This window comes from Oncorhynchus masou, chromosome 3, assembly GCF_036934945.1.
Source record: "Oncorhynchus masou masou isolate Uvic2021 chromosome 3, UVic_Omas_1.1, whole genome shotgun sequence".
Taxonomy (NCBI): domain Eukaryota; kingdom Metazoa; phylum Chordata; class Actinopteri; order Salmoniformes; family Salmonidae; genus Oncorhynchus; species Oncorhynchus masou.
In genome coordinates this window covers 17711570-17855748 of record NC_088214.1, presented here as the reverse complement: position 1 = coordinate 17855748, position 144179 = coordinate 17711570, and the positions used below count along the sequence as shown (strand labels likewise).

The 144179-nt window shown below is 43.3% G+C and overlaps 6 protein-coding genes and 1 pseudogene across 9 annotated transcripts in view; all 7 read right to left on the bottom strand.

The window, feature by feature from the left end:
• tep1 (telomerase-associated protein 1) overlaps positions 1-19728 on the bottom strand; it is a 29930-nt gene extending 10202 nt beyond the window's left edge. The window contains 29 exon segments of the mRNA XM_064933255.1: positions 1542-1674; positions 1758-1850; positions 2115-2294; positions 4538-4679; positions 4816-5000; positions 5135-5323; positions 5418-5535; positions 5623-5736; positions 5904-6025; positions 6216-6507; positions 6755-6901; positions 6996-7061; positions 7291-7412; positions 7503-7568; positions 7739-7891; positions 8196-8427; positions 8669-8861; positions 8948-9026; positions 15141-15250; positions 15347-15504; positions 15636-15757; positions 16618-16689; positions 16771-16908; positions 17259-17423; positions 17536-17685; positions 17832-18008; positions 18138-18412; positions 18415-18660; positions 19612-19728. Of these exon segments, the coding sequence (XP_064789327.1) occupies positions 1542-1674; positions 1758-1850; positions 2115-2294; positions 4538-4679; positions 4816-5000; positions 5135-5323; positions 5418-5535; positions 5623-5736; positions 5904-6025; positions 6216-6507; positions 6755-6901; positions 6996-7061; positions 7291-7412; positions 7503-7568; positions 7739-7891; positions 8196-8427; positions 8669-8861; positions 8948-9026; positions 15141-15250; positions 15347-15504; positions 15636-15757; positions 16618-16689; positions 16771-16908; positions 17259-17423; positions 17536-17685; positions 17832-18008; positions 18138-18412; positions 18415-18655 (4234 nt within the window). The 5' untranslated portion in view covers positions 18656-18660; positions 19612-19728.
• A 22785-nt stretch (positions 19729-42513) lies between these two features.
• On the bottom strand, positions 42514-52594 carry LOC135511772 (nectin-4-like). 2 transcript variants are annotated; one of them, XM_064933249.1, is made up of 11 exons: positions 51299-52594; positions 49470-49664; positions 49146-49313; positions 48623-48901; positions 48418-48535; positions 44379-44530; positions 44000-44165; positions 43686-43761; positions 43496-43558; positions 43171-43383; positions 42514-43048 (listed from the first exon to the last, which is right to left on the bottom strand). In XM_064933249.1, exons 1-11 carry the CDS (start codon positions 51360-51362, stop codon positions 42749-42751), a joined length of 1794 nt encoding a protein of 597 aa, XP_064789321.1. In that variant the 5' UTR covers positions 51363-52594; the 3' UTR covers positions 42514-42748. The 2 variants fall into 2 exon arrangements, with proteins under 2 accessions (XP_064789321.1, XP_064789316.1); XM_064933244.1 differs by having other exon boundaries at positions 49470-49667; positions 51299-52589.
• An 11198-nt stretch (positions 52595-63792) lies between these two features.
• On the bottom strand, positions 63793-66112 carry fcer1gl (Fc receptor, IgE, high affinity I, gamma polypeptide like). 2 transcript variants are annotated; one of them, XM_064927514.1, is made up of 5 exons: positions 65939-66112; positions 65325-65419; positions 64984-65043; positions 64256-64318; positions 63793-64137 (listed from the first exon to the last, which is right to left on the bottom strand). In XM_064927514.1, the coding sequence occupies exons 1-5, from the start codon at positions 65991-65993 to the stop codon at positions 64069-64071; spliced, it is 342 nt and encodes a 113-aa protein (XP_064783586.1). In that variant the 5' UTR covers positions 65994-66112; the 3' UTR covers positions 63793-64068. The 2 variants fall into 2 exon arrangements, with proteins under 2 accessions (XP_064783586.1, XP_064783596.1); XM_064927524.1 differs by having other exon boundaries at positions 64256-64276; positions 65939-66111.
• A 2213-nt stretch (positions 66113-68325) lies between these two features.
• Positions 68326-74501, bottom strand: LOC135511764 (vang-like protein 2). Its single transcript, XM_064933239.1, has 7 exons — positions 74187-74501; positions 73833-73956; positions 72965-73572; positions 72631-72764; positions 71392-71527; positions 70661-70907; positions 68326-70423 (listed from the first exon to the last, which is right to left on the bottom strand). The coding sequence occupies exons 1-7, from the start codon at positions 74255-74257 to the stop codon at positions 70163-70165; spliced, it is 1581 nt and encodes a 526-aa protein (XP_064789311.1). The 5' UTR covers positions 74258-74501; the 3' UTR covers positions 68326-70162.
• A 13130-nt stretch (positions 74502-87631) lies between these two features.
• On the bottom strand, positions 87632-95380 carry LOC135506867 (nicastrin-like; annotated as a pseudogene).
• Positions 95381-104184: 8804 nt separating this feature from the next.
• On the bottom strand, positions 104185-121600 carry LOC135511740 (coatomer subunit alpha). Its single transcript, XM_064933220.1, has 28 exons — positions 121415-121600; positions 120897-121010; positions 120740-120813; positions 120535-120615; positions 120298-120374; positions 120099-120208; positions 116052-116161; positions 115770-115869; positions 111522-111740; positions 111140-111290; positions 110910-110976; positions 109126-109201; positions 108907-108989; positions 108552-108777; positions 108155-108293; positions 107803-107965; positions 107553-107699; positions 107273-107462; positions 107090-107185; positions 106734-106946; positions 106441-106530; positions 106241-106347; positions 105973-106119; positions 105568-105891; positions 105331-105441; positions 105059-105220; positions 104782-104976; positions 104185-104615 (listed from the first exon to the last, which is right to left on the bottom strand). Exons 1-28 carry the CDS (start codon positions 121452-121454, stop codon positions 104556-104558), a joined length of 3672 nt encoding a protein of 1223 aa, XP_064789292.1. The 5' UTR covers positions 121455-121600; the 3' UTR covers positions 104185-104555.
• Positions 121601-121739: 139 nt separating this feature from the next.
• Positions 121740-135351, bottom strand: LOC135511748 (peroxisomal biogenesis factor 19-like). Of its 2 annotated transcripts, none has more exons than XM_064933230.1 (8): positions 135250-135351; positions 134165-134262; positions 133792-133954; positions 133035-133120; positions 132703-132876; positions 132373-132546; positions 132220-132264; positions 121740-122830 (listed from the first exon to the last, which is right to left on the bottom strand). In XM_064933230.1, exons 1-8 carry the CDS (start codon positions 135311-135313, stop codon positions 122816-122818), a joined length of 819 nt encoding a protein of 272 aa, XP_064789302.1. In that variant the 5' UTR covers positions 135314-135351; the 3' UTR covers positions 121740-122815. The 2 variants fall into 2 exon arrangements, with proteins under 2 accessions (XP_064789302.1, XP_064789298.1); XM_064933226.1 differs by lacking the exon at positions 121740-122830 and adding an exon at positions 131272-132040.
• Positions 135352-144179: the final 8828 nt, after the last annotated feature.

Here is a 144179-nt window from a genome sequence, read left to right as displayed (position 1 = left end):
AATAGTATGCAAGTATAAACACCATGGGACCACGCAGCCGTCATACCTCTCAGGAAGGAGACGCGTTCTGTCTCCTAGAAATTAATGTACTTTGGTGCGAAAAGTGCAAATCAATCCCAGAACAACAGCAAAGGACCTTGTGAAGATGCTGGAGGAAACAGGTACAAAAGTATCTGTATCCACAGTAAAAATTAGTCCTATATCGACATTACCTGAAAGGCTGCTCAGCAAGGAAGAAGCCACTGCTCCAAAACCACCATAAAAAAAGCCAGACTACGGTTTGCAACTGCACATGGGGACAAAGATCGTACCTTTGGGAGAAATGTCATCTGGTCTGATGAAACAAAAATAGAACTGTTTGGCCATAATGACCATTGTTATGTTTGGAGGAACAAGAGGGAGGCTTGCAAGCCAAAGAACACCATCCAAACCGTGAAGCACAGGGGTGGCAGCATCATGTTGTGGGGGTGCTTTGTTGCAGGAGGGACTGGTGCACTTCACAAAGTAGATGGCAACATGAGGCAGAAAAATGATGTGGATATATTGAAGCAACATCTCAAGACATCAGTCAGGAAGTTAAAGCTTGGTTGCAAATGGGTCTTCCAAATGAACAATGACCCAAAGCATACTTCCAAAGTTGTGGCAAAATGGCTTAAAGACAACAAATTTAAGGTATTGGAGTGGCCATCACAAAGTCCTGACCTCAATCCTATAGGACATTTGTGGGCAGAACTGAAAAAGCATGTGCGAGCAAGGAGGCCTACAAACCTGACTCAGTAACATCAGCTCTGTCAGGAGGAATGGGCCAAAATTCACCAATCACTTACTGTGGGAAGCTTGTGGAAGGCTATCTGAAACATTTGACCCAGTTTAACAATTTAAAGGCAATGCTACCAAATACTAATTGAGTGTATGTAAACTTCTGACCCACTGGGAATGTGATGAAAGAAATAAAAGCTGAAATAAGTCATTCTCTCTACTATTATTTTTACTAGGATTAATTGTCAGGAATTGTGAAAACCTGAGTTTAAATGTATTTGGCTAAGGTAAACTTCCGACTTCAACTTTGTGTGTTGAAAAGACAGTGGATGGTGCCTCCCGGGTGGCGCTGTGCCACCAGAGACTCTGGGTTCGCGCCCAGGCTCGCGCAATTGGCACAGCGTTGTCCGGGTTAGGGAGGGATTGGCCGGTAGGGATATCGTTGTCTCATCACGCACCAGCGACTCCTGTGGCGGGCTGGGCACAGTGCACACCAACCAAGGATGCCAGGTGCACGGTGTTTCCTCCGACACATTGGTGCGGCTGGATGCGTGCTGTGTTAAGAAGCAGTGCGGCTTGGTTGGGTTGTGTATCGGAGGACGCAACATTCGCCTCTCCCGAGCCCGTACGGGAGTTGATGCGACAAGATAGTAGCTACTAACAATTGGATACCACGAAATTGGGGAGAAAAAAGGGGTAATTCTTTTTTTTTAAACACAAAAAAGAAAAGACAGTGGATGCAGTTTCTGAATAAGGTGGTTTTGAAGTGCCCTGGCTCTCACCGGTGCTGCTGACAGTTAAGGCGGCCAACGCCCAGCCAAGTCCCACTTCTCTGTACTGGGACTGCAGTCTGCTCAGGCTGTGCTGCACCAGCTCACTCAGAGACCGAGGAAGAGCCTGCAGGCTCTCCTTCATCTGGAACACAGACACTTATTCATCCTCTGACACAGATCATCATGACTATGGGTCGGGTCAATGTGACATGCATGATGTCTGACCTTTTCAAAGGAGGCAAAGTTCCTCAGGTCCTCACAGGCCAGGTGCAGATAAAGTGGACTCACTGCTCCCTTCTTCATCAGAAGGGTCTGAAGCTATACAGGTACACAGAGACAAGAGTTAATTAATGGTGACAAAATTATACAGAGCAGGTCATACTATACACAATACTGTTAGTAGGCTTTTCAGAGTGATGATATGGGGTCCCATGTGGCTCAGTTGGTAGAGCACGGTGCTTGCAACACCAGGGTTGTGGGTTAGATTCTCACGGGGGAACAGTAAAAAAAGTATCCACTCACTACTGTAAGTTGCTCTGGATAAGAGCAGCTGCTAAATTACTAAAATGTAAAGATAATAACCTGATTATTGAAAGCTGAGTCACTAAGCTTCTTCCCGTAAACGCCAAGTTCCTTCTGAACTATCTCCTTTCTGTCCGGCAAAGAAAGCTGTCCTAAAGGAAACAAGAAGGACAGTTTCCTCTTGGCGAGGACTCGCAGCAGGGCCGAAGTGGAGGTGACACTCAGCACCAAAGACACACCCTGTCAGAAGAACACAACAAAAGAAAGAGCAGAAGTTTTTTAATTTATTCTTTATTTTACCAGGTAAGTTGACTGAGAACACATTCTCATTTGCAGCAACGAGCTGGGGAATAGTTACAGGGGAGAGGAGGGGGATTAATGAGACAATTGTAAACTGGGGATTATTAGGTGACCGTGATGGTTTTGAGGGCCAGATTGGGATTTTAGCCAGGACACCAGGGTTAACACTCTTACGATAAGTGCCATGGGATCTTTAATGACCTCAGAGAGTCAGGACACCCGTTTAACGTCCCATCCGAAAGACGGCATCCTACACAGGGCAGTGTCCCCAATCACCACCCTGGGGCATTGGGATATTTTTTTTTAGACCAGAGGAAAGAGTGCCTCCTATTGGCCCTCCAACACCACTTCCAGCAGCACCTGGTCTCCCATCCAGGAACTGACCAGCACCAACCCTGCTTAGCTTCAGAAGCAAGCCAGCAGTGGTATGCAGGGTGGTATGCTGCTAGTGTTAAATCCTATACTACAGTGGGGCAAAAAAGTATTGTCAGCCACCAATTGTGCAAGTTCCCCCACTTAAAAAGATGAGGCCTGTAATTTTAGGTACACTTCAGCTATGACAGACAAAATGAGAAAAAAAATCCAGAAAATCACATTGTAGGATTTTTAATGAATTTATTTGTAAATTATGGTGGAAAATAAGTATTTGGTCACCTACAAAAGTTTATCAATACTTTGTTATATAACCTTTGTTGGCAATGACAGAGGTAAAATGTTTTCTGTAATTCTTCGAGGTTTTCACACACTGTTGCTGGTATTTTGGCCCATTCCTCCATGCAGATCTCCTAGAGCAGTGATGTTTTGGGGCTGTTGTTGGGCAACACGGACTTTCAACTCCCTCCAAAGATTTTATATGGGGTTGAGATCTGGAGACTGGCTAGGCCACTCCAGGACCTTGAAATGCTTCTTACGAAGCCACTCCTTCGTTTCCCGGGCAGTGTGTTTGGGATCATTGTCATGCTGAAAGACCCAGCCACGTTTCATCTTCAATGGCCTTGCTGATGGAAGGAGGTTTTCACTCAAAATCTCACGATACATGGCCCCATTCATTCTTTCCTTTACATGGATCAGTCGTCCTGGTCCCTTTGCAGAAAAACAGCCCCAAAGCATGATGTTTCCACCCCCATGCTTCACAGTAGGTATGGTGTTCTTTGGATGCAACTCGGCATTCTTTGTCCTCCAAACACGACGAGTTGAGTTTTTACCAAAAAGTCCTATTTTGGTTTCATCTGACCATATGACATTCTCCCAATCTTCTTCTGGATCATCCAAATGCTCTCTAGCAAACATCAGACGGGCCTGGACATGTACTGGCTTAAGCAGGGGGACATGTCTGGCACTGCAGGATTTGAGTCCCTGGCGGCCTAGTGTGTTACTGATGGTAGGCTTTGTTACTTTGGTCCCAGCTCTCTGCAGGTCATTCACTAGGTCCCCCGGTGTGGTTCTGGGATTTTTGCTCACCATTCTTGTGATCATTTTGACCCCACGGGGTGTGATCTTGTGTGGAGCCCCAGATCGAGGGAGATTATCAGTGGTCTTGTATGTGTGTCCTTTGACAGCTCTTTGGTCTTGGCCATAGTGGAGTTTGGAGTGTGACTGTTTGAGGTTGTGGACAGGTGTCTTTTATACTGATAACTAGTTCAAACAGGTGCCATTAATATTGGTAATGAGTGGAGGACAGAGGAGCCTCTTAAAAGAAGAAGTTACAGGTCTGTGAGAGCCAGAAATCTTGCTTGTTTGTAGGTGACCAAATACTTATTTTCCACCATAATTTGCAAATAAATTCATAAAAATCCTACAATGTGATTTTCTGGATTTTTTCTCTCATTTTGTCTGCCATAGTTGAAGTGTATCTATGATGAAAATTACAGGCCTCTCATCTTTTTAAGTGGGAGAACTTGCACAATTGGTGGCTGACTAAATACTTTTTTGCCCCACTGTATATGATACTACATCACCATCCGTGGAGGCTGCTGAGGGGAGGATGGCTCATTTCTGCTCTTTCCGTTCCAGACTGGCATCAAACACATGGAAACCATGTGTTTGATAACATTCCACCAATTCCACTCCAGCCATTACCACGAGCCCGTCCTCCCCAATTAAAGTTGCCATCAACTTCCTTTGGTCACCATGTACACAGATAAACTGAAAAGGTCTGTGTACATTTAGGCTGCGTTTCTGACCTGAGGAAGGTGCTGTGGTATCCAATCAGAGGTCAGCTGTCCTGTACCATCCTGCACATGCTCTGCCCCATCAACTAGCAGGGCCAGAGGTTGGTCCTTCCTGGTGTCACTCAACTGGGAGTGGAATTCTGTCAGCAGATCTCTATGATAAAACAGATATGGTTGGATTAGTCTTGAGCAGCATTGGCCCTTCCTATTGACTCAAGCACATTTATTGGCAGGGTCATAGAAAGGCCATTTGACAAAATCTGGATAAAATGTTTGCTGTCTGCACTCACTTATAAGAGGAAGGGAGAGGCAAGTCTTCTTTTTCATTGCCTCTCCGTAACCACTGTACAAGGCAGCGTAGAAGGTTTTCCACAGTGCATGCTGATTGGGTAGCAGCAGTGGAGTAGGAGATGACATCACCTCTAGGGGTTTTCTGGGACTTGGTAGGAGTTCTTAGGGCGTTCGCCAGAGCAGCCTGTGTGAAGGAGGAGACAATTTATGAGTAAAACCTTGCAGAAACTGGGGAGGGCTAAAAGATGGATAACATCTTTATACTGAGCGAAAAAATTGTGTTTGTGCATCTCTGCTAAAGCTGCTGCTATGGTTTACCATGAAGACAGTCTTGCCCTCTCCTGGAGCTCCCTCCAGCAGCACCATTCCTCCTTTGAGCTGAGCCTCCTGCACCTTCTCCACCGCCCCAGAGAGCAGCTTGGCACGGCCAAAGAACTTCCGCTGCAAGGCGCCCTGGTGCACTTCCTGCTCTGACAGATCTGACCTGGAATCACTTTCATCCGTTTTCTGTCAGAGAAACAACATCAATAGAATGATTGGTGAAAGTGGAACCCAAAATGGCTTCAATGTTAAGTTGCCTGTCATTTTTAAAGTCTCTGACCTCCACAAACTGCTTCAACAGTGCCCCCCAAAGGTCCTCCAGCACCACCTTCCCAAACTCCTCCAGGCCTTTCACATAGGGCTTCCCATCCACAACACCACCCCACTCACAGGGGTAACTGAGACAGAGAGACAGAGCCCATGAGACCAATAATCTTAATAAAGCTACTTCAAGACAATGTGTAAGGAACAAAAACTGAGCTCACTTCTCTGTGACTTTCGCTTCACTATCCACTATTCTTCTTTTCAGGTCAGCCATCTTACATTCAGCCTCCTTGGACTCAGGAGCAAAGTCTGACCTCCACGCCACAGGAACAGACCTGAGAAACAAACATTGTACAATGATTATTAACATTATATTATTTCATATTCAAATGCAGTCAATTTTATTGTTCATATGAATCATTGGCAGATGAACAATTGGACAAATTAGTATTTTTCAAGGTGTGAACCTGGATAAGTGAAGTGGACTGATTTGATAGTGTACCTAGACAGATGGGGTGTCCTGAAGTAGCAAAATATGCGATTCTGAGCTGTGTCTGGATGAAGGGCCTGGAACTGTCGAATCTCCATCTCGGTGATGGACAACCCCGAAGGAGCAGAATCCAGCTGTAGAGAAGGGTAACCAAATCATTAAATATCTTTATCTTATGAAGCAGATTTTCTGACTAGATGTGGCTGCAAATAAAAACTTCTTTCCTGATAGAAAACATGACATTTTGTGCAACCAGACAGCTTAGTAGGACTAAGAAAGAGAGAGATGGAAAGAAAGATAGCATCTTGAGAAGGCAGGCCTTACCCAGCTGTATTGTGGGAGGTCTGGTAGGGATGGACAGGGAGGAAGCAGTCCATATCGCTCTCCCAGAATGCCTAGCAGCAGTTGGCTACGGCACACCTCTGAGAGGCAGAGCTCCACGACACGCCCAGTCTCCTCCTCAGTCACCCCCCAGCGCAGTTCCACCTCCTGTAGGTAGAGACAGTGTGGCGCCGCACGACGCCGGAGCTCAGGGAAAACACTGCGCACCAGCACATCTCTCTCAGCGTGCATGTCTCTGAACGTGGAGGAGACAAACACACGCACGCCTCGCCATCTAAAAAGACAGGTAGGACAGAGAGCAAACGACAGGCAGAGAAAAGGAGGGGGATAAGAGAGTCAGTGATGCAAGAGGAGAGAAAAGAGAGTAATGCTCAGCTTGTTTTGTGTTCGCTCAGCTCTATGGTTCTCTTGGTAACCCTATGGCTACCCTATGTTGTCAGAGACAGCCCAATCATCAAGTATGGATAATCATGGACAACCCGTTTTGAAGGAAACATATTCAACCTGCCCTGCCACAGTACCTCAGTTTTGGAGTGGCAGGAAGTGGGGTGATGACAGCTTCTTGCTCAGCTTCTTTAGCACCCCCCTGTGGCGGGATAATGCGATGCAGCTTGTCTATGTGCTCCACGTGATCCAGCAGTCTAGACGAGCCTCTTTCAGCCACAAACCTGTAGAGTTAAACAAACACTTCAGAGACACCATGCCACAATGTGTGTGCGTGTGTGTGTCAGAGACAAGAGGGTAAATGAGAAGAAAGCTTGCCTGAGGATCTGCTCGCTGAAGCCTTGGAGTACCACACAGTTCCTGTCTGTGGATTGGTCTATCTTCCTGCAACAGACAGAGGCAGGACATACACAGCGAAGGTTGTAGCTTTTAACACACTGGGGATATAGAACATGGACTGACAATGCTCCTTCAAGGAAAGAAAGCAAGCAGGGTGACTATAGAAAAGGTAGTTTCTCATAGAATAGCAAATGTATGGAGACAGCCCACTGCTTGCTCTCTCCTACGTGGCAGAGATATGCTGCAGCTCAGCACACAGAAAAGCACCCCCTACCCTTTCCTAAAGAAGATTTTCACTACGAGGACGTTGTTCTTCACATCCTTCCTGTATCGGTCAAGCGCTATGTCCACGCTATTATCCAAGTAACGATCCCCCAGCACGATGATATTGTCCACCTGAGAATGAAAACGGGAAGGTCACGATTCAAAGTACAATTAAGTCAAATGGAGCCCTGAAAACAATTCAAAATGTGCAAATAAACACACCTTGTTTTTCTGCGTCATCTCTCTGGTCATGAAAGAATAGAATGTTTCATGCTTGTCATAGGCATTCTGTAAGAGAAATTATTCAATCTACTATCAATCTCCAATACATCAGACTTTAAATATTCCCTTCAGTTTATTTAAAATGACTTCACAGCAATGGCATTATGTTGGAAGTGTATTGAAACCATTACAACAGTGTGTAGATAGACATGAGGGAAAGGAAGCGACAGCCTCACCTCTATCTGCTTCATCACATGCCTGACATTATCCAACAGCACGTCCGACTTGAGCTCTACTTCTGCACAACCCCACCAGTAAAAGTGGACCAGCTGGGGATGCTCAGCACTGTGGGCTATCATCAGTGACAGCAACACTGCCACCTCCTGCATCTGTGAGGAAATACACAAATCAGCAGGGTCAGTAATAAGCACAGATTACAGCTGCTAGGCGTTGTAGAGTGTGGCCCCATCTAGAATAAGATCCCTAGCCCCTACTCACTAGGCACTTGTCTGGGAGGACTGGACAAGTCTAAGCAATATGGAGAAAATGTGACCTCGCATGTCTGAGGGAAGGGTGAAGCTGCTACCATACTGACTATACTTCCCCATTTTTTTTTAGATCTACACAAGTGTGTAGAGGGTAGAGGCTATGGGTTGTTTCTGGTCAGGGACATAGTGTGTTGAGGGTTCTTACAGAGGGTGTGAGTTTCTCTTCCTTAGTTTCATCTACTTTCTCTGCCTCTACGTCAGGCGGGCAGCAGAAGTCCTGAGTGGCGCTCCAGGTGTTGTCCTCGCCCATGTCACCAGCAAACAAGATCACGGTGCGACCAGGGAGGGGTGGCACGTTGTAACGGCACGAGATCTGCACCGCTGTTTCCAGAGCCTTGCGGTACTGCTCCAGAAGGGCCTGCGAATACAGTCTCTGGCTGTGGACACACACACACACACACACACACACACTTCAGGGTGCATCGTCCTTACTCAGTATAAACATATATCTAATTATTATCACGCAAACACAGTAATGCAGATTTTAATATTACAGTTTTCCTCTGGACTTCCTCTATCTGATAAATATTCATGATCAAATCTCCCATGTCCCTTGTTTTCCCTGTCTGGATCACCTCATTCCTCTCCCAGGTGAATACACGGTGTTGATGTCTATACCTGGCTTTCTTCAACTGACTCTTCTTCATGTTGTAGATGCGGTAGACAAAGGGCACACCTAACGCCACCCTCAGCCTCTTCTGCCCAGCCGTCTCCCAATCCAAACGACTGAGGCTCTTGCTCTTAGGCATCTTCTTCAGAATGCCCCTGAGGATCTCCTTAGAGCTGGAGACCGCTTTCTCTGATGCACGGGCTAAAAGAGGGAGTTAAAGCTTTTCCGACAACATCAAATGTAGACTTCTCCAAACTAGAATGTATGTTTATGTGAAAGGTACTAACCCATGTTGTTGAGCTCCATTATGACCTTATAGGCGGAGAGGAAACGGAAGGGAAACTGTCTGCTCTGAATCACTGCTTTCTGTAACAACACCAGTGTTTTATTGGGATATAGGTGTTAATGTAAATATGCTGTATTCCCTACTGTAATTTCTAGCAACTTCAAATCAAATCAAATTTTATTTGTCACATACACATGGTTAGCAGATGTTAATGCGAGTGTAGCGAAATGCTTGTGCTTCTAGTTCCGACAATGCAGTAATAACCAACAAGTAATCTAACTAACAATTCCTAATCTACTGTCTTATACACAGTGTAAGGGGATAAAGAATATGTACATAAGGATATATGAATGAGTGATGGTACAGAGCAGCATAGGCAAGATACAGTAGATGGTATCGAGTACAGTATATACATGTGAGATGAGTATGTAAACAAAGTGGCATAGTTAAAGTGGCTAGTGATACATGTATTACATAAGGATGCAGTCGATGAAATAGAGTACAGTATATACGTATGCATATGAGATGAATAATGTAGGGTAAGTAACATTATATAAGGTAGCATTGTTTAAATTGGCTAGTGATATATTTACATCATTTCCCATCAATTCCCATTATTAAAGTGGCTGGAGTTGAGTCAGTGTCAGTGTGTAGGCAGCAGCCACTCAATGTTAGTGGTGGCTGTTTAACAGTCTGATGGCCTTGAGATAGAAGCTGTTTTTCAGTCTCTCGGTCCCAGCTTTGATGCACCTGTACTGACCTCGCCTTCTGGATGATAGCGGGGTGAACAGGCAGTGGCTCGGGTGGTAGATGTCATTGATGATCTTTATGGCCTTCCTGTAACACCGGGTGGTGTAGGTGTCCTGGAGGGCAGGTAGTTTGCCCCCGATTATGCGTTGTGCATACCTCACTACCCTCTGGAGAGCCTTACGGTTGAGGGCGGAGCAGTTGCCGTACCAGGCGGTGATACAGCCCGCCAGGATGCTCTCGATTGTGCATCTGTAGAAGTTTGTGAGTGCTTTTGGTGACAAGCCGAATTTCTTCAGCCTCCTGAGGTTGAAGAGGCGCTGCTGCGCCTTCTTCACGATGCTGTCTGTGTGAGTGGACCAATTCAGTTTGTCTGTGATGTGTATGCCGAGGAACTTAAAACTTGCTACTCTCTCCACTACTGTTCCATCGATGTGGATAGGGGGTGTTCCCTCTGCTGTTTCCTGAAGTCCACAATCATCTCCTTAGTTTTGTTGACGTTGAGTGTGAGGTTATTTTCCTGACACCACACTCCGAGGGCCCTCACCTCCTCCCTGTAGGCCGTCTCGTCGTTGTTGGTAATCAAGCCTACCACTGTTGTGTCGTCCGCAAACTTGATGATTGAGTTGGAGGAGTGCGTGGCCACGCAGTCGTGGGTGAACAGGGAGTACAGGAGAGGGCTCAGAACGCACCCTTGTGGGGCCCTAGTGTTGAGGATCAGCGGGGAGGAGATGTTGTTACCTACCCTCACCACCTGGGGGCGGCCCATCAGGAAGTCCAGTACCCAGTTGCACAGGGCGGGGTCGAGACCCAGGGTCTCGAGCTTGATGACGAGCTTGGAGGGTACTATGGTGTTGAATGCCGAGCTGTAGTCGATGAACAGCATTCTCACATAGGTATTCCTCTTGTCCAGATGGGTTAGGGCAGTGTGCAGTGTGGTTGAGATTGCATCGTCTGTGGACCTATTTGAGCGGTAAGCAAATTGGAGTGGGTCTAGGGCACATATGTCAGAGTCAAGGCCCGCGGGCCACATCCGGCCCGCGAGAAGGTTTTTTACGGCCCCTGGGATGATCTTGATTTATTATTAGAACCGGCCCGCAGACCGCAGCAAGCCGGCAGCCCGCAGATCTTTTACACGCACCAATACTACATTTCCCACAATGCAACGGTGACGCACCGAGCAGTAGGCTGCTTCATTTCAATATTTATTGGCACAGCAGTCGTCAGCATCACAGTAAAATTAACGCGGTCAAAAACAAGAATATGGACATGGAACAAAGGCTACAAAAGGCAGAGGAATTAAAACGAGGCCTCAAATCTCGACAGGCTCTGTTCAAAAAAGCCAAATCACAAGGCCAGGCTGCTGTCAAGGCCAGTTTTATTTTGGCAGAAGAGATCGCTAAATCAGCCCGGCCATTTACGGAGGGGGATTTCATCAAAAACTGCATGATTAAAGTTTGTGACGAAGTTTGCCCAGAAAAAAGGCAACTCTTTTTAAATGTGAGTCTGAGCAGAAACACCATTGCCGAGAGAGTAGACCAGTTGTCCATCAATCTAAAAGAGCAGCTTGTGAAAAAGGGAAAAGATTTCATTGCATATTCCTTGGCTGTGGATGAGAGCACCGACATTTCTGACATTGCCCAGTTGTCAATTTTCATCCGCCGAGTGGACTCCAGCCTAAGCGTGACAGAGGAGTTTTTGGCTTTACGTCCTATGCATGGCACAACTACGGGGCATGATTTGTATGAAGAGGTGTCAAGATGTGTAAATGAGATGGAGCTGCCTTGGGAAAAACTCGTGGGTTTGACAACCGACGGAGCACCTGCGATGTGTGGACACAGGAGCGGACTGGTGGCGAAGATACGGGAAAAGATGCAAGAGGAAAACGCGACAGGTGAGCTGACAGCTTATCATTGTATCATACACCAGGAAGCGTTGTGCGGTAAAGCCTTGAAAATGGAGCATGTAATGAGCATCATCACGCGCACAGTTAACTTTATCAGAGCCAAAGGTTTGAATCACCGCCAGTTCAAGGCATTTCTGACGGAGTTAGAAACGGAGCATGGTGATTTGCCTTATCACACAGAGGTGCGATGGCTAAGCCAGGGAAAGGTGCTTCAAAGATGTTTCGAGCTTCGTGAGGAGATTTGTCTGTTCTTGGACAGCAAAGGGAAAGACACAACACAACTCCGAGACGAAATGTTTCTGTGTGAAATGGCTTTTCTGTGTGACATTACGAGTCATCTGAATGCAATGAACTTGCAGCTGCAGGGTTCGGGATCATGTCATCTCTGATATGTACAGTACAGTGAAGGCATTTAAAACCAAACTGACTCTGTGGGAGACGCAGATGCGGAAAGAAAATTTGAGCCACTTTCCCAGCTGCCAGACCATGAAAGAGAAGCTCTCTACCAGTGCGTTCCCGAGCGCACAGTTGGCTGATAAAATAGGTATGCTTGCCGCTGACTTTCGACGCCGATTTGCTGACTTTGAAGCACAAAAAAGCAGGTTGGAACTGCTCGGTAACCCATTTGCTGTTGACGTGGAAAGCTCACCACCAAACCTCCAAATGGAGTTGATTGACCTCCAATGCAATGATGCACTGAGGGCAAAATATGCGGCAGTGGGTGCTGCGGAGTTCGCCCGTTTCCTCCCCGACACAATGCCCCAGCTGCGCATCCAGGCTGCTCAAACGTTGTCTATGTTTGGCAGCACATACCTGTGTGAACAACTTTTTTCTTTGATGAACCTGAACAAAACATCACACAGAAGTCGACTTACTGCTGAACACCTCCACTCAATTCTGAGGATTTCCTCAGCTCAGAGCCTTACCCCGAACATTGATGAACTTGTGGAAAAGATGGGACACCACCAAGTATCACCCTCAACCTCAAACAAGTGAACATTACTGTGCAATCACATATTTAGAGTTTTTACTCAGTTCAAGTTTAAAAGTTAAAGTTTAATATTTGTTTTCACTGCATGTTACTTCTCCTTAAACAAAGTGTTGTTTTTGATTAATAGATTTTTGCACTTTATTTTATTGTATTTCAATCCAATTATATTTTAAAAATATTTCAGTTGAGTGGATGATAGAAAATTGCTATTATTGTTTTTTTCTTTGAAGTAAATTTAGCCCACTTTTGCTAAAATAGAAAATATAGGCTACTGATGGTGCCTTGAATACCGGTTTCTTTCATTTAATGTTCATGTTATGGGGATTTTTATATAAAGGAAATTTGTCTTTTGTGTCTGTTGAAAATTAAAGATTACTGACAGAGCCATAAGAAAATATTGCTTTATTTATCTGATCATATTGGAATATATTTGTTAGGTTTTCAGTAGGTTCAATTAGGTTCACTAGACTATATGCGTCATTTAAAAAATTTTCAATGAACATTCGAACAGTCCGGCCCTCGGCTTGTAGCTAAATTTTTTATTTGGCCCTCCGTCCATTTGACTTTGACACCCCTGGTCTAGGGTGTCAGGTAGGGTGGAGGTGATATGGTCCTTGACTAGTCTCTCAAAGCACTTCATGATGACGGAAGGGAGTGCTACGGGCGGTAGTCGTTTAGCTCAGTTACCTTAGCTTTCTTGGGAACAGGAACGATGGTGGCCCTCTTGAAGCATGTGGGAACAGCAGACTGGTATAGGGATTGATTGAATATGTCCGTAAACACACCAGCCAGCTGGTCTGCGCATGCTCTGAGGGCGCGGCTGGGGATGCCGTCTGGGCCTGCAGCCTTGCGAGGGTTAACACGTTTAAATGTTTTACTCACCTCGGCTGCAGTGAAGGAGAGACCGCATTTTTCCGTTGCAGGCAGTGTCAGTGGCACTGTATTGTCCTCAAAGCGGGCAAAAAAGTTATTTAGTCTGCCTGGGAGCAAGACATCCTGGTCCGTGACTGGGCTGGATTTCTTCCTGTAGTCCGTGATTGACTGTAGACCCTGCCACATGCCTCTTGTGTCTGAGCCGTTGAATTGGGATTCTACTTTGTCTCTGTACTGACGCTTAGCTTGTTTGATAGCCTTACGGAGGGAATAGCTGCATTGTTTGTATTCAGTCATGTTACCAGACACCTTGCCCTGATTGAAAGCAGTGGTTCGCGCTTTCAGTTTCACACGAATGCTGCCATCAATCCAAGGTTTCTGGTTAGGGAATGTTTTAATCGTTGCTATGGGAACGACATCTTCAATGCACGTTCTAATGAACTCGCACACCGAATCAGCGTATTCGTCAATGTTGTTATTTGACGCAATACGAAACATGTCCCAGTCCACGTGATGGAAGCAGTCTTGGAGTGTGGAGTCAGCTTGGTCGGACCAGCGTTGGACAGACCTCAGCGTGGGAGCTTCTTTTTTAGCTTTTGTCTGTAGGCAGGTATCAGCAAAATGGAGTCGTGGTCAGCTTTTCCGAAAGGGGGCGGGGCAGGGCCTTATATGCGTCGCGGAAGTTAGAGTAACAGTGATCCAAGGTTTTTCCGCCCCTGGTTGCACAATCGATATGCTGATAAAATTTAGGGAGTCTTGTTTTCAGATTAGCCTTGTTAAAATCCCCAACAACGATGAATGCAGCCTCCGGATAAATGGTTTCCAGTTTGCAAAGAGCTAAATAAAGTTTGTTCAGAGCCATCGATGTGTCTGCTTGGGGGGATATATACGGCTGTGATTATAATCGAAGAGAATTCTCTTGGTAGGTAATGCGGTCTACATTTGATTGTGAGGAATTCTAAAATCAGGTGAACAGAAGGATTTGAGTTCCTGTATGTTTCTTTCATCGCACCATGCCTCGTTAGCCATTGCGTCTCTCCAGTGAGCCATGTTTCCGTGAAGCACAGAACGTTACAGTCTCTGATGTCCCTCTGGAATGCTACCCTTGCTCGGATTTCATCAACCTTGTTGTCAAGAGACTGGACATTGGCAAGAAGAATGCTAGGAAGTGGGGCACGATGTGCCCGTCTCCGTAGTCTGACCAGAAGACCGCTACGTTTCCCTCTTTTTCGGAGTTGTTTTTTGGGGTCGCTGCATGCGATCCATTCCGTTGTCCTGTTAGTAAGGCAGAACACAGGATCCGCGTCGCGAAAAACATATTCTTGGTCGTACTGATGGTGAGTTGACGCAGATCTTATATACAGTAGTTCTTCTCGGCTGTATGTAATGAAACCTAAGATGACCTGGGGTACTAATGTAAGAAATAACACGTAAAAAAACAAAAAACTGCATAGTTTCCTAGGAACGCGAAGCAAGGCGGCAATCTCTGTCGGCGCAGGCAACTTTTATTTGATCCTCCGCTAGACTTGCATCCTAGTGGTCAAAATCTACATGGATGTTGGACATGTGCTGACAATATATTTTTTATTTGTCCAATGATGTATTCTGCCGATTGCTTGAAAATATTATAAAACAAGTGGGAATTTTTGTTTTTTTAAATTTATCATGGTTACTCACCCTGAAGGTCAGTCTTCCAAGAATCTTCTGATGATGCCGCTCACTGATGCCCTGGGTTATCATATTTCTCAAGTTCCTCAGCATTGCCATGAAGGGCAGAGAGTTACTGTCTGTAAAATAAACAAGGACAGTATTAAAACAATATTACAGCCACAATCTGCAGCATTGATTCACTGTGAGTGTGTGTGTGTGTTTTTAAACTAGACCTATCAGTTTCTCCCAGGTGGAGGCTTTGTTTCCTTCTTGGCTGAGTTTGCGTTCCCATGTGTCTGGCTGTTTGAGCTTCATGCGCTGCCCTGCCCGCTCCCTGTCCCACACCCCACTGAGCCCACTGCGGGAGAACGCCTTGGGGTCACCAGGGTACCTGAAACACACATACAAAGCACAGTATCGAGACTGCATACAGCTCAGAAAAGTAAAAAAAATGTTAGCTAATAGATCGTTGGATCTGTAAAATAGAAAAACATCTCAACTTCGGTGTTTGGTATACAGTACCGCTTTCCCAGTATGGCCAGGACATGCTGAGCAGGCTCTTTGATGTGAAGCCTCTTGATCATCTTTTTCAGACTGAACTCACTCTGCTTCTTATCCACCACAGGTCTCTCCTCCATTTTCAACTTCAAACATTTACATTATAGTAATTTAGCAGACACTCTTATCCGGAGCAACTTACAGTTCATGCAAAATCTTTAAATAGCTGTGGGTTTATATATTTTCAGAAGATGGGTAAGGCTATAGACTGCTGACCTAGCTTCATAAACTCCTAGCTTCAAATAGAGATATCACACACAGTATCACACACAGTATAGGCTACAATATAATTTTTTCGCCATCTTCTGTCAGTAAAATGTATTTAGCAAGAAAATGGCAGTGGAAACACCTTTATGCGCATATAGTGATATAATAACCATCATATCGATGTAAACTTGGAATCACGCGATGATATGGTGTGTGGTTCATTTATTTAATCTGTAGCCTAATAAACCTCCCACTACGACTCAGTTTATTGCAGTTTATTAGGCTACAGATTAAATAAATGAACTTCAAAGGGTAGTAAAAGTGCACAGCGATGAGCATGATGCTCCTTTCCAATAAATATTGAAGGTCTTATTCTGGTGACATGATGATCAATGCTTAAAAATATTAATCTTATCCATAATAATCTCCTATAGACTAGCCTACCCGCTCTGTATCTGCCAGCAGTTGTTGGCTAGAGTGCACATGCCAAGAATTTGCTATTTTACAACAGACTGTGACAAAACTAACCGCTAGAGTTGAAAATGCATTAAAACACATTTTTATTCAGTACATAAAAACTGTGTGCACCAAGTCATCATGCACAGATTGTTATCCGCCAACAAGTCTGTTTGGTGGAAACACCACTAGTGGGAAGTGTAGTATTTTTCTTCATGCGGATTTTATAACATTCACATGAAAATCTGTCGCCAATAGGATGGAAACCTAGCTCCACACTCACATATTTCTGCAGATTGGTGGCATCACTTCCAAGCATTTTTGCCCATTTTTCCAACTGCTGTGTGGATGGTTTCTGTGATGGAGAGAAAGAGAGAAGATGGAGAAGAGAAAAAAACAAGGTGTGTGTGTGTATGTGTACACACGCTTGCCGTACCTTGCCTTTGGGTCTAGAGCAACTGTGTTTGCAGCGATGTTTGCGTGTGTTGTATTTGGCCAGCTGATACTCGTTGAACTGCTTGAACTTGTCTCCCAGGGCTTTCTTCAGACAGGTGGGTAAAGAGTGGCCAAAACACTGAAGATGACATCACAGTGGAATGGTTAGGAGAGATATTCAGTGGATCGGCCTGAGCAAAGCACTGCACAGAATCCCTGATCTACAAATCAGTTTGCCTCCCAAACAACTACTCATTAAGTGATCAAGACGAGCAAACATGTGCAGTACCTTACCGAGTCTGTCCCATGTGGGGAGAGAGAGAGAGCGAGAAACATGTGCAGTACCTTACAGAGTCTGTCCCATGTGGGGAGAGAGAGAGCGCGAGAAACATGTGCAGTACCTTACTGAGTCTGTCACATGTAGAGAGAGACACAAACAAAGAGCAGTTGAGATTAGTAAGAGATTCACTGAGATGGACCAAGACTCACCATGCTGTAGAGTCTCACCACTTCCAGCCAATCAGAGGGTAGCTGCACAGCTGCACAGAAGTACCTACGCACGTGTGGCTTAGTGGTGGGCAGATGGGCAGCAAGAGCCAAAAGGAAGTTAGCTGTGATACGGATGTTCAACTCATGTCTGGTGTAAACTGCAACCTAAAGGGGAACAGGAAAATATGGTAAAATAGGATAACTGTTTAATGCACCTGAAAATCCATAGAGGACCCAAGTTGGACATTACCAAGAGAGGTTCTCCAGTAACACACACCTTGAGGAGAAACTGGGGATCGTCGGAAGAGATGGCTTTGGACAAGTTCTGGATCCTTTTCCAGACACTTTCCTCTACATCCCAGTCCTTCTGACCGGGGGCAGTGTTCTTATTCACCAGAGAACAGCACACTTCGTTCAGCAGCAGGTACTGATTGAAGGGAAAGTGTGAGGAAAATAAATTATGGGGTAGAAAGAGAGAGCAGGAAAGGGGAGGGAGAATGGTTTTGAGGTTCAGGTTGATGTTGAGATACATGGTTTTCTGTGCAAGACTAAATGCAGAATCTACTCCCTCACCTTTTTGTCTTTCAGTTCTTCCTCCAGTTCATCTTTCCCCCTCTCCATCTCACCAAACTCCTGTTCCCCAAATGGCATGGTTTGGTCCAACTTCTCTTCATCCAATGCAATGTCCAGGACAGGCATTTCTGTTGATGCCTCAGTCTCCTCAGCCATGAGGCTGTCCCGGTCAGAATCCTACCATTTCATAAGGAGGAAAGAAAACACATTTAGTACAATGACAACAAAATGTGCATGGACTGGAAGGGACCTTGTGCAAACCACATCAACAAAGCCAGACTGAAAAGGATGCATTGTGCGCTATACCACAGTCATCTCTTCATTGTAAGACAGCGCGTCCTCAGAGGCAGGCTGCCTAATTCTTCCTTCTCCCCCCATCCGCTCGTCTACATTCAGAACCGGAGGGGGGAGTGAACAGGTAGGAGGCAGGAGACATGTAGAGGGTGCCAGGGTTGAAGAGAACAGAGGGGGGAGGGGAGAGGGGGGAGAGAGGGAATGAGAGAAGAGTAGTGAATCCTTCTTTAGGAATTTGTTCTCTGTGCTGAGGAGTGGAGAGGTGAGGAGGGGGAGGTAAGACAGGGAGAAGTGAGGGAGGAGGTGGTAGTGGAGAGGAGGGAGGAGGTGGTGGAGGTGAGCCTGGAGGGCTGGAGAGAGGGGCAGGAGGAGGGCTGGGATACTGGTCCAGAGAAGGACTGAGGCAGCACAGATGCATGGATCAGGAGTCTGTTCTCCATGTTCTGGCCAAGGTAGTTAGAGTAGAGCCCCGCTGATGCAGCCTGCTGGTCCTGGGCCCCATGAGGCTGGAGCAAAGTCAGCACCTTCATCTCTGCTGGAAGACAGGTCAATAGACTGTCAGGCAAATATTCACTCAGCACAGGGAGGGTCCTTTTTATAGTACATCTAGGACAGCGTTTCCCAAACTCAGTCCTCGGGACCCCAAGGGGTGCACGGTTTGGTTTTTGCCCCAACACTACACAGCTGTTTCAAATAATAAAACATTTATGATTAGTTGAATCACCTGTGTTGTGCTAGGGCAAAAAAAACTAAAATGTACACCCCTTGGGGTCCCGAGGAGAGTTTGAGAAACACAGCTCTAGGACAAACAGATTACACAGTACCTCAAGGTAAGAATGTATTTGTACTGTTTTACACCGATTGTAACCTGTGCACGTGGAAAGTGAACTTTGAAACTCGGGTGACTACGTTTGTTAGAGTTAAGCAGAACATCCGCATTCTAGCCAGGTCTTATTTAAACAGTCAACGGTAAAACATACAAAAGGGCATTCATGTGTTTGGGTGGGTCGCTTGAATGACAAAGAGAGTGGTAAAAAAAGAACAAAGTTCACTCGACACATAAAGATTGTCTTGTGCTTTAGATATGACTGGCTCATTAAATTAATGACAAATCCAGAACCATGCACCAATGCTGTTCTGTCCATGTCCAGACAGAAGTGGTGCTTGTACACAATGATAGATTGGTACAGTACTGCCTAGCTCTGGTCCAGGGCGTTAGGGACGCGCACTAACGCCCTGGACCAGAAGTATAGCTTATCAATGTTCTTCCTACAAATATAATAACACAGCAACACGAATGTCTAGACTAGAATACATTGTGCCCATAGAACAATATTGTGGGAAATGCACAGGGATGAAAGTCTAAAACCAGGTAGTAATCAAAAGGCACATTGAAGTAGCTAGGCTACCCAGACTTACAGGTACTTTGAATGGGCGTGACTGTAGCTAAGTCTTCTGAAAGTCACAAACAGGGACGCAAACTTACCTAATAAGTAGCGGGACAACTACTGGCTAACACTTCAAAAATAATTCTATATGTGTTCAGTTTCCAAATCACTGGTTCAGAGCAGCCAGATGAAATATTATTTCCGCGTACGTCTCCGCCATGTAGCTGTCAGTCAGACGAGCGCAGTCTATACATCTATCCTCTACGGACACCGTAGGAGATCATATGATCCGGCGCTCCTCCCCTCCGTTTGTTTTCACGGAAGTAAAAACTATCAATGTGGTAGCTAGCTAACTAACATTTGTCTTTCCGACTGAAAATTATCTTTAGAAACATAACACTAGTCAGATAAAATGTTGTTCCAGGAGAATATGACTAATTGTGTTACTTTTCAAACCAAATTAAGCTCAGTTATGGATGTGTTGGCCAAAACTGCGGTGGCAGAAATAAGTAAAATGTTCGATGATGGGTTTGCTGTTTTACGCTTGGAAATGTGCAGAAGAGAAAATGAAATTGAAACCTTGAAAAGACAATTATTGTTTATGAAGAACGAACGGCAAACGACGAGGTCCAAAACGCAAGAAGCAGGCTGTTCTTCTACATGCTCGTCCTCTTCCAGCAGAACGGAGGAGGGACGGGGTGAGCCACATCCGGCTTACTGTACTCATAGAAATATAATTCTGAAATATGTTGCTGCAAATCTCAACTCAAGGGTCAATTCTTCAAAAATATATAAAATGCAGTAGGATTGAATCCTTTAGCACAATGCCTAACTACTGTAGCTAGGTTTCAGTTGTATTGTTTACTTTGTTAAATTGTGCAGTGCTCTCTCTATTGATTTTGACATACCAGTAACGTTATGCTTCTGACAATTCATTAAAACCTCCTCTTCAGGGTCCAAGGGGTCTGATGAGGATGCTGGTGAAAGGACTTCTGTTGAGCAGAATGCCAGAGAGAAAAATGACCAACTGGATCGAAATAGACCACAGCCACATGCAGAAGAAGTAGAGGGGCTTGATGAACGGTACAGGTCTGGCCACAGAGAGAAGAGTAGTGGACTAGAGTTAGTGAAGAGAGAGCAAGTGGAGGAGTATGATGTTATTTCACTACATTCATCAGGAAGTGAACATGGCACAGAGAGTTCAGATCATGAGGAAACTGAGTTTGCTGTGGATGAGAGAGAGAGTCAGCTCTGGGCGTCTTTAACAGAGCGCAACTGTGACTCGGAGGGTCCAGATTACCATAAGTGCACAGAACAATATCCACTGGATCAAGATACAGACATACAGCTCATTCAAAGTGCAGCGGAGGGTCTCGATAGCATTCCATCGTCCGAGATGGGTGACATTAACAGAGTTATGAAAGAAGAGATGCGAGCACAGTCTGTTTGGAATGACAGAAGGACCCCTACAGATTTGGTTCAGGCACAGCCAGGACAGCACAGAGAAACCATGCACCCAGAGAGAACCCAGGATGGGACAACTACCAGAGTGCCGTCAGACAAACAAACGCTAGCCAATGAGGGTGCTGGATATTCCAATGTTTGGCTAAACAGTGTATTTTCGCTTGCCCCAAATAGTTTTCACTCAGCAAAGGTATCCCCAAGGAGAACCCCAGCAAGAGAGAAGTGGTTTGTTTGCTCCTTCTGTGGAAAGAGCTTTGACCGGTTTGGTCACCTGGAGATGCATCAGCGGATTCATACGGGAGAGAAACCGTACAGCTGTGTCACGTGTGGGAGGTGTTTCGCTCAGCAGAGTAATCTCCGCACACACCAGCGAGTACACAGGGCCCTCAGAACAAACCAAACTGTCTACTGATCCATCACCATGACGAGACAATTTAGAGCATCCTGGAGAAACCAGAAGCCCATCCCACACATTATGAAACACAACCTCATTGACAAACATTTTCTAATGAGAAGACCATCAAGACACTTGCAGAAAGCAGCAGTGTGTTACCTTTGTCTTCCCATTCTATAAAGTGAGAGCAGTGAGACCCTACCACAACTGTTGCACTAGTGGTGCTTATATACTGTAGTGAGGGATCAGAGTTGCAGGTTTACAGCTTCCTGCTTATAACCTTTTAAGGAACGCTTAAGAGAAGGATCTCCATCATCTTTAGGTTTTTGTAGAGCTATGCCAGACTAACACTACAATGGACATGCTTTTGTCAATGCATACATTTTTATGAATAAATGTGAATTCTCTCAAACTTTGAGCCCTTTCATGTGTGTGGATTCTATAGGTGCCAGGATAAATGTTCAGGAGGGCTAACATCTGAAATGTTGCAGATAGAACTGACATGGGTCCTTGATGTACATGAGAACCATATCTATTATACACAATGTATCTCTACATTTTTATACAGAACATTCTGTAACGTTGTACCCTACTGAATTCAACCCTTATTAACGTCTTACGCCAACATATTTGTGTGTGTGTGGGGGGGGGGGGGGGGGTGTATTTACACTGAACAAAAATATAAATGCAACATGCATTTACAGTTCATATAAATCAGTCAATTGATAAATTCATTAGGCCCTAATCTATGGATTTCACTTGACTGGGAATCCAGATATGCACCTTAAAGAAAAGTAGGGATGAGGATCAGAAAATGAGTCAGTATCTGGTGTGACCACCATTTGTCTCATGCAGCGTGACACATTTCCTTCGCATAAAGTTGATCAGTCTTGATTGTGGCCTGTGGAATGTTGCCCCACTCAATGGCTGTGCGAAGTTGCTGGATATTGGTGGGAACTGGAACACGCTGTCTTACACGTCGATCCAGAGCATCCCAAACATGGTCAATGGGTGACATGTCTGGTGAGTATGCAGGCCATGGAAGAACTGGGACATTTTCAGCTTCCATAAATGATGTACAGACTCTTATGACATGGAGCCGTGTATTATCATACTGAAACATGAGGTGATGGCTGAGGATGAATGGCACGACTATGGGCCTCTGGAACTCGTCATCGTAGCTCTGCATTAAAATTGACATCACTAAAATCTCATATGTATACGTATATACTGTACTCTATATCATCTACTGCATCTTTATGTAATACATGTATCACTAGCCACTTTAAACTATGCCACTTTGTTTACATACTCATCTCATATGTATATACTGTACTCGATACCATCTACTGCATCTTGCCTACGCCGCTCTGTACCATCACTCATTCATATATCTTTATGTACATATTCTTTATCCCTTTACACGTATGTGTATAAGGTAGTAGTTTTGGAATTGTTAGCTAGATTACTCGTTGGTTATTACTGCATTGTCGGAACGAGAAGCACAAGCATTTCGCTACACTCGCATTAACATCTGCTAACCATGTGTATGTGACAAATAAAATTTGATTTGATTTGAAATGCAATTGTGTTCGTTGTCCATAGCTTATGCCTGTCCATACTGTAACCCCACCGCCACCATGGGACACTCTGTTCACAACGTTGACATCAGCAAAACGCTTGCCCACACAATGTCATACACGCTGTCTGCCATCTACCCGGTACAGTTGAAACCGGCATTCATCCATGAAGAACACACTTCTCCCAACATGCCAGTGGCCATGGATGGTGAGCATTTGCCCACTGATGTCGGTTGACGCTGAACTGCATTCAGGTCAAGACCCTGGTTAGGACGAAGAGCACGCAGATGAGCTTCCCTGAGACGGTTTCTAACAGTTTGTGCAGAAATTCTTCGGGTTGTGTAAACCCACAGTTTCATCAGCTGTTTGGGTGGCTTTTCTCAGACAATCCAGCAGGTGAAGAAGCTGGATGTGGAGGTCCTGGGCTGGCATGGTTACACATGGTTCGCAGTTGTGAGCCTGGTTGAATTCCATAAAATTCCATTGGATGCGGCTTACAGAAGAGAAATTAACGTTAAATGATCTAATAACAGCTCTGTTGGACATTCAGTCAGCATGCCAATTGCAAGCTCCCTCAACTTGAGACAACTGTGGCATTGTGTTGTGTGACTCAACTGCACATTTTAGTGGCCTTCTATTGTCCCAAGCACAAGGTGCACCTGTGTAATGATCATGCTGTTTAATCAGCTTCTTGATATGCCACACCTGTGAGGTGGATGGAATAACTTGGCAAAGGAGAAATGCTCACTAACAGGGATGTAAACAAATTTGTTGCCAAAATTTGAGAGAAATAAGATTTTTGTGTGTATGGAGCATTTCTGGGATCTTTTATTTCAGCTCATGAAACATGGGATTAACACATTACAATATATAGTTATATTTTTGGTTCAGTGTATATGGTTAGCTAAAATGACAGCACAAGCACCACTGATGTGGTTAGACAAGACTGGGTTTATAGTTAACACAGTGATGCTGCAATCTTGTCTAATCTCTACTTCGCTGGTAAATATTGTTTACATAGTGGAACACAAGAAGGCAATGCTGATGTAAAAAAGGACAAAAATCAACCATGAAAGTGAGCATGAGATTGCCAAACGCTTACTCTTCAGTCAAACTGTATCCCTGTTCAGTTCACTGGAATAAGTAACAAGCCTTCATGACCATTGGGTTAGGGTGGAGCTGAGGGCAGTTCCATTTTCAACTGACTTCTTCCACCCTTTCGATATGCTCTGTCCTCTGGGGTGTAGGAGGATGGCGTTGGAGTGTGGTTTGGGCTAGAGGAACCCGTTGCTGTAGTGGAAGTAGTTGGAGAGTGCTTCTGAGATCTGGTAAGAGCTGATGTGTACAGTCGGTCTTGTCAACCTGTCTGTGTCCCCAGTCTTCCCCTTTGGTCACCCCCTCCTGACAACCCAGGTCACTGAGCTCCACACTGCCATATTATACGTTTTGCTCTGGGACCAGGTTGGCTTCATGGGGACAAGGGAGGAAGGCCAGTCCTGAGAAATTGAGCCCCACAGTGTAGGTGTCATAAATTATTTTTAATTTTTTTAATTTTACCAAGGCAAGTCAGTTAAGAACACATTCTTATTTTCAATGACGGCCTGGGAACAGTGGGTTAACTGCCTGTTCAGGGGCAGAACGACAGATTTGTACCTTGTCAGCTCGGGGGTTTGAACTTGCATAAAACCTTGCGGTCAAACAGGGAAATGTTTCCAATCGTTTTCCCACCATTCATCTTTCTCATAGGGGATTTTAGAAACACTTAAGGGTTGTTTTATTGTAGGCTTACCCCGATGTGATGTTTTGATAACAATGTAAATCTCTCAGACAAGGACTTTTATTAATATATTCAGCTCTATTTACTCTCAGATCTGAAAATGCTAATTAGCATCTCTCGCTGACACCTTTGCTAACAGTTATGTCAATTTAAAACTTGCACAAGACGGTTCACAGAATTATCAATTTAAAGACATTTTGCAAATGTATTCATTACTAGCCAACATTAGATGGTTAATCCAGAGATTCTTACCTTTGCCTCGACTCGGCAGTCTCGTCCAGATCATCATGGCATTTGTAGTTCTTTATGATAGCCACAATAGCAGCTAGTTAGTGTTTCATTTTTTGGGGGTTAAATACAGGTAAATATATTAATAAGTCACCTTGTCCTAGAGAGATTTACACGGTTATCAAAATGTCACACCAAGGTAAGCCTACATGAAACACAGCCATTATATGAAGTGTTTCTATAATTGGAAAAATGAATGGTGGAAAAATGATTGGAACCATTTCCTTGTTTGACCGCTAGGTTTTATGGTTATTATGACTCATACTGTGGTACTCTATTGAGAGCTACATATTGCCAGGCATTGAGAGAAATAGATAGACCTGTGAGTTATTACATAGTAAACTTAATGTGCATTTTTAAACTTTCACAAATCTGTTCCTCTATATTGCCATCTCTTCAATCTAAGCCTACAGGATAGTGTGTGCCCTATAAGGCCTGGAGGGAACAAACAATATTACAAAAAATACATTCCACTGCATGAGCCACAGACATTGCCTGACAACTCACCCTGAATTTAATTCCGCTGCTCTATGATCGCTTCATACATTCAGTCCGAATCTGCCATTCTAGAAGTCGTTTGTGTAACTTCAAAATGGGGGGGGGGGCATTGTACAAAACAAATGAATCAACGACTGGACCGCCTCCAACAAATCTATCCACATCCGAGTATAAATGTTGATAACATCATTGTGTAGGCCGGCTCTGGCTCAACCCATCGTTTCTGTGACCAATCAGAACGGTCAGAAAGTGTTCACATTCTAGAAATTGTCGCAGGGGAGGGAGGCAAATTCAGACTCTTTGTGGTGTAGAAATGTCAGTTGAACTAGAGCAATGTGAATGGGTAGCCAGGCAACATCAGATTTGATATACTAAAGAGGATTCTTGGAGGGGTTGATGTACGTTGAATGAATTGTGTGGTTAATGGCAAAAACAAAGAGAGCTTGTTTGCCCTAGTGGTTTTTGATGTGGAGTCCCTCCCGACCTGAGCACAGCTGGGATATGATGAAAATATGGAGTCATTTTGAAAGTTCTTAAGACATGCATCTCACCAATATCGGCAGTAAAGTATTGCAATGCAATCTAAGAAACGGAATGTTCTCATTTCAGGAAGAGCTCATGATGTCTGGCTGCAGTTTTGCAGCTGTGAACTGGAATATGCCACCCCAATCAGACTCAAACAGCGATTTCAGTGGACCTCCTGCGACAATTTGCAGCCCTGCAGCCCGATTGTGGGGTGTCTTTTGAGGGGGATTACCTTGGCTTTTCCTAAATCCAATGCATGCTGAAAGTTAATTATTGTATTTTAAATAGGAAATCAAACCATACATGCAAATATTTTTTACTATGAGTTGTAGTAAAAAATATTTAAAAAATCTCCAGACAATTAAGCTCCACCGGAAGCTCACAAATTAGTCATTTGAGGAGTTAAAACACTGGCAGTTTGAACGAGAGACTGTCAGGAAGTTGGCACCACTGACCTCGGATGGATCAAATTGTCCTCTCTGTCCACAGGTATGTCAATGATAACAATTTAAGGAATAACTATAAAGTCTCAGTAAGCTAAGATTCTTATATGTCCTCATATACAGTTGAAGTTGGAAGTTTACATTCACCTTAGCCAAATACATTTCCTGATATTTTACGTAGTAAAGATGCCCTGTCTTAGGTCAGTTAGGATCATCACTTTATTTTAAGAATATGAAATGTCATAATAGTAGAGAAATGATTTATTTGAGCTTTTATTTATTTCATCACATCCCAGTGGGTCAGAAGTTTACATACACCCAATTAGTATTTGGTAGCATTGCCTTTAAATTGTTTAACTTGGGTCAAACGTTACGGGTAGCCTCCAACACAAGCTTTCCACAATAGGTTGGGTGAATTTTGGACCATTCCTCCTGGCAGAGCTGGTGTAACTGAGTCAGGTTTGTAGGCCTCCTTGCTCACACACGCTTTTTTAGTTCTGCCCACAAATTTTCTATAGGATTGAGGTCAGGGCTTTGTGATGGCCACTCCAATACCTTGACTTTGTCACAAGTATTTGTGCCACAAGTATGCCACATGTATGCTTGGGGTCTTTGTCCATTTGGAAGAACCATTTGCTACCAAGCTTTAACTTCCTGACAAATGTCTTGAGATGTTGCTTCAATATATCCACATAGTTTTCCTGCCTCGTGATGCCATCTATTTTGTGAATAGCACCCGTCCCTCCTGCAGCAAAGCACCCTGACAACATGATGCTGCCACCCCCGTGCTTCATGGTTGGGATGGTGTTCTTCAGCTTGCAAGCCTCCCCCTTTTCCTCCAAACATAACGATGGTCATTATGGCAAAACAGTTCTGTTTTTGTTTCATCAGACCAGAGGACATTGATCCAAAAAGTACGATCTTTGTCCCCATGTGCAGTTGCAACCCATAGTCTGGCTTTTTTATGGTGGTTTTGGAGTAATGGCTTCTTCCTTGCTGAGCTGCCTTTCAGGTAATGTCGATATAGGACTCGTTTTACTGTGGATATAGATACTTTTGTACCAGTTTCCCCCAGAATCTTCACAAGGTCCTTTACTGTTGTTCTGGGGTTGATATGCACTTTTCGCACCAAAGTACGTTCATCTCTAGGAGAGAGAACGCGTCTTCTTCCTGAGCTTTATGACGGCCGCGTGGTCCCATGGTGTTTATACTTGCGTACTATTGTTTGTATAGATGAATATGGTACCTTTTTAAGCATTTGGAAATTGCTCCCAAGGATGAACCAGACTTGGGGAGGTCTCCAATTTTATTTCTGAGGTCTTGGCTGATTTCTTTAGATTTTCCCATGATGTCAAGCAAAGAGGCACTGAGTTTGAAGATAGGCCTTGAAATACATCCACATGTACACCTCCAATTGACTCAAATTATGTCAATTAGCCAGAAGCTAAGTCAGAAGCTTCTAAAGCCATGACATAATTTTCTGGAATGGTCCAAGCTGTTTAAAGGCACAGTCAACTTAGTGTACGTAAACTTCTGACACACTGGAATTGTGATACAGTGTATTAGAAGGGAAATAATCTGTCTGTAAACAATTGTTGGAAAAATTACTTGTGTCATGCACAAAGTAGATGTCCTAAACGACTTGCCAAAACTATAGTTTAACAAGACATTTGTGGAGTGGTTGAAAAACGAGTTGTAATGACTCCAAAATAAGTGTATGTAAACTTCCGACTTCAACTGTATATTATGAATTCAATGCTCTTCATAAATGTTAAGGGGAAATACTTTTGTATATATAGTGTATGTGGACACCACTTAACATTTGTGGATTTGGCTATTTCAGCCATGCCATACATTATGTATAAAATTGAGCGCACAGCCATGCAATCTCCATAAACTTTCAACATGGCACTGTCATAGGATGCCACCTTTCCAACAAGTCAGTTCGTCAAGTTTCTGCACTGCTAGAGGTGCCCCGGTCAACTGTAAGTGCTGTTATTGTGAATTGGAAACGTATAGGAGCAACAACGACTCAGTGACAAAGTGGTAGGCGGCACAAGCTTAAGCAAAGGGACCGCAAAGTACTGAAGCACTTAAAAATTGTCTGTCCTCGGTTGCAACACTCACTACGGAGTTCCAAACTGCCTCTGGAAGCAACGTCAGCACAATACCTGTTCGGTGGGAGGTTCATGAAATGGGTTTCCATGGCCGAGCAGCCGCACACAAGACTAAAATCACTATGGTTCGGGCTAGGCCCCTTAGTTCCAGAGAAGGGAAATCTTAACGCTACAGCATACAACGACATTCTGTGCTTCCAACTTTGTGGCAACGGTTTGGGGCAAGCCCTTTCCGGTTTCAGCATGACAATGCCCCTAACACAAAGCGAGGTCCATAACGAAATGGTTTGTTGAGATCGGTGTGGAAGAAACTGACTGGGGTGCACAGAGTCCTGACCTCAACCAGAACCCTGTTCAACCATAACCCAAAAGAGCTTCGGGACATCAGAACAGAGATTACTGACCTTGAATTGGACAAACTATTTTTCTTGAATGAGTCGGACAAGAGGGATTTACATCAGACACCCGAACAGGCCCTCATCCCTTTCATTCGCAGGAGATTTCACAGAAGGAGATCTGGGTGCCTTGTGAGGATCAGGCAACGAGTGGCTAATCTGCCTTTGCCATTCATAATTATTAGCCAATGTACAATCGCTGGAAAAAAATTGGGACAAATTAAAATCACACATCCTACCAACGGGACATTTAAAAACTGTAATATCTTATGTTTCACTGAGTCGTGGCTGAACGACGATAGTGTATAACCCGCCAGCTGTATGTTATCCATATCGTCAGGATCGAACAGCAGCCTCTGGTAAGACAAGGAGTGGTGGTCTATGTATATTTGTAAACAACAGCTGGTACACTAAGGAAGTCTCGAGGTTTTGCTCGGCTGAGGTAGAGTATCTCATGATAAGCGTTAAACTCTCTTGGTAGATAGACCACACTATCTGTATTTTCCGTAGCTGTGTACATACTAAGACCACACTCAAGGAGCTGTATACCGCCATAAGCAAATAGGAACATGTTCAGAGGCGGCGCTCCATGCCAAATGTGCAACAAGAGGGGGAAAAAATTCTAGACCACCTTTACTCCACACAAAAAGACACGTACAAAGCTCACCCTCCATTTGGCAAATATGAACATAATTCTATCCTCCTGATTCCTGCTTATAAGCAAAAATTAAAGCAGGAAGCACCAATGACTCTGTCAATAAAAAAGTGGTCAGATGAAGCAGATGCTAAACTACAGGACTGTTTTGTTAGCACAGACTGGAATATGTTCCGGGATTCTTCCGATGGCATTGAGGAGTATACCACATCAGTCACTGGCTTCATCGATGACATCATCCCCACAGTGACTGTACGTACATACCCCAACCAGAAGCCATGGATTACAGGCAACATCCTCACTGAACTAAAAGGTAGAGCTGCCGCATTCAAGGTGCGGGACTCTAACCTGGAAGATTATAAGAAACCGTGATTTGCCCTCCAACAAACCATCAAACGGGCAAAGCGTCAATACAGGACTAAGATAGAATCGTACTACACCGGCTCCAATGCTCATCGGCTGTGGCAGGGCTTGCAAACTATAACAGAACTCCAAGGAAACCACAGCTAATAGCTGCCCAGTGACACGAGCCTACCAGGTGACCTAAATAACTTATATGCTCGCTTCGAGGCAAGAAACACTGAAACATGCATGAGAGCATCAGCTGTTCAGGATGACTGTGTGATCACGCTCTTCTCAGCCGATGTGAGTAAGACCTTTTTAAAGAGGTCAACACTCACAAGGCAACAGGGCCAGTCGGAATACCAGGACGTGTACTCCGAGCATGCGCTGACCAACTGGCAAGTTTCTTCAATTACATTTTCAACCTCTCCCTGTCTGAGTCTGTAATGTCAACATGTTTCAAGCAGACCACCATAGTCCCTGTGCCCAAGAACACTAAAGTAACCTGCCTAAATGACTACCGACCTGTAGCACTCAGATTATTTCACTTATAATTCAATGTTTCACAATTCCAGTGGGTCAGAAGTTTACATACACTAAGTTGACTGTGCCTTTCAACAGTTTGGAAAATTCCAGAAAATTATGTCATGGCTTTAGAAGCTTCTGATAGGCTAATTGACTTCCTTTGAGTCAATTGGAGGTTTAACTGTGGATGTATTTTAAGGCCTACTTTCAAACTCAGTGCTTCTTTGCTTGACATCATGGGAAAATCTAAAAAAATCAGCCAAAACCTCAGAAATATAATTGGAGACCTCCACAAGTCTGGTTTATCCTTAGGAGCAATTTCCAAATGCCTTACGGCACCACATTCATCTGTACAAACAATATTATGCAAGTATAAACACCATGGGACCACGCAGCCGTCATACCGCTCAGGAAGTAGACGTGTTCTGTCTCCTAGAGATGAACATACTTTGGTGCGAAAAGTGCAAATCAATCCCAGAACAACATTAAAAGACCTTGTGAAGATGCTGGATGAAATGGGTACAAAAGTATCTATATCCACAGTAAAACGAGTCCTATATCGACATAACCTGAAAGGCCGCTCAGCAAGGAAGAAGCCACTGCTTCAAAACCACCATTAAAAAAGCCAGACTACGTTTTTCAACTGCACATGGGGACAAAGATCGTATTTTTTGGAGGAATGGCCTCTGGTCTGATGAAACAAAAATAGAACTGTTTGGCCATAGTTACCATCGTTTACTTTTGGAGGAAGAAGGGGGATGCTTGCAAGCCGAAGAACACCTTCCCAACCGTGAAGCACGGGGGTGGCAGCATGTTGCGGGGGTGCTTTGCTGCAGGAGGGACTGGTGCACTTCACAAAATAGATGGCATCATGAGGTAGGAAAATTATGTGGATATATTGAAGCAACATCTCAAGCCCTCAGTCAGGAAGTTAAAGCTTGGTCGCAAATGGGTCTTCTAAATGGACAATGACCCCAAGTATACTTCCAAAGATGTGGGAAAATGGCATAAGGACAACAAAGTCTAGGTATTGGAGTGGCCACCACAAATCACTGACCTCAATCCCATAGAATATTTGTGGGCAGAACTAAAAAAGCATGTGCGAGCAAGGAGGCCTACAAACCTGACTCAGTTACACCAGCTCTGTCAGGAGGAATGGGCCAATATTCACCCAATTTATTGTGGGAAGCTTTTGGAAGGCTACCCGAAACATTTGATCCAAGTTTAACAATTTAAAGGCAATGCTACCAAATACTAATTGAGAGTATGTAAACATCTGACCCACTGGGAATGTGATGAAATAAATAAAAGCTGAAATAAATCACTCTACTATTATTCTGACATTTCACATTCTTAAAATAAAGTGGTGATCCTAACTGATCTAAGACAGGGAATTTTTACTCTGATTAAATGTCAGGAATTGTGAAAAACTGATTTTAAATGTATTTGGCTAAAGTGTATGCAAACTTGACTTCAACTGTATGTTAGAATGCTATTCATTGACTATAGCTTAGCGTTCAACACCATAGTGCCCTCAAAGCTCATCACTACGCTAAGGACCCTGGGACTATACACCTCCCTCTGCAACTGGGTCCTGGACTTCCTGACGGGCCGCCCCCCAGGTGATAAGGGTAGGTAACAACACATCCTCCACGCTGATCCTCAACACGGGGGCCCCTCGGGGGTGCGTGCTCAGTCCCCTCCTGTACTCCCTGTTCACTCATGACTGCACGACTCCAACACCATCATTAAGTTTGCCAAAGACACAACAGTGGTAGGCCTGATCTCCGATAACAATGAGAAAACCTATTCCCCCTCAGGAGACTGAAAATATTTGGTGTGGGTCCTCAGATCCTCAAAAGGTTTAACAGCTGCACCATCGAGAGCATCCTGAAAGGTTGCATCAATGCCTGGTATGGCAACTGCTCGGCCTCCACCCGCAAGGCACTACAGAGGGTAGTGTGTACGGCCCAGTACATCACCGGGACCAAGCTTCCTGCCATCCAGGACTACCAGAAGGCCCTAAAAATTGTCAAAGAATCCAGCCACCCTTGTCATAAATTGTTTTCTCTACTACCGCACTTCAAGCGGTACCGGAGTGCCAAGTCTAGGTTCAAGAGGCTTCTAAACAGCTTCTACCCCCAAGCCATAAGTCTCCTGAACGTCTAATCAAATGGCTACACAGACCATTTGCATTGCCCCCCCACCCCCTCTTTTACGCTGCTGTTGTAAGAGCATAAGGGGGGGGGGCATATATTTTATAATTTAAAAGAAAAATTGGTGGGGAGGCCCTCAGAACAGCCTCTCGATGAAATTCATCGGGGCATGAACTCTACAAAGTGTTCCACAGGGATGCTGGTCCATGTTGACTCTAATGCTTCCCACAATTGTCAAGTTGGCTGGATGTCATTTTGGGTGGTGGACCATTCTTGATACACACGGGAAACTGTTGAGTGTGGAAAAACCCAGTAGCATTGCAGTTCTTGACACAAACCGGTGTGCCTGGCACCTACTTCCATACCACATTCAAAGTCAATATTTTTTCTTGCCTATTTACCCTCTGAATGGCACACATACACAATCCATGTCTCAATTGTATGAATGCTTAAAAATCATTTAATTCTTCAGTCTAAGACATTGGGGGGATTTTGAATTTTAGGACTTGTTTAGTAGACCATAGAAACACATTGAATAACACATTCATAAATGTCGAAATGGACAATAAAAATGGTAGAATAAGAAACAAGGTTTTGAAGTGTCTGTCCTAAATCTAAGAGAGAACCTTTTTTTTACACAATTAATCCCTTTTTGTGGTAGGAACAAAACGACTTTACTTCCATTCGTTTTTTAAAAACCGGTACCAGTTACCTTTAGAAAAGTCCCGTGACGCTTGTGGGGGTCGTAGAGCAAAATAACACCATCGTGTTCGCGAGAGTCTCCCCATTCTATAGGACGGTCATAACAGTTTGTAGGCCAAACCGTTTGGATGCTACAGACGTTTACGTGAGAAGACCGATTTTCGGGATGTGTCATGGTCTGCCAAACACCGCTCTAGCTCTGCCTCCTTTCAACGCAGATAAAGAAGTGCGACACTGGCGGATGTGGTGGATTGAGACGCATCCAATGCAAGAAAAAAACAGGTCTCGAGTTTAAACTGACAGGTTTTGATGGTGATTTTTTAGTTATGTAATTTAGATTAACGCACCAATGAGTCAATCGACTCTAGGGATTAACCCGTCTCCTCCCCCTTACCTACACTGATTTGACGTGGATTTAACAAGTGATCGATCATAGAGATCAATTCGATTCACCTGGCCAGTCTATGTAATGAAAAGAGCAGGTGTCCTTAATGTTTTGTACACTCTGTGTAATTGTATATATTATTACCAACTTCAGGGGAATTATACACAGGTCCTCGTGCAGCCCAACCTCCAGCCTAGGTTGGCCTAGATGTCACAAAATGGGCACAGTACTGTATGAGTGTGTTAAAGGCATTATAGATGTACAGATGTAGGATCTTAATTTGAGTCAGTTTGCAACAGCAGGAAAATTATCCTGCAGCAACAGGAAATGTGAGTGAAGTGAATTATAATAAATTTACATTTTGTCAGGGTTGATACGTTTTTCGTAAGGGAAAATAAAGTCTACATTTCAAAGTGGAAATTACAAACTTCAGAAGCCTTTCAAAACCTCAAATACACTATAAGTAAAAAATGTCCTGCTTTGCATGAGTTGTCCTGCGACAGGGTGATCAAATTAAGATCCAACATCTGTATACTTAAGGTTAACTGTTACCAAGGTTATTTTTGAAAATATGTTTTGGAGAAAAGTGTGCAGAGAACTTGCCAATCAGATCCTGGCCCTCAACAAATTCCCCTCCCAGGTGAGGCTGTGCTGACTGGTATGGGGTCCTCGAGGTTGTGGACATGGAATTATGTAGAAATAGACCAAAAATAAATGAAATTATATGTTTAAAAAAAAGCCAACAACACCTAAAAATAAGAAAAGAGTTGGTGTAAAGACTATTTTTCTGTAAGAAAAAGCCTGTTCTGTCTCTCAAATCTATCAAATCCAAAAACAAATTACTTTTTGAACTCAAGGTTAATGAATTTCGTTATTTACTATTGTGATCCTATATATTCCCACCAATGATTTCAGCCGTCTTCAAATAATCTTTGACTTTTAATGCCTTCAGGATCCCCTTCAATTCCTGTCCTCCTCACAGTAATGGGCTTTTGTGGTAATGCCTGCCATTTGCCCTGTGTACTGTTAGAGTTGCGTCTTTCGAATCCGTATCAGGAAGAATAAAAGTCAGAATCTGTCGTTAATTATCTTTAATTAAATTCAAGCAATAAATGGTAAATGCAATTTTCGTATATACGGGCTCTCTGTCCCACCTCGCAGGGCAAACAGAGAACTGACTTGTTCCTGACAAAGATATTATAAATATACTCTGACAGAGGTAGTTCCTGCTTCCGAGCCGGCCTGTCACAGAGTAGAGACTGGGTGTGGTTTAGACTCACCCAGCCTATCGTTGATTGTTGGCGCAGAGGCTGGTCCCAGCCCCCTAAGCACTTCAGCGGTCAGTCGTTGTAGCTGTGTAGAATATACAGTTATCAGGCACCTGGCTCCTGTTATCTAACAAAAGACCGTTTGATCTCTCAACACTACGTTCTGAATGTGTCCCCCCCAACTCATTGCACAGTTCCTGTCTTCATGTCATTCTGTATTTTTCCATCATGAGAAAGGCCCATGGCCCTGAAACTGTTAACAATGTTTCAAGTCAGCCATGTTGCATAACACATACATCCACACAAGCCAACAGCAGATAATATTCAATCACATATGATATGGTAACGGGCTATAGTGTATAACACAGAACCTCACAGTACATGCCATAACTCCTGACATACAGAAAATGTGACAATGTCAGTGACACTGTTTAATCTATGTTTTCTATCAAAGCATTACAAAAACAAAACATTTACTTGTTGAAATAAAGTAGAAATGCTGTTAGCGGAGGTCCAATTCACAAACGTTGCTCTCTAGGGAGCAATTGAAGAATTTTGATTAAATATGTTATAACTAAACCAAGAGACCACAGCCCATCATTTCAAACGGGAACAAATTAGTAATAGTGGGCAGAACAAGCAAGGAAGTGGGCAGAGCCAAGTACGAGCTAGCGAGATCCATCGGCGCGTTCTAGCTGCATTTGCATATTTCCGTTAGAGAATGCATACTCTGAAGTGCGCGTGTGCCATAACGCTAATTCGCCTTTGCACTTCTAAACAAATCAAAAAAATATTTTTACTTTGGGAAAAGGTCTAGTCTAAAAACGTAATCCACTCTGATTCTAGTTTAAGGAATACAAAACTGTATTCAGATCAAATGTTTAATCAATGACAAAACAAGCAGAAAGTCGGTCAAAATCCATCTTCTCCCACTGCCAACCACTGGGCTTCCTCTCACTACCAGATTTGGATACGTCACATTTATACATATGGTGAAATATGTATCATTGTTCTATCTTTGCTTTGATCACTTGAGGGTTGATATGACCCACAATTCAATGCAAACTGTAGACACGCGTCAAATTTAATCAACACTGCTGCATTATCGACATGTCAGACAAAATTATGACGTTAGCTTGCATAAAAATACATATACAGTCAGTACCAGTCAAAGGTTTGGACACATCTACTCATTCAAGGGCTTTTCTTATTTTTTTTTTTTTACTATTTTCTACATTGTAGAATAATAGTGTAGAAAAACTATGAAATAACACATATGGAATCATGTGGTAACCACAAAAGTGTTAAACAAATCAAAGTAGATTTTAGATTCTTCAAAGTAGCCAGCCGTTGCTTTATTTGCACATGCTTGGCATTCTCTCAACCAGCTTCATGAGGAATGCTTTTCCAACAGTCTTGAACGAGTTCCCAATACAATTCTCATTTATTTAACCTTTTAACTAGGCAAGTCTGTTAAGAACAAATTCTTATTTACAATGACGGCCTACCCGGCCAAACCCGGATGACACTGGGCCAATTGTTTGCTGCCCTATAGGACTCCCAATCACGGCCGGATGCGATACAGGCTGGATCATGTGCTGAGCACTTGTTGGCTGCTTTTCCTTCACTCTGCGGTCCAACTCATCCCAAACCATCTTAATTGGGTTGAGGTCGGCTGATTGTGGAGGCCAGGTCATATGACGTAGCACTCCATCACTCTCCTTCAAATGATAGTCCCACTAAGCACAAACCAGATGGGATGGCGTATTGCTGCAGAATGCTGCATGGTGGTTAAGTGTGCCTTGAATTTTAAATAAATCACAGACCGTGTCACCTGCAAAGCACCCCCACACCTACTCCATGCTTCACGGTGGGAACTACCCATGCGGAGATCATCCGTTCACCTACTCTGCGACTCACAAAGACACAGCAGTTGGAACCAAAAAAAACAACATTTGGACTCATCAAATTTCAGACCAAAGGACAGATTTCCATTGGTCTCATGTCCATTGCTCGTGTTTCTTGGCCCAAGCAAGTCTCTTCTTATTGGTGTCTTTAGTAGTGGTTTGTTTGCAGCAATTCAACCATGAAGGCCTGACTCACAGTCTTCTCTGAACAGTTGATGTTGATCTGTCTGTTACTTGAACTCTGTGAAGCATTTATTTGGGCTGCAATTTCTGAGGTGCAGTTAACTCTAATGAACTTATCCTCTGCAGCAGAGGTAACTCTGGGTCTTCCTTTCCTGTGGTGGTCCTCATGAGAGCCAGTTATATCATAGCGCTTGATGGTTTTTGCGAGTGCACTTTAAGAAATGTTCAAAGTTCTTAATATTCCGGATTGACTGACCTTCATGTCTTAAAGTAATGATGGAATGTTGTTTCTCTTTGCTTATTTGAATTGTTCTTGCCATAATATGGACTCGGTCTTTTACCAAATAGGGCTATCTTCTGTATACCTTGTCACAACACAACTGATTATCTCAAATGCATTAAGGAAAGAAATTCACCAAATTAACTTTTTACAAGGCACACCTGTTAATTGAAATGCATTACAGGTGACTACCTCATGAAGCAGGTTGTCACGCGTACAAGTGTATCTTAAATGTCCCTTGCCTAAGCGAGGGACAGTAATGATCGGAAAGGCAATGTCCTTGGTGAAAATCTTGAAGTTGAGCTTAAAAAACAACCAACCTAAAGCTATTAATGTACATAGCAAGCTAACATAGCTAGGTAGCACTGCTGTCAGGTAGCTAGCTACCCATAGTTAGTTTTATAGTTTGGTCATTTATTCCAATATATTTCAGAATTGCCAAAAATGTTTATGAAGCTAGCTACATTTTGTAAGCTCCTCACTACGAGACTAAGCCCATTTGCCAAAGCTAAAATCAATGTAATTTCTATATATTTTTTTAGCATGCAAGCATCATTTTGTCTGACATGCTGAAAATGCAGCCTTGTTGATTAAATTTGACACTTCAGTGACTATAGTTTGCAATGAATTGTGGGTCATATCAACACCGCAAGTGACAATGGCTGCGTTTCAAATTCAAAGTAGACAGCCCTCAGCCCTATGCCCTTGGGGGAATCTCCAATGCCATATTTGTCATTGGTCCAAATGATTAGCCAAGCAAGAAAAGCAATATAAGCCCCTCAGCCCTTGTTTTTAATGGAGTTTGCGAGTGTACAATTATGTTCACTTCGGGGCCTGAAACGTCCCATAATTCCATTCATGATGATTACATCCGATAAGAAAATACTGCCAAAACCTCAACTTTAATATGGAGTCAACATACAAGTGTAAGTAAAAATGAATTTAACTAAGTTAGAAATTGTGGCACTAATGCACAAACACGTCTCATGTTTTTGTTTGGTTAGCTTTTGGAAATTATAGAATTAAAACATTTTCCTTCTTCAGAAGTAACTAGGCAGACTAACTTTAGTTAGCTAGCTATCACACAGTAGGTGTATATTAATAATTATATAGTTAATATAAGCTGCCTGCCATCCAGGACCTCTACACCAGGCAGTGCCAGAGGAAAGCCCTAAAAATTGTCAAAGACCCCAGCCACCCCAGTCATAGACTGTTCTCTCTACTACCGCATGGCAAGCGGTACCGGAGTGCCAAGTTGAGGAAAAAAGGCTTCTCAACAGTTTTTACCCCCAAGCCATAAGACTCCTGAACAGGTAATCAAATGGCTACCCGGATGATTTGCATTGTGTACCTCCCCCCTCTTTACGCTACTGCTACTCTCTGTTCATCATATATGCAGTCACTTTAACCATGTACATACTACCTCAATCAGCCTGGCTAACCGGTGTCTGTATGTGGCCTCGCTACTGTATATAGCTTGTCTTTTTTACTGTTGTTTTATTTCGTTACCTACCTATTGTTAATTAATATAATACCTGTTTTGCACTATTGGATAGAGCCTGTAAGTAAGCATTTCACTGTAAGGTCTACATCTGTTGTATTCAGAGCACATGACAAATAAACTTTGATTTGACATGCAATCATAATTGACTGCAGAGCATATAAAGCACCCACAAGCCACCGGTGGCTGAAAACACAATCATGGCGGGATGAATTTCTGAGCAAGGGAAAGCATTCCTTCCTCCCTTGCCCTGCATACTCTTCAGACGTCATGATATGTCATCAGAAGTGTCCACTTAATTTGAGGGGATAGGGTGTGTTTTAAGTTTTTAGAATGCAACCTAACGTTGTTCACTCGCTCCCTCGAGCTAAATCGAAGGGACAACCTCCACACAAGATGGCAAGGGCTAAGGGGTAAAAAATAACGTGTTTGGACTGCAGCCAAGTTCTTCACTTGCTCCGTTGTTGACTAAATCGAGGGCCGAGGGGGCAACGTTTGTGAATTGATTCTCGACCTAAAATGGCAATTAAACTGCATCCGGTTTCGACGGGGATTTCGCCGAGGGAAGTGGCTATCGCGAGGGCTGAGAGGGTAAACATGTGTTTGGACTGCATCCCCTACTCTACAGACACCGTATGACTCTTTAATGATCATATGACCACTCGTTCCTCCCCTCCGTTTACTTTCGCGGAAGTAAAATCTGTCAATGAGGTAGCTAACAAAGCAGAGCATCTATTACTATTTCTTGTTTTGTTTTTTTCAGATTTAAAATCTGTAGAAACATAACACTAGTCAGATAAAATGTTATTCCAGGAGAATATGACAAATGTTACTTTTCAGACCAAATTAACCTCCGTTATGGATGTGTTGTCCAAAACTGCGGTGGCAGAAATAAGTAAATTATTCGATGATGGGTTTGCTGTTTTACGCTTGGAAATGTGCAGAAGAGAAAATGAAATAGAAGCCTTAAAAATCAAATTATTGTTAATGGAGAACGAACGGCAAACGACGAGGTCCAAAGCGCGAGAAGCAGGCTGTTCTTCCACATGCTCTTCGTCTTCCAGCAGAACAGAGCAGGGTGAGCCAGCTCCGGCTTACTGTACTAGCTAGCTAGACCTATCTGAATTGTGTTGCTGTCCATCTCAACTCAAGGGTCAATTCTTAAAAAATATGCAGTATTAACAATTGCAATTATTTCTCAATGCCTAACTAGTGTAGATAATGGGTTGCTATTGCAGTGCTCTCAATTTGGTATTTAAAAATCTGTAACATTAATCTCTATGCAGATAGTTATTTACTCCTGTGCACACTCACTACAGCAGGTCATCCATGACCTTCCTCATGGTTTTGACTCAACTAAATAAATTGCCTACTTATCTTAAACTAGTGCTAAATGCTAATATAACCAAGTTTGTTATGTAGATCTCGTAATGTTGACTCGTGAGGACCTGCATATTTGCACATTGACGGGAGCCCAAATTGAGCAAGTTCCCCATTCTAAGTACTTAGGTATTTGGATTGATGATACTCTTAACGCACTGAAAACTGACAAAAGATGATAATTAAGACTGGTTTCTTTTATAGAAATAAATCCTGTCTCACTTTGGAAAGTAGAAGGAAGGTTGTTCATGCAATGCTTCTCCCAGTACTTGATTATGGTGATATAATCTACATGCATGCAGCAGCCTGTTTTAAAACCTTTTAGATGGTCTCACTCAGCACTGTGATAATTTTTATACAAAACACTGCATTTTATATAGTTCTGTTGGCTGGGAGTCTGATTACCAGAAGAGCCCAGCATTGGCTACTTTTTGTATATAAAGTGGTTCTTCAGACTCCCCCACTACCTCAGCTCATGTGTTAATTGGAGATACAGCAATTTTCAGACCCGCTCTATGGACTGGCTAGTTCTGGAGGTCCCGCAGGTCTACATTGACCTGGGGGAAAATGTGTTTAGTTTTTATGCCCCCAGCTCATGGAATAGCCTTCAGGCCACATTGAAATTGGACTCACTGGTCTTCATTGGACAGTTAGAGTTTAAGGGAGGTGATATGTGAGAGTTGTTTGTTTTGATTATTCTTAAATTTTGTATGTTCTTGTTCACAAGGCACCCTTAATTAGACCCTGGTCTCAATGGTGACCCACCCTGTATAGATAAAGTAAAACATTACATACTGACAGTTCCTTTAAACCTTCCCTTTCAGAGTCCAAAGGCTGTGATGAGGATCCTGGTGAAAGGACTTCATTTGAGCAACGCCAGAGAGAAAGACGACCAACTGCATCAAAATAGACCACAGCCACCTGCAGAAGAAGTAGAGGGACTTGAACAGAACAGGTCAGGCCACAGAGAGAAGGATAGTGGACTAGAGTTTGTGAAGACTGAGCAGGAAGAGTATGATGTCATTTCACTACATACATCAGTAAGTGAACATGGCACAGAGAGATCAGATCATGAGGAAACTGAGTTTGCTGTGGATGAGAGAGAGAGTCAGCTCTGGGAGTCTTTAACAGAGCGCAACTGTGACTCGGAGGGTCCAGGTTACCATAAGTGCACAGAACAATATCCACTGGATCAAGATACAGACATACAGCTCATTCAAAGTGCAGTGGAGGGTCTCAGTAGCGGTCCATCATCCGAGATGGGTGACATTAACAGAGTTATGAAAGAAGAGATGCGAGCACAGTCTGTTTGGAATGACAGAAGGGCCCCTACAGATTTGGCTCAGGCACAGCCAGCACAGCACAGAGAAACCATGCACACAGAGATAACCCAGGATGGGACAACTACCAGAGTGCCATCAGACAAACAAACACTAGCCAATGAGGGTGCAGGATATTCCAATGTTTGGCTAAACAACGTATTCTCACTTGCCCCAAATTTTTCAAATGGTTTCAACTCAGCAAAGGTATCCCCAAGGAGAACCCCAGCAAGAGAGAAGTGGTTTGTTTGTTCCTTTTGTGGAAAGAGCTTTGACCGGGTCGGTCACCTGGAGATGCATCAGCGGATTCATACAGGAGAGAAACCGTACAGCTGTGTGATGTGCGGGAGGTGTTTCGCTCAGCAGAGTAATCTCCGCAGACACCAGCGAGTACACAGGGCCCTCAGAACAAACCAAACTGTCTAATGATCGTTATCACCATGACTAGACAACGAAGAACATTGTAGAACAACATTTTCTAATGACTGAGAACAGAGTTGATAAGACCATCAAGACACTTGCAGAAAGCAGCAGTGTGTTACTTTTGTCTTCCCATTCTATAAAGTGATAGCAGTGAGACCCTACCACAACTGTTGCACTAGTGGTGCTTATATACTGTAGTGAGGGATCAGAGTTGCAGGTTTACAGCTTCCTGCTTATAACCTTTTAAGGAACGCTTAAGAGGAGGATCTCCATCATCTTTAGGTTTTTGTAGAGCTATGCCAGACTAACACTACAATGGACATGCTTTTGTCAATGCATACATTTGTATGAATAAAAATCTGAATTATCCAACTTTGAGCCCTTTTGATTTGTTGTTGAAATGAACATGAAAACAACTAACTCACAAGGTCAGGATATATTTGGATATCCGAACTATAAGGTTAGCTAAAATGATAGCACAATCACAACTGAGTGCTTACACAAGACTGGGTTTATAGTTGATACAAAGTGATGGTGCAATCTTGTCCAATCTCTACTTAGGCTAGTAAATATTGTTTACATAGGACATACAAGAAGACAATGCTGATAAAAAAAGAAAAGACAAATGGCAATGAACGTGAGCATGTTGCCAAACCCTCACTTCTGTATAATGACCACTAGGTTAGGGTGGAGCTGAGTGCAGTTCCCTATTCAGCCAAGCCTCATGTCTAGATGACCTGTCCTCTGGGGTGTAGCAGGATGGCGTTGGAGTGTGGTTTGGGCCGCAGGAACCCGTTGCTGTAGTGGAAGTGGTTGGAGAGCGCCTCTGAGATCTGGTAAGAACTGGTGTCACAGTCTGCCTCATCAACCTCCAGCACTGCCTGTTTGTGGCCCCAGTCTTCCCCTTTGGTCACCCCCTCCCTCTGGCCACACAGGTCACTGTGCATTGGGGCGATGTCTGTGGGCCCCACACTGCCATCCTGGTCCTGGGGCTTGATGGGGACAAGGGAGGAAGGAAGGCCAGAGTCCTGCAAAATTGAGACCACATATTGCAAGGCATTAAGAAAAACAGTTTATTTTGTAATAACTCACAGCCCTATGTGCATTTAAACTTTTATGTATACTCTTCCTTGATCAAACAAATACACACCAGGGACATATTGCTTCTCTTCAGGTACGACTCCACCCTTCGTCTGCGCTCTTCCCTCTCTCCCTCCATCTCCGCGCCCCTCATACTCTCTCTGCCCTCATGCCAGCTAGACTGGTACAGGACAGGGCGGCCTAGGTAGTCCACATCCCCCTCTCCAACAGTCCCCCGCCTCCCACCCAGGGATGATTCACTGCCTATGTAGATGGGACGGTCCTAACAGGAAGGATCCAAATAATGCTATAGATTAAACATCAATGAAAAAAATATTTGATAGTGGACATGTTGTAAATGTAGAATATTGCTAAAAAATATTTTATGGACTCACCTCAAGGGACATTAGGCTGTTTTTCATTCTACTGTCTAGTCTGAGTAGTGTACAGTCTTCATTCTGGGGTGAAAAGTAGAGAGAATTATTTGGGGTATCACAGTCATTCACAAGTAGATACTAATTGATCATGATAGTTTATCATCTATTTTGCGCCAATTTTCAGTTGAGTATGTAAAGTACTGAGTACCTGTCCTCTGGGGTCTGTGCTGACAGAGTTGAGTCTCCGGGAGGAGTCCTGTCTGGAGAGTGTGTTGATTTTTAACCTGTGAAAGACAGAGAATGTCAAACTGAAGGGGATTTGAGGATAGGGATTAAGAGCATTGGGCAAGTAACCAAAAGGTTGCTGGTCTGAATCCCAGAGCCAACTAGGTGAACAATTGCAGATGTGCCCTTGAGCAAGGCACTTAATCCTAATTGCTCCTGTAAATCACTCTGGATAACATAATCTGCTAAATGACTAAAATGGAAAGGGGGAGCAAAGTATTGTGGAAATCAACTCACGTTCTTTCGCTAAGCTCCATCTCTAATTTTCTGTTTTTGCGCCTGTGGTATCGGTTGACTAAGATGATGATGATGATCATGACGATGACCAAAACCCCAGCAGCCACAACTATAATGATCATCACTAGAGTGTCAACAGTGGTTTCCTGCACACTGCGAATTTTCTCTATGTGAGGGATGGGAACATACACAATTGTAAACAAACAACCAACTGCAGTGATAGAGATACGTTGCAGATTTTCTATTTGAGCAAAGTTGGTATTTCAGATCGTCACAAGGGGGCAGCAATGTTGCACAAATGGTACCAAACACGGCAGGAGATAAATTCTATTATGCTGTCCAGGTTCTCCTAAAATACAGGAGTAACTTTGCCCATTACCTGTCACTGTGATGTTCGATTCTACTTTCCTTGTCCCAATGCCGTTGTTCACCACACATTCATAAACTCCAGTGTCATTCTGTCTCAGGGCTCGGCCAAACAGAAGCCTTGCTCCATTCACAGTGAGACCGTCTGGCAGGGCCTTACCACCCCTGCAGATGGAGACAAACACATACATTAAAAAATATTGCCCATATTAATACTGAGCTACTCAACAATGTAATCATAACCTAATTAACATGCACTACATGACCAAAAGTATGTGGAAACCTGCTCATCGAATATCTCATTCCAAAATCATAGGCATGAATATGGAGTTGGTCCTCCCTTTGCTGCTACAACATCCTCCACTCTCCTGAGAAGGCTTCCCACTAGATGTTGGAACATTGCTGCGGGGACATACTTCAATTGAGCCATGAGCATTAATGATGTTGGGCGATTGGGCCTGGCTCGCAGTAGGTGTTCCAATTCATCCCAAAGGTGTTTGATGGGGCTGAGGTCAGGGCTCTGTGCAGGCCAGCCATGGACAGACAATTTTTTAAGTGCTATGCGCTTCGGCACTCTGCGGACCCGTTCTGTGAGCGTGTGTGACCTACCACTTCCCGGCAAGCCGTTGTTGCTCCTAGACCTTTCCACTTCACAATAACAGTATTTACAGCAGCTCTAGCAGGGCATACATTTTGCAAATTGACTTGTTGGGAAGGTGGCATCCTATGATGGTGCCATGTTGAAAGTCACTGAGCTCTTCACTAAGGCCATTCTACTGCCAGTGTTTGTCTATGGAGATTGCATGGCGGTGTGCTCGATTTTATACACCTTTCAGCAATGGGTGTGGCTGAATCCACTCATTTGAAGGGGTGTCCACATACTTGTGTGTGATAGATATATTGCTAGATATATATATATATCTATCAATATACACACACACACACAGTTGAAGTCAGAAGTTAACATACACTTAGGTTGGAGGGTCTGAAGTTTACATACACGAAGTGGACTGTGCCTTTAAAAAAGTCATGAAGTCATGGCTTTAGAAGCTTCTGATAGGCTAAATGACATCATTTGAGTCAAGCTTCTGATAGACATATTTGAGTCAATTGGGGGTGTACCTGTGAATGTATTTCAAGGCCTACCTTCAAACTCAGTGTCTCTTTGCTTGACATCATGGGAAAATCTAAAGAAATCAGGCAAGACCTCAAAAAAAATTGCAGATCTCCACAAGTCTGGTTCATCCTTGGGAACAATTTCCAAACGCCTGGAGGTACCACATTCATCTGTACAAACAATAGTACGCAAGTATAAACACCTTGGGACCACGCAGCCGTCATACCTCTCAGGAAGGGGACGCGTTCTGTCTCCTAGAGATGAACATACTTTGGTGCGAAAAGTATCTGTATCCACAGTAAAACGAGTCCTATATCGACATAACCTGAAGGGCCGCTCAGCAAGGAAGAAGCCACTGATCCAAAACCACCAACAACAAAAAAGCCAGACTTTGGTTTGCAACTGCACATGGAGAAATGTCTTCTGGTCTGAAACAAAAATAAAACTGTTTGGTCATAATGACCATCGTTATGTTTGGAGGAAAAAGAGGGAGGCTTGCTGAAGAACACCATCACAACAATGATGCACGGGGGTGGCAGCATCATGTTGCGGGGGTACTTTGCTGCAGGAGAGACTGGTGCACTTCACAAAATAGATGGCATCATGAGGCAGGAAAATTATGTGGATATATTGAAGCAACATCTCAAGACTCAAGAATGGTGTTCTTTGGATGCAACTCTGCATTCTTTGTCCTCCAAACACGACGAGTTGAGTTTTTACCAAAAAGTTATATTTTGGTTTCATCTGACCATATGACATTCTCCCAATCTTCTTCTGGATCATCCAAATGCTCTCTAGCAAACTTCAGACGGGCCTGGACATGTACTGGCTTAAGCAGGGGGACACATCTGGCACTACAGGATTTGAGTCCCTGGCGGCGTAGTGTGTCACTGATGGTAGGCTTTGTTACTTTGGTCCCAGCTCTCTGCAGGTCATTCACTAGGTCCCCCCGTGTGGTTCTGGTATTTTTGCTCACCGTTCTTGTGATCATTTTGACCCCACAGGGTGAGATCTTGCGTGGAGCCCCAGATCGAGGGAGATTATCAGTGGTCTTGTATGTCTTCCATTTCCTAATAATTGCTCCCACAGTTGATTTCTTCAAACCAAGCTGCTTACCTATTGCAGATTCAGTCTTCCCAGTCTGGTGCACAGGTGTCTTTTACACTGATAACTAGTTCAAACAGGTGCCATTAATACAGGTAACAAGTGGAGGACAGAGGAGCCTCTTAAAGAAGAAGTTACAGGTCTGTGAGAGCCAGATATCTTGCTTGTTTGTAGGTGACCAAATACTTATTTTCCACCATAATTTGCAAATAAATTCATTAAAAATCCTACAATGTGATTTTCAGGATTTTTTTTTCTTCTCATTTTGTCTGTCATAGTTGAAGTGTACCTATGATGAAAATTACAGGCCACTCATCTTTTTAAGTGGGAGAACTTGCACAATTGGTGGCTGACTAAATACTTTTTTGCCCCACTGTATACATACATACATACATACATACATACATACATACATACATACATACATACACACATTTGCTAACATTTCTTTTAAACTAACTTTTTCATTATGGGGCATTGTGTGTAGATTAAGGGGGAAAAAAATATTTAATAAATTTTAGAATAAGGCTGTAACAACAGAATGTGGAAAATTGAAGGGGTCTGAATACTTTTGGAATGCACTGTATGACTAATGGAATAGCAGACTCACTGCATGAAACAACGGCTATGTTCATGAAGGCAGATGTATTGGACAGGGTTGATCAATACACAATTAAAAAGTTCTAAGTCTATTTACGAAAACATTTTTAAGGCCTTTCGTTCAGCAAGACATTACCAGAATATAAACCTCTGAAGGGAATGTCAACTAAGCTACACAGAAGTAGCCTATAATTACATCCAAACAATAGGTCAGTGTGCATTGGTGAGGTGTTTTAGCTAAATACATTTGTTACATCAGGGTTACCACAAAAGGGAAACCAGCAATTTGCCTTCATCTGTAAAACCAGTTTAATTACTGCTCCTATTGATCTGAATAGACAAATGCCGCTTGGCTTGGTATGAGCCAACTACTATATGAAGGAAGACTAAGAGGCCCCTGAATAAGCTCAGACGTCCCAGGAACTATAATAGAGAGGCAGTTTCTGATCCCACCAGGAACTAGGTCCACTGAGAGGGCTCAAGTTGCCCAAGTTTCACTGTGCCAGCCAGGCTGCCATTTTACTGCTCAGCCCAACAAGGGGCTTCTCACATTTCTCTTCTTACTCACTCAGCCCCACCTTATAACCAATCCTTTATAATGGAATCAAAGCCAGAGATTACATCTGACACTGAATACATGTTTGACAATAATTATACTGATAGGGTTTATTTTCATTCAAATGCATTAAGGTTTTAGAAACATGCCATAAATGTGATACTCCATATACAGTACATTTAGAGCAATTTCAGAAAAGTATCTCTTCAATTATTTTTAACTTCTGTGGAAACTGACGCACGATTTGTTAGCATGCTGCAATAGTGAGTATTTAATTGTGTGTGCTGTCATTATTGTAATACTTGGAGAAGAATCTTTAATTACGTGCAGACCCTGTGTTTTACAGTGTATTAGAGTGATATTTAAAGCGAGGCACTATGATTAAGTGCTTAAGAGGCGTCTCCAGAGCTTCCTCCCTCCATGGCTCCCTCCCCCCCCTGGCTCGCTCACTCGTGTGAAAATGTATCCCTTTCAAATCGGTTTTCTAATTCTGTAACTCGACAATGTATTTATTCCATATTGAATGGAACAAAGAGGAAGACACCTTCCTCTAGTTGACACTTTATCATGCATTCGTGTGTGTTTCTCTTGCAAATATTTGAATAGTACATTTTATAGTGCAAAGTGTTATATTACGCAAATAATGACAGACAGAAACAGTCAGACAGGTAATACCTGGTCCAGGTGAAGCTCTGTGGTTTGGGGTTTCCTCCAGTCTCACACTTGAGTTCAGCTCCCTTCAGTCCCATGTACCAGTTTCCATTATAGCCAGTGACAGCTGCATCTGGGGGAACTGTCAACATAAACTTTGTCACTTTAATCCAAGCATGGCCATTTAATTATACTATCCCACCACAGTGACAGCTGAGGGTAAACTCACATTGCACCACCAGGCGGTTACTGATCCTCCGGGGTTGCTCCAGAGCAGGGTGCCAGACGAGGCAGTCCAGCCGCATGCCGTTCATACTCCTCAGGGGGTGCAGGGAGAAGTGGGTGGACACGGCCCCGCCCTCGGAGCTGCGGGTCTGGTTCTGACCAGGGAGATCCGTATCCCAGGTCAGTCGAGGTGGAGGACGGGCCACGGAGCGGCAGGAGGCAGCTATGCGGAAGGACTGGCCCTCCTCCAGAACCACTGGGTCCAGAGAGGAGATTGGTAGGGCTGTGGGGGAAGGGAGGTAGAGGGGCAGGGCCAGGCTATATGAGATTCCATGTTGTGCAGGTAAATTGAGTGCGTAAGTAAGGCTTTGGTCAGCCAGAACAGATATTTCCTTCAGTGGTTGACTCCAACTAATCAAGTCAAATGTGGGGTTATTAACAGGAAATGACTATGAGAGTATAACAATGAAAATAGTCACATGGTTGACAACTATGATGAAGAGGGTGGTGAAAGTAATTAGCCTTACTCCACACAGTGAGTGACAGCTGCCTCTCAAAGTTCCCATAGGGGAATGTGCTGATGTGACAGGTGTATTTCCCCTCATAAGACTCCTCCGTGTTCATGATGAGCAGGGCAGAGTCCACTGTGGGGCGACTGCTCTCAAACTTCACTCTCCCAGAGTATCGCCCAAACTCTGACAGACATAAGACAGAGAGACAAAGACAGATTTATTCCTGGTAAACATTACAATCATTGCAGACAAATGCAAGAAAACAACATTATGATTATAGTGATTGAGTGACTAAGTGGTTAAGATGGGGGTCTACTCTGTGTGAGTTGGTGCACCAACCTGTGTGTCCCTCTGTGAGGTGGGCAGTGATGATTTGTTCCTTGGTGCTATCAGGTAGCTCCTTGAACCAGCTGACCTGAACTACCTGCTCCTCCTCCTGAACTTGAAACTGACAGGGCAGCCGCGTCTCAACCTCCGTCAAGGAACGCAGGGAGAAGGATGGAGGAGGCTCCACAAACCCACCCCTCACACACACTGCTGTATGAGAGAGAGGTGTGTGTGTGTTAGAGAAAGCAAAACAGGGTGAGTGACGGTGTGGAGAAAGAGTAATGCATCATCACTATAACAAACAAGGAATCGCAAACATTGCCCTTTGAAGTGTTGAGGTGGGTATAGACTGTCTGTAGTTAATGATTCCTTCACTCATTAATGATTACACCCGCCGTTAAAAGACCATGGCACATACATGCAACTGCCAAAATAAAGAAAACACCAACATACTGTAAAGTGTTAATAGGGCGTTGGCCCAACACAAACTGCCAGAACAGCTTCAATGCACCCTGGCATAGATTCTACAAGTGTCTGGAACTCGACACCCTTCTTCCACGAGAAAATCTATATTATGTTTTGTTGATGGTGGTGGAGTCGCAGTCTCAAGGGTCACTCCAGAATCTTCCACAAGTGTTCAATTGGGTTGAGATAAGGTGACCGAGACACACACACACACACACCCCTTCTAATCCCCTATTTGTATTTATTATGGATCCCCTGAAAGAGTACTCTTCCTGGGGTCCAGAAAAATTAAGGCAGATAATACAATTTTAAAAACATTACAATACATTCACAGACTGTGTGCCCTCAGGCCCCAATTCCACGACCCTATGCTCCTTTGAGCCCATTCTTTGAAAGTCACTGAGATCTTAAGGCTCCAGAATGGCGCAGCGGTCTGCTAGAGGTGTCATTACAGACCCTGGTTTGATCCTGGGCTGTATCACAACCGGCCGTGATCGGGAGTCCCATAGGGCAGTGCATAATTGTCCCAGCATCATCTGGGGTTAGGGGAGGGTTTTGCCGGGGTAGGCCGTCAATGTAAAATAAACATTTGTTCTTAACTGACTTGTCTAGTTAAATAAATATACATTGCTTCTTCTAGCCATGGTAGCCAAAATAATAGGCAACTTGATTAATTAACTCAGGAACCACACATGTGGAAGCACCAGCTTTCAATATATTTTGTATCTCTCATTTATCCAAGTGTTTCCTTTATTTTGGCATGTTACCTGTATACGAGTCATTCCGTTCATTTCAACCACACAAGAACAAGGACACAGACCCACAGAGGAATGCAAACAAACTCTCACACACAGGCACACACTTATTTCTAGTGAACACAAAAAGGGACTTGTTGTGACCTATTTTACAAAACGGGAGAAATAGACAGGCGCACACAGGGCCTCAGACAGAGGTCGTTAGTGCCACAAAGCTGTGTTACTTGCTTTTCCTGTTCATGGCATTCATTGACCTTTATCACACCTCAGTTTGGCAGTTATGCTAAGGCCTATATTAACACACTAACAGAGTGCACCACACAGGAAGCTTACTTTTAAACACAGGTATAGGCCTACACATGCTACAAAAATGTGTTTGTTGAAACACTCACTACTAATCAAAACAAAAAGATAACAGCAGGGAAGTAGCCTGCACTTTGTTTTCCAAAGAATGTTACCCTAGTACATTTCTATGATGCCGATCCGTACTTGTCACCACTCCCTTTCCTTAGTGTCAGGTATGCAACAAACATACATAACCAGATATACACCATACAATTAGGCTTCACATTTGTATTTAAAAAAAAAAAAAAAAATCAAATAAACATTCCCAAATCTTACCAAATGCCCATAGCACCAACCACGCTGTGCCCCACTGGCTCTGGCCCTGCACAGGTAACTCCATCCCTTGATTCAGTGGCACTCCCAATATCAATCTTAGGGAGTTCCAAAATCTATCCAAGTTGAACAACAAGCTTCAAAATGGTATGAAATAATGCATTTTCGTAATCTCATTATTATTAAAAACATGAGAGCAAAGTGTTTCCATTGGAGTAGCCTATTTGGAGAAACATTTGTAGACAAGCTTACGACGGTGGACTGTGCGTCAGGTGTTCGTGTCTCTTCGTAGGTCTTGCCAATCAAACCAAAACTGCTCGATTTATTTACAGTAGCACACAAATTGTGTACACATTTTCTACAGTATAACTACATTCCAAATATTCAGTAACAAGAAAAAAAAGGTCCCAACTTTTCGGTTTACTTTTCAAACATTTCTTTCGCTCACTCTCCAGGTATTCGTAGTCCGTAGCCTACCTGACGCACGAGGTAAAATGTTAATTCCAACTCGAACAGTTGCAAAACACCAGACAATCGGGTAACACTACTTGCTCTACAAAATCGGAAAAATAATTAGATTAAGTCATTAGCCTACACAAGACTAACATTCTTCTGTGAAATGTCTCGAATTTACACTTTGCTCAAGCTTTTGCATTCCATTGTTGAATACATATTTTACTGCCTGCGTCTCTCTCCACCCCCTAATTATCATACAACGTAAAGTAGCCTCCTTTTTTGTCTTTTAAGTCTGACCATACAACAGTGGATTATTTTATTTGACACAATGCAATGCACAATACTGTACACCTAATTTATAAGTGGTCTATTCTCAAATGGCTCTAGTCGTATTTAAATCTAAACGTATTTGGCCAGATTAATGGAAATTAACTACTTTCTAATTTCAATAAGCAACGTTGACGTCTAATTGGTCACTTTCACTCTTACCGAGGTCTACAGTCATATATTGGCCCGGAATTGTAGATGTTTTGTTTGATATTAATTTTGGGTGTTCACAAGGGGGCGGCAGGTAGCCTAGTGGTTAGAGCGTTGGACTAGTAACCGAGAGGTTGCAAGATCGAATCTGTTGTTCTGCCCCTGAACAAGGCAGTTAACCCACTGTTCCTTGAAAATAAGAAAGGAGGATGGTGTTGTTACAAAAATACATGATCTACATTTGTCATTCCTGTTTCAGACCAAGACCATTTTGAAAAAGTGAACATCGGTAGGTTGACTGACGTGTATTTTACTACCAGGACTAGAATGTTATTGTGCTTTTGGTCTTGTGAGTTCATGTTACTGTGGAGATTAAATCTTGCATGTTGCCGTTTCTCTATTATTTTATTTATATATTTTTTGATTTGAACCTTTATTTAACTATTGAAGTGGTTATTGTTTTGAACTTGTTTTGAATACAGTTCCATGACCAGTTATTTGTGTATGTAAATAATGGTGTTGCATGAGATATTGTAGACTTGGAGACACTTGAGCCTCATTTCCAATGAGGATGTACCCCAGTGTTTTACCCAAAAGTCTCAGACTTATCTGTTTCTATCTACCTGGGCTAGCACCCGTATCTCACTGGGCCATGGCTCTCAGACCAGCTCTATCTTGGAGCCAAGGCAAGGCCCTGGGTACTTTTCAGCACCATTTACATAACAATGGCTAACTGTAAACTTCAATACCTTCAACCAGAGGTTGTTGATTCGGCTCGCCACAAGTATTGATGGAAACAATAACATCAAAAGGGAATTTCACCTTGGCTCTGCCACGGCATACAGCCATTACTATATTAACATTATTACGTTTTTATCATAAACACAATTATCCAAACCACAAGCTAATACTAGCACATTTTCATTTCAGTGGTAGAATCGGGAAGTTTCAACTTCCTGTGTATGTAACGGATGTGAAACGGCTACCTAGCTAGCGGTGGTGCGCGCTAAATAGCTTTTCAATCGGTGACATCACTTGCTCTGAGACCTTGAAGTAGTGGTTCCCCTTGCTCTGCAAGGGCCGCTGAGTTTGTGGAGCGATGGGTAACGATGCTTCGGGTGTGACTGTTGTTGATGTGTGCAGAGTGTCCCTGGTTCACGCCCGGGTATGGTCTAAAGATATACTGTTACATGTATTCATCTGCTCATAGTCAACCACAAAGTCCGGCATTCAAATGCAGATAACGCCCGCTAAGGTAGATGGGGCATGCCCACAAACTTGACCGATGCCAATGTGTACTTCAAACACACAGCAATCTCAGAACTTCTGTATGCAAGATTTCTTTGGACAATATTTGTTTTTCACTGTCATCATACCTGTGTGGTGTTCTGTGCCTGGCTGAGCTAATTACAAACAAGCATGAAAACATGTCTTCTTTCAACGTTCTATCTACCAGAGATTTACCACAATTCTGACAGTGGCTTGCATCTATCAAGAATGATGCTGCTTGCGGTGACTAAAGATTATCAGAGGGATTTTCAGGCTGAACTGATGGGGAATCCATTTCTACGACAGCTGAGAAGCTCTCCCTCGCCCTCCATTTGGTAAATCCAACCACAACTCTATCCTCCTGATTCCAGCTTACAAGAAAAAATGTAAGCAGGAAGCACCAGTGACTCGGTCTATAAAAAAATGGTCAGATGAAGCAGATGCTAAACTCGTCTGTGTTTTTCTATCACAGACAGGAACATGTTCCGGGATTCCTCCGATGACATTGAGGAATACACCACATCAGTCACTGGCTTTATCAATAAATGCATTGAGGATGTCGTCCCCACAGTGACTGTACGTACATACCCCAACCAGAAGCCATGGATTACAGGCAACATTCGCACTGAGCTAAAGGGTAGAGCTGCCGCTTTCAAGGTGTGGGACTCTAACCCAGAAGCTTACAAGAAATCCCGCTAAGCCCTGCAATGAACCATCAAACAGGCAAAGGGTCAATACAGGTCTAAGATTGAATCATACTACACCGGCTCCAACGCTCGTCGGATGTGGCAGGGCTTGCAAACTATTACAGACTACAAAGGGAAGCACAGCCACTAGCTGCCCAGTGACACGAGCCAACCAAACAAGTTAAATCACTTCTACGCTCGCTTCGATGCAAACAACACTGAGGCATACATGAGAGCATCAACTGTTCCGGACGACTGTGTGATCATGCTCTCCGTAGCCGACGTGAGTAAGACCTTTAAACAGATCAACATTCACAAGGCTGCGGGGCCAGATGGATTACCAGGACGTGTGCTCCGGGCATGTGCTGACCAACTGGCAGGTGTCTTCACTGACATTTTCAACATGTCCCTGATTGAGTCTGTAATACCAACATGTTTCAAGCAGACCACCATAATCCCTGTGCACGAGAACACAAAGGCAACCTGCCTAAATGACTACAGACCCGTGGCACTCACGTCCGTAGCCATGAAGTGCTTTGAAAGGTTGGTAATGGCTCACATCAACACCATTATCCCAGAAACCCTAGATCCACTCCAATTTGCATACCGCCCAAACAGATCCACAGATGATGCTATCTCTATTGCACTCCACACTGCCCTTTCCCACCTGGACAAAAGGAACACCTATGTGAGAATGCTATTCATTGACTACAGCTCAGCGTTCAACACCATAGTACCCTCAAAGGTCATCACTAAGCTAAGGAACCTGGAACTAAACACCTCCCTCTGCAACTGGATCCTGGACTACCTGACGGGCTGCCCCAGGTGGTGAGGGTAGGTAGCAACACATCTGCCACGCTGGTCCTCAACACTTGAGCTCCCCAGGGGTGCGTGCTCAGTCCCCTCCTGTACTCCCTGTTCACCCACGACTGCATGGCCAGGCACGACTCCAACACCATCATTAAGTTTTCTGATGACACAACAGTGGTAGGCCTGATCACCGACAACGACGAGACAGCCTATAGGGAGGAGGTCAGAGACCTGGCCGGGTGGTGCCAGAATAACAACCTATCCCTCAACGTAACCAAGACTAAGGAGATGATTGTGGACTACAATAAGGTGCGAACACTGGCTCATTCCATCCAGTGAATGCTGCCACTGTATGGAAGGTGAGGGCGTACTCCGCAGCGGTCTGGTCCACTTGTTGGAGTATGCGCTCACACCCCTCTCTGCCCTCCAGTGGATGATCGAGGACTCCTCTGAACAGTGCCATAAACCTTCAATAGGAACCTAGCTCATCCTCTCCTCACTCCCAGGCAGCCGTAGCCCATGCACCCCAACTTTGGACATCTCGGTGGTGGGGGCTCTTGTTTGATGAGAAAAATAGAGGGAGCACTGGAAGAGGAAGACACAGCATTTGGATGGAGTCCCATCATATTTGTCTGGAAGAGGCAAAAGGGCAAGGGCTGACAAGGGCTGACTGCTGAATGGACTGGGGCGCTGGATCGCTGGGTCGACTCTTTGTAGAAGATCCTCCGCTCGTTTGGGGTGACGTCCTTTGAGGAATATCTAGACAGAGAAGAACGCAGAGGACCTCAACTCTAGTCATGTGCTAATGTTTGCTGGTAAACCTAGCTTTAGTTGGCTGGTTGTAATGTTGTAGCTTGCTGTTTAGTAGGTATATCTACAACTAAAAAGAGAAGAGGTTTTACAATCGAGATACAAACGATCTTCTATTGTAAAACCTCTTCTATTTTTGCGTATAGATATGACTACCGGTAGAAGTTTTGCTACCTTAGCTACCTAGATAGTTATCTAGATATTACAGAACAATTATTAGATTTCCCCCCCACTGTAACAAAATAGTATGTTAGCCAGCAAAAAAGCAGAAAGCTTAAATTCTTGTTAACTGCACTGTCTAACTGCACTGTCAAATTTACAGTAGCTATTAGAGTGATGCTATTATTTGAGGAGAGTGCACAGTTATGAACTTGAAAAGTTATTAATAAACCAATTAGGAACATTTGGGCAGTCTTGATACAACATTTTGAACAGAAATGCAATGGTTCATTGGATCAGTTTAACACTATGCACATACACTGCTGCCACCCAGTGGCCAAAATCTAAATTGCGCCTGGGCTGGAATAATGCATTATGGCCTTTCTCTTGCATTTCAAAGATGATAGTACAAAAAAATACAAAAAATGTTGTTTTTTTTCTTTGTATTTTCTTTTACCAGATCTAATGTGTTATATTCTCCCACATTCATTTCACATTTCCACAAACTTAAAAGTGTTTCCTTTCAAATGGTATCAAGAATATGCATATCCTTGCTTCAATGCCTGAGCTACAGGCAGTTGGACTTCAGTTAGATGTCATTTTCGGTGAAAATTAAAAAAACAAACAGTCTGATCCTTCAGAGGCTAGGCACCATATTTGGCATCTGCCTTCTTGGGGCTGGCATCAGCTGCAGCTGAGCTTTTTTTAAATTGTACCTTTGTTTAACTAGGCAAGTCAGTTAAGAACACATTTTTATTTACAATGACAGCCTAGGAACATTGGATTAACTGCCTTGTTCAGAACGACATATTTTTACCTTATCAGCTCAGCTCTAACCTCTAGGCTACCTGCCACTTCTCATGTCATTAGTTAGCTAAATCCAACTCTTTGTTTCGAATCCTCTTCACTATATTCCGGTGGAAATATATATGGTTGAATGTCACCATATTGCTAATAGAACTTAAAAAATTGTTGAGTTCGTGTTGATGAGAGGAATCACTGGTCAGTTCTTTCAGTTTTGCCCAAAGGATTGTGTTTAAAAAGGAGTGTCTGCCTCCTTTAAAAAAAAGTCTGCCATGGGGGAGAGACGGTTGCCAGAGCACGAAGCACTGCCCAACACAAGTTGTAGTCTTCCAGAAACTGGAGAAAATATATCTGCTTGTATATTTAGCAATTAATCAAATCAAATTTTATTTGTCTCATGCGCCGAATACAACAGGTAGACCTTACAGTGAAATGCTTAATTACAAGCCCTTAACCAACAATTCAGTTTTACGAAAAATAAGTGTTAAGAAAAAATGTATAAGTCAGGTACTCTGGTTTCACTATTATTAAAACAAGACCCAGATGGAAATATAAAGATCCAGTCTATCTTAAAAACTGGAGGCCTCTTACACTTCAATGTTGTGATGCAAAAATACTAGAGAAATGCATAGCACTCTGAATTAAAACGTTTTACCAGGTTTTGTTCATCCTGATCAGACAGGTCTTTTACATGGACGATACATTGGAGATAATATACAACAACTACTAGAAATAATAGAACATAATGAACCATCTAAGAAGCCAGGCCTGGTATTTATAGAGGATTTTGAAAAGGCCTTTGATAAAGACTGGTTTTTATTTATAAATTCCTGGAGTTTTACAATTTTGGTGATTCTCTTATAAAATGGGTGAAAGCAGTGTAAAGCAACCCCAGGTGTAAAATAGTAAATTGCAGCTATTTCTCAGAGAGTTTTGAATTGTCAAGAGGAGTTAAACAAGGGTGTCCGCTGTCACCGTATCTATTCGTTATGGCCATCGAAATGCTAGCTATTAAAATCAGATCAAATAACATTAGATGATTAGAAATCCAAGGCTTAAAAACGAAGGTGTCCATGTATGCCAATGACTCAAGTTTTCAAAAATATTTCGCTTTATCTAGGATGCTAAACCAGACAAGATAAAGCGTGCCTATCAATATTATGAATTGGGTGGGTTGAGATTATTCAATATAAAAGCATTAAACCTCTCTCTAAAAGCTTCACTTAAGTTTTACTTGAACCCTAAAGAGTTCAAGTAAGTAGATTATTAAGAAAAGCTCCTCCATTGTTTAAAATGGCCTTTTTGCAGATTGCCATTTCTCATTTTCAATTAAATGAGATGATACTTTTTTCAAAGTGTCTCTTTCAAACAAGCATTGCAGAGATGGCTATAACTTAAATTTCATCCCCCTGAAAAGAAAGAACAAATATCATGGCTGAACTCAAATGTGCTGGTTGATAAAATACCTGTATTTATGGGAAAGATGTTTGAAAATGGTATTTTGGTCTTAAATTATATTGTAAATTGTAATGGTAGAGTTATGTCCTTCATGGAGTTATCAGAATTGTACGAGAAGGTCTGCTCATTCCAAGAGTACAACCAATTGATTACAGCATTGCCCCAAAAATGGAGGAGGCGGGTGGCAGCGGGAGGAGGTAGTGAACTGGTCTGTCTGCCTAATATAAAGGATCAAAACTGGTGGAGGAATAAAAATAGCATAAATAGGAAAGTATACCGGTTTCTTTTGAGGACCAGGATGTTGACAACTGTGCCATACAGATGGCAAAATAGTTGGGAAGAGATTTTTGATGTACCGATTCCATGGTACAGGGTGTATGAGTTGATATATAAAACAACGCAAGATTCAAGACTTTGTGCTTTTCAGCTAAAATTATTATATAGAATTTTTGCCACCAACAAAATGTTGTAGATTTGGGGCATAAAATCATCGAAGCTCTGCACATTTTGTTGTGAGGACACAGAATCAATAGACCATTTATTTTGGTATTGCCCTCAGGTAGCCTGTTTCTGGTCTCAGGTTCAGGAATTGCTGAAAATTTAAAACATTGATCTAAAATTGACCCTAGAAATAGTACTGTTGGGAGATCTGGAGAGACCAGGTCAGTCAATTAAAAATATACTAATACTCTTAGTAAAAGTATTTATCTTCAACTCACAATCTGTGGATTCTATTCGATTAGATAGATTGAAATTGTATGTTAAACATCACAGTATGGTGCGTAGAAATCCAAAGAGGGTGGACAGCAGAGATAGGTGGGAGGGGCTGAGGGAAGCTACGGGTTGGGATGGGGAATTGGAGACAAGTGGGAGTGGAGTTGCAGGGCGGGGGATAGACTGATGGGCAAAGATTAAAGTATAATAAAATAAAGTCAATATAAACCATAACAAAAAGTATGTTTGAATGACCCTGAAGGGCAGTGTTTTTACAGCTAATGCCAGTTTGCCTGAGGCTGATGCAGTGCAGGTGTTTGACACATGTATATACACAGCACTCTCATTCAAATGTACACATGTGCATATACAAGGATACACATTACAGGTAAATAGTGCCATACTTGCACTCAAACATATTCAGTTGGCCTTGCTGTTATGATTTTTGTTGTCCTTGATGTCTTTGTTGTTTTTTTGCATTGTTGTTTTCTGTTTTCCTTTGTCTCTCTTTTTTCTCTTTTGTTCATTTTGTTGGTTGTTGGAGCATGGGGGGGGGAGTCCTTGGGGGTGGGTAATGGAATTATCTTTTAAAATATTATTATTTTTTTTAATTCTCGGGGGGGCTTTGGGGGGTGTCTCGGATGGTTGAGGGGCAGCTCTTGGGGAACTGTGGGGGGGGATCTTGAAGTGCTGGCAGTTGGGAGCTTGGGCCAGTGGCTGATGGATCGCTAGTTTGGGTCCCTGTTTTTTGACCTTGTGGAAGATCTGTAGACGTGCCCTGTAGACGTGGATGGAAGTCTGTTAGATGACTAATGTGATGTAGTTGTTGAGCGTTGAGCTTCACTTTAAGTACTGTATATTGTATGTTTTAGTCAATTACTGCAAGGGGGGGGGGGTCTTGGATGGTTGAGGGGCAGCTCTTGGAGTACTGTGGGGGGGGATCTTGGAAGCCTGGTGGGAGATCTGTCAACATGCCCTTGAGCAGGGCGTTGATCATGGTTGCTTCTGTGTGATGCTCTGGATGGGAGGCTGTTAGATGACAAATGTGATGTAGTTGTTGAGCGGCTTCAATGCAAGTATATACATTTTTTTTAAACAAAACAAAAAAACAGATAAGTCAAAAATGAAATTAAAATAACAAATAATTAATTAGCAGCAGTAAAATAACAGTAGCAAGGCTATATACAGGTGTTACCGGTACAGAGTCAATGTGAGGGGGCACAGGTTAGTTGAGGTAATTGAGGTAATATGTACATGTAGTTAGAGTTAAAGTAATTATGCAGAGATAATAAAGAGAGAGTAGCAGCAGCGTAAAAGGGGGGGTGGAATGCAAATAGTCAGGGTAGCCATTTGAGTAGCTGTTCAGGAGTCTTATAGCTTGGGGGTAGAATCTGATAAGAAGTCTTTCCGTGCTGTAGCAGAGAGAACAGTCTATGACTGGGGTGGCTGGAGTCTTTGACCATTTTTAGGGCCTTCTTCTGATACCGCCTGGTATAGAGGTCCCTGGTATAGAGGTCCCTGATGGTCAGAGGCCGAGCAGTTGCCATACCAGGCAGTGATTCAACTCGTCAGGATGCTCTCGATGGTGCAACTATAGAACCTTTTGAGGATCTGAGGACCCATACCAAATCTTTTCAGTTGCTTGAGGGGGAATAGGCTTTGTCATGCTCTCTTCACGACTGTCTTGGTGTGTTTGGACCATGATAGTTTGTTGGTCATGTGGACACAAAGGAACTTGTAGCTCTCAATCTGCTCCACTACAGCCCCTTCAATGAGAATGGCGGCCTGCTCGGTGCTCCTTTTCCTGTAGTCCACAATCATCTCCTTAGTCTTGATCACATTGAGGAAGAGTTTTTTATCCTGCCACCACACGGCCAGGTCTCCGACCTCCTCCCTAAAGGCTCTCATCGCTGTCAGTGATCAGTTCTACCACTGTTGTGTCGTTGGCAAACTTAACGATTGTGTTGGAGTCATAACTGGCCATGCAGTCATGGGTGAACAGGGAGTACAGAAAGGGACTGAGCACACACCACTGAGAGGCCCCCGTGTGGATCAGCGTGGCAGATGTGTTGTTACCTACCCTCACCACCTGGGGTCAGCCCGTCAGGAAGTCCAGGATCCAGTTGCAGAGTGAGGTGTTTAGTCCCAGGGTCCTTAGCTTAGTGATGAGCTTTGAGGGCACTATGGTGTTGAATGCTGAGCTGTAGTCAATGAATAGCATTCTCACGTAGGTGTTCCTTTTGTCCAGGTGGGAAAGGGTAGTGTGGAGTGCAATAGAAATTGCATCATCTGTGGATCTGTTGGCGCGGTATGCAAATTGGAGTGGGTCTAGGGTTTCTGGGATAATGGTGTTGATGTGAGCCATGACCAGCCTTTCACAGCACTTCACGGCTACAGTCGTGAATGCTACAGGTCGTAGTCATTTAGGCAGGTTACTGTAGTGTTCTTGGTCACAGGGACTATGGTGGTCTGCTTGAAACATGTTGGTATTACAGACTCAGTCTGGGAGAGGTTGAAAATGTCAGTGAAGACACTTGCCAGTTGGTCAGCACATGCTCGGAGTACACGTCCTGGTAATCCGTCTGGCCCTGCAGCCTTGTGAATGTTGACCTGTTTAACGGTCTTACTCACATTGGCTACACAGAGCGTGATCACACAGTCGTCCGGAACAGCTGAAGATCTCATGCATGCTTTAGTGTTGCTTCCCTCGAAGCGAGCGTAGAAGTGATTTAGCTTGTCTGGTAGGCTTGTTTCACTGAGCAGCTCACTGCTGTGCTTCCCTTTGTAGTCTGTAATAGTTTTCAAGCCCTGCAACATCCGATGATCATCGGACCTGATGTAGTACGATTCAATTATAGTCCTGTATCGACCTTTGCCTGTTTGATGGTTTGTCAGAGGACAAAGCGGGATTTCTTGTAAGCGTCTGGGTTAGAGTCCCTCTCCTTGAAAGCGGCAGCTCTACCTTTTAGCTCAGTGCGGATGTTGCCTGTAATCCATGGCTTCTGGTTGGGGTATGTACGTACGGTCACTGTGGGGATGACGTCATCGATGCACTTATTGATGAATCCAGTGACTGATATGGTGTACTCCTCAATGCCATCGGAAGAATCCCAGAACATATTCCTGTCTGTGCTAGCAAAACAGTCCTGAAGCTTAGCATCTGCATCATCTGACCACATCTTTATTGACCGTGTCACAGGTGCTTCCTGCTTTAGTTTTTGCTTGTAAGCGTGAATCAGGAGGATAGAATTATGGTCAGATTAGCAAAATGGAGGGCGAGGGAGAGCTTTATACTCTTCTTTGTGTGTGGAATAAAGGTGGTCTAGAGATTTTTTTCCCTGTGGTTGCACATTTAACGTGCTGATAGAACTCAGGTAAAACAGATTTAAGTTTCCCTGCGTTAAAGTTCCCAGCCACTAGGAGCCCCACCTGTGGATGAGCGTTTTTCTGTTTGCTTATGGCCTTATACAGCTCATTGAGTGTGGTCTTAGTGCCAGCATCGGTTTGTGGTGGTAAGTAGACAGCTCCGAAAAATATAGTTGAAAACTCTCTTGGTAAATAGTGTGGTCTTCAGCTTATCATGAGATACTCTACCTCAGGTGAGCAAAACCTCAAGACTTCCTTAATATTAGATTTCGTGCACCAGTTGTTATTTACAAATAGACACAGACCGCCCTTGTCTTTCCGGAGCCAGCTGTTCTATCATGCAAATGCAGCGTAAACCCCACCAGCTGTATGTTATCCATGTCTTCGCTCAGCCACGACTCAGTGAAACATAAAATATTACCGTTTTTAATGTTCCATTGGTAGAATATTCTTGATTGCAGCTTGTTTATTTTGTTATCCAATGATTGTACGTTGGCTAATAGGACTGATGGCAGATTACACACTGGCTGTCAGATCCTTACAAGGCACCCTTACCCCTGACCTACACCCCTCTGTCTCTTTCTCATGCGAATGACCGGGATTTTGGCCTTGTCGGGTGTCTGAAGTAAATCCTTTGGGTCCGACTCGTTAAATAAACAAATCTTTGTCCAGTACGAGGTGAGTAATCACTGTCCTGATATCCAAAAGCTCTTTTTGGTCATAAGAGACAGTATCTGAAACATTATGTACAAAATAAGTTTCAAATAACGCAAAAAAACACACACTATAGCACAATTGGTTAGGAGTCCGTAAAAAGGCAGCCATTTCCCACGGCTCCATTCTTTGGTGTAGATAGGAACATTGCTGAAAGACGTCCAATGGCACTATCAAACAAGAACAACCATATCTACATGCACAAAAACAAATAGTGTGATCAGTATAACATAAAGCCTTCGAGAAATGCCCCCATCAATACACCGGAAGCAGTCATAGGGTGTATCATTCAGGACGCAAAACCCAGACCTGCCATCCTCCTGGGTAATTATGTGTGAAACACATCTCACTGTCTTAGAAATGCCTCGAACATGATGAAAACAAGCCCTCAGGGTGAAAATCTCCTTTAACATAAAACACTGACATCTCACTGGTGTGGGGGTAAGTCTCAATGTAAAGGCACCAATAATTTGGAACTATGGATCTGCGAATGCCATCTAGTGGTCTTTCTTGATCTCAAGCAAGGATACCTGGCTTTGACAGATAAAATAATCTCACATGCAGTTGGTCAGTCAGTCAGTCAGTCAGTCGGACTCTGTGCAGTCAGTTGTTGAGCCTTTCTTTGGTTCTTCCCAAGGTGACACAGTAGTATGTAGTAGTAACACTCATGTGTAACACAGTAGTAACACATATGGTTTTGCAATATAATTTTAAACATGGACAGAATACATTCATGTCAATGAAGCTGTAATCCAAAAAGAAAACGGACCCTGATTTAAGGTAGTTTCTGAATCATTTAATCTTTAAATGACAAGTTAATTGATAGTCAATTATAGAAAGTGTTAGGGCTGCTTTACAGAATAACCAAAATGCATCTTAAACACTGCCCATCTCGGGCCCCCAGTCAACAGCCACCAACACTACTGGCCCAACCTAACCTAAGGAAAGGAAAGCAAGCAGTCATATAGATCTAAACTCATTTAAATGCCATGTAAGACAGGGTTGTGGTTTGTTGTTTACCACCACTCACACTACTGTCTTTTTCCTCTATCACACCAGCATCGCTTTCTTCTGCACCTTGATGGTCTCATAGGTGTCCTGACCTTTATGGGTCAAACCCTGTGAGAGGAAGAACAATGAGGGACTTGAAAACAACTTGAAATCCTTAAAACTGCAATACTCTTTATCATTTATGATATACTGTAAGTCATAATAAGAATAAGAAAAAATATCTTACGGCGTAAAGTCCCTCTCCTTTCTGTAAAATGGAAATTACGAGAGCTGTTATCTGCGTTGTTATCTGCAGAAGGCACACATGCACATGCACACACACACACACAATTTATTTTATCAGAAGAACATTTAACAGAAGAACATCATTCCTCATTTCTCCTTCCGTCTTTCTCATGTTCTCCTTCTCTACTTCTTTTTATCGGCAAAGACAGGAATTGGTGTAGAAGACTAGACACAGAGGGTGATGATGCAACCATTTAAAGCTTTCACTACTCTTAGCTTCCACTGTAATTTGTTGCTTCCATCTGTTTACCGGGGTATTTCTGTATAACAGGATATAGTGTTGCATTTTAGTCTGACTGTAATGGAAACTGTGTTTATAAGTGGCAGGGTTGGTGGTCAGTTCTTGTTAACAGGAAATTATCACAGTTGCTGAAGGAGGGGGACGAAAAGCAGAACTGTGGACTTCGAGGTGACATGGTAAGACGGCATATGACTTAACATATTCCTCTTGCATAGCTAATTTGTTGAACAACCAGGATGAAACATTTCGCCAGCTGAATTTGATCAACATTCAGATGTATACATATATTTTTTGGTTTGTAAAGAAAGCTAGTTGAATATTGGTTATTGAGAATATTGTGAAAATTATACATGCCCAATACACATTCACTTTCTCTCTCGCTCTTACTTTCTCTCCATCTTACATACACACACACATTTTTATTGTACCTGTGGATACCCGCCAGTGACCTGTGGAGGTCCGCCATTGTTTATGTAGATGGGATGCATCTGAGGAACATGATAAATATCATTAAACAGCTGTGTGAATGTGAAACATATTCTATTTATGTGGGAGCTGGTATTTAATTGGTGTGGCATTTATATTCTTATTGATGTTTTGAATGTGCTATTATTATATAAATAGAATTGAAATATAAATAGAATTTTACAGTATGAATATTGTTAATATGTCATGGAGATGTGTGTGCACTGCATACCCTGATGTATCATATGTTTTGTGGATGGTGGGATGATTTATAATGTGTTATAGAGCGTTTATAATTCCTTACCCTCAGTCTGCAGTACAAGATGGTGAGAATGACGCCGTAGATCACGAGAATCCCATCCAGGATATAACACACTTTCCCGTCTGGCACTTGGGCCTCTGCACACATTATGGGATCACATTGCATCATCATCATCACTATCCCATCATCATGTAAAAAAATGTTTTATCTTCCATTTGCCTACTATTTGTATCTGTTCATGTTGTAATACTGCAAATAATGAATTATACATGTAATACACATTAGTGTTTAGAACATTGTAGTTAAATATAAAGATAAACCATCTTTTACATAGTACTGTATTAGTACTGTATTACTAGGCCATTAAGTTGAGGATCAGGAGTATTTATCACAGTACACTAAGTATACATGCCCCTCTATGTGTGTGTGTGTGTGTGTGTGTATGTGTATATATATATATATATATATATATATATATATATATATATATATATGTGTGTACACACATATACATATACATATATATATATATATAGTATATATATATGTGTGTACACACATATACATATACATATATATATAGTATAAATATCCCTGTCCATGATGGAATAAAAAAGTGCTGAACATCATAATGTATAATAAAACAGGATTCTCACCTGCCATGCTGAAGTTCAAGAGTAGAGCGACCAAGATCAGAGATCCCCGAAACATCTTCGTTACAGGCACAAAATGAAAGACACGGTTAACGAGAGTAGATGGAGAGTTGGAGTACTTGGTGTTATTTCAATGGCTGACTGTGGGTTTCTGACACCTCTGAACAGAAAGTGCAGAGAGCTCTAGCAGGAAGTTATGGGCTCATACTGGTGTCCGTTTTTATATGCTAAAACCACATGCTTGTCCCCTTGCCACCCACAGATATACAGTACTTGTTAACTTCAGTGAGATGAGAAGATGGAAACACAAACATGTACACATTTATGATGCATACATTATTACACTGGGGCGGCAGGGTAGCCTAGTGGTTAGAGCGTTGGACTAGTAACCGGAAGGTTCAAACTCCCGAGCTGACAAGGTCCAAATCTGTCGTTCTGCCCCTGAACAGGCAGTTAACCCACAGTTCCTAGGCCATCATTGAAAATAAGAATTTGTTCTTAACTGACTTGCCTAGTTAAATAAAGGTAAAAAATAAATAAAAATAAAACACTGTGCCTGGATACCTCATTATGTACCATACTGTAATTCAAAAGAATGGATACTGTGTAAGGCTACTTGTTAGTGTGACTAACTTTCTTTAAAGTTGTGATGTAAATATAAAATAATATGGTGGTCCAAAACATAAACTTCAACATAGTATGATATACGTACATACACATGGCTAAATAAGAAGTTACTTTTCAGGGTGTTGACATGGTGTTGCATGTTGTCACTAAAGCATTGTTCACACTTCAGGCCTTAATGCTCAAATCAGTTTTGTTTTTCAAATTTGTTTAGGAATATTGACTGTCCAAACAGCAAGTTACAAGTAACCAAATCGGATTTGTGCATGTTCAGACAGCAGTCATTCGCTGACATGGCTACGCTATTTGTCGTAGTAGTGACAGGCGTGTGCACAGTGGTGTAGGCTGATTGGTGGTGGTGCTCCTGCTTCCTATCACACATAAGTTATGTAGCAAGCTAAGGTGACAACAATGCCTGCCTTGGACGTTTCCCAGTTGATTTGAATGTTCAAAATCATAGTGTAAGAACCCTTTAAAAGCCTCAAAGGATATGATCCAACTTTCTAAATGAGTTTCCCGAGCCACAGCAGTCAACTAGCTAGGTAGCTTTTTTGCTTTCTAGCACATTCACTACTTTGTAAAATTATCTAGTTACCTACCACATGTTCTTGTCAACAAAGTAATTAGCAAGCAACAAGATATGCCAAATAACATTCTAAAAATCACTTGAGGGCAAATAAATCAGATTTGACCATTCAGACACAAGTTGCATGGCCAGGTATCAATCAAATTGATTTATAAACCCTCAGCTGATGTCACAAAGTGCTATACAGAAACCCAGCCTAAAACCCTAAACAGCAAGCAATGCAAATATAGAAGCATGGTGGCTAGGAAAAACTCCCTATAAAGGCAGGAACCTAGGAAGAAACCTATAGAGGAACCAGGCTATGAGGGGTGGCCAGCCCTCTTCTGGCTGTGCTGGGTGGAGATTATAACAGTACATGGCCAAGATGTTCAAATGTTCATAGATGACCAGCAGGGTCAAATAATAATAATTACAGTGGTTGGTCAGCACCTCAGGAGAAAATGTCAGTTGGCTTTTCATAGCCGAGCATTCAGAGTTCAAGAAAGCAGGTGCGGAGGAGAGAGTCGAAAACAGCAGGTCAAGGACAAGGCAGCACATCCGGTGAACAGGTCAAGGTTCCATAGCCGCAGGCAGTTCAGTTGAAACTGTATCAGATTTGTGTCTTGAAATGTCCTATTCCATGTTCTTTTTGACTGTTCAGACCGCAGGAAATTTAACAGATTAGAATCAGAAATGCCAAATAATAGGATGAGTCACTTCAAACTGCCAATGTGCAGTTTGAAGTAGCTTTAGCTTAAGAGCTATATTGAATTGAATAATGGGGTACTATACACACACAAAAAATACAATGGAACTGATCAGGGGAAAACATGTTTTAGGTATGAAAGGGAAGTTTACACTCAATCTGAATGATTTTTTATCCTTCTCTGAATTATGAAGGAGCCCTGAGATCAGGGATTAGATATACTGTAGATTGTTCCTTGTTTAAAGACCTCACATATTCCATTAAGTCTTTAATCATCTTCTAATCAGTAGGCTTACCATTCTCTTTTTGCTAACAGGGCAGGATAATGATAACTTCTTACAACCATCTGGAACTCTCCCAAGATTACATTCTGTTCCACTACACAGATTTCAGCAATAATCAGTCTAGTAATGAGGCTAGGAAAATGACAGACAGGGCTTCACACAATCACAACTCGGTGTGTGTGAGAAAAAGGAGTGAGAGAGAGAACAGGTGCACAGGAAAATGGTTTAATAATGTCAAAAACATCTAGCACACTATACAAGCTACTATTATTAATAAAATAAACAATGCAAGTCAAATGTACACGTGTACAAGCTGTCCTCTTTTCCAAAAGTAAATGTTTAATTTTTATTGAATTTATTATAATTTATTATAATTATCTTATAATTATCTTAAAATTAAAATAAAAAAAGAAACAAACAAGCTCATCATATAAAATGTACCTAAACCCTAAATTCTAGAATCCATAAAAAACTGGAACAACCATTTGCGTTCTGTCATCCAGATGTTCTCGTCAGTTATGTCAACTAGTTCTGAACTTTGTTTCATTGGTTGTTCTCACAGAAATGAAGGGCTTTCTGCTTGAATTAAAATGACTGGCAGTCATAGTGGCTCAGTTGTCCAAAAGAAGGTAGACAACAGTTTGGAGCAGTTCAAGTCTCAACACCAGGCTGCCAGTTACAGTATGTCTTGGCTAGAACCGAGAAGTTTAGTGGTCAGAGAAGTGGTTCTTTGCCAGAGATGACCAGAAAGCGTTTCGTAGTTCACACATGGGTAAGGCTGTTGGATGCCGCAATCATACTGTGCTCGTTTTAATATGTGGCACAATCTGGTGATTTGCTACAACTGCAGAGGACTTGCAGTGAGGATACAATCACATGTTCCTGGTCAGAGGGAGATGGATGGAGGACAGTGGACACAGGGTAAAGACAAGAGTAGACCATTCAAAAAAGCTTAATTGAACTACAGGTTATTCAGGACAGTCTGTCTGAGAAAGCTGTCCCAAGGCAGGGATGTATTCTCAGATTTCCTCATTCAATGTTACCAAAATCATGATAACGTGTGTAAAAAGGCAAGCATAAAATGAAATGAGAGCCACATATACACAGAATATATGACTCCTTACAACATACAGTCTCAGGTACAACAAGCTCAGGAATGTAGTTGCTTCCCAAACAGATGAAGACAGTTGGCCTACAGGCAAGAAGAAAAACCTTAACTCAATACATATACATTCAGTAATAAAAAAAAGTCACACCCTATATAAAACAGGCCTAGTAATCACTTCAAGCACAACACACTGGCAATGAGTAGAAGCAGTATACCAACTTTGCAGTTAGCTGACTTATATTTTAGCCATTTAGCAGACACTCTTATCCAGAGTGACTTACAGGAGCAGTTATGGTAAAGTGCCTTGCTCAAGGGCACAGATTTCCCAGCTGGTCGACTCGGGATTCGAACCAGCAACCTTTTGGTTACTGGCCCAATGATTTTAACCGTCAGCCTGCCTGCCACCTTTGAGAGTTGTACTCTGATTGGTCATTTCGTAAGATATGACAGAGCCCCTCTAACGGGGTCATGGCTAGAAGGGATCCAGCTTTTGTCAAATTAACGTTAGGTTGACTTTTCGTAGCAGATTAGGAGAATTAACGTACCAGGTTAAGAAAATTAGGTTAAGGGTTAGCTAAAATGCAACTTTTGATGTTAATTTGACAAAAGCTGTATCCATTCTAGCCATGACCCTCTGGCAGTCAGATAGTGATCTTTATGTGACGAGTCTACTACACAGTGATGTATTCCAGTGGTTGCAGTCAAAGTAGCAAAAATTGCTGTTATTCATGAGAATAAATGTAGGCCAATGCTCCCTTTGGAAAAACAAGGGAATTTTACAGTGTATCATAAAGACATGGTCAAGGCATCCATCTTCTTTCTATGGAAGATTGTAGCTTCATCACATTCTGTTAACATCCATGACAATGGTTCAATAGGAGATTACATGATCTAGCACCCTGCATATCCCAATAGGATGAGGGGCCTCCACTGACCCCCTCTACACAGAGGTCTCCGACTGTAGCCTCATCACAAACTTGTGGCTCTTGGGGTCGATAAACTCCTCACCAATACGCAGGAAGGGGAGGGGCTGCACCGTGACGACCAGGGAGAAGTCAAGGCGGCGCAGGGAGAAGACCAGACCGTGACGCAGGGCAGAGGTCACCGGCTCCTCGCTCACTAGAGTCCAATGGCGCCCCCTGCCGTTCTCGCGCTGGTACTGCAAGGTAGGGCCCGGGCTGAGGTAACGCTCTAAGAAAGCCTGAAAAGACAAAAATACAGCCTTTCAAAATCAACCTTAGTGAGGAAGACCTGTGAATGTGTACAAAGTAGATGAGTAGTTAAACACGAGTGACTGTTTGAATTGTAGATCTGATCAAATGCATGCTATTTATCCCAAAAGCTGTTGTAACATTATACCCAGGAAGTGACACAATGTATCCCTTCTCTTTGCAGGTTATACATTATAGACAAGTGAACGTGATACATTGTTTCTCACCTTGGGGGTCATGTTGTGAGTGATACAGAACTGCAGGTGTGTGAGGATGCTCTCCATGCTGTGGTAGGGCTGCTGGCGCGTGGTCCTCAGGTACTTCTGCATGGCCCGGGCCATGGGGGCGAAGATGGCCTGAGCCGCCTCCCGGGGGTCCATCACCTCACGGGGGTGTTTGGGGGACGATGCTGCGGGGTCATCATCCTGTAGACGCTTGATGTGGGTGAAGGCCTCTTCCACTGCCACTACCAGCCTGGACAACACAACAATCATCATTATGATCCCCATCATCATGCTCCCGAGTGGTGCAGCGGTCTAAGGCACTATCTCAGTGCAAGAGTCGTCACTGCAGTCCCTGGTTCGAATCCAGGCTGCATCACACCCACCCGTCATTGGGAGTCCCATAGGGCAGCGCACAATTGGCCCAGTGTCATCCGAGTTTGGCCGTCATTGTAAATAATAATTTGTTCTTAACGGACTTGCCTAGTTAAATAAAGGTTCAATATTTTTTTTTATTTATTTTTTTTTTTTTAAATCATGATACAGGAGAACTTAATGGATAGTGTCATCAGTCATCATTACTGTGCCTGAAATACACTATGAAAGGGACTGGTCATTCTCTAGCAACGTTCATAACAAAATTCACTGAACACAAACATTAACAGGGTTTGTCCCTTTGTAATCACTTAAAAGTATATGTAATAAATGTATCGGAAACAGGATGTTGTCCACCTTACCTGGCCTTCCGCTTGCGGCACCTGCGGTCCAGCTCGGCCTCCTCGTAGTAATACTCACTGTGAGAGTTGTCTCTCCTGCGGGCAGCAGCAGCAATCATCGCCCGGGACTGACTGTTGGTGTTATTGGTGCTGTTCTCTGTGGATCAAGACATATACAGTGGGGAAAAAAGTATTTAGTCAGCCACCAATTGTGCAAGTTCTCCCACTTAAAATGATGAGAGGCCTGTAATTTTCATCATAGGTACACTTCAACTATGACAGACAAAATCAGAAAAACAAATCCAAAAAATCACATTGTAGGATTTGCAAATAAATTCATAAAAAATCCTACAATGTGATTTTCTGGATTTTTTTCCTAATTTTGTCTGTCATAGTTGAAGTGTACCTATATGAAAATTACAGGCCTCTCATCTTTTTAAGTGGGAGAACTTGCACAATTGGTGGCTGACTAAGTACTTTTTTGCCCCACTGTACATCAGTCAGTGGATGGATGGATGAATGGAGTGAGGTTGGGGTTGGTTAGTTGGTGGATGAATGGAGTGAGGTCGGGGTTGGTTAGTTGGTGGATGAATGGAGTGAGGTCGGGGTTGGTTAGTTGGTGGATGAATGGAGTGAGGTCGGGGTCGGTTAGTTGGTGGATGAATGGAGTGAGGTTGGGGTCGGTTAGTTGGTGGATGAATGGAGTGAGGTTGGGGTCGGTTAGTTGGTGGATGAATGGAGTGAGGTTGGGGTCGGTTAGTTGGTAGATGAATGGAGTGAGGTTGGGGTCGGTTAGTTGGTGGATGAATGGAGTGAGGTTGGGGTCGGTTAGTTGGTGGATGAATGGAGTGAGGTTGGGGTCGGTTAGTTGGTGGATGAATGGAGTGAGGTAGGGGTCGGTTAGTTGGTGGATGAATGGAGTGAGGTAGGGGTTGGTTAGTTGGTGGATGAATGGAGTGAGGTAGGGGTTGGTTAGTTGGTGGATGAATGGAGTGAGGTTGGGGTTGGTTAGTTGGTGGATGAATGGAGTGAGGTAGAGGTTTGTTAGTTGGTGGATGAATGGAGTGAGGTAGGGGTTGGTTAGTTGGTGAATGAATGGAGTGAGGTAGGGGTTGGTTAGTTGGTGAATGAATGGAGTGAGGTAGGGGTTGGTTAGTTGGTGAATGAATGGAGTGAGGTAGGGTAGTTGGTTAGTTGGTGGATGAATGGATAGATAGAGGGATGAGGTAGAGAAAGTAAGTAGCATACAGTGCTATTTACCATCCAGAGAGTAGACTTTGAATCCAGACATCTTCTTGGAGAGGATAGACTTGGGCAGGTTGAGCAGGGCAGGGTTGTAGACAGGGAAGTCCCTGTAGTACTGATCCAGAACCCACACTGCTGCCCTCTGGACACTGGAAAACACAGACACCATCAGTATCACATTGAGCATGCAGAAACAGCTATAATGTACATACTTGCCCTGTGTAAAACCATGACAGGATGGACCATCATCATTGTGAGATCCATCATCATCATAATCTTTATCATTGTGTTAGTAATGATCATCCTCATCCTGACACACTACAGTCACACACAGACAGCACAGACTGACCTGAGGTGTCCCACGTTGTAGAAGCGGCTAGCCCCGTCTGTGGTGCGCACCACCTTGAGGCAGAAGGCAGGCTGCAGGTGTCTGACCTCCAGTAGCACCAGGGCCAGGTACTGGATGAAGAGCAGCGCATCCACCAGCGATGCCGCATACTCCACGATGCCTCTATAGTCCCTTTCCCGGGGCTCCAGCACGCGCACGCCGTAGAACAGCCAGTAGGACGCCACGAACAGAAACACCAGCACCATGAGCAGGCAGCGGAAGACGAAGAAGCGGGGCAGGGTGGCGCGTGGAGGACGCAGGAACAGCGCCCAGGAGGAGATGAGGAGCACCAGGAGCTTGAAGGCCAGAGAGACGTATAGACCCTCGCAGGGCGTGCCGCAGGGCTCCAGGGCCTCACGCCACAGCAGCTGGGGAAGGACCAGGAAGGCCAGGGGGGTGAACAGGGCGAACAGGCCCAGGCAGCCGCCCAGCACAGGCCCCAGGAAGCGCTTGCATTCCAGAGGAGACGATTCCTCCAGCTCCTTGGAGACGCGTGTCAGGTCCTCGTTGGAGACGCTGTGTTCTGATGTGCCTGTGACCACAGTGGTGGTCTCACCCCAGTTGTCATCCTACAGAGAGGAACAGAGACAGGAGATAATGTAAACGTACAGGAGAGATTGGAAAGGCGGCTTTAAAGAGATATGAGAGGATAGAGATGTTGAGATTTGGATGGGTAGGGAAGATGACCGGGGCCCTGAGGTTTTTCTGACAACATAACCTGATCGGAGTTTTTCCTGCTTAGGTCACATGGTCAGGAAAACCTCTGGCCCTATTATGAGATAAGGATTTTGAGATGTAGAGGGGTTGGAGAGGAGGTTGTGATTCTGACCCGGTCATCTCCGCGGGTGGATTCTGCATCTAGCAGTGGCTCCCCAGGGGCATGGGCGGTCACAGACTTGTCTCCACGGCTGCTGCCGTCTCTGCTCTTGGAGCGATGCCTGTCCCTCCGATCCCTGGAGCACAGAAACAGGACAACCACACAGTTATGTCAGCGTGTTAAGCCCATGTCATTGTGTGACCGAAGCCTGGGGGTACATGTGTGATCCGTGCGTGTGGTTGCTCATCAATGTGCCCATTGACTATTTGATCGATGTGTATTACACACATGCCTTTGATCTCAGTGTTTACAGTGTGCGTGCACGCTTGTGTGTTTTTGGGGCATTTGTGACCACCCTTCTGGTACCTGTGCTTGCGGGAGCTGCGGGAGTGGGACGACTTGTAGGAGTAGCCAGAGTACTGTGACTCGTTGTCCATGTCGCGGGTCGGTGGGCAGGGTTTGTGGGCCCCTCCTCCCCCCGTGGCTTGTTCCCTGGCTCCGCCCAGCTGGCTCTTGCGCTCAGAGATGGACTTGGTGGACAGGGCCAGAGGCAGCTTCAGCAGGTCAACCTTACTCCTGAAGGAATCTATTTTGGAGGCCGGAGGACAGGGAGAGGTAGAAGAGCCCACCAGATAGAAGGAATCAGGGAAACGATGGACTAGAGAACAGAGGGAAGGAGAAGAAAAGCTAGACTAGACATGGGGGGGGTAAAAAGATATGATGGTTGAGAGTATAGGAGGCGGGTGTTGAAGTGGACAGGTCCTGAAATAAAGGAGAAAAGGGGTAGAATTAGTGACAAAAACCAACTCCTATCCCTAAGCTGTGGTGTTTAAAACCAACCAGTTTCTTGGTATTTGACCCCAACTGTCTGTGCAACTCAAGACGACGTTAGCCAATTGAGCTAAAATATGTTAGCTCCAGGGGTAAAGATAAGCCTTCAGATCTCAGGGAAGGTTGGTCCTCACGTGAGTGTAGTTCTACAGGCCATAAGACTGCAGTGAGATGAGGTTCTGGAAAGCCTACAGATCCGATACAATGGCAGCCACATTGGATTACTGTGTTTTCACAAACTTATTTGACCTCTCCCTCTTTCCCCATCTCACATTCCCTCTTGGTTTCCCTTGGTCCCCTGGGTAACAGGGCCTCTCCGCTGCCATGGTGATGAAAGAGGGTGTTCAGCTGGAGGGGATTTGAGGTTGACAGTTTCCATGGGAACCTGACCTTACCCCACCCTCTTGTACCCTGAGGAAAATGCCAAATAAATACAAGTGTTTGTGTGACTGTCTTGTCACATGCTTAATTGATATGTGCACTATGTTAATTGTATGGGCTAACCATGTTAATTGGAGAGCTTGATTTGTCACATGTGGGGCGATAGTAAGTCACAGCCTTGCAAGGCATTCAATTAAACAACTCCACCAAAATACCATTATATTCTCAAGTTCCCTCCTTCCATAAAAAATGTAAAAGTATGTGTGTGTCTGCTTGCACAAGTTGACATAAACCTCATCTTAGTAGAGTGCCCCACTGTTTATGCTAATAAACACAGCCGTTGTACACACCAATAAAAACATATGAGCCCCAGAGCATGTACTGAACTTCAGCTACCATCGCATGCTGAAAAGAAACACAATCTATTAATCAGTCTCTATGGAGGTGCTGTGTAAAGGATGTGGGGAAAAATGTATGCTTAATGTATAGGCATACTCCTGAAATCCGAGACAAGGTAGGCTACGCTACGCTACACAGTGAGGAGCAGGGAGAAGACATGCTCATCCCAGCTTGCTGTTAGTATTCCCGTGATCTGGACTTGATCCCCCAAGGACAGACCAGGCTGTCTGCTTGATACTGGGGATATGATGAACACCTGATCCATCAAGGTGTGGTCTGCTGGAGAGATGTATAGGCCTAGATAGAGTTTCCTTTCCCTATTCAACCCTGTGTGTCTTGTGACCCAGTTAATTAACTGTGCGGGTGGTGGTGACTCCTCACGTGACTTAACGCCAACCTCACTCAACCACATCATCATGTCATAAAGGCTAACCAGAGCCACGTAATTAGAGAGTTGGGCCATTGAGGTTTCTGCATTATGATGCATTAACATGACACTCCAACATTCTGTGGCAGCCATGTTAGCGCCTTGTTAACATAACATGTGGAATATTTAAATAATGGTATAACTCAATGTCTAGAATTACAACAATGTAAAAAAAATATAAAGAAATGGCCCAACTCTCTAAATACTCGGCTCTGAGGCCAACCATACCTTAGCAATCTAAACAAACATAGAAAGCTGTCAGATTCACCTGCCTGTGCTTGTAGAAAATCCATACACAAGCAAGCCCAGTACCAAATCAACCCAATTCACTTTTAGCAGCCTAATCTGGCCCTGTAGTCATATTATATATAGATATATACACACAGTTTTTTATTTTTTATTTTCCTCCCAATTTCAATTACAATCTTGTCTCAACGCTGCAACTCTCCAAGGGGCTCGCTCGGGAGAGGTGAAGGTCTAGTCATGCGACCTCTGAAACCTGACTCGCCAAACCGTGGTACTAACACCCGCCCACTAAACCTGGAAGCCAGCTGCACGCAGGCGCCCGGCCCGCCACAAGGAGTCGCTAGAGCACGATGAGCCAAGTAAAGCCCCCCCAGACAAACCCTCCCCTAACCCGGACGATACTGGGCCAATTGTGCGACACCCTATTGGACTCCCGGTCGAGGCCGGTTGTGACACAGCCCGGGATCTAACCCGGGTTTGTAGTGACGCCTCAAGAACCGCGATGCAGTGCCTTAAGACAGCTGCACCACTCGGGAAGCCCCTATTTATTTATTTTAATAGGTAGTCCCATTGAACCTTAGTCTCTTAAAATATTAATTTTATATTTAACCTTTATTTTAAAAAGATGATGATCCAGTCAGACAAGGGCTTTCCTGACAGTGTATTACTACTATGCACGTCTCGCTGCTTCATCGTGAGTATCATAGATGCCTTGCCTTCTCTGAGTACATCTCTCTCTTCACATGATCCTACACCATTACCTAGACTACCATAACAGCACACATGCCTGACAAATGACACCACCATCTCTTTCGCTCTCACAAAGCTTAATCTTTTAATGGTGCTTGGTGAATATAAGCAGGGGAGGTGATATACACCGAACTACATGCCCACACAGAGACCCTTCAAAAACATTTTTTTTAAATCAAATCCAAACTGTCACCAACTGCTTGAGGGAGTGGCAAAGTCGAAACAGAAACGATGATCATAGTGTCAAAGCGGTATGTTACTTCATGTCAGAGTAATGATCATAGTGTCAACGCGGAATGTTACTTCATGTCAGAGTAATGATCATAGTGTCAAAGCGGTATGTTACTTCATGTTAGAGTAATGATCAGTGTCAAAGCGGTATGTTACTTCATGTCAGAGTAATGATCATAGTGTCAAAGCGGTATGTTACTTCATGTCAGAGTAATGATCATAGTGTCAAAGCGGTATGTTACTTCATGTCAGAGTAATGATCATAGTGTCAAAGCGGTATGTTACTTCATGTCAGAGTAATGATCATAGTGTCAAAGCGGTATGTTACTTCATGTCAGAGTAATGATCATAGTGTCAAAGCGGTATGTTACTTCATGTCAGAGTAATGATCATAGTGTCAAAGCGGTATGTTACTTCATGTCAGAGTAATGATCATAGTGTCAAAGCGGTATGTTATTCATGTCAGAGTAATGATCATAGTGTCAAAGCGGTATGTTACTTCATGTCAGAGTAATGATTATAGTGTCAAAGCGGTATGTTACTTCATGTCAGAGTAATGATCATAGTGTCAAAGCGGTATGTTACTTCATGTCAGAGTAATGATCATAGTGTCAAAGCGGTATGTTACTTCATGTCAGAGTAATGATCATAGTGTCAAAGCGGTATGTTATTCATGTCAGAGTAATGATCATAGTGTCAAAGCGGTATGTTACTTCATGTCAGAGTAATGATTATAGTGTCAAAGCGGTATGTTACTTCATGTCAGAGTAATGATCATAGTGTCAAAGCGGTATGTTATTCATGTCAGAGTAATGATCATAGTGTCAAAGCGGTATGTTACTTCATGTCAGAGTAATGATCATAGTGTCAAAGCGGTATGTTACTTCATGTCAGAGTAATGATCATAGTGTCAAAGCGGTATGTTACTTCATGTCAGAGTAATATGAAGGAAAAAATGGCAACTGTGAAAATAAATGAACAAAGCCCAGCACCAGTGGTATAGAGAGAGTGTATGAGAGAGGGCCACACACACACCATTTCAAACCCCACCCACCTACTGCTAGCTGCAAAAACACCAGAAAACCCACTGAAAAAAGGAAACTGTGCACTCTCAACCTTTGTGCCCAATCTGCCCATGTGATATGAAGTGGAGCTGGTGTGTGTAGAATACAATGTGGAAGATGGGGTGTGGCCAAATCAATAGATTATGGACTGGACAGTGCAGTCTTGTTATGATTGATACAAGAGGGGCAAGACAATTTACCAAACACAAACTGTGCTGTGCCCATAAGACATATTCAAGCCCATGCATGGGTTAGAGGTTACCACTGTCCCAAGTCTTGCCTCTGTCACCATTGACTTCGCCTCATCTATATGCCTATGACTTGTTGGCCTGTTTATTTTGAGAGCCACGGCAGCTGGGACAATAGCCTGGGCATTGGGAACTCTACAGTAGCCCAAGCAAAAGCTAGTGGCCAATTTCTACATGATAAAGGTAAGCATAAAATTAACAAAATAATAATATTGTAGCCAGCTGTTATTTTGTTTATATATTTTGGATGATTGCAGTGGCAAAGTTGTTTATTTGTTGTACTTTCATTAGCTTCTGATAATTTTACAAGACCATTTAGATTTCATTATGTGTAACACAAAAGTTAACTTTAACCTAACATAACTTTCAACTGAAAACATTGTAATTGTGTACATTTTAGTAATTTAGCAGACACTCTGACTTACAGGAGCAAATAGGGTTAAGAGCTTTACTTAGGGCACATATAGACTATTTTCACCGAGTGTGTTCGGGGATTTGAACCAGTGACCTTTCGGTAACCGGTCCAATGCTCTTAACCACTAGGCTACTTGCTGCCCAGTTTTTGTAGTTTACTTTGATCGGAAAGTAAAACAAGCACCAGCATTTGAGCTGCTGCAGTAGTCTACATACATACTGTTTCACTTTAATCTCTAGACTGCAGAATACATTTATTACATGCCTAGCTAAAGTCCTTTTTACAATGTTACAATCTTGTTACAATGGTGGCCATCCTTGCTACAATGTTGTAACAATGTTACAAACATGTACTTTAACCACCAGCTGAATCAGATACACTGTAGCAAGTTATATTCGTAACATACTGGCATGCATCAGCCTCATTTCGTGCCCAGCCTGTTCAGTACAGGGACCAACATGAAGGTCTATTAATAATTAAACATCACAACCACAAAGGACTGAATGAAACAATAACCTGTTACTACATGAGCAATAAACTAGCAAACAAAATGTGTTAATAGAAGATTCACCTACGAAAAACAAGTTCTAAATGCTAATTGTATGCAACATCAGCATCGTCCATTATGAGGGTTAGGGCAAACAATGGGGCGAGACTGACATTTCCAGTCGGCGAATCTTTTCACCCTCTTTTCGAAAGGGAAAACCCTGAATGAATGGATCATGCACATTGAAATAAACACCAACCTTCGGCGAAAATTCTCACGAAGCTGGAACCCATGTATCCTCTCCGAGTCTAGTTTCCATGCCGTCGCGATGAGGGTAGGCTACTTCCTCCCAAATTGTTGGGGACTCAGGACTCAGCCCTACGAACCGTCCGATATCTGGTTAGATACGGTAGATACTTGTCCAGGGTGAAAATAACAATAGGCCCGATCAGGGGTCCTCTCTAAACTTCCCTGCAACTGCGGTCTCGAGCGATAACAGACTTATTGTTTCGGAAACATGAGACTCTAGCGCCTATTTATTTTGTCTTCCCCATGTACTTCAATGGTCAATGATGTCCGAACATTGTTCTCTATACCTATCCACACTGAAAAACTGCTTAGATGTCTCGAAATATTAATTCAGGTATTTTCTCACGTTCCTCATTTCCCCCCCTCAACAGTAGTACCCTGGGGCCCGCCCCCGATTCATTGCCCCTCCTCCACTCCTTTTTTTTTGTGGAACCTCAAGGCTGATGACGTAGCCAACTTCAGACCCCCCATGTAACATCCTACTTAGAACTACTACCAAAACCAGTGATGCCCAACAAAAAAAAAAAACAGTGATGCCAATTTAGCAATTTTGTTGCTAGATTTTGCAACTTTTCAGACTACCTTGGCTTTATCAGACTACTTTTTTTTGTTTTAAACAGCACCTAGCAACAAATTTAGCTACTTTTAAAAATGTATTTGGAACTTTTAGCAACTTTTGAAAAGTGACTCAAATGCTAAAATGCACACATTTCCCCTCTAAATGACACAAAAACTATTCTCTCTGTCACACAAATTGTCAATTTATCAATGAACCTACCAGGTACAACCCCAAATCCTTAAACATGGGCACCCTCATAGATATCATCCTAACTAACTCGCCCTCCAAATACACCTCTGCTGTTTTCAATCAAGATCGCAGCGATCCCTGCCTTATTGCCTGCATCCGTAATGGGTCTGTGATCAAACAACCACCCCTCATCACTGTCAAACGCTCCCTAAAACACTTCTGCGAGCAGGCCGTTCTAATCGACCTGGCCGGGGTATCCTGGAATGACATTGACCTCATCCCATCAGTAGAGGATGCCTGGTTGTTCTTTAAAAGTGCCTATCTCACTATCTTAAACAAGCATGCTCCATTCAAAAAATGTAGAACCAGGAATAGATATAGTCCTTGGTTCACTCCAGACCTGTCTGCCCTTGACCAGCACAAAAACATCCTGTGGTGTTCTGCATTAGCATCGAATAGCCCCGGGATGTGCAACTTCAGGGAAGTTAGGTACAAATATACACATGCAGTTAGGAAAGCTAGGGCTAGCTTTATCAAACAGAAATTTTCTTCCTGTAGTACAAACTCAAAAAAGTTCTGGGACACTGTAAAGTCCATGGAGAATAAGAGCACCTCCTCCCAACTGCCCACTGCTCCGAGGCTAGGAAATCAAATCAAATCAAATTTTTTTATTTGTCACATACACATGGTTAGCAGATGTTAATGCAACTGTAGCGAAATGCTTGTGCTTCTAGTTCCGACAATGCAGTAATAACCAACGAGTAATCTAACCTAACAATTTCACAACAGCTACCTTATAGACACAAGTGTAAATGGATGAAGAATATGTACATAAAGATAAATGAATGAGTGATGGTACAGAATGGCATAGGCAAGATGCAGTAGATGGTATCGAGTACAGTATATACATATGAGATTAGTAATGTAGGGTATGTAAACATTATATTAAGTGGCATTGTTTAAAGTGGCTAGTAATAGATGTATTACATAAAGATGGCAGGATGCAGTAGGTGGGATAGAGTACAGTATATACATATGAGATGAGTAATGTAGGGTATGTAAACATTATATTAAGTGGCATTGTTTAAAGTGGCTAGTGATACATTTTTTACATGTATGGCAGCAGCCACTCAATGTTAGTGGTGGCTGTTTAACAGTCTTTAACAGACTCTCGGTCCCTGCTTTGACGCACCTGTACTTACCTCGCCTTCTGGATGACAGCAGTGTGAACAGGCAGTGGCTCGGGTGGTTGTTGTCCTTGATGATCTTTATGGAATTCCTGTGACATCGGGTGCTGTAGGTGTCCTGGAGGGCAGGTAGTTTGCCCCCGGTGATGCGTTGTGCAGACCTCACTACCCTCTGGAGAGCCTTACGGTTGTGGGCGGAGCAGTTGCGGTACCAGGCGGTGATACAGCCCGACAGGATGCTCTCGATTGTGCATCTGTAAAAGTTTGTGAGTGCTTTTGGTGACAAGCCAAATTTCTTCAGCCTCCTGAGGTTGAAGAGGCGCTGCTGCGCCTTCTTCACCACGCTGTCTGTGTGGGTGGACCAATTCAGTTTGTCCGTGATGTGTACGCCGAGGAACTTAAAACTTTCTATCCTCTCCACTACTGTCCCGTCGATGTGGATAGGGGGGTGCTCCCTCTGCTGTTTCCTGAAGTCCAAGATCATCTCCTTTGTTTTGTTGACGTTGAGTGTGAGGTTATTTTCCTGACACCACACTCCGAGGGCCCTCACCTCCTCCCTGTAGGCCATCTCGTTGTTGTTGGTAATCAAGCTGGTGCTTAAAGCTAGTGAGGGAGATATGAGTTTCCAGCTTCAGTGATTTTTGCAGTTCGTTCCAGTCATTGATAGCAGAGAACTGGAAGGAAAGGCGACCAAAGGAGGAATTGGCTTTGGGGGTGACCAGTGAGATATACCTTCTGGAGTGCGTGCTACAAGTGGGTGCTGCTATGGTGACCAGTGAGCTGAGATAAGGTGGGGCTTTACCTAGCAGAGACTTGTAGATATATTTAATTTTGGATTGGAGTTGTTTAATGTGAGTCTGGAAGGAGAGTTTACAGTCTAACCAGACACCTATGTATTTGTAGTTGTCAGAGCCGTCCAGAGTAGTGATGCTGGATGGGCGGGCAGGTGCAGGCAGTGATCGATTGAATAGCATGCATTTAGTTTAACTTGCATTTAAGAGCAGTTCGAGGCCACAGATGGAGAGTCATTTAGCATTGAAGCTAGCCTGGAGGTTAGTTAACACAGTGTCCAAAGAGGGGCCAGAAGTATACAGAATGGTGTCATCTGCATAGAGTTGGATCAGGGAATCACCAGAAGCAAGAGCGACATCATTGATGTATACAGAGAAGAGAGTTGAACCCTGAGAATTGAACCCTGTTGCACCCCCATAGAGACTGCCAGAGGTTCGGACAACAGGCCCTCCAATTTGACACACTGAACTCTATCAGAGAAGTAGTTGGAAAACCAGGCGAGGCAATCATTTGAGAAACCAAGGCTGTCGAGTCTGCCAATAAGAATGTGGTGATTGACAGAGTCGAAAGCCTTGGCCAGGTCGATGAATACGGCTGCACAGTAATGTCTCTTATCGATGGCGGTTATGATATCGTTTAGGACCTTGAGCGTGGCTGAGGTGCACCCATGACCAGCTCTGAAACCAGATTGCATAGCGGAGGAGGTACGGTGGGATTCGAAATGGTCGGTAATCTCTTTGTTAACTTGGCATTCGAAGAACTTAGACAGACAGGGTAGGATAGATATAGGTATGTAGCAGTTTGGGGCTGCAACAATTTCGGCTGATAGTTTTCGAAAGAGAGGGTCCAGATTATCTAGCCCGGCTGAATTGTTGGGGTCCAGATTTTGCAGCTCGTTCAGAACACCTCTGGCAGTCTCTATGGGGGTGTCACAGGGTTCAATTCTCGGGCTGACTCTTTTCTCTGTTTATATCAATGATGTTGCTCTTGCTGCGGGCAATTCCCTGATCCACCTCTACGCAGACGACACCATTCTGTATACCTCCGGCCCGTCCTTGGACACTGTGCTATCTAACCTCCAAACGAGCTTCAATGCCATACAACACTCCTTCCGTGGCCTCCAACTGCTCTTAAACGCTAGTAAAACCAAATGCATGCTTTTCAACCATTCGCTGCCTGCACCCGCACGCCCGACTAGCATCACCACCCTGGATGGTTTCGACCTAGAATATGTGGACATCTATAAGTACCTAGGTGTCTGGCTAGACTGTAAACTCTCCTTCCAGACTCATATCAAACATCTCCAATCTAAAATCAAATCTAGAATCGGCTTTCTATTCCGCAACAAAGCCTCCTTCACTCAGGCCGCCAAACTTACCCTAGTAAAACTGACTATCCTACCGATCCTCGACTTCGGCGATGTCATCTACAAAATAGCTTCCAATACCCTACTCAGCAAACTGGATGCAGTTTATCACAGTGCCATCCGTTTTGTTACTAAAGCACCTTATATCACCCACCACTGCGACCTGTATGCTCTCGTCGGCTGGCCCTCGCTACATATTCGTCGCCAGACCCACTGGCTCCAGGTCATCTACAAGTCCATGCTAGGTAAAGCTCCGCCTTATCTCAGTTCACTGGTCACGATGGCAACACCCACCCGTCGCACACGCTCCAGCAAGTGTATCTTACTGATCATCCCTAAAGCCAACACCTCATTTGGCCGCCATTCGTTCCAGTTCTCTGCTGCCTGTGACTGGAACGAATTGCAAAAATCGCTGAAGTTGGAGACTTTTATCTCCCTCACCAACTTCAAACATCTGCTATCTGAGCAGCTAACCGATCGCTGCAGCTGTACATAGTCTATCGGTAAATAGCCCACCCAACTTTACCTACATCATCCCCATACTGTTTATATTTATTTACTTTTCTGCTCTTTTGCACACCAATATCTCTACCTGTACATGACCATCTGATCATTTATCACTCCAGTGTTAATCTGCAAAATTGTAATTATTTGCCTACCTCATGCCTTTTGCACACAATGTATATAGACTCTCTTTTTTTTCTACTGTGTTATTGACTTGTTAATTGTTTACTCCATGTGTAACTCTGTGTTGTCTGTTCACACTGCTATGCTTTATCTTGGCCAGGTCACAGTTGCAAATGAGAACTTGTTCTCAACTAGCCTACCTGGTTAAATAAAGGTGAAATAAAAAAAATAAAAAATAAAACACACTCAGTCACAACACACGTGCCTGGCTGCAAAAGTGCATTGTGAGTGACGTCAGCAGCAGGCGCTCAGCTCGTGCCCAGGCAGCAGCAGGCCAGCAGCAATTTCAGCAAATTGCAAATTATTGTTGGCTGACTGCAGCAGCAGTAGTACGGGTTTGACGAGACAAACCCAATGAATCTAGTTGGTCACGAATGTTTGATCTTGAACAGAACTTACAACATCAATCAATATGTCTCAATCAAAATTGTACAGCCAGAAGTACAGAAAAGAGTGGGAGTCTGTACCTGAAGAAATGTCAAATCATATTTTTCGCTGAGATGGCCTGTCAATTTGAGTAACGTTATTGTGTATTCTACGTAATGACGCAGTTTTACGTTATCACGCAATGACATCACAATGTCATTTAGCAACTTTTAGCAACAAATCAACCTGCCTCTAGCAATTTACCCTGAAAATTAGTTGGCAACACTGACTTAAACTCCAATATCAAAGATACAAAGCCTTCAGATATTCACACCCTTTGACTTTTTCCACATTTTGTTGTGTTACAAAATTAGATTAAATGGATGTAATTGTCATTTTTTTTGTCAACGATCAACACCGAATACTCTGTAATGTCAAAGTGGAGTAAAAATTTGAACATTTGTTAAAAAAATATATATATACCTTGATTAGATGACTATTCAACCCCCTGGGTCAATACATGTTTGAATGACCTTTGGAAGCGATTTCAGCAGTGAGGCTTTCTAGGTAACTCTCTAAGAGCTTTCCACACCTGGATTGTGCAACATTTGCCCATTATTCTTTTCAAAATTCTTCAAGCTCTGTCAAATTGGTTGTTGATCATTGCTAGACAACCATTTTCAGGTATTGCCATAGAATTTCAAGTAGATTTAAGTCAAAACTGTAAATCGGCCACTCAGAAACATTCAATGTCTTGGTAAGCAACACCAGTGTAGCCTTGTGATTTAGGTTATTGTCCTGCTGGAAGGTGAATTAATCTCCCAGTGTCTGGTGAAAGCAAACTGAACCAGGGTTTCATCTAGGATTTTGTCTGTGCTTAGTTCCATTCTGTTTCTTTTTTATCCTAAAAAACTTCCCAGTCCTTAACGATTACAAGCATGCGCAAAACATGATGCAGCCACCACCATGCTGAAAATATGAAGAGTGGTACTCTGTGTTGTATTGGATTTGCCCCAAACACTTTGCTTTCAGGACAAAAAGTGAATTGCTTTGCCACATTTTTTGCAGTATTACTTTAGTGCCTTGTTGCAAACTGGATGCATGTTTTGGATTTAAAAAATTCTGTACAGGCTTCCTTCTTTTCATTCCCAATTAGATTAACATTGTGTAGTAACTACAATGTTGTTGATCCATCCTCAGTTTTCCTCTATCACAGCCATTAAACTCTTAAATGTTTTAAAATCCCCATTAGCCTCATCAAGGACCCCACACACTCCAGGAACGAGCTGTTCTCTCGCTTACCTCAACATGCTCAGAGGGATATTCAATGCCTGTTTATTTCTATTTTTTTTACACATTTACCAATAGGTGCCCTTCTGGAGGCATTGGAAAACCTCCCTGGTCTTCGCGGTTGAATCTGTATTTTAAATTCACTACTCACTGAGTGACCATACAGATAATTGTGTGTGGGGTACAGAGGTAGTCCATGCAATTTATGTGACTTGTTAAGCACATTTCCTGAACTTATTTAGGTTTGCCTTAACAAATGGGATGAATGCTTATTAACTCAAGACATTTGATTTTAATTTTTAATTAGTACAATTTTTTTTTAACAATTCCACTTTGACATTATGGGGTATTTATTTTAAATGTACCTTTATTTAACCAGGCAAGTCAGTTAAGAACAAATTATTATTTACAATGACAGCCTACCAAAAGGCATCCTGCGGGTATGAGGGCTGGGATTAAAAATAAAATATAGGACAAAACACACATCACAACACTACATAAAGAAGTAGTGTCTATTCCGCAACAAAGCCTCCTTCACTCACGCTGCCAAACTTACCCTAGTAAAACTGACTATCCTACCGATCCTAGACTTCGGTGATGTCAAAATGTGGAAAAAGGGGTGTGAATAGTTTCTGAAGGCACTGTATGTAATTGCATAGTGCAGTACCTTCTCCTGTCCTAGACCATGTCCTGTACCAAAACCATTCTGGGAAATAGTAGAGACGCAACATTAGATAGGAAAAAAGGCCATGTTTATTTAGTTCTCTCTCCTTTATTTAACCAGGTAGGCAAGTTGAGAACCAGCTCTCATTTACAATTGCAACCTGTTATCAAGGCAATAATCACATTTATTCCCCAGTTGGTCAAAATCAGAGATCACCTTCACATACAAAAAAAACCGAGGTCAATTAACAATTCCATCAATACATGATTAAAAACATGTGGGCATGATGTTATTAAATCCTGCAATTTATGTCTAGACTTAAAATAAAGACTGCAACCCAAATAAAAAATATACTATTTGGATATCTGAATGTTTAAGCATAGTAATGGTCATTCAGCTGAACCCACATCCAAAGTCCATTTGCCCGACACAAGGTTTCATTCTCCTGAGAAATGATAGGAAAGCTATTGCACATACTACAACCGCATACTCAATAAACAAACTAGCACACGCTCGCAAACACTCACCTCCCATTTGGACGGACGGACACACACGGACACACACACACACACACACACACACACACACACACACACACACACACACACACACACACACACACACACACACACACACGTCAAGGTCAAACAAAGTTTAGTGCCTAATCCCATGATACAGTAAACAAAACATTATTTGACAAAACAAAAAAATGAAATATGAACATATTTTACACTGGTGGATATCTGACCCTGTTGAGTCCACATCCATCCAGGCCAATCAAATCCGGTTATGTGTTAAAACTCATCTGTTTGAGTCCAAACAGGCCATTCACTGTGAGTTAAAACCTCAAGTTCTGCCTAACCTGTCTATTGGTCACCCTAATCTGTCTGTGTACCTATTTTGTGTAAAAAAAAAAAAAAAAAAAAAAAAAAACTTTTTGGTTGTGAGAGTAGTGGTCGCTGGTCACAGGTTAGTATGAGGCAATCAGTATGCGGCATTGTTGGGTTCCCTGACGGAGCTGAAGAGGACATCTGCCTTGGTACTGACAAAGTATGTGACCAGTAGCGATGTGAACAACACGGCCACTCCCACGCATAAGGTCAGCATCTATGAGAGAAATTAAGAGGAAAGAAAAAGGTAAATAATGTGATTCTCTTCTACCATATTCTTTATCAGACAATGGACAGTCAAACATGTTAAAAATATATACAATAAAAATACAATATTTTACCACTTACACAGGCTTACTAGATTCAAACATAACTATATGAACGTATACAAAACTGTAATTAATTAAACAGTTGGATCATGGTGGGAAAATTGAATGCAGTTTTACCTCCAGGTCCCGGCTGGCTACTAGGAAAATTCGAGCTTTGATGAACTTCCACTGCGATTTTGTCCATGTGGAATATTCTTTGGAAACGTAATCCCCCAGATCGAAGGCGGGGGACACTGCCTTGACCAGGCGTACTGCTGTGCGTACGCAGAAAGACTCCCTCTGGGTGCTGTTGGGTGGGACCACGCCCTGAACCCAGAGATAAGTGTACAACTGAGGGAGAGAATGAGCGAATCAGAGTGCGGTGTGGTTCCAGCAATACAAAGAAACACATCTTTCCATCAGTACAGACAGATACAGAGCCACATTTACATATGTGCTCTCGTTCGGCAGCTCATCTGGCTTCTTGCACTGGCTCTGGGTGAGGTTGGTGGCTGTTCCCGTTAAATTAGCCAGGAGATATTGGACCAGATAGGTCAGTGTGTTAGCCTGATGGGGCGACTTGGCAACACCAACATAGTACTGGGGTGGGTTGGGCTCTGAGAGACAGAAAACACAACGCAATGAACACCCAAGTACCTTCTTTATGGATGTGAGTGTGTCTGTGACTAGTCCATATCTGCATGGGTTTTACGACGTCAGTATTAGCAGAATACCTCTATATCGTCAAAGGGTGTCCTTGTGAAAAAGTATCAGACTAAAACTCACAGGATGTCCTTCAGTTCTGGGGCCATCACTGCCTGAAACCAGCTGTTGTTGGATTGAACCAGAAACCCATACAGCATCTGGGTCACCTGAGAGAGAGATGCACAGTGTTGGTCAAGCAATTCTGCTCACTGTTCCAAAAAAGTGAATTTTAAAAGATTTTAGATGTTGAGAATGACATATGTTAACAGGCATATTGAAAGTGTCATGGAAAATAACAGACTATAACAGTATGACTGATCAGTTAAAAAAACATTTCTTACCCCTTTTTCTCCCCAATTTAATTTTGCGGCATCTAATTGGTAGTAACAGTCTCGTCTCATTTCTGCAACTCACGTACGGACTCGGGAGAGGCGAAGGTTGAGAGCCATGCGTCCTCCGAAACACAACCCAACCAAGCCGCACAGCTTCTTGACACAATGCCCACTTAACTCAGAAGCCAGCAGCACCAATGTGTCGGCCGAAACACTGTGCACCTGGCAACCGTGTCAGCGTGCACTGCGCCCGGTCTGCCACAGGAGTCGCTAGCGCGCGATGGGACAAGGACATCCCTGCAGGCCAAACCCTCCCCTAACCCAGATGACGCTGGACCAACTGTGCGTCGCCCCATGGGTCTCCCGGTCGCGGCCGTCTGCGACAGAGCCTGGAATCGAACTAAGAATCTCTAGTGGCACAGCTAGCACTGCCTTAGACCACTGCACCACTCGGGAAGCCATGACTGATCAGTTTCACTTGTACAACACCTCATCAATCATGGAGTCTTACTGTTTTGGGGTCTGCATTGATTTTGTTTACTTGGGAGTTGTTTCCCCCAGCCTGCTTGAAGAGAGCGCGGGCAACTGCAGTAGCCACCTCGGTAAGAGACTGAAAGAGTACAGTGAGGGAGGGAAGAGAGAGAGATATTATTCTAACAGACAGTGGACAATGTAATGGAAACTGTGACTACTACAAATAAACCCATCAGTGGGTTTACTATGGTAACAATACCTTTGCAGTATCAGTCACAAACTCTAGCTGTTCCTCTGGACTCAAGTTAGATGGATAAGTCAGGTTCAGGTGGGCAGCATTGTCATAAAAACTCTCATAGTACCTGCGCATGGGTAAACAAAAATAGCTGAAGTTGGAGACTTGTATCTCCCTCACTAACTTTAAACATCAGCTATCTGTTCAGCTCACCTATCGTTGCAGCTGTACACAGCCCATCTGTAAATAGCCCATCCAACTACCTACCTCATCCCCATATTGTTTTTATTTACTTTTTTTGCACATCAGTATTTCTACTTGCACATCATCAACTGCACATCTGTCACTCCAGTGTTAATTGCTAAATTGTAATTACTTCACCACTATGGCCTATTTATTGCCTTACCTCCTTACTCCATTTGCACACACTGTATATACAGTGGGGCAAAAAGGTATTTAGTCAGCCACCAATTGTGCAAGTTCTCCCACTTAAAAAGATGAGAGAGGCCTGTAAATTTCATCACAGGTACACTTCAACTATGACAGACAAAATGAGAGAAAAAAATCCAGAAAATCACATTGTAGGATTTTTAATGAATTTATTTGCAAATGATGGTGGAAAAGTAGTATTTGGTCAATAACAAAAGTTTATCTCAATACTTTGTTATATACCCTTTGTCGGCAATGACAGAGGTCAAACGTTTTCTGTAAGTCTTCACAAGGTTTTCACACACTGTTGCTGGTATTTTGGCCCATTCCTCCATGCAGATCTCCTCTAGAGCAGTGATGTTTTGGGGCTGTTGCCAGGCAACACACTTTCAACTCCCTCCAAAGATTTTCTATGGGGTTGAGATCTGGAGACTGGCTAGGCCACTCCAGGACCTTGAAATGCTTCTTACTAAACCACTCCTTCATTGCCCGGGCGGTGTGTTTGGGATCATTGTCATGCTGAAAGACCCAGCCACGTTTCATCTTCAATGCCATTGCTAATGGAAGGAGGTTTTCACTCAAAATCTCACGATACATGGCCCCATTCATTCTTTCCTTTACACGGATCAGTCGTCCTGGTCCCTTTGCAGAAAACCAGCCCCAAAGCATGATGTTTCCACCCCCATGCTTCACAGTAGGTATCGTGTTCTTTGGATGCAACTCGGCATTCTTTGTCCTCCAAACACGACGAGTTGAGTTTTTACCAAAAAGTTATATTTTGGTTTCATCTGACCATATGACATTCTCCCAATCTTCTTCTGGATCATCCAAATGCTCTCTAGCAAACTTCAGACGGCCCTGGACATGTACTGGCTTAAGCAGGCGGACACGTCTGGCACTGCAGGATTTGAGTCCCTGGCGGCGTAGTGTGTTACTGATGGTAGGCTTTGTTACTTTGGTCCCAGCTCTCTGCAGGTCATTCACTAGGTCCCCCCGTGTGGTTCTGGGATTTTTGCTCACCGTTCTTGTGATCATTTTGACCCCACGGGGTGAGATCTTGCGTGGAGCCCCAGATCGAGGGAGATTATAAGTGGTCTTGTATATCTTCCATTTCCTAATAATTGCTTCCACAGTTGATTTCTTCAAACCAAGCTGCTTACCTATTGCAGATTCAGTCTTCCCAGCCTGATGCAGGTCTACAATTTGTTTATGGTGTCCTTTGACAGCTCTTTGGTCTTGGCCATAGTGGAGTTTGGAGTGTGACTGTTTGAGGTTGTGGACAGGTGTCTTTTATACTGATAACAAGTTCAAACAAGTGCCATTAATACAGGTAACGAGTGGAGGACAGAGGAGCCTCTTAAAGAAGAAGTTACAGGTCTCTGAGAGCCAGAAATCTTGCTTGTTTGTAGGTGACCAAATACTTATTTTCCACCATAATTTGCAAATAAATTCATAAAAAATCCTACAATGTGATTTTCTGGATTTTTTTTCTCATTTTGTCTTTCATAGTTGAAGTGTATCTATGATGAAAATTACAGGCCTCTCATCTTTTTAAGTGGGAGAACTTGCACAATTGGCGGCTGACTAAATACTTTTTTGCCCCACTGTAGACTTTTATTCCCTATTGTGTTATTGACTGTACGTTTGTTTATTCCATGTGTAACTCTGTGTTGTTGTTTGTGTCGCACTGCTTTGCTTTATCTTGGCCAGGTTGCAGTTGTAAATGAGAACTTGTTCTCAACTGTCCTATCTGGTTAAATAAAGGTGGAATAAAAAAATAGGGTAGAACACTTCACTAATTAAGAAATCCATATCAGGCAAGATAAAGATTGCAGTAATAAAAATAACCAGCAACGACAGACCATAGTCAACAATCACCTATTGTTGAAATCTGTTTGATGGTCTGCAAGAACAATCCCTGGAATTGCCCGAGCTCGGAGGAAACGCTGAAAGGAGGAGGGCGGGAGTGGTTGAGAAAAATCTGTCTCAACAAATGATAAGTTGAGACCAGCCGTGGAGGACTGTAAGTTTTTTACAAGATTCGTAACCTGAAACAGAGGTAAGAGGTTGGGAAAAGTTGGTTGAGAGAGAGCATAATGAAGAGAATATAGAAAAAAAGGTGTGGATGAGGATGGACCAGGTAAGCGTGCCACAAATAGAAGCATTTCACTCCCCCTTACCTCGTCATGGACGGTGTTGTTCCTCCTGGACACAGGGTCTGAGTGAAGAAATAGGTTGGTGCCACTGCGCATTGCTACCTAACAAATTACATAACAGATTCATTGTTATTTGATCGTATATCTATGCATTTGTATGTCCACACATTGATGGCTGTTGTGTATTTGAGTATTCAACGATAACATATACATGTCTTAACCTGTCCAATCTCCAGTATTGAGTGAACATTATCCAGGTCTATCACAAACATGTTATTCTTCATGTCATAAACCATTCGAGAGCTGCCAATGTAGTCAAATACTTCCTGAAAGAGAGGAATAAGCTATAAACATCCTCTTACAGTACAACACTCAACATGGGACTCCATAATTGACATACCACAGATTGACTTGCTAAGGGAGACCAAAGGAACTCACCCCGTGGAAGAAGGCAAAGAGGATATTCCGCGTGGGAGGGGCTTCCTGAGTGGCTTCATGTAGTGCCTGGGCAGCAGCCAGCAGAGTGACAAACCCTGAGACACTCCCCTCCGCTCCTGTAGAATCCTCCAAGAAAAATGCCCTGCTGTCCAGCTACAAAAATGGAGAAAGAATCCAGTGTTCAGTCAATTTTCCATGAACGCCAAACAAGGAAAAACCATGTAAGATTGTATAGAAGGAAATGGTACTGAGCAAATACCAAAGCACTTTTCAGGCTGTGTATAACACACACTGGAATGTGGCTCATATTGTATATACTATTTTGTAGATTCCAAAAGGCTTAGACATCTGTGAACATGTGACAAGATGTGTCAGTGGGAGGTAAGGCCTCAATGCATCACCCACCCTGGCTGCTGCTATAACAACACTCTCGTTCTCCTTGTGACCAAAGGCGGTGCTGTTATAAGGCCGGATGAAAGCACACACATTATAACCACCAAGAGGGTCACACACCATCACTGTGAGAGAGAGAGAGAGAGAGAGAGAGAGAGAGAGAGAGAGAGAGAGAGAGAGAGAGAGAGAGAAAGATGTCTAAGATATACATGACAGTGTGTGTATTGACTACTCACGCATATACAATAATGCATCTTTGTATACCTGGGGAGGTGCTGAAGTCCATGCTGCTGCGTCTCATGCAGGTTGCAGTGTCAGTGACAGCATGCATATGAGAGAAGAGCTGCATGGCACACAGAGGGTACTGCAGGCCACTGCCGTTCACCACACGATTATGATCAAAGTAGCACTGCAGGTAGAGTGGATACATTTATCAGAATGAGGAGCACATTGTTTTAATACACAGAAACACGGTAGAATAAAACATCACCTCTGTTCTTTGGATAAAGACGTTTCATGGTCATTAAGTGACATGATTTTACCAGACTGGGTTGTGACTGCTTGAAGTGACTCACCTGCTTGATGACCTCTGTTTCATTGTCTTCTTTCAGGGAGAAGACAGGGAAGTCAAATTCCTCATAGGATAGACCGTTCCCCCGAGGATTCCATACAGTCGTGTTACAGTGCGCTAAATTATGATCATAGGTTTCTGTGTAAACACCTGAGGATAAAAGTAAACAAATTACGTTCAAAAAGCATGCTGGTTTGCAAAGATCATTTGGTCATTTTGACAGACTGGAGACCTAACGCCTGATCCTCCTACCTGTGTTCTCATTGGGACATGTCGTATGTGGCGAGAACTCTGGTGGGCTAGTTATTGGGACCACCACAACCCCTGCCACCCTGCTGGAGGCATTCTTCATCTTCATCATGATGGACCTGTAAAATGATGACAATGTTTGAGTATGAGGGGGCTACTAGGATATAGATAATATAATTACGTGGTTGTGCTGAACAATAGTCACAGTGAGTGTGTTCCAACTTTGTTCTGGAGGTCAATGGAGATGGAGTTGACTGTTTTCGGCTGTGTGTGTGTAGCCTACTTGGTGAAGAGGGATGACTCCAACAGGACCATATAAGGAGGATTGGGTCCTTTGCTCAAAGGCCATTCCAGATCTGCCTCAGACTCCAAGACATGGATCACCCCTGTATCACCTGATATCGAGGATGAGACACAGGATAGAAAAAAAATGCTTGTCTTCGTATGCAAATATCCAGCATTACATACATATAGCAAGGATATAGAGCACAGTATTGTACCAAGCAGAGTGTGTGTGTGTCATGTCACTCACACTGGCAGCCAATCTGATGTGTAGCATTGAGCAGTCGGACGCATGGTACAGTGTTATTCAGTTCGACATAAATCTTCTGCGCAACAGAGTTACAACTCACATCCGAAAAAGACAAAAGAAGAGAAACAATTGAATTGAAGTGACCAGTTTCTGTAATGATGTATTCCCAAGACACCAAACCAAATCAAATTGTATTGGTCGGTACACAGTTTAGCAGGTGTTATGGTGGGTGCAGCAAATTGCTTGTGTTCATAGTTCCTATCAAACAATGCAGTAAATGCCAATAAGCACAAAATAATATATTATTTTGTACAGTAGTAGATATATAAATAGAATATCAACTAATTTGCTTACATCCCTGTTAATGAGCATTTCTCCTTTGTCAAGATAATCCATCCACCTGACAGGTGTGGCATATCAAAAAGCTGATTAAACATCATCATTACATAGGTGCACCTTGTGCTGGGGACAATAAAATGCCACCTTAAAATGTGCAGTTTTGTCACACAACGCCACAGAAGTCTCGAGTTTTGAGGGAGCATGCAATTTGAATGCTGACTGCAGGAATGTCCCCCAGAGCTGTTGCCAGAGAATTGAATGTTCATTTCTCGACCATATGCGGCCTCCAACATCATTTTGGAGAATTTGGCAGTATGTCCAACTGGCCTCACAATATATTAGAGTGATCCAACCTAGCAAACCAATGAATGCTACCAGGCCACCCAAGGAGTGTATTGAATCGAACAAGGACACCATCTCAATTTCTCCACCAAGCATCACCACCGGAGAAGAAATACCCCTTACCAAGGACAAAATGGACCCTATAGCGCTCCACGAAGTACTAGTCCAGCTCCAATATCTTGCCAGCGAACTCAGCAAACATACCCAATCAACCCCCCTTGCCCCCTTTGCTCTCCAATACAAGATACCCTCATGGAAATGAGCATGGCGCTTGTACATGGCGATACCACAGCAACTAACCCTCCACAAGCTCTACCTCTATCCCCACCTCAAGGTACCTATTCTGATATTGTCACTCAGAATATGGGAAGATATGGGAAGCTGTACAGTAGCCACCCACAAAAACAGGCCAGAAGGGAAAGCACAAGCGACAAGCAGAAACTGTCTCCTGTGGTAATTGACTTCTTGGACAGTTATGCCCGCCCACCTCCTTCAACCAAAGACATCTACAAAGAAATCCTACGCAATAAACTGCAAAAGCCCATCCAGATGAGAAGAGGTGGAATCCTTGTATTTGTCAAGGATATCCACTCCCTGAACTCCCTCCTCTCCCCCTGGCCCACAGGGGCCTTTAATGGGACAACGATAAAGTGTAGGTTGGCACAGAGAGGAAACCAAACCACCCAAGACAACAAACCCACTAAACAGCGTATCAAGGGCATCCAAATGGAAACCACCAGCGACGAAATCCAGCAGGAGCTGGAGAGGCAGCGCATTACAACCACTAAAGTATACAGGATCGTCAGCCGAGCCACACAGCAACCGACTACTTTCATCCGTATTAACCTCAGCAACCCGGACGACGCGCCTGGCCTACTGCTAGAGGGATTCTACATGAGCTACTTCCACTTCAGGGTGGAAAAAGCACGGCCACAACCCACCAGCATTAAGCAGTGCTACAAATGTCAATAATTCAACCATGTATCCACCGACTGCAAAAATCAGGTCAAATGTCTGCGATGTGCTGAAAACCACCACCATAAAGAGTGCCCCAGAGAGAGAAATGATGCCACCTGTGCCAACTGTGGCGGCGCCCCTCATCGGTCTCCAGACAATGCCCCATCTATCTAGCCCTCACCACCACCAAGCCCACCAGGGCTACTACCACCATCAGCACAGCCACTACCAACCATCTCACAACACCAAGCCTCTCCGGCTCTCAGCCTCTCACCAACACCACTCACCTGCAGGAGGATCTGAAAGGAATATGCAGAGACGAAGAAATGGTAAAGAGTTATGGACAGCATAAGGAAACACAGAGATGGCCCCACCTCTTAACTTGGAATCGCCTTCTACAGCCTTAACTACACTCCAAATCAAATGGCTACTCCAATACATGTTCTACATATCAACATCAGAGGGTTAAGGAGAAACAAGCAGGAGCTGAAGCAACTTCTTCTAGAAAAGCAAACCAGCATTGCCTCTATCAACGAAACCTTTCTAAGTACTAATGCAAGATTCCGTATTCCTGGCTTTAAAATTCTAAGGAAGGATCGACTAGAGGGATGCAGAAGGGGTGTGGCACTGCTTTTAAAGGGAGGTATCGAGTACTCTGAAGCCGTTTTCAACCTCACCAAAGAAGAACTCAACAACAATGAGTACACTGCAGCAAAAATACTCCTAAACGCATAAACAACTCTTCTGGTAGCAACCATATACGGTCCACCGGCAACAACTCCCTCCGAAAAATTGATCGCTGCCCTTGCAGACAACAGCCATACCATCATAATGGGTGATTTCAATGCCAAACACATCGACTTCAACTGTAATACCACAAATCACTCGGGAAGAGTATTAAGGGATGTCCTCGACAGCACAAACCTGGCCATCCTCAACACCAACGAGCCCACACACATCCATTCCTCAACCTCCACGGCAGACATCCTTCATCTTGTCCTCTGCTCCCCGGACTTGGCTGCTAAACTCCTTAGCTTCTCCGTCAGCCATGACGTGGGAAGTGACCACCTTCCTGTCCTTGCCTCCTCTCTCCAACTCCAACAAGCACCTGAAAAACAAAGATACAACTACAAAAAAGCAGACTGGGGAAAAATACAGAAATTGCATTCGACAAGATAACAAATATTGCAGTAACAACACAGAACCCCAAGGATTTGGACCAGCTGGCTGAGAGAATAGGGAGTATCCTCATCCAGGCCCGGGAAGAGACCATCTCACTTACCACCATCAGACCACCACAACAACAACTCCCACCACATATCCTCAGTCTCATCAAGCAGAAAAGAAAGATCCGGAGATACTTTATTAGAACAAGAGCACCCAACCTGAAGACAGAAGTTAATCGGTTGCAGAATCACATCAGACATCAACTCACCCTCCACAAACAGAAACCGTGGACTGCCTTTTATCACCAGCTAGATACAGACACCAACCCCCGGACCTTCTGGCAAAAAAATCTAAACAATTAACGGAGACAAAACCAATAATATCATACCCGTGCTAAAGTCTCAAAACCAACTAATCGAAGACAATGAACCATCTACAAAATATTAATTCTTGTCCCGACGATCCTCTCTTTGACAAAGACTGGAAAATCATCGTCGACAGAGAAATGCAGAAAACAGTGTACACTTCCAATCCGACACCAGTAGACCATCCCCTCACTCGCTCTGTTAGCATTGAAGAAATCAAGACTCACTTGAAAAAAACAAAGCACCAGGGGAAGACAACATTGACAGCACACTCATCAAATAAGCACCTGATGAATACCTGCACCTCCTTTCTAACCTCTTCACAGCATGTCTCATGGAAGGCTACTTTCCCCTACCATGGAAATCTGCAGTTGTCACAATGATCCACAAACCCGGCAAAGACCCATACAACGTCACAAGTTATAGACCAATCAGCCTCCTCAGTCATGTCGGGAAGCTGTTTGAGAGAGTACTCACCCATAGACTGAGCGGCCATACTGAGGAAATGGGCCTCCTTGGAGTCCACCAAGCAGGCTTCAGGAAAACAAGATCAACCACCGATAACATTCTAAGACTGTCAGAGGACATCCTTCGGAACTTCAAGAAAAAATAACTTACCCTGGTGGTTTTCTTTGATATAGAGAAAGCATTTGACAAGATGTGGCACAATGGACTGTGTTACCGGCTTGCAGACTCCAATCTCAACTACCACTCTCCATCAGAAACATCATCACTAGCTTTCTCCACAACCGTACAATTAAAGTGAAGGTCTCCACAGCAATATCCTCACCTTACACCCCTGAAGCAGGTGTCCCACAGAGGGCAGTTCTAAGCCCGCTACTTTTTCTACTCTACATATCAGATATTTACTACCCTCCACCCACCATAGGTCAAGTCTCACAGTTTGCCGATGACCTCTCAGTCAACTTCCAGAAGAACATGCACTGTACAATCCATAAAGCGAACATAGAGAGAGATGGACGAAAAAGACTAAACCACTTAAAAACGCTGTGCGGAAGAAAATATGGAGCCTCACCTCAGACTGTGCTGAAAGTCTACATCAGCTACATCCTATCCCTCTTTGAATATGCCCTACCAGCCTTGATAACAGCTTCACCGCAGCAGATGAATGGGCACTCATAATCCATCATTGAAGGAAGCTGTGGGAGAGGCCAAATGGACCACAGACACACCGATGTCCATATGTTGAAACTGATATAAAAAATAAACATAATCATGCAAGACTGACTTTAATTACCCCATTGTATTTTCCATAAGCATTTTTGAGCTGCAATTTTAATAAAGTTGGTTTTAAACACAAACTCATGTCGGGAAAGGAAAATAGAGTAACTAATCTATGCCTGTTCTGAGAAAACCTACATTTACACTCCGGGGATGCCTTGCTTGACCACACCCTCCTTTCTTGCTCCTGGCCTGGCCTGCCCTGCCCTGCGTCTTCCACCAATCCATTTGTTTTTTACCGTCAAGAGCAGAAGCTATGAGCTGTCTGATCAGGCCCACTGTCTCACACACGTTCTCTTTCATTTTCTTGGCGGACGTTCATATGGTTTGAGATGCAAACTTTCTAAAGTTCGCTTGGTAAGTGTAATATCTTGCGTGGAAGTATACTCACTGGCTGTTTGCAGCTGGCCAGCCCCTCCTTTTGAGTGCCCCACTCGCTGCGCGCTGTTGATCCGTATTCCGCTCCTGGTTTGTTGTAATTGTTTTTCGTTAGCGTTACACTACGACGTCGTGTGCATCCATTAGTATGGTGGCTCTTACAGCCACAAACTGTAATTTAACTTTACACAATTTGCCGACTGTCTTGTTCTATGTCTGTGCTGTGAATTGCTTTAACATGCTGCTCGCTGGCCATAGGTTTTTTTCTTGTTCTTTCCCTTGCAGAGTGTAAAAGTATTGTGGTGGGCTTTCCACTAAATTGAGACATTAACTTTGGAGTTCCTTAACGGAGTTACTCCATATAGTGCTGTTTTTACTGCTTGAATATTAAACCAGCTAAGTAATATTGCAGTTGGCATTAAACAAAATAATCAAATCCATTACCTGGTTGCTGTTTTGTCTGCTTTATTTCCCCATAGGGGTCTTCCCCTGTGTTTGCAGAGATACTGGGTAATTTATCCCTTACCGGGACCCTATTCCTCCAAGCGGGTCACCACATAGCTCTCCCATGGCATTGGACCCCTTCTCCGTGGCCTTGTTGGCTCGAATGAGTTTTATGGCTGAACTTATGACTTCCCTTTGTGACAGGTGTGGTGGTGTCAACCGTCACCGCTATAGGGACGTGCCTGGGAGACCCAGGTGCTCGGGGCGCCAGAGGAGAAGCGGGACCTGGCAGGACCCCTGACACACCCTTCACCGGCAGCTTCTCCCTGTCTCAAAGTGGGAGGAGGATGTGGAGTCCCCCTGGGTGTTGTCCACAATGCTCGAGGGTTTCCAATTCCGGCCCCCGTCCTTCAGGGGCCTTCGTGTCACCACGGTATCAGAACGGCTAGGTGGGTTCTACTCCACTTACTTTGTGGTCCCAAAAAGAGACTGAAGGTTTTTACAGATTCTGGACCTCCACAAACTCAAAGGGGACATGAAGGTACTGAGGTTCCACGTGCTGTCCCCAGCCGTGTGTTGCAGGCCTTGTCCAGGGACCAGTGGTTTATGACACGACCTGAGGGGTGCGTACTTCCTTGTTCCTGTTCACCCAGCTCATTGGCAGTACCTCCGATTCACATTCGAAGGGACGGCTTACGAATTCATGGTTCTTCCCTTCGGGCTCTCCTTGGCACCCCGCATTTTCACAAAGTGCATGGATGCTGTCCTGACACCTCTCACGTCCCAAGGATTGATGAACCTCAATTACCTGGACGATTGGCTAATTTGTGCCCCGACCAGGACCCAGGTCCTCTCAAACAGAGACATGCTCCTGACCCACATCGGCAGGCTGGGCATTACTGTAAACGACAAGAGGGTTGCCTTCATTGGCATGGAACTGGACTCAGTCCTCATGAGAGCACGCCTGCCCATCAGAAGGGTTCAGGCGATCTCATCTTGCATCAACCACTTTCGGCAGGGGAGGGTGCTATCCTCCCTGACCTGCCAACGCCTGTTGGGCTTGCGGACAGCGGCCTCGTTGCCGATTCCCCTAGGTCTGCTCCATCTCTGGCCTCTTCAACGGTGGTTCAACTCCCACCGGCTGCACCCGAAGCGCCACCGTCACCTTAGGACATTTTTGAGGTGACGCTGTTGCTTCTTTCTCTCAGGTGGGGTGGAGATGTTGAGGATGTGCCGCCGGGAGCTGGTCAGCACAGACGCCTCCCAGATCTGCTGGGGGGTGTGACCAAGGGCAGGTCAGCCAGCAGCTGTTGTCTACCACCTTGGAGCGGCAGGCACATCAATACATGAGAGCTCTAGAGCTGTACTACTGGCACTGCAGTCTTTCCTTTCACATCTGAAAGGAAGACATGTCCTGGTGAAAACGGACGACAACCATCAACCCACCGCCTCAATCTTACAGCACGGGTGCGCCATCTCTGGGTTCAGGAACATCTAGCGTCTTTACGGGCAGCGCACATACCTGACATCCTGTGGCAGCGGGTATGCTCTCGAGGGAGGGCCAGCCACCTTGGGACTGGATCTTACATCCTGTGGGACAAGTTATGGAGGGTGCAGATGGACCTGTTTGCCTCCCTGGGCAATGCACACAGAGGGTATTTGGCTGCTATATCTGCCTGCCATGTGGAGTGGATGGACAGGCCAGTGGGGCGCCATCCCTTAATCTCCAGGTTTATGAAGGGGGTTTGTCGCCTGCGTCTAGCTAGGACCTGCTTAATGGCGAGCTGGGCTCTGGATGTGGTCTTGGCAGCTTTGGCAAAGCCGCCTGCCTCCCGGAAACACCTCTCTATGAAGGTGGTTTTCTTGGTAGCATTACTTCCATAAAGAGGGGAGGGTGAGCTCCATGCTCTTCCGGTAAGTTCTGAGTGCTACAGGATGGACCCCGGGGGAGGAGTATATCTCTCCGCCCCAAACCTTCATTCCTCCCGAAGGTTCTGTCAGACAGAACATCCCTTTAATCCTGTCTCCTTACGACCCCCCCGGCAGTGGAGGGGGAGTCTGGGCCCCCTCCGTCATGCTGTGCCCTGTGCGGGCACTGGCAGCCGATGTGGAGCAGACACGGTCAGTGAGAACAGCAGACGAGAATTTGGTCTATGGTGAGAGCCCAGCCCCCAGGACTCTATCAAGCAGAGGATCGTGGATTGGGGACACGATTATGGATCGTGGACATGATCACTGGATCGTGGACATGATTATGACAGCATACCGCCTGGCTGGCAGGACCGTGCTTGGATCTGTGGTGGCATATTCAACGAGGTGTGGCTGTGTCCTGGGCTCTATTGAGAGGAGTGCCACTCACTGATATCTGTGCTACGGCCAGCTGAGCTTCCTCTTGCACATTTTGCTAGGTACTATTGGGTAATGTGGCACCTCCCTCTGCAGTTCAGCGGTACTGGGCGTCACCTCACCTTCCGGGGACTGCACCAGGACCCCCCTTTCGCATTGATGGCCCCTGGGACTTCGCCACTGGCTGGCCAGGTCCCTCTAGCACTGACTACATCTGGTACGGGTATCCCAATATAGTGAAACCACGGTTATGTGAGCTATATGGATCACTCCAATCCTCTACGGTGCTAGAGGCACCTCAAATTATGTGGAGAATGTGTCACAGACATGGGGTCTATATATATATAGGGGCAGACCCCAGCTGTGACACAGGTGTACACAAAGGGAATCTGTAAGGCCTCACCAAGGATGTGTCCCTCTGCCGTGGAGTGATACCAATATCTTGGAGTGATCCATATAGTGGGGCAAAAAAGTATTGTCAGCCACCAATTGTGCAAGTTCTCCCACTTAAAGATGAGAGGCTTGTAATTTTCATCATAGGTACTCTTCAACTATGACAGACAAAATAAGAAAATGACACCTGTCCACAACCTCAAACAGTCACACTCCAAACTCAACTATGGCCAAGACCAAAGAGCTGTCAAAGGACACCAGAAACAAAATTGTAGACCTACACCAGGCTGGGAAGACTGAATCTGCAATAGGTAAGCAGCTTGGTTTGAAGAAATCAACTGTGGGAGCAATTATTAGGAAATGGAAGACATACAAGACCACTGATAATCTCCCTCGATCTGGGGCTCCACGCAAGATCTCACCCCGTGGAGTCAAAATGATCACAAGAACGGTGAGCAAAAATCCTAGAACCACACGGTGGGGACCTAGTGAATGACCTGCAAAGAGCTGGGACCAAAGTAACAAAGCCTACCATCAGTAACACACTACGCCACCAGGGACTCAAATCCTGCAGTGCCAGACGTTTCCCCCTGCTTAAGCCAGTACATGTCCAGGCCCGTCTGAAGTTTGCTTGAGAGCATTTGGATGATCCAGAAGATTGGGAGAATGTCATATTTTGGTTTCATCTGACCATATAACTTTTTGGTAAAAACTCAACTCGTCGTGTTTGGAGGACAAAGAATGCTGAGTTGCATCCAAAGAACACCACACCTACTGTGAAGCATGGGGGTGGAAACATCATGCTTTGGGGCTGTTTTTTTGCAAAGGGACCAGGACGACTGATCCGTGTAAAGGAAAGAATGAAAGGGGCCATGTATCGTGAGATTGAGTGAAAACCTTCCATCAGCAAGGGCATTGAAGATGAAACGTGGCTGGGTCTTTCAGCATGACAATGATCCCAAACACACCGCCCGGGCAACGAAGGATTGGCTTCGTAAGAAGCATTTCAAGGTCCTGGAGTGGCCTAGCCAGTCTCCAGATCTCAACCCCATAGAAAATCTTTGGAGGGAGTTGAAAGTCTGTTGCCCAGCAACAGCCCCAAAACATCAATGCTCTGGAGATCTGCATGGAGGAACGGGCCAAAATACCAGCAACCGTGTATGAAAACCTTGTGAAGACTTACAGAAAACGTTTGACCTCTGTCATTGCCAACAAAGGGTATATAACTAAGTATTGAGAAACTTGTTATTGACCAAATACTTATTTTCCACCATAATTTGCAAATAAATTCATTAATCCTACAGTGTGATTTTCTGGATTTTTTCCCCCTCATTTTGTCTTTCATAGTTGAAGTGTACCTATGATGAAAATTACAGGCCTCATATTTAAGTGGGAGAACTTGCACAATTGGTGGCTGATTAAATACTTTTTTGCCCCACTGTAGCTCACAACCTTCACTCTTTCTGTTTTGCTCTAGGACACACACACCTCCTGAATGGAAGTACATGGAGATGTTTTAGGCACTAAACTAAGGGGATAAATACATGTCAAAGATCAGGGAACTTTTAACATCTGAGATATAGGACAGGTACTTTAGAAAATTTAAGGGAAGTTTGTTCTGAAGGAAATTTAGAACAAACTGTGTTCAAAAGCAAACTGCAAGATGGTTTGTCAAAATGTTACAATGGCAATTATTCCTACATGAGTAGAGTTAATGATTAAACCTGTACTCATCTGGGAAAAAAATTGAATAACTAGGACTTAAAACAAGCTAGAATCATACTTGTGGAATTAAAGAATGATGCACACAATTTTATTTAATGAGTTACACAAAGCAGTGATGGTGTATACAAGTCAGAAAGAGATCAAAAGGGATGGCTAGTAGGGTTCTAATAAAACTACAATTCTCAATCGTTGGAGCAGAGATGACATGCACTCACAAGTACAGCATTACAGGAAAGGTAAAGCAGACAGTCAAATGTAAATACTTAATGTCAAGCATTCTCACCAATAAATCACGTCATCCTTGCAAGCATTCTCTCGCATCAATCAAGTTTTGTTCTCTCCAAACCTAGTGAGAAAAACTGTATATATAGAATAAAGTGTGGATGTGTTTCTCTGAACGGATCACTGTCGTTCTTCCCTGGTCCTCTTCGTGTCCTCTAACGGAACTGCAGGGGACTGACACGCAGACCAATCACATCTTTTCCGATCTCCGTCACCTTGGAAATAAGGTTCAAGGGTCAGAGATATCACTGGGAAGGTGATGTCTAAACTCTGTTTAAATACTGACAAAGCAATTAATACAACATTTACATAAAAGTGGGACACTTCTAAATAGGAGGGGCTTTGTGTACATAACACAGTACAGCAGTTCTCTTGACTGACCTGTGTGACCCTGCAGACCTGGCCTTTGTAGGGGGGGCAGTAGCAGGCCCCAGACAGAGGGCACTTCTCCACGGGGCGTCCACGGTATAGGGGCGTGTAGGAGGCAGCGCACAGGTCAAATGGATTGTGGGGGTCGTAGTTCAGCTGGTGAGCATCTGTCAGCGTCTTCTCGCATGCTGCCAAGATCTTGCGTGTCTAAAAGACAGCGATAGAGATGGTAAAAGTGACAATATGGAAATAATTACATTTATATACAGACAAACAGTTAAATTGTTACCTGCTGTGCCACCTCTGGTTTGGGCCCTAGTTCAAGCAAGCGACGGGCAAAACTGGCAGCTGTCTTGAAGTTCTTCAGTTTGAAAAACAGATTTAGTGCAGTACGTAATACCAGGACCATGTGGACTGGCTGGAGACTGCAGTGGGTGAAGTAAGCTGCCATCTGAAAATATCAAACAATCCAATACAATAATTAAAAGACTACTGGGTAGTAAACTCTTATGATTAGAGACTTAACGGTTGAGATGGGAAGTAGAGAAACAATGACAATACCTCACACAGCCTCTTCTGCTGGTCCAATGTGTCTTTAGGCAACTTCTTCCTTTCTGTTTCCATGGTGAGGCCAACAATGTATTCTCTGCAGATTGTGATCAGCTGCTGAGCCTAAGAGAGACAGTAACCTCAAATCAGGTAACCACCACCAACTACCATCCGGCCCACACTTGATTAACCACAGTAAATAACATTGACCGCAATGAAATCATTTCACTCTAAAACAAGTCTGCATACCTCTGCGATCTCCTGCTTGTTGTCAACCACCAGCAGTGGCACAGACAGCAGGATGGCGCGGAAGCGTTCAACGGCCTCCTCAAAGCGGCCGGCAGTGGTGAGCTGGTAGCACTGCTGCAGGCGGGCGATGAGGTCAGAAAGACGAAGACCCACGGCAGGCAGCCCTTGCTTGGTCCCACAGTCCTTCCAGTTTCTCTGGGGGTTGCCACGCAGGCAGGGTAGAGAAGGCAGGCCCAGGTAGCAGGTCCGCCCGCGGGACAGAGTCTGCATGAACAGCTGCTTATAGGGCCCAAACTGCACCACCCCAACCTGGTCATGGAGCAACTGAAAAGTAGAGGAAGAGAGAGACTTTGTACTAAAGTATAAACCTGTATAGAATGTGTGTGCGCTTGTGTGTAAGCTTACCCTCATGGCGGTCTCAAATGAGCCTGCCAGGACGTGGTCCACAGGGAGCTGGGAGTTGTTACACCACAGCTGTGTGGGGCTCATGCCCTTAGTGGGCGGGACAAAGAAACCATCTTCAGCCCCTCCTCCAGAGCCAGCTGACAACTCCTAGTGGTAGAGAAAATAAACGGTTCTCAAACTGACATGTCATCATTCCTGCTATGATTTACATTCCTTAAGCCAAATTGTCAAGACAGAACTGATGTCAAAGAAGAGTGAATCATCTCACGAGCTCTGGAGGAAGGTCCAGATCTTCCTCCACCTCCCAACCTCCTCCTTCCTCCTTCGCTGCACCTCCTTCCTCTCCTAATCCATCCTGGGCATCCATGAAGCCATCTGATGAAAACAGAAGAGAAATGAGATGAACATAGGAAGAGATGGAGTAACAGGCAGGGTCCATCAGATGTCTCTACTTTCTGACTGACTCACCCTCATCCAGCTGAAGCTCTGCGTCCTCTCCCCAGCCCTCTCCTCCTGGGGCATCAACATCCATGTCTGCAGCCATCTGACCAGCCTTCCCTGAATCACACACACAACAAAACAAGAAAAACACATTTAACATCTCTGCAACTAGTACTCTGACCACTTCCCACTCCAACATAAAAACATTTTCAACTTAATACACGCCATGCTGACATGGCACATTACATCACCATTGCATCTAAACATTACATCTAAACTCAAATGAGTGTATGGAGTGTCAGGGCTGAGGACTCACTCACCTTTGGCTGCAATGGCTCCCTCAAAGAAGCCCTTGGACACAGTAAGCAGGGGCCAGTTGGTATCCAGGGGGTTGATAGGTGGTGGTGGCTGCAGCAGCTGGGCATTAAGGTCCACCTCAGGGACAGTCTCCTTCTCCAGGTCAAATGTCTCTTTCAGGGATTCTGCCTCTTCGTCCATCCCGTGGGTAGCAGCAGTCAGATATGCCAGTGACTCTACATATGGAAGACAGCCACACAGAGATCAGAGTTACAGACAAGCAGTTTAGACCAAAAGCACCAGAAACAAGAGTCTTGTGTCAGAAATGTCAAGGGAGTGGGAGAGAGATTGAGGTGTTTGTGAATTAAAGGGGACTCACTCTGGCCACAGTTCTTCAGTATGCGAACTCTCTCGCTGACGTCCCCCAGATACAGAGCACCCTGGTAGTGTCCACTCATGTCCTTCCTGATCTCAGCTGCAACACCACACAGACGTCTGTCATACAACTGACAAACACACCGTCAGTCAAACAAAAGACAAAAACAACAAAATAATCTCTTACCGATCTTCATCATCTTGCGGAGCTTGGCCAGGTTACCAGTGATGAGGTAGAGGAAGGTGAGCTTGTCGAAGTTCTTGGTCCTCTGGTAGCACATCTCCACGACCTGGTGGTGACCCTGCAGTAGCGCAGCCTCGCCCAGCCGCTCCCAGCAGCCCCTCTCATCCAGAGCCTTGGCAGCCTCCAACGCCACCTACAGACACAAAGGAAAAATTACATCACACAGTGTTTCACACAGATGATCTCAAGAGATTCCCAATGAAACCTGGGGTCTCAAACTCACTTCAATGTTGCCACACTCCAGAGCTAGAGTGAAGCGGGTCTTCTCATCCTTGACAAAGTGCAGGGCTACCTCAGGGTAACCCTTCTTCTGCAGGTAGGAGATGATGGACTGGCCAACCAGCTTGGCGTTACGCACCATGTGCAAAACCTGGAGGAGACAAAGGTCAGGGGTCACAAAGTCAGTCTAAAAGAAAAAGAGATGACCATGTTAACTCTTAAGAGATAGGAGCACTGAATTGCATCGTTCTCACCTCTTCATATTTGCGGTTGACCAGGGCCAGTTTAAAGCGGTACTCTGTGGGGTCGATGGTCAGCACACGGGGCCTGCACTCACGGTCAAGACAGTAGACGCTGTTGCCTCTGACCCGGGTCACGTAGATGGGCAGGTCCAGAGTCCGGATGATACCATGATCACTACAGACAAGAGTAGTGTGTGATAAGAAAAGTTGAATACTCCCCTCGTCTCTCAAACGCATCACTGAAGGAGTAAACAGCTTTCATATTCCAGTATGTTCAAAAAGGACTAGGAAGGGAATGAATCAATATACTGTTCTTCGAATATACTCTGAATAAAGTGTGCGTTAGTGGCGTCTTGTGCATTACCCTGAGGTTAGGGCGTATTTAATGTGGTTAGATGTGGTGTAAATGAAGACGCCACTCTCGTCCCAGGCTCCACTCTTCACACGGATGTTCTCATGGATGTTGCACAGACTCTCCAGCTTCCTGTTGCAGATCATAATTGCTGCAGAGGAAAGCAGAGATTTATCAACAAATTTAACAGCAGGTAAATCTGGGGTACTAGAGAGCGAGGGAACAGCTAAAAAGGGTGTAAATCTAGGATGCATTGTTGACAACAGCTATAGAGAGTGAATCGTGGTAAGTTTAAAAACAGCAAGAGGGCCCAAAACCTTGACAGCCAAGCTGTAGAGAAAGTAGAGGACAGATAAGAGTGTAATCCTGATATTGGATCTGGAGTGTGTTTAGAGTGTACAGTACGTACCGTGTTTAGCCAGCAGGGCCACGTGGCTGGTGTCAGCACTCCACACCACATACTTGACCTTGGCGATCTTCACGGTGGCCAGCGAGCGTTTCTGCTGCACGTCGAAGAGGGTAACCCCATCTGCATCGCGCAGCAGCAGGGAGCCTGTCCCGGCGTAAAAGATCTCTTCACAGCTGGGCACCTGCACCTTCTTCACAATCTCATTCTTCAGGTTCTTGATTAGCAGCTGGAGGGAGAGCAGGGTTGTTATAGTCATCCTCTGACCACTCAAATGTACAACACCCATATTTAGAATAACTACAAGCATTGGCCCACAAATTACAAATACAATTTAATAATGCGCACACACACTTACAGAATGCATGCGGTCCAGAACAGCAAACCTGTTCCTTGCGACCCAGACTGCAGTCAGACCGGAGGACCTCTTCCCCTCAGGAGCTGCAGGATGGGGAGAAAGAATTAACATGTGTTTAGTGGTTTTTCATAATCCAAAAAACAGGATATGAAACTGGAATTACATTGACACTTCACAGATGTTATCTCGCTATACAAGAGAATAAGGGTGCCGCTTTACCATCTGGGTTCTGAGAGTCGCTCTCTTTGGGAATGGCATACAGGTCATAGGTGCTGTTCTCCAGGTTGGTTGCCCTCTGCAAGAGCAAGACACAGCATTACGTTTTCAACAACTAAAGAAGCAGTGTCTAAATTGAGTGTGTGTGTACAGTTGTGGCCAAAATTTTTGAGAATGACAAATAATATTTGTCAAAGTTTGCTGCTTCAGTGTCTTTAGATATTTTTGTCAGATGTTACTATGGAATACTGAATTATAATTACAAGCATTTCATAAGTGTCAAAGGCTTTTATTGACAATTACATGAAGTTGATGCAAAGAGTCAATATTTGCAGTGTTGGCCCTTCTTTTTCAAGACCTCTGCAATCCGCCCTGGCATGCTGTTAATTACATATCCTGACTGATGGCAGCCCATTCTTGCATAATCAATGCTTGGAGTTTGTCAGAATTTGTGGGGTTTTGTTTGTCCACCCGCCTCTTGAGGATTGACCACAAGTTCTCAATGGGATTCAGGTCTGGGGAGTTTCCTGGCCATGGACAAGAAATATTGATGTTTTGTTCCCCGAGCCACTTAGCTATCACTTTTGCCTTATGGCAAGGAGCTCCATCATGCTGGAAAAGGCATTGTTTGTCACCAAACTGTTCCTGGATGGTTGGGAGAAGTTGCTCTCAGAGGATGTGTTGGTACCATTCTTTATTCATGGCTGTGTTCTTAGGCAAAATTGTGAGTCAGCCCATTCCCTTGGCTGAGAACCAACCCCACACATGAATGGTCTCAGGATGCTTTACTGTTGGCATGACACAGGACTGATGGTAGCGCTCACCTTGTCTTCTCCGGACATGCTTTTTTCCAGATGCCCCATACAATCGGAAAGGGGATTCAGAGAAAATTACTTTACTCCAGTACTCAGCAGTCCAATCCATGTACCTTTTGCAGAATATCAGCCTGTCCCTGATGTTTTTCCTAGAGAGAAGGGGCTTCTTTGCTGCCCTTCTTGAAACCAGGCCATCCTCCAAAAGTCTTTGCCTCACTGTGCGTGCAGATGCACTCACACCTGCCTGCTGCCATTCCTGAGCAAGCTCTGTACCGGTGGTGCCCCGGTCCCGCAGCGGAATCAACTTTAGGAGACAGTCCTGGCGCTTGCTAGACTTTCTTGGGCGCCCTGAAGCCTTCTTCACAACAATTGAACCGCTCTCCTTGAAGTTCTTGATGATCTGATAAAATGGTTGATTTAGGTGCAATCTTACTGGCAGCAATATGCTTGCCTGGGAAGCCCTTTTTGTGCAAAGCAATGATGACGGCACGTGTTTCCTTGCAGGTAACCATGTTTGACAGAGGAAGAACAATGATTCCAAGCACTACCTTCCTTTTTACATTTACATTACATTTAAGTCATTTAGCAGACGCTCTTATCCAGAGCGACTTCGTCTGTTATTCGAACTCGATCAGCATGACAGAGTGATCTCCAGCCTTGTCCTCGTCAACACTCACACCTGTGTTAACGAGAGAAGCACTGACATGATGTCAGCTGGTCCTTTTGTGGCGGGGCTGAAATGTAGTGGAAATGTTTTTTGGGGATTCAGTTCACTTGCATTGCAAAGAGGGATTTTTTTTTTTTTATCTGATCACTCTTCATAACATTCTGGAGTATATGCAAACTGCCATCATACAAACTGAGGCAGCAGACTGTGAAAATTAATATTTGTGTCATTCTCAAAACTTTTGGCCACGACTGTACTGTATAACCTATTATGTGTATGCACTTCTTTTTAAGAGCGAGACTCACAGTGCAGAGCAAGACAGCATTCTCTGCGGGGTTGTAAGACATGCTGAACACTGGGAACTTTGACCCACTAGTAGAAAAACAGAACGTGGTTAGATTCCACATAATGACAAAACCAGCTGACCTCTCGCATTCTTTTACAAAACGGCAGCAGTCACTCATCCTTCAGAACTCAGTTTCAGGACAGTAAAGACTCTGCAGTATTAACTGAGCATGCATACGCACACACACACCTGCGCAGCTGCATGACAGCGGTGTCCTTGCTGCTGTTAAAGTCGAGCTGGCGCAGGAAGCGGTCCTTGACATAGTAGAGCATGTTGCCGTACACAGCATAGGCGGGACGCTCACGCTCCAGCTTAAACACCAGCATACCACTGTCATGACCTGGAGGACAAACAGCCTGGTTACACACTCCACTTCTAATTAACAAATGCTTCCAACACACGGTCACTGAAAGACAGTGAAATGAAGGGCAGCAATATTCAGTATGCTTGTCTATCTGCATATGAGGTGGGTCAAGGCTTAAGACTATCAGATCCAACCGCCTTACAATGTAATCTACTTCGAGCACATTAAAAAGCCCCATAATGTTATCATTATGTGTAAGTCACTTACCAGCAGCAAATAGATTGAGGTTGGGGTGAGCCCCCAGAACCCAGAAGCGGTCGTGGTCCCTGCGGAAGGTCTGGACACCGGTCCTTTTGGACATGTCCCACACACGGATACTCTTGTCCTCAGAGTTGGACAGGATGAGCTCCTGGCGGGGGTGGAAGACAGCACAGGACACATTGTTGTAGTGGCCCCTGCAGGTGTCCAGTTCCCACGCCTTGGACTCTGGGGAAGGGGAGAAAGTAAGACAAATCAAGTTAGAAAATTGCTAGGATCTTAAGGAGAATTTTTTATTTTTTAAATCAGCAACCAAGTATGTTCTTTAAATAGCACTGTACCTTTAAAAAAAATATCATCTGCAGTTCATAAACACGTACATAGTGAAGACAATTCATTATCTGGGTTGTTCCATGAAATGAGTCCCTTTTTAGATATTTATTTTTTACACTAACACAACCCTTCATGCATAAAGAACACATGTTCAACTTAATAAAAAAACATGTCTTCCCATCTCAAGAAGTTAAATAATAAAAATGATGATAGTAAGTGCCTATTAAGTGTCAAATAAAGTAACCGGGTGAATGGACGCTTCTTGTGTGCAACAGTGAGGGACAATTCAATGAAAGCATCGCAAAAAATATGAAATTGTTAAATTTTGTTTTAGCCCATCTTTGGGTAACAGGGTTGACGTGTCATGCTCAACCCACTCAAGTTTTCCACCACAAAACAGAAACTGGCCAAAAAGAGTAATCAGCTCACCTGATTTTACAGTGTGATTTGACTATTAGATGTTCAATGTTTTTTTGTTGTTGTTAAAACGGAATAGTTTCACCTTATTAAAACAAGATTTCAGGTTATGAACAGGGTTGACCTTAAAAAGACAACCTGTACCTTGTTTTACCTTAAAATGAATCACATGAAATAAATGTTCAGAAATGACTGTCAAGGCAACAAAATAACTCTGGCTTTACAGTAGCTAGGTTTCCATCCAATTAGCGACAGTTTCATGCGAATATTCCAGAATCCACATAAAGAAATGTTGTAGTGTTTTCACCAAACTGACTTGTTGAGGATAAAAATAGGTGCGTGATGAAGAGGTGCACACAAAACATATTTTTTCGGCTTAAGTTTTCATGTACCAAATAAAATTCAAAAGTTCAATGTTTCCATCTCATTTTCAATTGTTGCATTAAATAGCAAATATGACTAGTCTAGTCTTCACACGTGCGCACAAGCCAACAGCTCGCAGATATGGTGCGGGTAGGCTAGTCAACATGAGATTATTATGGATATGCGTGAGAATATTCGTCAAACATCGATCATCATGTCACCAGAATAAGACCCTATATATTTTGTGGAAAGGAGCATCAACATTACTGTGCACTTTCACCATTACTTATTTAATTTGAAGCCTAATAAACTGAATGGTTTCCCAAGTCGTGGTGGGAGGACCACACACACACACACGTATTATCGTGACTCCAAGTTTACTTCGGTATGATGATTATTATCGAAGTTTCCACTTTCATTTCTAGCATAATTCATTTTACAGACACAAAAAGATCCCACTATGTCTAACAAACAAATTCTGTCAGCATTAAAAAAACAAATTCTACAGAAACTTCCTGTTTCCATCGCAGCTGACGTGATTTGTATTTTTATACGGTATGACTTTACTCACATAAAAACTGTGGATTGTCATGACATAGCCCTCTTTGGGTATAGCAAGCCCCATCCCACTCTCCCTGCCTCATCCTTCAACTAGGCTGCTGTGGTCAGAGAGACGTCGTATATTCCTGAGGATCTCCTCATGGACACACGGTATAGAGAGTCAATTTTCATAGAGAACAAAGGAATTTCTTTCACCTCACAGAACTTGAGGTCCGAACAAATTTCATGTTCCGGAGAAAGTATAAAAGATCGGTGAAGAAACCAGCTACGAACTGGTCCGTTTGTTACAACTTGGGGAAGCTCATGGGAGACGGTGTGGACACATTACCATAACGCCGTTTACATAATAGTCTCTGATATGAGGTTTACATCTAACACAATTTTACCATGTGATTTTGGACTGTTTAATGAAGGAAAACTCAAAAAGGGAATTGGAGTTAACTAAATCAGAGGACCGCCCCTGAGCCCAATTGGGGTCAGGCATCCTGGGACAGCCCTTTTCTGCAATTCCCGAATAAAACCCAACTTTGAGAAATTATCAGCAGACCATGTTTTTCTCCATTAGGAGAGGACGAAAGTTGTAGACCAATCTTTTAACCATACTACGTGGTTAAACTCTTAGACTATCGATACCAACAGAATAAGAACAGGTCTGATATTAATTACTAGTCTGCAGCTAGGAATTCGGTATCATTGAACGCGAAGGACGACAACCGCCAAAACATCCATTCTATAACAAATGAATTAATGTTGAGAGAGAGAGAACAAAACTCTCCAACTGAAACAAACTTTTCACTAGCGATCCAGCGTTTATATATATATATATTGATTGCAATTGTTCCTGAATGAGTGAGCGTTCATGTGCAAAGGATTAGCATTTCAATTGTTAAAATTATCACTTTGTAGTGACTTCTTAGTCGACCCCCCACTTTCCCTTTTGTCTAACAAGCCGCCATGCCGGTTTAGCCCACGAGGGCACATTCTCCTATAATTTATTGTAACCATATTGACTTTGTTTGTTTATGCATTTCTGTGAATTACTTAGTAATAAATAAATAATGTAAGACAATTGATGTATGGATGACTCAAAGTGAAGACTGGGTTCGTGCAGATAACCAACAATTTACAACTTTTGGAAAGAGACTAACGTGAGGTAAAGTAAATAATTAATACATTCAAGACTAATTGATCAGATAAAATATCTGAAAAGTTATTTTAGGAAATAATAACTTTGTTATCTGAATATTTTTCCATGGTGCCCTGACTTCCTAGTTAATTACAGTTACATGATTAATCAGTTGATTGCGTAATACTAATTACAGAGAATCTTTGATAAAAACTATAAGTCTTCAATTTAATGATAGTAAAGACACGACAGGATGGATACAGTGTTAATGATGGTGAAAAAATGTTGGGGTTAAAAACTTTAGGGCTAGGGGGCAGTATTTGGAAATTCAGATGAATTACGTGCCCAAAGTAAACTGCCTTCTACTCAGGCCCAGAAGCTCAGATATGCATATAGTAGTATTGGATAGAAAAGTCTGAAGTTTCTAAAACTGTTAAAATAATGTCTGAGTATAACAGAACTGATATGGCAGGTGAAAACCGAGGAAAATCCATCCAGATTTTTTCTTTTAGGTCACAGGCCATTTCAATGCTAGTCTATGGGGATATACAAATCAATATCTCCCAGATTGCAGTTCCTATGGCTTCCACTAGATGTCAACAGTCTCTAGAAAGGGTTTCAGGCTTGTTTTTTGAAAAATGAGCAAGTAGTTGTAGTTTTTCAATGTCTCTCATCAGGACTCTAGTCTTGTGGCGCGCGTGAATGAGGGTGCGCACTTCATTATTTATCTCTGGTATTGAACATACTACATTCTGTCTTAAATTGTATCGTGTATTTACATATTAGGGTACCTGAGGATTGATTAGAAACGTTGTTTGACTTGTTTGGAAGAAGTTTACCGGTAACTCTTGGGATTCCTTCGTCTGCATGTTGAACGAGTGGATTACTGAATCAAACGCGCCAACTAAACTGACTTTTTTGGGATATAAAGGACTTTATCAAACAAAACGACCATTTGTTGTGTAGCTGGTACCCGTGGGATTGCAAACAGAGGATGATCTTCAAAGTGAAGTGATTTATTTTAGCGCCATTTCTAATTTGTGTGGCACCTCTGCTGGTTTGAAAAACGTTTTTAATGCTGGTGTAAGCGGGGAGCTGTCAGATAATCGCATGTTATGCTTTCGCTGTAAAGCCTTTTTGAAATCTGACAACGCGTTTGGATTAACAAGAAGTTAAGCTTTTAAAACGATATAAGACACTTGTATTTTCATGAATGTTTAATATTACGATTGTTGTATTTTGAATTTTGCGCTCTGCCATTTCACCGGATGTTATCGAGGTGGGATGCTAGCCCAAAGAGGTTTAATTAAGTTGTTAAAATGTTGCTATGTCATAGAGGGTGCACAGAGGGACATGTCGAAATACCGAATTTTGGCAGTTTAGCCAGTCTTTATTCATAAAAATAAAAAAAATGTATGGAATTGCAAGAATTTCATGGAATGACCCATTCTACTTACCGTTCATCCTCCAGATCTTGACCTGCCGGTCGTCAGCCCCTGAGACGATGAGGGGCATGGTGGGATGGAAGGCGGCCCAGTTGACCCCACGATCGTGACCCTGCAGGGAGAGAGGGAAACTCACATGGCTCACAACTGGCCCAGACTTTATCTTAATAAGCACAAACTCCTGGGCCTACCAATAACATTACTGTTCATTTCAGTGACCTGCTCAGTGCTCACAACTAAAGTACCATTAATAGACAGCAATGTCTTACAGAGAGACTCAAAACAGACTCTAACCTCGAGCACGTGTTTGACAACGGCATCGGATGCTCCGAACAGATCGACACCAGAGATGCCTCGCACATCAGTTTCCACGGCCCCGGGAGAGAGGTTCTTCTTCCTCAGACCTGGAACCAACATGCATAGCACCACGCACAAGGGGGATCCATATATGTGTTACACAGGTGCACCCAGATACAGGTTAGGGAGAAAGAACATGATACACTAAAATAGATACCATCAACAAAAGGCAAAGAGAAGTTTCTGATCATACTAACACACAAACGTAGCTGTTGAATTACCAAAAACACACACACACACGCTGAAGAGCAAGGACACAATCAGTGTTCTCGGTGTGGTCCTAACTCGAGTACAGGAGGAATACTATCACCATATTTAGCACATCAAAATCATTGAGAAGATTGTTAATTAATCAACAACAAAGTGTGTCACAGTTCTATCATTGGATTACAGTTAATCTAGGGCTGACCCAAATTATTTGACTGGTTAGGTGGTTGGTTGAACAATTCTTTTAAAAATTAAAATAAAAATAAAAGTTGAGCGGTAGACTAATTTTTTGCTACTGTCTGTCAATTCCCCCATTAATACAGTACCAGTCAAAAGTTTAGACACATACGCATTCAAGGGTTCATTTAATTTTGTACTATATTGTAGAATAATAGTGAAGACATCAAAACTATGAAATAACGCATGGAATCATGTAGTAACCAAAAATGTGTTAACAGATATTTTATATTTGAGATTCTTCAAAGTAGCCACTGTTTACCAAGATCACAGCTTTGTACACTCTTGACATTCTCTCAACCTCCTTCACCTCTCCTTCTTGGTCAAATAGCCCTTACATAGCATGGAGGTGTGTTTTGGGTCAATGTCCTGTTGAAAAACAAATGATTATCCCATCTGTCTTGTGCTTAGTGAGACTGAGTATTGCTGCAGAATGCTGTGGTAGCATGCTGGTTAAGTGTGCCTTGAATTCTAAATACATCACACAGCGTCAACAGCAAAGCACCCCCACACCACCTCCTCCATGCTTCAAGGTTGGAACCACACATGCAGAGAGCATCCGTTCACCTACTCTGCATCTCACAAAGAAGCGGCGGTTGGAACCAAAAATCTCAAATTTGGCCTCATCAGACCAAAGGACAGATTTCCACCGGTCTAATGTCCATTGCTCGTCTTTCTTGGCCCAAGCAAGTCTCTTATTATTGTTGTCCTTTATGAGTGGTTTCTTTGTAGCAATTCAACCATGAAGACCTGATTCCGCAGTCTCTTCTGAACAGTTGATGTTGAGCTGTGTCGCGTTACTTGAACTCTGAAGCATTTATTTGGGCTGCAATTTCTGAGGCTGTTAACTCTAATGAACTTGTCCTCTGAGGCAGAGGTAACTCTGGGTCTTCATTCCCTGTAGCAGTCCTCATGAGACAGTTTCATCATAGTGCTTGATGGTTTTTGTGACTGCATTTGAAGAAACTTTCAAAGATCTTGACATTTTCTGGATTGACTGACCTTCATGCCTTAAAAATAATGGACTGTCGTTTCTCTTCGCTTATTTGAGCTGTTCTTGCCATAATATGGGTGTGGCTTTTTATTTTCCCCAGCACAAGGTGCACCTGTGAAATTATCATGCTGTTTAATCAGCTTCTTGATATGCCACACCTGTCAGGTGGATGGATTATCTTGGTAAAGGAGAAATGTTCACAAACAGGGATGTAAACAAATTTGTGCACAAAATTAGAGAAATAAGCTTTTTGTGCATATGCAACATTCCCCGGGATCTTTTATTTCAGCTCATGAAACATGGGACCAACACTTTAAAAGTTGCGTTCACATGTTTTGATTTCAGTGTAAAATGTGCCCATTTGGGGATCTGATATTATTTCTGATTGGCTTAATGCACCACCACTAATGAGCTGTGGAGCTTTGAGAATGACAATAATTCCTCTATGTATTTGATCCCCCCCCCCACCGAGGCCTCTCCCTTTTGATAACCACTCAGCATGAGTGAAAAATGTCATGCTCTGATTCAGTAGAAACGTCATAAAACTGCCCACCTGATTTCTTCTTATCCCTCGCAAAAATAGCCTACAACTGGCCCAGAATATGATATACAATGTTGCAAGGAGTTTCAGGCTGGACCCAAGTTATGTTGATATAATGTTTAAAGTTCATTGCCAATGTGATTTATAGGATATTTATTTTTATCTGGAAATTTATCATGAAATGTTTGTTGGCTTTATTGGCTATTTTTCATAGTTGGCACTATAAGTTATTTGTCATTTAGATTTGGATAGCATTTTGACTAAACTCATGACAAAGACAAATGGGCATTTGAAAACCATAACTGGCACACAGATCGGTAGAAATGGTAAGATAAATTGGCATTCTACACAAAAAAGTTTGCAAACTCCTCAAGTAGCCTATTACCAGCAACTTTAGGAGTGTAACGGCAGAATCTGCGAAAGCCAATATGAGCGGGAGGAGGATGTTCGAGTCATTTATGTCTTTTAGAAAACAGTGAGCTTAACGCATCAGACAAGCTCAATGCATATTTAGTTGATTTTATTAAAACACATAGGGTTTCTATATATGGAAAACCACAATTGGTCTAAAGAACATACAACCTTCGGTAGACCAAGGTAATTTTCCAGTCGGGGCAGCCCTAAATTAATCAAATCACAAAAGAGATGACACCCAGGACTCGAGTCAGAACACACACTTAATCTAGAGAAAACAGTCTGCGTCGGTGTCTCCAGCCCAGAGAAATCACGTGAACAGATAACCCAACAGGATCAAGAAGAGGATTCATGAAGGAGAACTGCACTAGGAACCCATGTGCAGGTGTGGATGTTTCCTGGGGGAGCATGGGGACAGGTGACAAGCGGAAGTGGGAAGAGGTGGATTTGATCGATGGGCTGGTGGAGGTGGTGGTTGGGGTTGTAAAGAGGTGCTCTGATGGGGTGTTGAATGTCAGGAGGGTGAGTAGTATGAGTCCATGCTTGGGTTAGATACTGCTACAAACAAAACATCTTACGGCTGCTGTGAGGTTTCTGTCATGCCAAGAGTTCATGCTTCTTGACCAACAAGCTTATCGTTTACCAGTCAAAGTAATCTAAAGCAGGGATGTTATGGCTACTTACAGTATTACTTACTGACTGTGCCATGGAGACATTGTGCGCTGCACAGATTGAGCATTATATCGTGCAGGTTTATTAGTTATTATAAACTGGGTGGTTCGAGCCCTGAATGCTGATTGATAATGTATACCATGGCTGTCAGCCAGACCGAATACCACAGATATGACAAGACATTTATTTTTACTGCACTAATTACATTGGTAACCAGTTTATAATAGTAATAAGGGACCTCTGGGGTTTGTGGTATAAATTACCACGGCTAAGGGCTGTGTCCAGGCACTCATTTGCTCAATTAGTACGTTTGTGAGGTATGTGTTCTCATCAATGAGAGCAGTTAGTAGTGAGTGGTAGTACAGAGCTGATGGCTAATACAGTTTACTTGGGGTATTTGAGGGGTGCAATTGTGATGGCCAACAGCCTGTCGACAGGATTACATGTAGTGTGTGTGTTGAGAATGAGGTAGGACACTTAGAGACCTAAAATGGGTCAGTGAATGGGAAGAGTGAAAGAATGACAGAAAGACAGGCAAGACACACCAAAGTCAAGTAGATATTAAAACATGCAGAAGCACAGAAACACCTCTCCCATATTCTCGCTCTCCATATTTCTCACGTCACCTAGTGTTACCTTTCTTACCTCATTTTAACCCCCTCTACAAATCTTCAGTGAAAGGTCTTTAGTTCTGTTCATAACTAGGCTCTCTTCATCAGTTTTCCCTATTCTAAAACTATGCAACTGTCAATCTCAACTAAGGAGAGGTGTTTCTGCAAAAAGCCCAGAGATTAATTCTCTACAAGGAGAGGAAGGAGGGGTTAAGGACGTGTCTCCGCCTTCCACTCCATACCACCCAGCCACATCCCCAAACCTCACTGCCCACCCTCAACCCTGAGTCCCATCCCCACGCCCTCACCGGAGATATCCCACACACGCACGGTCTGGTCCAGGCTGGCCGACACCACTAGGTCCTCAGAGGGGTGGAACTGAGCACACATCACATAGTGATTATGCCCTGTCAGTACACTGCAGGACAGAAACACAGAAATTACAATTAGAAAAACAAGACAAGTGTTTCAGTGAGGTGCCAACACTTGGCTCTGGCACTGACTTACCAGACACAGGTCCTAGACTGCCAGTTCCAGATACGTATTGTCTGGTCATCAGAGGCACTCAAAATCCATGGATACTCCTGGAGAAAGGAAAGGAATTAATTTCAGAATGCATTATTAGGCCTATATGGAATTATATGCAAGAACATGGGATAAACATGACATTTAAAGTTTGGGTCTTCATGTAAGTGACAACAGAATGGATGTAGGCTAGCCACGTTGAGTGAAAAAATGACTCACATGATGGAAGAAGGTGGTGCGGATGTAGTCCAGGTGCCCAAGAAGAGTGAAGAGGCAACGACGCAGCTTGTAGTTCCACACCTGGTAAAGGGAGATCAATCGTAAATGGTGCAGTGACATCACAGTTTTCCAGTACGTTTTAGAATCTATTCTCTGCAATGAAAACATGTATGAAGGAGAATGTGAGGGTGTATGAATGACTAACCTTGATTTTGTAGTCATCTCCTCCAGACACAAACAGAGGCTGTTGTTTGTGGAAATCAATTCCTCTGACAGGTCCTTCACAATAAAATCACAATCATCATCAATAACCAAAGTCAATTACATTTTGATGTTAATTAAGAAATGTGAAAAACATTTACCATCATGCTCATCGAACTTGTCAATCAGTGTGCACATCCGATAGTCCCACAACTGGATGACTCCATTGTGAAGACTAGCAAGGATCCAGGGCCGTTTAGGGTGGAAACTCAGCCCTATGGAATAGAAATGTTTTCAGAAAGTTGGCTTACTAGACACCAATGAATGGACACCATTTAGACACCAATGAATGGCAAAAGTTTAATCAAGTAAACCATCAATGATACACATGCAGATCACATGAATAAGGTTGAAAACTAGCGGAGGTATGAACTGAAAGTGTTGACTGGCTAGCTAACTTGTTAACTTAACCTTGCTAACGTTAGCTAGTTAACATTAGCTGAGCTAGCAAACGTTTCCTTGGTAGCAGCTAACGTTAAGTCATGAATGATTAAAAAAGTGACATGACATTGCTAATCGTATCAATAACGTCGTCTTATCAATTAACCACTAAAAAAATGACAACAATTTTCATGGGCAACATCGTTAGCTAGCTAACAGGCTGCTAACGTAACGTTACCTTTCACACGGGCCGACTTCGTCTCGAATTTGGTCAACATCACAGGAAAGCAATGATAACTATATATGAATCTGTCAAATTCACTCTGAAAATATAAAACTCTTATTTTTCGCAGACTGGTCTCCCAACTGCTTCTTTAGCCCATTTACTTCTCCCGAATGTTTCCTGACACGTCGACCTGTGTTGGTGCAATGTCTTCCTGTTTGGGAACAATAAAGTTCATATTAATGGTGCTTTCAAGACAACTGGGAACCCGGGGGGAAAAAAAGAGGGCAAATCATGACGTCAATGATTTTCAGGTCGGAATGTCAGAGCTCGAGAAAGATGCCCGAGTTTCTGACATGGAATTCCGAGTTGAATGACTGTTGAAAACAATTTTTTCCCATTCGGAGGCGGAGCTCGACTTCACAGTTGTCATGAACACATTGAAAGTCGAGAGTTTTCTGAGTGCCCATTTTCTAGCTGTTTTGAATGCAGCAATTAAGATACAGCTGACGCAAAAAACTCCACCGCACAGTGATGATAGAATGGAACCGCCACAGATTAGAACATCTTTGACTACAGTCTATGGATTGGGCTGGCTGGAATCCTAATGAGTTGTACTGAATTATATGTAGAATCCAGCTTTCTACCAAATTCTCCTTTATATAATCATTCAAAGACTCAATCATGGACACTCTTACTGACATTTACATTACATTTAACTGACAGTTGTGGCTGCTTTGCATGCTGTATTCCTGCCCTTCATGCTGTTGTCTGTGCCCAATAATGTTTGTACCATGTTTTGCACTGCTACAATGTTGTGGTGCTGCCATGTTGTGTTGCTACTGTGCTGTGTTTTCATGTGTTGATGCCATGCTATGTTGTTGTCTTATTCAAATCAAATCTATTTGTAAAGCCCTTTTTACATTAGCCGGTGTCACAAAGTTTCTATACAGAAACCCAGCCTAAAACCCCAAACAGCAAGCAATGCAGATGTAGAACCACAGTGGCTAGGAAAAACTCCATATAAAGGCAGGAACCTAGGAAGAAACCTTGAGAGGAAACAGGCTCTGAGGGGTGGCCAGTCCTCTTCTGGCTGGGCCAGGTGGAGATTATAACAGTACATGGCCAAGATGTTCAAACGTTCATAGATGACCAGCAGGGTCAAAAAAATAATAATTACAGTGGTTGTAGAGGGTGCAACAGGTCAGCACCTCAGGAATAAATCTCAGTTGGCTTTTCATAGCCGATCATTCAGAGTTAGAAACAGCAGGTGCGGTCGAGAGAGAAAGTCGAAAACAGCCGGTCCGGGACAAGGTAACACGTCCGGTGAACAGGTCAGGGTTCCATAGCCGCAGGCAGAATGGTTGAAACTGGAGCAGCAGCACTACCAGGTGGACTGGGGACAGCAAGGAGTCATCAGGCCAGGTCATCCTTGAAAAGAGAGAGAGTGAGAATTAGAGGGAGCATACTTAAATTCACACTGAACACTGAGACAGGAGAAATACTCCAGATTTCACAGACTGACCCTAGCCCCCCGACAAAAACTATTGCAGCATAATTACTGGAGGCTGAGACAGGAGGAGTCGGGAGACTCTGTGGCCCGTCCGACTATACCCCCGGACAGGGCCAACCAGGCAGGATATAACCCCACCCATTTTGCCAAAGCATAGCACCCACACCACTAGAGGGATATCTTCAACCACCAATTTGCTACCCTGAGACAAGCTCGAATATAGTCCACAAAGATCTCCCCCACGGCACGAACCCGAAGGAGGCGCCAACCCAGACAGGAAGATCACATTTACATTACATTTAAGTCATTTGGCAGACGCTCTTATCCAGAGCGACTTACAAATTGGTGAATTCACCTTATGACATCCAGTGGAACAGCCACTTTACAATAGTGCATCTAAATCATTTAAGGGGGGGGGGGGGGTGAGAAGGATTACTTTATCCTATCCTAGGTATTCCTTAAAGAGGTGGGGTTTCAGGTGTCTCCGGAAGGTGGTGATTGACTCCGCAGTCCTGGCGTCGACAATGTCCCAACACACTCAAGTTACGCACCCTTCCTAGGGACGGCATGGAAGAGCACCAGTAAGCAAGTGACTCAGCCCACGTAATAGGGTTAGAGGCAGAGATTCACAGTGGAGAGAGGGGAACCATCCAGGCAGAAACAGCAAGGAGGTTCGTCGCTCCAGTGCCTTTCAGTTCACTATTCACACCCCTGGGCCAGACTACACTCAATCATAGGACCTACTGAAGAGATGAGAGAAGTAATATGATCAAATTTTTGGGTTCTAGTCAAGATTCTAGCAACCATGTTTAGCACTAACTGAAGTTTATTTAGTGCTTTATCCAGGTAGCCGGAAAGTAGAGCATTGCGGTAGTCTATTCAAGAAGTGACAAAAGCATGGATACATTTTTATGCGTCATTTTTAGACGGAAAGTTTCTGATTTTTGTGATGTTCCGTAGATGGAAAAAAAGCTGTCCTTGAAAGTCTTGATATGTTTGTCAAAAGACAGATCAGGGTCCAGAGTAATGCCAAGGTCCTTCACTGTTTTATTTGAGACGACTGTACAACCATCAAGATTAATTGTCAGATCCAACAGAAGATCTCTTAGTTTCTTGGGACCTAGAACTAGCATCTATGTTTTGTTCGAGTTTAAAAGTAAAACATTTGCCTTCATCCACTTCCTTATGTCTGAAACACAGGCTTCCAGGGAGGGCAATTTTGGGGATTCACCATGATTCATCGAAATGTACAGCTGTGTATCGTCCGCATAGCAGTGAAAGTTAACATTATGTTTCCGAATGACATCACCAAGAGGTAAAATATATAGTGAAAACAATAGTGGTCCTAAACGGAACCTTGAGGAACACCGAAATTTACAGTTGATTTGTCAGAGGACAAACCATCCACAGGGACAAACTGATATCTTTCCGACAGATAAGACCTAAACCAGGCCAGAACTTGTCCGTGTAGACCAATTTGGGTTTTCAATCTCTCCAAAAGAATGTGGTGATTGATGGTATCAAAAGCAGCACTAAGGTCTAGGAGCAGGAGAACAGATGGAGAGCCTTGGTCTGACGCCATTAAAAGGTAATCACCTTCATGAGTAAAGTCTCAGTGCTATAATGGGGTCTAAAACCAGACTGAAGCATATCGTATACATATTTTGTCTTCAGGAAGCTAGTGAGTTGCTGCGCAACAGCTTTTTCTAAAATGTTTGAGAGGAATGGGAGATTTGATATAGGCCAATAGTTTATATTTTTTGTGTCAAGGTTTGGATTTTTCAAGATAGGCTTTTAGAGAGGTTGGTAAACATCCGGTGGATAGGGTGGATAGGGAGCCATTTATTATGTTCAACATAGGAGGGCCAAGCACAGGAAGCAGCTCTTTCAGTAGTTTAGTTGGAATAGAGTCCAGTATGCAGCTTGAAGGTTTAGAGACCATGACTATTTTCATCAATGTGTCAAGAGATATAGTATTAAAAAACTTGAGTGTCTCCCTTGATCCTAGGTCCTGGCAGTGTTGTGCAGACTCAGGACAACTGAGTTTTGGAGAAATACGCAGATTTAAAGAGGAGTCCGTAATTTGCGTCAAAGAAGTTCATGAATTTATCACTGCTGACTTGAAAGCCATCCTCTCTTGGGGAATGCTGCTTTTTAGTTAGCTTTGCGACAGTATCAAAATACATTTTGGATTGGTCTTACTTTCATCAACTAAGTCGGACAAATAGGATGATTGAGCAGCAGTGAGGGCTCTTCGATACTGCACGGTACTGTCTTTCCAAGAAAATCGGAAGATTTCCAATTTGGTGTAGGGCCATTTCCGTTCCAATTTTCTAGAACTATGCTTCAGGGCTCTGATATTTTCTGTATTCCAGGGAGCTAGTTTCTTATGACAAATGTTTTTTGTTTTTAGGGGTGCAACTGCATCTAGGGTATTACGCAAGGTTAAATTAAGTTCCTCAGTTGGGTGGTTAACTGATGGTTGTACTCTAACGTCCTTGGGTAGGTGGAGGGAGTGGAAGGGCATCTAGGAATCTTTGGGTTGTCTGAGAATTTATAGCACGGCTTTTGATGATCCTTGGTTGGGGTCTGAGCAGATTATTTGTTGCGATTGCAATGTAAATGGTCCGATATTTATTCTCCAGGATACAACTCGGTCCAGAGTATGACTGTGACAGTGAGTAGGTCCAGAGACATGTTGGACAAAACCCACTGAGTCAATGATGGCTCCGAAATCCTTTTGGAGTGTGTCTGAGGACTTTTCCATGTGAATATTAAAGTCACCAAAAATGTGAATATTTTCTGCCATGACTACAAGGTCCAATAGGAATTCAGGGAACTCATTGAGGAACGCTGTATACGGCCCAGGAGGCCTGTGAACAGTAGCTATAAAAAGTGATTGAGTAGGTCTCTCTTTATGTAGTGTTGTCTCTCTTGTCGTGATGTGTGTTTTGTCCTATATATATATATTTTTTAAATCCCAGCCTCCGTCCCCGCAAGAGGCCTTTTGCCTTCTAGTAGGCAATCATTGTAAATAATAATATGTTCTTAACGGACTTGCCTAGTTAAATAAAGGTTAAATAAAAATAAAAAACCTCAATAATGTACATTTTAAAAATGTATCAATTGGACATGGACATCATGTGTACACAACTACCGTTTCCCAATTTCTCAACCAGCAATGGTATTGCTTTGAGATCTGAACAGAACATAAAACAAAAGGAAGACTGCACTGAGTTTGTTTATTTGATAAACATTGTTAGTTTATTTCTTAATAGGCCTACATATTCCACAGAGTTGATTTATACAATATATTCAGGATGATAACTTAATGATGACAGTGGAAAGAGACATGTAGCTAATCGGGTAGAAATAATTGGTTGAATGACACCAGTCCTTAGAGCAGAGGCTGTCAGCTCCGACAGTTACATGGACTGATCATGTTCCTTTTGCTGTAACATGAGGCAGTAACTCTGACAATACATAGGCTACCTTCATCTCCTCTCCACAGCCATTACCATATGTCAATGGTAAGCCTATACGTTCTCCGCTATTTCTATCACACTTCTCTTATCTGCTGTCCCACTAGTCTATCAGCCTGATATACAGTACCAGTCAAAAGTTTGGACAACCCTACTCATTCAAGGCTTTTGTTTATTTTATTTTTTTTACTATTTTCCACATTGTAGAATAGTGAAGACATGAAAACTATGAAATAACACATAAGGAATCATGTAGTAACCAAATAAGTGTTAAACAAATCAAAATATATTTGATATTCTTCAAAGTAGCTTCCCTTTGCCTTGATGACAGCTTTGCACACTCTTGGCATTCTCTCGATCAGCTTCATGAGCTAGCCACCTGGAATTCATTTCAATGAACAGGTGTGCCTTGTTAAAAGTTAATTTGTACAATTTCTTTCCTTCTAAATGCATTTGAGACCAATCAGTAGCCCTAGATGGTAAAAGACCAAATCCATATTATGGCTCAAATAAGCAAAAAGCAGCTGCGCTGTTGTAGGCACATTATTGGGGACATGAGCAGAACTCCGGAAGGGGGAAATGGAGTCCCTAGAGAAAGCAAGTACAAGATGAGTTTCAGGGGTGGAGCGGCAGTATTATCATAAGGAGACGTGTACTTGGAAAACGGAGAAGGAATGGAGGGAAAAACAGAGAGAGAAGAGGTCTGAGAGTGAGAGAATAAGAGGGTGAGCTTGAGTTGGATAAAAATGGTGGGAAAAGGAAGATTGGTTGTCAAAGAGGAATGGTAGAAAGTGTAAGCAGAGGGAGCTGAAGACAGGAGGAGAAATGGAAGTGAATGAGGGTGAAGTATCGGAGGTGGTAGGTGCAGTAAAGTTATCAGAGACGGAGGTATGCACCTGGGATCAGGATGAACAAGAGTCCATGACAGTAGGAGTGAAGTTTATGGAAAAGGTGGACTCATGCCTTTTGGCCGATCCATTTGTGGATTCACGGTGGGTGAAAAAAAAAAGAGTTGGGTCATGTGGAATCGGTGAGGGTAACTAGAAGTGGTCTCGTGATAATTGTTTGTTTCTGTTGGGCAGAGGAAGAATGCGGGGGCAAGAAAAGTGAATTGTTTTGTTCTCAAGAAACGGAACCAATGAATGGAGTGATAACTGGGGTAGCAGTTGAAATAAACGTTGACCAGCTGAGGGGAAAGATTCCCGGTGTATGTGATGCTCAGTTTGATGTGATGCAGACAGAGTGGCGAGAGTGGGGAAACAGAAGAGTCATTGTTCTTTTGAGTTTTGAAGATGAGTCTTTGCCTGACAATGTGAAGTTAGGATAAAAAGTTATCCTGTACGAGCGTATGTGCCGAATACATTAAGATGCTACAGGTGTCAAGCTTATAGGCATGTGGCAGCAGTGTGTTGGGAGGGAGGGTCCAAGGTGTTTGAAATGTGCAGAAGGGCATGAGACAAAAGAATGTGTAGTATTGGGGAAAGTAGTGGAATGTGTTAATTTTAGGGGTGCCCATGGAGCTGGGGATCAGAAATGTCCCTTGCGAGAGAGGCAGGTTGAGGTTTCCAGGGTTAGAGTAGTGCAGAAGTTGTCATATGCTGAGGCAGTGAAGAAAGTAGAGGAAGATGGGTTAAGGGGGAGGAGTGGTGAGAGTAGTAGAGATATACCAAAACAGAGGGATAGGCCAAAAGTGAAATAAGTTTCAGTAAGATTGGATTTTTAGCATTTATAGCAATGGTTATTAATTGTACTGCAGGGATGGATCGGAAGTCTCCGAAAATGGAGGTTGTGGTGGCAGCTGCAGAGGTATTTGGGTGTACGAGACTTAGAGTTACAGGATGTGTTAAGTGGCAATGTCCCGATGTAGGAATAAACGTTTAATTTTATTTTATATAATTTTGAAATTAGTGAGTAGTGTTAGATGGTAGGGTATTTGTTTAGTACTTTTTTATTTTTCAAGTAAAGTATAAGGGGGTTGAACTCCAGTCTAGTAGGTGGCAGTAATGCAACAAATTGGATGCCAACTGCCGTTTAACCTCATAGAAGAAAATAAATCAGAAAAGAAACAACAATCCATCATTACTTTAAGACATGGTCGGTCAATCCGTAAAATTTCAAGAACTTTGAAAAAGTTTATTCAAGTGCAGTTGCAAAACAAAATCAAGCACTATGATGAAACTGGCTCTCATGAGGACCGCCACAGGAAAGTAAGACCAAGAGTTACCTCTGCTTCAGAGGATAAGTTCATTAGAGTTACCTGCCTCAGAAATTACAAATAAATTCTTCAGAGTTCAAACAACAGACAACATCAACTGTTCAGAGGAGACAGCGTGAATCAGGCCTTCATGGTCGAATTGCCGCAAAGAACCCACTACTAAAGGACACCAATTAGAAGACTGCTTGGGCCAAGAAACACAAGCAATGGAAATTTGTCCTTTGGTCTGGATTCCAAATGTGAGATTTTTTGGTTCCAACCACCATGTCTTTGTGAGACGCAGAATAGGTGAACAGATGATCTACGCATGTGTGGTTCCCACCGTGAAGTATGGAGGAGGTGGTGTTATGGTGGTTTGCTGATGACGCTGTCAGTGGTTTATTTAGAATTCAAAGCAAACTTAACCAGCATGGCTACAACAGCATTATCCAGCGATACGCCATCACATCTGGTTTGCGCTTAGTGGGACTATCATGTTTTTCAACAGGACAGTGACCCAACACACCTCCAGGCTGTGTAAGGGCTATTTGACAAAGAAGGAGAGTGATGAGTGCTGCATCAGATGACCTGGCCTCCACAATCACCTGACCTCAACCCAATACAGAAGGTTTGGGATGAATTGGACCGCAGATTGAAAGAAATGTAGCCAACATGTGCTCAGCATAAGACTGTTGGAAAAGCATTCCAGGTGAAGCTGGTTGAGAGAATGCCAAGTGTGCAAAGCTTATCAAAGCAAAGGGTGGCTATTTGAAGTATCTCAAATATATTTGGATTTGTTTAACACTTTTTGGTTAGCTTTGATGTCTTCACTATTATTCTGCAATGTAAAAAAATAGTAAAAATAAAGAAAAACCCTTGAATGAGTAGGTGTGTCCAAACTTTTGGCTGGTACTGTATGTTTACCACAAGTGAAGTAAATCCCAATGTTTGAGGTGATAATGTGACTACTCTAGATGCCAGCTGCCAATAACTTACACAACCAGAATGAACATGTCTGGATATAGGGTATGAAAGAGTACATACAGTGCCTTGCGAAAGTATTCGGCCCCCTTGAACTTTGCGACCTTTAAACTTCTTCACAAGAAGTTTAAAGCTGATTTGGATACAAAAAGATTTCCCAAGCTTTAAACATCCCAAGGAGCACTGTGCAAACAGTATCTCGGACCTGCCTGGTGTGTTCCTTGTTCTTCATGATGCTCTCTGCACTTTTAACGGACCTCTGAGACTATCACAGTGCAGGTGCATTTATACAGAGACTTGATTACACACAGGTGGATTGTATTTATCATCATTAGTCATTTAGGTCAACATTGGATCATTCAGAGATCCTCACTGAACTTCTGGAGAGAGTTTGCTGCACTGAAAGTAAAGGGGCTGAATAATTTTGCACGCCAAATTTTTCAGTTTTTTGATTTGTTAAAAAAACACAGTTTGAAATATCCCCAATAAATGTCGTTTGGGCCACTTCATGATTGTGTCCCACTTGTTGATTCTTCACAAAAAAAACATACAGTTTTATATCTTTATGTTTGAAGCCTGAAATGTGGCAAAAGGTCTGCAAAGTTCAAGGGGCTGTTTTGCAAATACTTTCTCGATGTGCAAAACTGATAGCACTGTACCTAATGAAGTAGCACCCAATTTGACTAATGAAAATCATTAAATGTCTACTTCATGATTGTGTCCCACTTGTTGTTGATTCTTCCCAAAAAATACAGTTTTATATCTTTATTAAAAGGTCGCAAAGTTCTGTACCTAATGAAGTAGCACCCAATTTGACTAATGAAAATCATTAACTACAGCGGTACTCCCCAAGATTCAGTCAATGCATATGTTGGCATATGAAATATCAAGAATGTCACTCCACTCACTCCAAATGAACAGCAAACACAAGGGGTAATTCACAGTAATTTTAACTACTAATCACTGTGCCCACAGCAGTCATTTTTGCACATCACTTTAACTCTTGTAAAGATTCTCTGAAATTATTTGAACTGTTTTACTACTTGTGTCTGTCCCTTAAATAAATTCTATATATTCGTATCATTTAGATCACAAGAAAAACAGCAGGGTCACATACCAGTAGTGGTACTGGTTTCGATATAATCATGCGAAACAGTATTCTCTCATCATGGCCCAAATCCAATTTCGACATTGTGGTCACGGTGTCAGAAACCTTTTTTCCATAACTTGTAGTGCATAAAAAGCTAGGAGGGTTATAACCACAGTCACAAGAGTCCCACTACTGGACAAACGCCCGGGATTCAGGGGACCGTCTTAATCCCGATGGTTACTGACAGACCTTGGCTCGAGCCCCATCGAGCTCTAGCCCCATGCGCAAACCAGAGCACCAACCTTGCTAACCTGTTTAAAAACTTGAATAATGTCAATTATAAATATATGTCACAATTGGCCACAGGACTGGTTCTTACATCTTGTGGATGTAACAATGTTTGAACCGACGTCAAGAAAACTAGAGGTCAAATCAAGTGCACAGCCATATACAGTCTCTGGTACAACATAGTAGCTTTTGGGAAGATACTATATAACTAACCAAGGTAAAGTCAGTCTCTAAAAATCAGTTAGCCGTCTTATGATTATGAAATTAGAACGAGGTAAGTTTAACTCCTCGATTTTCTTTAAATAATTCACAAATGTACACTGGTTATGCAACCAACAATATTAATCTACACGCATGTGTTACATTAACAGTATTAATGATGAAAATGGCTAAATTTATAACGCTAAACTTGTGGTCAGAAACAACCTAATCAACCTCTGGGGTGTTGGTGTTACTTTATTGATTGAGTGGAACTGTGACGGTGGCTCAACACCCTTTGTTGGGCACGCAGCCCCATAATGATACTGCAGCTATGAAACAACTCAATCATCACTCAGCAACTCTCACAACAGAGAATCCTACTATCCTTGCTGTAAGGTTTATAACAATAATGCAAGGCACCATTTTAACCAATAGGCCAGTTCAACCAGTTCTACCATGAGGCTAAACAATGGTGAGTGTAAAAACGGACTCATAAGTCAAGCGCTAGTCATTTGAGCTGTGTGTGTGGGTATGCTACTACCTGTACTATGAATGCTTTTGAAAAACCAAAGCAATTAATTTAAAATCAGTGAAGTGATGATCAGTGAGTTACCGAAGGGTGGTAACATTGGTTTGTTGTGCCACCCTTGACTGTGCCTTTTCTGTAGACAGAAACATCTGTTGCGAGGAGAGCAGTGCAAACAGTCTCGTTCTCCTCCTTGTCTTGTGATCGATCGCCCTCTCATCATCCCCCCCTCGCACACAGCTCCTAGCCTGTGCATCTATTGATCTGGCTGCTCTGACATCACATGATTGAGCACTGCTCTGCCGCTCCAGCCCCAGAGGCTCCTGGGAGATTCAGGGATTCCAGGTCAAAGTTCAGGCCAGGTGGCTGATGGGGGGGGGGAAACAGAGTGGGTTTCATTTAATTTGAATTCATTCTGTATAACATATTTAGATAGTTTATTTTACCAGATGGACCCTGTCCACGGAGGGAAACATACTATGCAGCTGCAATAACAAAAGTCGGTAGCTGAAGGACAAAGAGAGCAAGTGAGAGGAGAAACATACCGATTCACCAGCCAGCTCTTTGGGTGGTTGGCCCAGGTCTTGTAGCTGAAAATTCAGACAATAACTCATTCAATATCCATACATAGCAAACCATCAGTCAGTATGAATGACAAGCAACAATTCATGCAGGTAAGAAACAGTCCTCTGTCTCACCTGCTGCATGAGTTCCAGAATGCTCTCAAAGCGATTCTCCCCATCCCTTCCACTTCGCTCTCCCTCCTTCTCAAACTGGCTGCAGATCTCTCCCATGACCTTGTGCTGCTGTTCGTAGCGCTGGAACTGATCTGCCGGGAGGGACTGGCGATTGCTGTTCAACCACTCAGGATACTGCATGAGGATCGAATAACAGTCAGTTAGAAAGTTGTGTAAAGGGCATACAAGGGAAAGATCTATAAAAACAAGAATCAACATCTACTAGTGGCTTGTTAATTATATACATTTTTAGGGAAAACCCAAACATATGGACATAAAAAAAACACTAACCTTCTCAGTGATCTCTTTGAGAGATGGGTAGAGCACTTCCTTGGAAAGTAGATTCTGCATGATGGACTGCATAATCGGCAAGATGTTTCCATCTTCCCCGCTCCCCTGTCCACCCTCATCCAATCCCAGCCCTTCCAGAGTCTTTGCTAGATCCTCTCCAGCCAAACCTGCACTCTGAAGAATAAAAACAGAACAGTCTGAAACACATCTAAGACCAAAGAAACAGACATTTTGCTAATGGTCCAAAGTTTCAATATTTTCAGAACATTGTCCAAGGGTGGTGACAACCAAACCTTCCATAACTTATAAAAAACATTTACAATCTAAACTACCTGTAAGTTGTCTGCATTTTTCGCCAACCCACTGAGGGTGTCTTTGAGACAGGAAGTGAATTCTTGTTGGGAGGCTACATCAGTACCTGTTCAAATGGAGGACAGTTTGAGTGAATGTTGAATGTTTTCCCTGCAAAACACAGCGTAAAAAATACTGAGATGAAACCCCCCCCTCCCCATCTCAAATCAATCTTCAAATCCAATTTTATTTGTCAGATGTCCCGAATACAACAGCTCAAAATCCTGTGATTTTACCATGAAATCACAGGAGGTTGTGGCACCTTAATTGGGGAGGACTGGCTTGTGTTAATGGCTAGAGTGGAATGATATCAAATCCATCTAACATTGGGTGACAGGTAGCCTAGCGGTTAAGAGTGTTGGGCCAGTAACTGAAAGGTCACTGGTTCAAATCCCCGAGCCGATGAGGTGAAAAATCTGCAGATGTGCCCTTGAACAAGGCACTTAACCCTAATTGCTCCTGTAAGTCACTCTGGATAAGAGCATCTGCTAAATGACTAAAAGGTTACCAGGTGTTTGATGACATTTTATTCACTTTGCTCATTATATTATAAGCCAGCCTCCAGTGCGTGAAGCGCTTACTTTCCCAACAATGCAGAGCTAAATTAGCACAAAAAAAAGGTCTCATTTTATTGTTACTATTTACAAAGAGTATCGGTACTGAGAACAATGTGCAGGGGTACGAGGTAGTACATTGACAGGCACAAAATAACAGAACTGAAAATATGTGGATGCTTACCAACTTTCCCTGCTGCCTCTGACAATTTGTGAAAGTGTTGCAGCAGCTCAGGTTCTTCCTGTGCGAGTTCAGTCATGGCTTTCTCCCACTCCTCCTTCGCCTGAGAGGCCATCTCCCCTTCAAACAGAGCCTCAAAGAACTGACTGTCTTCCAGTAGAGGGGGCTAGAGAGAGATGCGCATCAACAAGTAAACAAACTGTTAAATTGATCTTCCCCCATATACAGACAGAAATGGAAAGGGTTGACAGACTTGAGACACTGAAAGATAACGTCTGTACCACAATCTGAACACTAAAAACTACAGCTTCTTATATGCAAGCTCCAGGCAATTGGTGAAGGGACATTCTAGAAACCAGGGAAAAGATTCACTCACTTTCTCCTCACTGCCCTTGGCTGATGGGGGAGCCGCGGCAGCAGCAGGAACTGGGGCTGGAGGGGCTGGGTTTGTCTTTTCAAAGTCATCGAGTGCACCTTTAGTAGAGGAAAGTCAGTAAAAGCTGAAATGCAGTGGCACAGATAGCAGCATTTCACAGGAACAGGTGGAAGCATGGTCAAGGCAAGGTGAAGGGATTGAGCAGGTAGTTAGAGGTCAAAGGTAAACTCTTCAAAGTCTGGGTCAATGTGCAATTCAGTCACGCATTAGTTGATTGTCAGTATGATGAGGTCACTACTTCTACTTTAGAAACCATTACCATCTCTGATGTTAGTAGTACAACTTCACCAAACTACTTGAAACATTAAAAGCGACAGATTATCATAATCTCCATTAAATTCCTGCTATCAAGATAATAGTAGTCTGGTCGGCCATAGTTATTACTACTGTAATGAAACAGCAGGGAGCAGGTCTCGAAACTCCGACCTTCTATCCCGAAGTCCAGCGGGCTATCGACTGCGCCGCAAAAGCTTGCTCAAGCGGCAGGGTCGATATCCGCGCCTCTAAACGCAGGGTCGTTACAATACACAAAGCGGCATCGGCTACTAGTATGCAATACTATTTTGAATTAAAATCGGCAGGCCAGTTGACAGAAACTATAAAAGATAGGTCTGTAAATACAGATCTCACTAGCTGTCATACTTGCACTCCAACCATACAACAATGATATACATTTCAAGAGCAGTTTAGCTTGTTAACACATTATGATGTTACATTTTTGTCAAATCGGGGTCAAAGTTGACGACGAAAATTATATTGTAGCTATACATCCCCACTGAGCCATCGGCTGCAGCGTTGTAATGCTAATGGTGACCTTTTTGTAAACAGCAAAACAGGAGATTTTGTAAGAAAATGCCCGACTTTGGTTCAGGACCAACCACATTCCACCAACTAGGCTAAACTAGCTAACGTTACCTCGCTAACAAGGCACGTTGCTCCGCTGCGCCACGTTTGACACAATTCTTTGTATGAATTAATATATTGGCAGGATTGATACTTCACTCGGGAGTAATGTCAAATCTTACTGTCCAATAACTCGTCCAGTTCTGTGTCCTGTTCGGCTAACGTTTCCGCTGATTCTGACGCCATCTTCTCTCTCCAAACAAATTTACTGTAGACGCAGTAAAATGACGTGTGCGTATAAAATCGACGCGAATTGTGCGTCACTCTGGGATGGATTTCTACACAGATTATTTATTATATTGACCAGATACGCAAGTGGCCGCTCAAACGAGTCTTCTTCATAGATGAGATTAACGATAACTAACTGCATATATGGAGCTAATTGGGCAGATTTGTTGCTACTCAAGACCGTTTTGCATGGCTGATTGAGTTCAATGCATGGCACAACGAGTTCAATGTTGACAACTAGCATTTTTGCTAAACCTAACTATTTTCCTAACCTTAACCTCCTTCTCCTAACCTGCCATGTTAATTCTCCTACACTGCTGCGTTAGTTCTCCTAGCCTGTGTTAATGGCTAAGCCTAACCCTTTCCCAACCTTAACCTCATTCTCCTAACCTGCTGTGTTAATTCTCCTAACCCTCTATGTTAGTTATCTTAACCTCCTATGTAAACATTAAGCTGACCCACTGTGCAGCTGGCTATGGCCAGTATAACCAATAATGAAGCGCTGATGTTACACCCATCTCCGTTGATCCACCCAATTATTTTTGCAACGTCCACTTTCAGACTCTCAAAGTATGCAGTTACACATGGCACTAGCAATGAGAATACATTTCTTCAAAAATGGAAGTCAGTCGGGGAGAGGCAAGATCAGGTGGGACCATTCCAGCTGATGAGAGGGCTGTGTGAACAACAGGCACAACTCTGATATCTACTGAAAAAAATATATAAACGCAACATGTAAAGTGTTGGTCCCATGTTTCATGAGATAAAATAAAAGATCCCAGAGATGTTCCATAAGCACAAAAAGCTAATCATTTTTTTTCAATTGACTGATTTCCTTCTATGAACTGTTGCATGTTGAGTTTAGATTTTTGTTCAGTATATTTTGTTCTCAAAGTTGCCGGGATAGACAGTTGGCAACTCTAGTGTGAGATGTAGAAATACTCTGTCAATTTCCATAAACCATTATTGATTACAGAGGAAAATATTTATTTGTCTACATTTAAATTAAATGACAACCAGCAGCAAGTTGGAATATCCATTTCAAGTCAGTTTGAAGAAAGGTGTCCATCCAAGGAGAGGAGATTAAAATGATGTTGCTTGAAAGGGCAAGAACAAGATTCTGTATGTTAGAAAAAGTACAATATTATCATAAGGAGACATATACAGTTGAAGTCGGAAATTTACATGCACCTTAGCCAAATACATTTAAACTCAGTTTTTCACAATTCCTGACATGTAATCCTAGTAAACATTCCCTGTCTTAGGTCAGTTAGGATCACCACTTTATTTTAAGAATGTGAAATGTCAGAATAATAGTAGAGATAACGATTTATTTCAGCTTTAATTTCTTTCATCACATTCCCAGTGGGTCAGAAGTTTACATACACTCAATTAGTATTTAGTAGCATTGCCTTTGAATTGTTTAATTTGGGTCAAACATTACAGGTAGCCTTCCACAAGCTTCCCACAATGAGGTGAATTTTGTCCCATTCCTCCTGACAGAGCTGGTGTAACTGAGTCAGGTTTGTAGGCCTCCTTGCTCGCACATGCTTTTTCAATTCTGCCCACTAATTTCCTATAGGATTGAGGTCAGGGCTTTGTGATGGCCACTCCAATACCGTGACTTTGTTGTCCTTCAGCCATTTTGCCACAACTTTGGAAGTAAGCTTGGGGTCATTGTCCATTTGGAAGACCCATTTGCGAGTAAGCTTTAACTTCCTGACTGATGTCTTGAGATGTTGCTTCAATATATCCACATCATTTTCCTACCTCATGATGCCATCTATTTGTGAAGTGCACCAGTCCCTCTTGCAGAAAAGCACCCCCACAACATGATGCTGCCACCCCCGTGCTTCACGGTTGGGATGGTGTTCCATCGTCTTGCAAGCCTCCCCCTTTTTCCTCCAAACATAACGATGGTCCTTATGGCCAAACAGTTCTATTTTTGTTTCATCAGACCAGAGGACATTTCTCTAAAAATAACAATCTTTGTCCCCATGTTCAGTTGCAAACCGTAGTCTGGCTTTTTTATGGCGGTTTTGGAGCAGTGGCTTCTTCCTTGCAGAGTGGCCTTTCAAGTTATGTCGATATAGGACTCGTTTTACTGTGCATATAGATACTTTTGTACCTGTTTCCTCCAGCATCTTCACAAGGTCCTTTGCTCTTGTTCTGGGATTGATTTGCACTTTTCGCACCAAAGTATGTTCATCTATAGGAGACAGAATATGTCTCCTTCATGAGCGGTATGACAGCTGCGTGGTCCCATGGTGTTTATACTTGCGTACTATTGTTTGTACAGATGAATGTGGTACCTTCAGGTGTTTGGAAATTGCTCCCAAGGACGGACCAGACTTGTGGAGGTCTACAATTTTTTCCTGAGGTATTGGCTGATTTCTTTTGATTTTCCCATGATGTCAAGCAAAGAGGCACTGAGTTTGAAGGTAGGCCTTGAAATACATCCACAGGTACACCTCCAATTGACTCAAATTATGTATATCAGAAGCTTCTAAAGCCATGACATAATTTGCTGGAATTTCCAAGCTGTTTAAAAGCACAGTCAACTTAGTGCATGTAAACTTCTTACCCTCTGGAATTGTGATACAGTGAATTATAAGTGAAATAATCCATCTGTAAACAACTGTTGGAAAAATAACGTGTTTCATGCACAAAGTAGGTGTCCTAACTGACTTGCCAAAAGCATAGCTTGTTAACAAGAAATTTGTGGAGTGGTTGAAAAACGAGTTTTAATGACTTCAACCTAAGTGTAAGTAAACTTCCGACTTCAACTGCACATGTACTTGGAATACGGAGGCGGATTGGAGTGGAAAAGAGAGGCAGAGGTCTAAGATAGAGAGGGAGGGGGAAGAGGGAGAGATTGAGTCTGGTAAAAATGGTGTGAAAATTGAGATGCTTTGTGGAAGAAGAATGGTAGAAAGTGTAAGTAGATTGAGCTGTTTGCTGAATCCAGGTCTGGAGGAAAAATGGAAGTTATGAGGTCAAATTATCAGAGGTGGCAGGTGTGGTGAAGTCCTCGGAGCCCGAGGCTTGCACCAGTGGTCAGGAAAAGATGATTCTGTGACATTTTTGGAGAAAGTGGGCCTATGCCTTTTTGCTGATCCATTTGTGGTTTCAGGGTACATGGAAATGGAGTTGGGTGCTGTGAAATCGATGAAGGTAACTCGAAGTGGTCTTGTGATAATTGTTTGTGGTTCTGCTGGTCAGAAGGAGCAGGCACTTCACCCCAAATGAATTAGGACAAGAGATGTGACTTTTTTTCCTCTCAAGAAAAGGTTGCCATTGAAAAGAGTGATTACGAGGCCAGCGATGAATGTGAAAGTGGACCAACTGAATGGAAAGATTCCCAGTGTTTGTGATGCTCGTCATTTGGTGCAACGCAGACAGGATGGTGTGAGTGGTAAAAGAGTTGAGTTATTGTCTGTTCTTTTGAGTTTTTATGTTGAGTCTCTACACGATAAAGTGATGTTAGGATATTTCAGTTATCCCGGACGAGCGTACATATGTGCCCGAATACATTACATTGTCACCGGTGACAAGCTTATGAGCATGTGGCAGCAGGATGACCTCGGTTGTCAGGTGAACAGTGTTTCCTCCGACATGTTTTATTTTATTTTACCTTCATTTAACTAGGCAAGTCAGTTAAGAACAAATTCTTATTTTCAATGATGGCCTAGGAACAGTGGGTTAACTGCCATATTGGTGCGGCTGGCTTCCGGGTTAAGCGGGTGGGTGTGTGCGGTTTGACAGGTCATGTTTCAGAGGACGACCTTCACCTCCCGAACCCGTTGGGGAGTTGCAGCAATGAGACAAGATCGAAATTGGGGAGAAAAAGGGGGGTTAAATAAAAAACAATGATAAACAGGGTGAGGGATCCTGAGAGGATTCGTGTGAGTGGTAGATCTGTATAAGTACAGAGGGATAGACCTATGTTTCTGTAAGATTGACTTTTTGGCGTTCATAGCAATGGTTATCAACTGTACTACAGGGAGGAAACGTAGGTTGCAGAAAATAGAGGTTGTGGTGGCAGCTGCAGAGAAGTATTTGGGTGTGACGTTAGAAGAGTTACAGGGTGTGTTGAGGGCTGGTGTCCTGTCCTTTCAGCCTGTTGGCCTGGGGTAGGACTAGATAGGTTTAAATTATTGTGGAGTAGGGTAACGAGTGTAGTTAGCTTTTGTTTTTGGGCATTTGTGGATTAATGTTTTTTTAAAATTGTACAAATTATAAGGGAGTTACACTCCAGTTTAGTTGGTGGCGGTAATGCAACATTTATTGGATGGCAACTGCCAATAAGCCTCATTGAAGAAGAAGTTGCCAGGATGTCATGTGTCCTACTTATATCAGTACACTTGTAACAACCTAAGCATTACGAAACTTCTATTCGATTAAATAAGCCACAAGTAACATTTTGTGATACAAAAATAAAAAGAAAGGGGGAAAAGAAAAATTGCACCACCAAATAACCCTACACCTATATACCACTATTTAATATAAAAACACAACTTTGACCCTAACTGATCCTACACCAGGCCAACGACATAATTATTTAATTCAACACACCTTCTGCAGTAAAATATTGTGCACCCAAGTACTTCTCTGCAGCTGCCACCACAACATCTATGTTCTGTGATTTGCGTTCCATTTCTGCAGTACAGTTGATAAACATGTCAATGAATGCTAAGAAGCCAACATTACTGAAGCACATATTCTATCACTCTGTATTGGCTTAGGCCTACCACTCACCCTTGACCCATCATCCTCTACTCTCTCCACTGCCTCAGCATACAAAACCTGTTATACTCTGAGCCTGACAACCTCAACCAGCCTCTCTCGCACTGGGCACTTCTGATCCCCAGCAACATGGGCATCCGCACCTCTCTGATTCAGAGGGGTGGGGTCAAATGCAGATGACACGTTTTGATTGAATGCATTCAGTTGTGCAACTGACTAGTGTTGCATTCACGTGCTAGTCGGAACTCTGACATTTCCAACATGCGAGCTGGTTGTAGTTATACACGTGATGCGTTCAACTAATCAGCAAGTCTTACAGTTTCCTTGTTCTGACTCGGATGTGGACGCGGCATAGGTATTCCCTTTCCCTCCCTTCCCTAACAAGTGACACACAGTTTTTCCCACTGATTGGCTGCATCTCTGATCAGTCTTCTCCTTGTATGAGCTGAAAGTTTAGAGGGATGGCCAGGTCTTGGTAGATTTGCAGTTGTCTGATACTCCTTCCATTTCAATATTATCGCTTGAAATGGAAGGAGTATCAAACCACTGCAAATCTACCAAGACCTTGCCGTCCCTCTAAACTTTCAGCTCATACAAGGAGAAGACTGATCAGAGATGCAGCCAAGAGGCCCATGATCACTCTGGATGAACTGCAGAGATCTACAGCTGAGGTGGGAGACTCTGTCCATAGGACAACAATCAGTCGTATATTGCACAAATCTGGCCTTTATGGAAGAGTGGCAAGAAGAAAGCCATTTCTTAAAGATATCCATAAAAAGTGTTGTTTAAAGTTTGCCACAAGCCACCTGGGAGACACACCAAACATGTGGAAGAAGGTGCTCTGGTCAGATGAAACCAAAATTGAACTTTTTGGAAACAATGCAAAACGTTATGTTTGGCGTAAAAGCAACACAGCTCATCACCCTGAACACACCATCCCCACTGTCAAACATGGTGGTGGCAGCATCATGGTTTGGGCCTGCTTTTCTTCAACAGGGACAGGGAAGATGGTTAAAATTGATGGGAAGATGGATGGAGCCAAATACAGGACCATTCTGGAAGAAAACCTGATGGAGTCTGCAAAAGACCTGAGACTGGGACGGAGATTTGTCTTCCAACAAGACAATGATCCAAAACATAAAGCAAAATCTACAATGGAATGGTTCAAAAATAAACATATCCAGGTGTTAGAATGGCCTAGTCAAAGTCCAGACCTGAATCCAATCGAGAATCTGTGGAAAGAACTGAAAACTGCTGTTCACAAATGCTCTCCATCCAACCTCACTGAGCTCGAGCTGTTTTGCAAGGAGGAATGGGAAAAAATTTCAGTCTCTCGATGTGCAAAACTGATAGAGACATACCCCAAGCGACTTACAGCTGTAATCGCAGCAAAAGGTGGCGCTACAAAGTATTAACTTAAGGGGGCTGAATAATTTTGCACGCCAAATTTTTCAGTTTTTGATTTGTTAAAAAAGTTTGAAATATCCAATAAATGTCGTTCCACTTCATAATTGTGTCCCACTTGTTGCTGATTCTTCACTAAAAAAATACAGTTTTATATCTTTATGTTTGAAGCCTGAAATGTGGAAAAAGGTCGCAAAGTTCTAGGGGGCCGAATACTTTCGCAAGGCACTGTACGTATGTATTGGGGTAAGGTGAGTAGGCATCAGGATATATGATAAACAGTAGCGTAAATATTGATTGTATGTGATTGTGTGTATGAAAAGACAGTGTAAATGTCTGCATTCTACTCTATGTGTGTGTTGGAGTGTCAAATCAAATCATATTTTATTTGTCACATGCACCGAATACAGTGAAATGCTTACTTACAAGCCCTTAACCAACAATGCAATTTTAAGAAAAATACCAAGAAAATAAATAAATAAAATGAACAAATAATTTAAGAGCAGCAGTAAAATAACAATAGCGAGGCTATATACAGGGGGTACCGGTACAGAGTCAATGTACGGGGCACTGGTTAGTCGATGTAATTGAGGTAATATGTACATGTAGGTAGAGTTATTAAAGTGACTATACATAGATTAAACATTGAGTAGCAGCAGCATATAAAAGAGGGGGGGGGGTGCAAATAGTCTGAGTAGCCATTTGATTATGAGTTCAGGAGTCTTATGGCCTGGGGGTAGAAGCTGTTAGAAGCCTCTTGGACCTAGACTTGGCGTTCCGGTACCGCTTGCCGTGCGGTAGCAGAGAGAACAGTCTATGACTAGGGTGGCTGGAGTCTTAGATAATTTTTAGGGCCTTCCTCTGACACCACCTGGTATAGAGGTCCTGGATGACAGGAAGCTTGGCCCCAGTGATATACTGGGCCGTATGCACTACCCTCTGTGGTGCCTTGCGGTCGGAGGCCGAGCAGTTGCTATAGCCAGGCAGTGATGCAACCCGTCAGGATGCTCTCGATGGTGCAGCTGTAAAACCTTTATCATACCCTCTTCACGACTGTCTTGGTGTGCTTGGACCATGTTAGTTTGTTGGTGATGTGGACACCAAGGAACTTGAAGCTCTTAACCTGCTCCACTACATCCCTGTCGATGAGAATGGGAGTGTGCTCGGTCTTCCTTTTCCTGTAGTCCACAATAATCTCCTTTGTCTTGATCACGTTGAGGGAGAGGTTGTTGTCCTTGCACCACACGGTGAGGTCTCTGACCTCCTCCCTATAGGCTGTCTCATTGTTTGGGGTATGTACGTACGGTCACTGTGGGGACGACGTCCTCGATGCACTTGTTCATAAAGCCAGTGACTGATGCGATGTAGTCCTCGATGCCATCGGAAGAATCCCGGAACATATTCCATTCTGTGCTAGCAAAACAGTCCTGTAGTTTAGCATCTGCTTCATCTGACCACTTTTTTATAGACCGAGTCACTGGTGCTTCCTGCTTTAGTTTTTGCTTGTAAGCATGAATCAGGAGGATATCATTATGGTCAGATTTGCCAAATGGGGGCGAGGGAGAGCTTTGTATGCGTCTCTGTGTGTGGAGTTAAGGTGGTCTAGAATTTTTTCCCTTCTGGTTGCACATTTAACATGCTGATAGAAATTAGGTAAAACTGATTTAAGTTTCCCTGCATTAAAGTCCCCGGCCACTAGGACTGTCGCCTCTGGATGAACGTTTTCCTGTTTGTTTATGACGGTATATAGCTCATTGAGTGCGGTTTTAGAGCCAGTATCGGTGTCTTACCAGAGGCTGTATGTTCTTAATGTCGTCGTTCAGCCATGGCTCTGTGAAACATAAGATATGACAGTTTTTAATGTCCCAAGTGGATGTGACACCTACTCCGGTTGCCTGCTGCACTGCTGTTTGGATTCCACCTGGTGATCTGTTCACTGTCTGCCCTGGCCTGTCTCCCCCTGTCTGGTATAGGTACTCCCACCACACTCCCCCATCTCTCCCGAGCTTTCGCTCGCCTCCAGCACACACACACTGTTGTGACGAGTGACTCTGAACTTACAATGGCTAGCCCCAAGTCATTATATATTTTTTTCTTGTGCATTTTGCTATTTTGCTATTTGCCTCATGACTCCTGCTTGCTTTGTTGACTATGAAATTTCTTGTTTGCCCAACCACGGGACAGACGATGTTTATACAAACATTCGGGACACTGACTATCTATTGGTTACACAGACTTTTGGCCTCCCATCCTATTCTACCCACCTCTCACTGGCTTTGTATTCATGTTACCTGATGAAATTACTATATAATATGATCTTGTTGCCATCTAATGTACATTCAGATGTCATAAATCAGTACTGCTTGTCAGGATTTGGCCAGGATTTTTCCGGTTTTGGCCACTAGATGCCCCCATTGTGCTTTTTGACCCTTTTGTTTTCCCTTGTTTCTAGTTATTATTTGCACCTGTGCCTCGTTTCCCTTGAATGTATTTAAACCCTTAGTTCTTTGCTCTGGGTTTGAATGTTAGCACCCCGCGATGCTGTGAACATGTGTTGCTCCAGTTGGACTGGCTTGTGGTACTCTGTTTTTTTCTCGGTTATTTATTTTTGATTATCTTTTGAGGCTTTCTCCTGCTGTACCTACCACCTTGCGGATTTACCTTTTGACTTGGA

Coding starts and splice junctions, on each gene's coding strand:
- fcer1gl (XM_064927514.1), bottom strand. CDS start 65,993: ATGTTTCGGGGATCTCTGATCTTGGTCGCTCTACTCTTGAACTTCAGC. Junction 65,420..65,938: donor CTTGAACTTCAGCATGGCAG/GTGAGAATCCTG, acceptor TAATGTGTGCAG/AGGCCCAAGTGCCAGACGGG. Junction 64,319..64,983: donor TCACTGGCGGGTATCCACAG/GTACAATAAAAA, acceptor TGCCTTCTGCAG/ATAACAACGCAGATAACAGC.
- LOC135511748 (XM_064933226.1), bottom strand. CDS start 135,313: ATGGCGTCAGAATCAGCGGAAACGTTAGCCGAACAGGACACAGAACTG. Junction 133,955..134,164: donor CCAAGGGCAGTGAGGAGAAA/GTGAGTGAATCT, acceptor ATCTCTCTCTAG/CCCCCTCTACTGGAAGACAG. Junction 133,121..133,791: donor AGAGGCAGCAGGGAAAGTTG/GTAAGCATCCAC, acceptor CCATTTGAACAG/GTACTGATGTAGCCTCCCAA.
- LOC135511772 (XM_064933244.1), bottom strand. CDS start 51,362: ATGGAGTTACCTGTGCAGGGCCAGAGCCAGTGGGGCACAGCGTGGTTG. Junction 49,314..49,469: donor CCTCACAGAGGGACACACAG/GTTGGTGCACCA, acceptor TATGTCTGTCAG/AGTTTGGGCGATACTCTGGG. Junction 44,166..44,378: donor ATCGAACATCACAGTGACAG/GTAATGGGCAAA, acceptor TCCCTCACATAG/AGAAAATTCGCAGTGTGCAG.
- LOC135511764 (XM_064933239.1), bottom strand. CDS start 74,257: ATGGACAACGAGTCACAGTACTCTGGCTACTCCTACAAGTCGTCCCAC. Junction 73,573..73,832: donor CCACCCGCGGAGATGACCGG/GTCAGAATCACA, acceptor TCCTCTCTGTAG/GATGACAACTGGGGTGAGAC. Junction 71,528..72,630: donor CAAAGTCTACTCTCTGGATG/GTAAATAGCACT, acceptor CTTGATCCACAG/AGAACAGCACCAATAACACC.
- LOC135511740 (XM_064933220.1), bottom strand. CDS start 121,454: ATGTTGACCAAATTCGAGACGAAGTCGGCCCGTGTGAAAG. Junction 120,814..120,896: donor CAAGTTCGATGAGCATGATG/GTAAATGTTTTT, acceptor TTTATTGTGAAG/GACCTGTCAGAGGAATTGAT. Junction 105,442..105,567: donor ACAAGCAGGAGATCGCAGAG/GTATGCAGACTT, acceptor TGTCTCTCTTAG/GCTCAGCAGCTGATCACAAT.